Source organism: Lepidochelys kempii, chromosome 9 (genome assembly GCF_965140265.1).
Source record: "Lepidochelys kempii isolate rLepKem1 chromosome 9, rLepKem1.hap2, whole genome shotgun sequence".
NCBI lineage: Eukaryota > Metazoa > Chordata > Testudines > Cheloniidae > Lepidochelys > Lepidochelys kempii.
The window spans coordinates 39,384,740-39,528,918 of NC_133264.1; the positions used below are offsets into that span (position 1 = coordinate 39,384,740).

General features: G+C 41.5%; 1 protein-coding gene across 1 annotated transcript; it reads right to left on the bottom strand.

Annotated features, from left to right (window-relative positions):
* Window positions 1-1,420: 1,420 nt before the first annotated feature.
* On the bottom strand, window positions 1,421-103,901 carry PXYLP1 (2-phosphoxylose phosphatase 1). Its single transcript, XM_073359962.1, has 6 exons — window positions 103,697-103,901; window positions 71,058-71,189; window positions 35,614-35,766; window positions 34,390-34,516; window positions 7,996-8,135; window positions 1,421-4,031 (listed from the first exon to the last, which is right to left on the bottom strand). Exons 2-6 carry the CDS (start codon window positions 71,134-71,136, stop codon window positions 3,100-3,102), a joined length of 1,431 nt encoding a protein of 476 aa, XP_073216063.1. The 5' UTR covers window positions 71,137-71,189; window positions 103,697-103,901; the 3' UTR covers window positions 1,421-3,099.
* Window positions 103,902-144,179: the final 40,278 nt, after the last annotated feature.

The window sequence follows — 144,179 nt, forward strand, 5'->3', positions numbered from 1 at the left end:
GAGGCCTGGAGAATAGCACCAAAAGCTAATTTCATAGACCTGTGGGCCTGCCACCTCCACATTCACCTGTGACATCATTTTACCTCCTGACACGAGGAATCCACTCTTGTACCCACCCCAACACACGACACTGACACCATACCATAGAGCCATCATATCTCAGAGCAGATGCTTCCTGTGAAGAAAAAACAAAAGAAAACCCCACTGTGGTACCCAGGACACACCTAATAAAAGAAAGAAACAGACACTTTTCCCAAGATGATCCTCTGGAACAGACCTCTGTGGTGCACCTGGACGCAGCAAAGGCACCAGGAAGCACCAGTCTCATGACTGAAAATGTACAGAGGTCCTGCGATGGGCAGCACTTACTGGTGGTGCTGCATAGGGGTTTGGTGGTTGGGTCACAACTCAGTCCTGTCTCCAGCATCCCCTGCTGGTGGTCACTCCCGGCACTGTGACAATCTCCTTTCTGGTAGTATGTGACTCGGCCCGCCGGACACATTGCCAGTTGAGTCAGCCCCCTTCCAGGGGGTTAACAGAATGCAACAAAATATATATCTAATTTTCCCACAAACAAAAGTCTTCAGCTCACATCCAGGCCTCTGTATCGGGGTTTACCATGTTTCTATCCCCCCTTATCTCCAGGGAGAAGGGGTTTGTACCCTTTCGCAGGAAAGGGGTTGGTAAGGGAGCCTAGGCCTTCCCCTCTCCACTGGGTTCCAGCCCAGGATCCTATGACAGGTAGCAATATCAAACACCAAGGAGTGCTTCAGGGCTGTCTCTCTGGGCTACTCCCTACCACTGGCCCTCCCAATCCAAAAGCCTCAGAAATGGTTCACCAGAAGATGGAGTGAATGGTTCCCTAGTCCTAGAGAAAGACTAGTCCCACCTCTAGGGCCTGCTACCGCTACTGCTACCATTTGCAGCCCCCTCTCCCCTGCAGCCAGGGCTCCAGCTATGCCCTTGCTCAGGAGCGCCGACATAGGTCTCTCCTCCTATCCTGCCTGCTCCTCTTCTGAGCTGTCTGGCTATCTTTTAAGGTCTTCCTCCAGCTGCAGCAAGCTCTGCAGATATGGTGTAGAGGAGCCACTTGGGCCCAGAATGCTCCTTAACGCCTACCCCAGTGTGTGGTTTATATATCTCATTACAGGCCGTCTAACAGCAGCAGCTTATCAGCCTGAAGAATTTATTGCAGCAGCCCTTTGTAGAGTGACTTAGGGAGTTCAATGCCTACTTTAGAGAAGCTGATCATTTTCAATAAGTTTTTTAAAAAGTTTGCTTAAAGTGAGCTAAATCTCTCAACTTGATGCACTCTGTACCCTTCCCAACCCACCAGAAGAACCATTTAAATTTGCCACATATACAGACGGAGAGGAACCTTTCCTGTGGTTACACACTCCTAATGCAACATAAAAGACCAAAGATTTATACCTTTATTTCTCTTTAAGACCTTACAATGTGTTTATTAGCCCCCCAACTCAGAAACAGTTTAAGGAGGCAGAAAAAAAATTAAATGCAGTGACAGCAAAAATCATCAATGAAGCAAACAACAGTTTGCAAGATAAATTTTAAAAACTGGGTATAGTAAAGAAAAGCAAGAATTATATTGAACTCAAAGCACATGAAAGTGTACAAATATTACCCAAAACTTTATTTATAGAAATGTATTCAAATGCAGCATTTGAAAATGAGAGAGAGAGAGACTGGAATGCTGATCAAGTTAGAGAACCTCATGTTCACTTACATTTTCTTTGATTAACTAGCACCATTAAGTCACAAACCACAAACTAAATCATAATTATTTCTAGACATGTAAAAAACTCCACCATTATAAAATGCAATACTCTAGTCATGAAAATCTTTTTCAAACATTTGTATTAAAAACTGGATCTGAATTAACTACTTGTAAGAGATGAAAGTAGTTCAAAAATGAAGTTTTCATACCTACTATGGTGGCCTAAGGTAAATCATCCATAAAAGCAGGTTGTTCCTAAGTCTGTTGATCCTGATCAAGGGAAAGCATCTACAAAATCAGCTTTTCACAGCCGTTTGCAAACCAAGCAGGTAAGAGAAATTTAGTCCGCTATACATACACACCATACAGTATGTACCAGACTGGTCTTATAAAATAACATTGTCCTAGTCTATAAATATACTAATTGGACTACAAAATTTCTGAGCGTTTAGTCAAGCTGTCTTTCTGCCTCACACAGCCACTGCATCAGACTGAAACGCATCGGTTTATACGACAGGCTATCAGCATGAATACAATTACTAATAGGAAAGATCAAAAAAATTTACCATAAGACTGACCGATTTAGTGTTCTAATTTCCCCCTCACGTTTAACTGTAATATTAGCATTGACTTATCTGTTTCTAGTGACAGTCACACAACCTTAACATTTCTGGATTGTGTTCAAACTATTTATGAAAGTGCTGAAAGTGCAATCAAAGAAGAGAAGTTTATATCCATTCATTCAGTACACCTACCTGAGGGACAAGTTTTCAGAAGGCTGTGTGCAAAAAAGCATGCATACATTTGTGCATGCTCAAACACATGCGTGTATTTCTGCCAACTTGTTCCCTAATATTTCTGGCTAAGGGAAGGATGTTCCTGTCACAGGATTTCTTTAGCAAGACTATAATACAGATGGTTGGAATTCATAAATACTTTTGATCCAGTGTGCTCCTTATGTATTAAAACTATTATGATAATATGGTGGGAAAACACCATTTTGTTTATAAATGGTAACTTGCAATGTCCAAATACTGCCCTGGAATACAGAAGAACTAAACCTATACTCTCAAACATTTTCAAGCAATGTCCAGTTTACAGTAGCACACTTAATCAATCAATTAATTAAAGATAATTTAGCAAATGTGTTCAAATGCATAATAAAATAACCTAGCAAATTATTTTCTACTCCAGAACATCTAGAAATGTCTTCTGATGAAAATAAAACTATATTAAAATCTGTTTCAAGCAATATTTTGTACTTTAATGTACAAGAATTTGAAAACCCAAAAGGTGAACTCCACCAATACAGATCTTGTGTCAATACACAAATTAAAATTTCTCTCTCTCCTCAACACCCCCCTTTAAAATGGTCTCCTGCGACATGCATCATAATAATTAGTGCTATTAAAAACTGAAAACATGCCCCTTTTGACAAAATGAACAAACTTTTCTAGAGGACACATGGGCTTCCTGGAATGCATGTTATGCTCCCAGCAAAATGAGGTCTGGAATGTGACATCAAACCCATTATACAGGATGCGGATAAAGTGTTCTCTGGGTTTTTTCTCATCCTGCCACAACTCAAAGACTAATCTGGCTGCAAATCTTGGAAACCTGGCTTCTGTAATGCCCAAGGCACTGAGAACAGGTGACAAGGTGACATCATGAGCTGAGTAAAGGACAAATAATTCTTCTTTCTTGCCGTCTGCAATGCGCTGCATCCGGTTAACAGTCTGATTAAGGAGAGGATGAACGGCCAGCAGTGCATACCAGAAATAAAGTTTCTTTTCCTGTCTCTCTCTCTCATCCTCTAACTGATGTGTCTTAATTACCTTAAAGTGTTCAATGTCAATGCAGCCATTTTTAGTACAAGGGAAACTGACATTGTGGCAAAAATGGCACAACATAGAATCTATTGGGTTAGAAGCTCTTAATTGCCTAGTGGGAATGCCGACTATTTTTGCCATATCCACATATGTTCTCTCCAAATGGCTGTTTTTCACCCTTAAGCTATACTGGCGGCGTTGCTCCTCTTCTAGGTAATGATTTCTCATTGGGCAATCACAGCTCCCAGAACAAAAGATAGTGCTCCACTGATGTTTTATGTTAATTTTCTTCCAATCAAAATCTGGAAGGAAGGTATATAGAAGTGCTAGCCCACTCTGCAGGGTTCGACTTTTTCCTGTTGTCTCCAAGTAGAGATGCTTTGCTGTCCAATCACTTGATAGCAGTTTATGTTTCTTTATATAAATTTCCCGTAATAGCTGTCCATTATGTAAGTGCTGTACAACACCTAGGAGAGATTTAAAAAATCCTGTTACCAGTGTCCGGAAAAACGGGTTATAGGAAATGTCTAGAACTTTGACATTTCTGGAAAATGACATTAGCAGTTTTCTAACATGTGCACAAATTAGTTAAAAAAATGTTGATCTTTCCCAGGAATCAAATTTCACTTAAGCTTGGCTATTATCCCGGAAGATTTCACAAAGTATGCAAATTATATATATTTCTAAATCTGAAATATAGGTTAGCTCTGTATACTCTTCAGTGCAGAAACAGCCAGTTCTATAACTTTTTATAATAAAGCAGCTCATTCATGAGTAGTACTGGATTTAGAACTTTAAAATAATTGAACAGGAAAGTCAGTCTGATGATCTATGAAAAATACTATGTAGTTTATAAAATGGATCCACATTCAGAGATCAACTCAGTTTCCAGGACAAATCTGTTAACACGGTGCAGCTTGCACACATAAACAGCCATACAGTTTCAGAACAGCCCTTAAGAAGTGCATACCACAAACCCAGAATGGGTTAGGGGAGTGTAAGCCGGTGTGCAGACTTTCAAACTAGGGAAAAAGAAAAGGAGTACTTGTGGCACCTTAGAGACTAACCAATTTATTTGAGCATGAGCTTTCGTGAGCTACAGCTCACTTCATCAGATGCTGTAGCTCACGAAAGCTCATGCTCAAATAAATTGGTTAGTCTCTAAGGTGCCACAAGTACTCCTTTTCTTTTTGCGAATACAGACTAACACGGCTGTTACTCTGAAACTAGGGAAAGGAAATCAGTCCCAACTACCGGCCTCTTCACATTCTTTCTTCAGAACTTGCTGTATTTCCAAACAAAAATTCAAAGCCCGTACAAATCAGCTCAAACTACATACTACCCTCCACATCTCAGGCCTTTACAGCTTCAAACGGCTGGGAAGGGAGAAGTCCCACCCTTCCTCTACAGTAAGTTCCTTTGCAATAGACTCCCCTTTCCTTTATAACCCTGTCCAGCACATCCAAGTAACAGTCAAGAACTCAGTTACCTTTTGCATGCCAGAGCATCTTAACATGTCACAAGAAGTGTCAGTCCTGGATACTAACTGACCCACACAGCCGATGTATGAGTCCTGGGATGGGGTAAAGTTAGATTTAAGACTGATGTATAGGTTACCCTGCTGCATGGCAGAAATCCTGGGATAGCTTTGCAGATTCCTCAGGAGGGGTGGTATTGCAGGGGCTGAGGCCAGTCTCGCTCAGTGACTTTGATGCCCATGAGGAGGAGGATTCTTTTGATTTGACTCTGGAATTTATGGTTATGGTGACAGCCACAGGGCCACCCCAGCTGGTTTCTGGTTTTACAAATCTAGCTGGCCACAATATGGATCTAGTGCTAGGAATGGGCTGCAGAAGTTATGATTACGCTCTCAGCATGGACTGGCCATTGTTTCAATGATCCACTCCAAGGTGATTGTTGAGATCTGACAGGCTCCAGAAGGTTGAGGGAACTTACTGTGTTATGACTGACCATCATCAAAAGTCTGATCAGTGGAACACTATAGCTGGTGCTTCCTCAGTACAGAAGGGAGGCAACTGCTGGCATTCTCCACGGAGGCTCTTCAACTCTACAATGTGTTTACCACCCTCTTTGGCCAAAGCCCAGATTTCTCCTTCCAGATATTTTGCATAGAACTCCATTATTCATAGGCATTTGGGGAAGAGATAGAATGGCGGCTGCTAATTAAGGTATAATGATGTTATAGGGCAGGAATGAAGAATGTGCAGGTGGTCCACAGTGTATTCCTGGGCGAATTTTGTGCCACTGCGTAAAGCAGAATTTTGAAGAAATTAATGTTGTGCATGCAGAATTTCCTTTTTTCTCCCCATAGAAATGGACTGCAGAGATGTTGGCTGCCACTAGGAACCACTGGACCTGGCAGAGCTCAGCTCCCAAACAGAAGACAAAGCTAGAGGAAGGGGGCAGGAACTGGAGGGTTCCCAGCACACCCTGAAGGAAAGAAGCAGCAGCACACAGGAAACTGTGCAAGCCTGGGACCCAGCATCAGGCTGTTTCTCCCTCTGGATCCCTGGGCTCTGGGAAGGCAGGGTCTGTGTCTGACTGATCTGGAGTGGGGGGATGCAGCTGGCCACTGGGGAGTGGGGTAGGGCTAGGGGTTGAGTGTCTGAGCTTGGGGGTGGGAGGTGGGGGGGGTACAGCTGGCCTCTGGGGGGAGAGGAGGTGTGAGTACCTTGGCTGGGGCAGGGCCCATGGCTGGGCTCTGGGGGAAAGTGGGTATGTGAGTGTGTAACCCCCTGGCTGGGCTCGGGGCCAGGGGGCGGGGCAGAGAAGCAGGAACTGGATTGCCATAGGGGTTTCTTTAACTCTACTCCTGGGGGAATTTTTGTGTGTCTGAATTGTTACAGAAAAACTTGCTGACAGGTATTTTGAAATAAATTAACAAAATAATTGAAACTGGCGTGAGTTATTTTGACAAATAAAATTTGCAGAATTTTGCAATGCTGTGCGCAAAATTTTTAATTTTTTGGCACAGAATTCCCCCCGGAGTAACAGTGGATATGAATGGTTCAGTATTGTTTTAAATATTGTAAAGAGAGTCCAGAGCACGGAGGTGTGTGCTGATAGTATGTTTTTTTAAATCCAAAATAAATCCATATAAGAAATCTAACAACAACAAAATTAATTCCTTGCTCACAACCACATTTCAACCCAACTGTGTTAAGACTCCTTTCCCTAGGTTTACAGATAGGGATTTTTGTTTGTTTTATAAGGGCTTTTGTTAATTTTGGAGGAAAATATTTGGACAGCAAATAAAAATAAACGAAGAAACAGGGACTGTAGTTTATACACAACAGGTGCTATGCGTTGATCAGAATTGATAATACACATAAAATACACAAATACATTTAAGGACCGAGTCCAACAAGTTTTCATATATCATGTGATAATTACATTTCATTTTTATTATAATATTGAGGATAATGTATCTGGTTGACCTAAACCATAACATAGTTTTACAAATAGGAAATGCATGATGGTGCAATATAAAGGTTTTTTTAGAATAAATGAGGGACAGAATGTTACTCATGAGGAGTGAAGCCATGACAGAATTAAGCAAATAATCCCCATTTGCTACCAATGAAAGCTGTACACCACATAAAACCATGATGTGTCCTATACACGTCATATTTTAGAGCCAAGCTAGTTCAGGAATGTTTTAGAATTGTTAAACTATTTATTGCAATTTCCTTTTAATCCCATCATCTGTAAAGTTCGGCTCCCTTAATATCAATTTAATCCAACTGAACAGAACTCAGAGAAAGAAAGAAAAATAAACTCATACATTAAAAGCCCCTCATACAATCTAAAATAGCGTTTCCATTTCCTTACCAACAAGTGCCACAATTTGACATCTGCTCTCTCAGGATCTCCCTGGGCTAGAAGCAGCAACTTCATCACAGGGGAAAATTGGCAATTAAATCTTGCCAATCGTTTCTAAATTTGATGGATCGTAAGATATTGAACTGTAAGCCAGCTACCAACTCAGCATTAATTATTCCTCCTGGATGTTGGACTAATGTACATTTTTAGGGGATGCAGAGAGGAATTCCATGTTTGGGAGAGAAGGGAAAAGGAAATAAGGTTGATTTTTTTTTAAAATGGCAACTATTTGCCGTTCTGAGGTTTAACATGTTAGAACTAGTCCCAACAGTGATGCATTAGTAGGCTGAATGTAGGCAAGGTATGAGACACTATCATGACTGTGTGTGGTATATTAAGCTTTTTACATGGCCATATCCCATCTACACTGGGACTGGAAACAAAGTTAGCTGGCAGAATAATTTTTCAACATGGTTCTACTTAATACACATTGAATTCCTATCTAAACAGGGAGATAGAGCCCTGGAAATGGACTATGTTTTGTTGGAGACCGAGAAGAAAGTAAATAAACGTGCTACAGGACCTTACCTGTCTGTGTAAGTTCTCCCATTTCACACAAAGGATGACTGGGGTAACGAGGCAGGCTGCCCAGGGTGCCATCCATTTGTGCTTCAGAGCCTTGGGACATATGCCTAACAAAAGCTTCAAGATGAGGGTGAGACGGCTTCCTGAAGAGGTAAATCAAAACATGAACACTCCCGTAAGTGCATGCAAAAATAGCTCAGAAAAGTGAAGAGTTCTAATTATGTCAGTTCCCGCAATCTCATGATAAGGGGATATTTCCTGTCGAGAAAACATCTGCTCTTGGTCAGGGCTTTCCTTAAAAAATCCAGCCACAAAGCTGTGCACTAATATTAAAGAACTGGTGAGGACAAAATATAGGACTTTAATGTGTCCGAATGTCCAACAAGAATATAAAAAAAAATCAATAAAAGTTAACTCCATCTGGGGTCACATTCTTCAGTTTAGTAACTTTTGCGGTTACTTGCACCAATATCATTATAACAATATTGGGAAAAATCCCTTGTGTGGAGGGATTTTTTTTTTCAGAACCAGAAAGACTACTCCATTTCAACAGCATGGTCTGTAGCCACACAAGCTTGGTTTGTGATTTTGTCAGGTCTGATAATCTAAACAGGGCTGACTGGGTCAGTATTTAGATGGGAGATCTTCAGGGAATTCTTAGGTACTATAGTGCAGGAAGTGCTGTTGGCACTGTAGTAAATCATGCTTTTCTCTGAGTCCAAATTACATTTCTACTTGGGTTCTTAAAGGGTGCTGTGCCATTGCTGGAACTGTCTTTAAATGAGAAGTAAAAGCAACATCCTAACTTCTCCTGACCATTAAAAATACCATGGTGCTTTTTGTAAGAGTAGAAGAATTAACCCACATGACCTGGCCAAATTAGTAGATAATTCATGGGTAACTACCCACCTGCAAATTCACCTTCAGCTTTAATTGAAGCTTGTACAAAATAGTAAAGTGTTAGTCTACACCACCTTGCAAGAGTGCTTTTAAAAAACTATCCTTGTACATACTTTACATGACCTTACAGCTAAATTTTCATTTATATTGTAGCAGCACCCAAAAAGCCTAATTGAATTGGGGCCCTTTGTGCAAGGCACGGTACAGACACATGAGAAGACATACATCCTAACACTCTTGAGTTGACCATTATGGATGAGGCCAAAACAAACCAAGCAGTGTCATAGTAAGATTGAGGGGAAATATTCACGGAAAACTCAGTATTTTACCCAGGCAGGCAAACAGACAATGAACATCAAATATCCTCCATAATCTCTCTCTAATCTCTGTCTAGCAGCAGAGTGTGAGAGTGAGTTAGTTCGTATAAATTGTCAATGTTAGTGGCAATATCTAAATTACGTATTCACAATTTAATAGAGTGACTAAAAGTCATTTTTTATGATCAAATATCCCTGCAAAGATACCCTGATGCCTTGATTTATATACATGGAGTATGTATTCCACTACTAATAAAACTTTGTACTTCCAAGCCTTTCAAAGTGAATGAAACATTCATGAATTTTCCCCAAGACAAGTATTTTCATTTTACAGACAGAAAAACTGAGCAGCACAAAGCTTAAGTAAGTTGCCCCTGGACATGCAGTCATAACACGGACAAGGATCAATATTTAAACGTTACCCCAACAAACAACATTGTTTCAACAAATAATTTCAGTCATGTGGAAAGTAAAAATTTGGCTTCCCTGCTACTACAAACCAGAAACATATATCTAGCTCTGAAGTAGTAAGGCCTTGGCTGTTGCTCCATTTCAACCTTTTGCAATGTCTCGGGATATAGGCACACCTAGGAACTTTCAGTGCCACTAAAATCTCTCATGCTTTGAAGCTTCCAAGGTGTCCTTGGCACTGTGGCATGTAACTAAATGGACAGCTCTATGAGAATGAAACAGAGGGGCAGCAGTATGGAGCAAGGAGGTTGATAGATCCTGGCCTTTCCTTCTCATCAGTGAAGATGGCTGTAACAGAAAGATGGTTAACCCCATCCTAAAGTTACACCCCATCAGGAGGATATGTCTACTCCACAGCTGTTCCTTTGGCCTTTCACTGAGACAGCTGGGGAAGCAGTGTGTTTATTTTAAGAAATTAAAACAAATACACCTGCAGTAATAGTAACTGACTGCAAACATTCTCTTATCATACAAGTGTCATGGATACAAATGTCATGGATATAAGCAAAAAGTATCTGAAATTAACACAACAACAGTTCAAATTAATGGAAGATGTGTCTAAATCCCCTAAACTGCTTTGAAAATCTCAACCAAGGTGATTCCATACCACAACATGAACTCTTATATTATTGATATTGGTGGGTTACTGAAGGAGATATTTGAAGATTAAGCAAGATAATAATAATAATAAAAAAAATTAGAGGAGAGAAGCAAAGGAATAGACTGATTTTTCTGTGTCTGGGTAGGAACTTAAAACTCCCAAAAGTGTAAGTTCAAATTCCATGACAGGACTATATCACATATGTACATGTTAAGTCATATATTTACCACATGCAGAAATTAAAAATATGGAACACACACCCAAGCTTTGAAAATCATAACAATGGTGTGTTTGCATTCTCATGTTCCATTACATACAAGATAGACTTCTAAAAGGCTCTACTTTTTCATCTAGTCCAGTGTCATTGCATTTCCCCCCATTCCCTCCAACTCCTACTCCCGATTCCTATCCCAACTATTCCAGCTCTAGACAGCTCACTTAACCATGGAAATCCAAGACTGTTGACATTTCCTTGATATGGCTTTTAGCTATCAATGAGATATAGCCACCCATTTCTTAATATTGCTTAGAAACAATTAATTTGACTAGGATTTTGGTTTTAAGCAGAACTGACTTTGACTTTATAAAGAGAAATTCTTAAAGGGTCTCTAGTACTTTTATGGAGAAGTTTATAGAGAACTATTGAAAGAGAGAGAAAGAGAGAGACAGACACACACCTCTACACCCTACTGACTTTTGCCACAGCAATATAGCAAACTGATATGAAAACAGAAAAGGAGTACTTGTGGCACCTTAGAGACTAACCAATTTATTTGAGCATAAGCTTTCGTGAGCTACAGCTCACTTCATCGGATGCATCAATGATGAAGTGAGCTGTAGCTCACGAAAGCTTATGCTCAAATAAATTGATTAGTCTCTAAGGTGCCACAAGTACTCCTTTTCTTTTTGCGAATACAGACTAACATGGCTGTTACTCTGGAACCTGATATGAAAACTCGTGTCTAGGAACATTATGCTTTTCTCTGAAAGTTATCTGAACCACTAGAGGGTGCCACAACACCATCTGAATAAAAGCATTCCGAAACAAGAAATCTGGCGTCAGATTTCTCTCAATATAAAGGCAACAGTGCTCACGTGGGATCTTCCTAGATGCGTTCCAAGGGAGTAGATGTCTTTTGTTAACAAGAATGGATCTAGCATGAAAATACAGTAATTGCATTAGCTCTCAGGCAAACCAGTTCCCTCAACTGGGATCAAAATGCCCCTTTCTTTTTTGTTTGCAGTTTTAAATCGATTCCCAAAACCACAGTGTGTATTATATTTTTCTTTATAAAGGGATTAGAAAAAAGTTGTTTGTACATTACTGTAACTATGTAAGCGGAAAATCATTAAGGAATGACAAACTGTGAGAAAAGAAGAAGGGCATAAAGAAAAAAGGTTTAAATTTTACAGTATTAATACAGGTTTCAGAGTAGCAGCTGTGTTAGTCTGTATCAGCAAAAAGAACAGGAGTACTGGTGGCACCTTAGAGACTAACCAATTTATTTGAGCATAAGCTTTCGTGAGCTACAAGTCACTTCATCGGATGCATGTACAGTTTGGAAGGAAAACAAATTAATTTATAGGATTTTAGCAAATTCAATGCTGTTTCCAGATTTTGGAAATATTTATGTACGTCAAATGAAGTGCAGTGTTAGGAAAGTACAGGCCATAAAAAGTGTCCTTTATTTCTAGATCACTTCAGGTTTCCTGTTATACCAACTTTGGCCACGTACCACAGAGCTTAATCCTGTTCTAAATATGGAACTTGCACTAAACTTTTTGTAGATTTATTTATTTGACATGTCTCAGGAACAAGAAGCTAAAATGAAAGAAATACATTTAAAGAAAATTATTTCGTATGTAATCCTTCTGCCGACAGGTTTGTACAAAATTTGAAGGCTAGAACATCACCACAATTTGGGGGGGAGGGGGGGGGGAGAAGGGGAGGCGGGCTAAAACTTTTGTGGTCTTTTAATAAACTTTATCCTGCATAAACTGCCATTTGTAATTTTCTCCCAGCAATGCTCCCCTTTAACGAAATTTCCAGCTCTTTTGTTAAGCTCTTCAAACAACATAATAGTGTGACCATTGCAAGAGCTGCTCTACTACTTACTCTGCTGCTTCTGTTATATCACCTGTCATTCTAGTGGGCTAAAACCTTCAATGGTGAAACTGTTAGGGATTTTTTGATGGAAACCACATAGCAAAGAATAGCTCTCAAATCAGTGTTATTACTGGTACAATGCAGAGGGAGCAATACACAGAATACTAGGACAGAACAACTAATATCCAGGACTTAATAGCAACCTTTGCATATCAATGAATTACAATACATGAAACAGATATATTAAGTTATTTAATTTTTAGGTTTGTTTTTTTTTAAACATACAAGCATACACCCACAGAAATCAGTAGAGAAGATTACTTGATTGGATTTCCTATTCTGAAAGCTGGATTTCAGACCTGGAAAGCTTTCTGGTTGCTTCCTATAATTTCAGAAAAGTGGAGAAGCAATCCAGACATGATGGAGATTTTTTGCCTGAATGGGACATTTCAGACTAAAATGTGTTTCTGCCTTCTATCCTTATTGTAAAACTCCAGTATGAAACAAAAACAAAAAAGTATTCTAGTGGTTTTACTGTGGTAAGTTTCTATATAAGAGCAAACAGAATTCCGCAAGTAGTGTTGAAAAGCAATCCTTGCAGTAGTATTTAAACTGGTAGTTGACAAATTACTTTTTCCCAAAGATTTTTTTATTTAGATTACCAATCTTACTGTTGAATCAGCCAATTTACAGATGCCACAGGAGATGGAGTATCTAGGCAACACGGCTAAGACTGCTTGGACTGCTTCTGAGCAGGAAGCAAAGAAAATGACTCAGTTGTGTAGTTGAAAAGATTAAACCCTCAGAGAAATTTGTAAAATTTAATTTCCATAAAATCACAGAAGACTCAAAGTGCAATAAAAGGGACTCATTGTGTAATTTGACTGACTTCTTTATTATTGTATCAGAGCATTACAAACAGCAGTTGGGGAATCAGGAGTTAATACAGCAGCTATTTCAAATCAATTCAGTCCAAAATTTGTTTTTAAATTGTCAGCAAGTACATTGTGAGATTCATCAGCTGTTACCATCTAACTTTTTCTGATCATGGACATTTATTTTCTAGTTATTAGTTGAATGACTTATTTGTAGGTTTGCTTTTTTAATTATGTTTTTATTGCTGTAAAATAAAACAACAAAATACAAGAATTTATTTCCCTTTAACAATAACACGTGCTTGCTTTTTTCATGTTACTTCCTGTTATCAATGCACTATAGTACACTTGTGTTAGATACAGATCTATATTGGGATAACAAACCATTTGCCAGTTTTATTTTCTGGCTTTCATGCATTAGCACCAATGTGGAAGAATGTTTAAATCCAAACAAACATTCTTTTTTTAAAAGTCATTAAAAGCATTTATATTAGATCCTTTAGAATCCTTTTTAGAAAAAAATAATTGTATGCCAAAACTATGACACTGTTCCATTCATGTTATATTGCTATTGCTATGCACTAAGAAAAGTATATTGTGGAACTACATGAAAAGGAACCATATATACACCAATGCCAAAAACTTAACTGACTCATTGTGAAATGAAATTGTCCTTCTGTTGGGTTAGATCTAAAAATCTGGAGATATTTTAGCTGCTTTGATGAGAAATGAACCATAACTTCCGTTTTGTGGTTTAAATTGTTAACTAGTTGGATGCCTCTGAATGTGTAGAGCACGCTGGGAAATCCCTATTTCTGGTATCTTTATTTAAAAAAAAAATCCTAAACTGCAACAAATACAGAACCAAGAGGAGCCATGTTGTAGAATTTGGGTCCAGTTTGCCATGGAGTACATAGTGTGGGGAGGGGACACACACACACATGAAAACATGGTTTTAGGTATATACATGTTTTTCCCACATGCATGAAATGTGATTTATGCACAAAAGGTCGTGTTAAGTCCTCAACAATCTGGGCACACATTCTGCAGCAAGGCCCCTTGCTTCTGTGACACACTGTGGCAACAGCTTGGAAATTCTGCTGCAGTTATTTAAAATTTTTTAAATGGAGGTTTTTACGGATTCTGGGAACTCAAATCAGTACATGGAAATTGTCAGGGAATTAGCTGGAACTTTTGCCACTGAGAAAGGTATTGCTCTTAGTACACCAGAAGACCTGGGAGGTCATTCAGGATCATACAGCAAACTCATTAAGCTGGATATGTTCATTCAAATGCTGAGCATAAAAACAAATCAACGCAAGACTTCAGAGTTAAAACAGGGAGATGGACAGATCATGCACCTCAGACCTACTGTTTGAGGCTGACTCAGGAAAACAACACTGTCAGTGCATCCAATTTACATCTGGAAGATTTTCTTCACAACCATCATGGCTAGAACCCTTTTTTGATTAATAATTCAGATCACATTCTGTCGCACAATTGTATTCTTGCTATAAGTAGGCTGCATATTTTAAAATATTCTTTTACCACACAATGTGGACTAAACTGAATAGAAAATTTTTTGTTTTGTTTTCTTTCAAATCATCATGACTACTTATGACATTTGGCAAACCACTATGCTCCACATGTCTGTTTTAGTGAGGTTAAAAAAAAAGAAAAAGACATTGGAATCCACAAGTCATTTGAGACTAAACTTCCATGAAAACTATAAGGTCAAACTGAGTAATAAAATGATGGAGTACAGCATTTATTAGTGAAACTGACTTTAAAAATCTTATCTTGACAAGAAAATACATGTTTATTTTTTAATAATTTAAATATTTGTAAATATTCATAAATAGAATAAATAATATAGCTTCCCCCAACATGCAACATGCTAAAGACAAACAGAAGACAAGCTGTCAGACCATGATTAAAGGAAAACTGCACTGTAATATGATATTTTAATCATTGTGTCCAATTACTCAGTCACGTTTTAAAATGCGTCTTAAATATAGCAAGAAAGAAAAGTTAAATGAATAGTTAATGAAATAGGAAGCTGCCAATTTGACCGACTAAAGATGTACACAAGAACGCGGCGAGGTGCACCCTCTCTGTTAAATCTTTCTCTGACAAGGTGCTGTGTTCACGGAACAGGAATCTGTGCTCTGAAAGACATCTGCACACCTCAGGAGAGAACCTGTGGAAGTGTGTGAGGATACCCAGGAAAAGGGATTCCTCGCCTTCACATGTCCACAAGAAAGTGGAACTTGCTGAAACAATGTGAGCAAATTTCCCATTCTGTGTACTGATTGGAGTTACTGAAGTCAGGCTAGAGCCAGACAGACGTGCTCCAGAAGATGAGAAGTGGACAGGTTCTCTCATCCTATGAGCACCGAGCATCAGAACCCAGATCACACCACTGGTTTACTAGGCGAGATAGTGCCTGCTGTCGTGTTTCTATCTGACATCTCCCTCAATAGGTCCTACTGATTTGTCACGCTTTTGGTCACACATGGCTCAGATCCTTCTCCCTCTCACTCCTGTGGGGAATTCTGTGCCACAATTAATAAACGTGGATATTTTAAATATTTTGTGCAGAAAAAAACTTCTGCTGGAAATTTATTGCAGTTCCACCTTTTTCCCAGGAGAGGGCACTGTGATGATAGAACAGAGCAGCCTCAACAGAAAATAACTTTGGCTGGAAAGTTGCTGCAGTTCTGCCTTTTGTCCACCAGAGGGCACTGTGGTGATAAAACAGAGCAGAAGCTCCAGATCAGCTAGGGAAGAGAAAGAACCTGCCTTCTTTACAGTGCCTGTCAGCCACGTCAGGAGACAGGGGCTATGGGGAGACAGACAGTATGGGGCTGCTGGGGGGGGGGGCAGACAGGGGCTCATAAGGGCTAGTTGGGGAGGACAGACTGGGGATGGTACTGAATGGGAGTAAAGGCGAAAGGCCACAGGGGGATAGGAGGTTCAGGGCCACATGGTGATGGGGGAGGGGGTTCAGGGCCAGATTGGGACAGGAGATGGGTGAGTGGGGGCACAGAGACACATGGGGACAGCGGGAGGGGGTGCGGGGCCATATAGGGACGGGGTTATTGAGTGGGGACAAGGAGAGAGGGTGAAGAGCCACATAGGGATGGCGGGAGTGGGTGTCTGAGTGGGGGTGAAAGGACACATGTGGACAGGGGGTGCAAGGACACATGGTGGTGCGGGGACACATGGGGATAGGGGCAGATGTGCCTGACTAAATGGGAGAGGCTAGGCGTCAGGCAGGATCTTTATGGGGGAAGCTCCTTAATAATCCCTCCCCACCCCTCAAAACACCTGTTCCATACATTTCCCACCTATACCCAACAACCCTCCAATTTCACACTCAAGCTCCTTCCCAGAAATTACTTCCCTTTCCCTCAGCTCCTCCGTTACCCCATAACTCCCCTAAGCCTTTGCACTGCTTCTGAGGGGTGTGGGAAATATGGTTCTGTATCATAGTTTAAATGAATTATTATCAGAGTTCTGTGTTAATATGCCTAATAAGGAATCTATTTTTCAAAAAAAAAAAATTCCTGAATCTTTTTGTTGTCTGTATTGTTACAGACATACTTGCTGACAGGTATTTTGAAATAAATGACCCAAAATAACTGAAACTAGCGTGAATATTGTGTTATTTTGACAAATAAAATATGCAAATTTGAAAATATTGTGCACATAATTTTTTGTTGCTGAATTCCCCCAGGAGTATCCCTTTAAACAAGGGGTTCTCAAACTTTATTGCACCAAAACCCACTTTGGACAATAAAAATTACTACACGCCCTCAGGAGGGGAGACAGAAGCCTGAGCCAGCTTGAGTCCCGGTGGAGGGGGTGGGGGGGTGGGGGAGGGAGCAAAGCTGAAGTCCAAGAGCTTCAGTCCCAGGCAGGAGGCCTGTAACGTGACTCCCAATGCCCAGGGCTGAACACCTCGGGCTCCGGTCCCAGGTCCCAGCAAGTCTAAGCCAGCCACTTTGGGGTCCCGACCCACAGTTTGAGAACCACTGCTTTACACCATCTTATTGTATTTATATTTTAATATATTCTGGCTCACAGTTATACTGAAACTAAATCCAGTTTTTCTAATGCTTACTGAGTTCAGGTGATTTTATAACTCCACAAGGGAATAATACATTTTTATGGAAACCTGATGTCAATTTCTGAGCAGTCAAATAGTTACAGATTGAGGGAATGGATTATTTCCCTCTTTGGAAGACAAATGAATGGCCACAGATATAGGATTAATAAATTATCCTAATCTGCATAAAGAGCTTTGAACAGAAACACAATACAGTTTAGCCGTATTTACTCACTAAACTGCAGCAACTTTCACTTTCTTAGGACAAACTCATGTCACTGGGCATGACTCCCCCAAAATTAGTACTTTTCAGCTTTTGTCAGCCTGTAACTATTTTTGTAGAAGTACTCCACTTTCTAGCCTTGCCATGTACTTCTGCCATGTGGTTTATAGGATGGTAAGTGGGTCAGCCTCTAAATAGGATTTAGTATAATTCTTGACAGCCTCTGCACCTTATTTTGAGAAGACTCAGCTGTTATTTCTTCTGTTAAATTCTCCCAACACTGCACTACCCTTGGAGAGCTACACTGATGACAGCAGCGGAGCATGAATGTAACCAGGACACAGGGACCACTACAGGCCTTCTGGCACTGGTGGGAGTACAGCAGCCTTAAAGACCACAGACCAAATTCCCTGCTACTATAAGCAGATACAGGCCTTCTGAAGTAAATGGCGTTGCACCCACTTGTGTATGAAACATACCCAAAACTCAAATATTGTTACTTAACTTAGTCACATCAATATCTCACAAGCACTTGCCAATTAAACCAGCAAGCTATTAAACTGGAACATTCTTCTGTAATGGTTTTAATCCCTTCTGATTAAATTTTTCAAAATACAATTTTCTAAATACAAAAAATTTTCTAAATATGACTGATGTTCTCTTTTTTTATGCATTTGACACATGATTATCATCAAGTATTTGTTACAGAGGGAGGAAAAACATGATAGAATAGTTACTTTGTTCCTAAAAAATAACTACTACTATGGAAAAATTTGGATCAAAAACATAAAAAATAATTCTTCTCATAGAGAAAAATGTGTTTTTAAGTTCCCTCTGGAAATTTGCACTCTGAATGTTGAAAATAGTAAAAATGTTAACTGAAGTTACAGACAGAAGAAATCTCCAAAGAATTTCATCCATTTTTCTTCTATTCATCCCACATTTTATGTACGTGCCACAATCCGTAATTCACAAAGCTATTTTACATATCTATTAAAAGTCCATCAGGCTGCAGCATAATCTGTGTAATCAATGAATTTAATCAGCAGAATACTAAAATCAAACAAAGAATGGACTGAATCTGAATGGCATACTTATTGGAAAGTAAAGTCCAAGTAGTTTAAACAAATTGAAATATTAGACACCTCAGATTAATTGTTCAATAGCAACAAACCTACAGTTCAAAAAAGTGCCAGTTATATATCTTTTAATATTCTGACTACAAATTTGCCATTAAAAACCAATATAAAGTCATAAAGGAACTCAAGGCTGACAGGCAAAGACACTAAACATCTTCCTGACATTGAAACAATATACCATCCAAAATGATGGTGGCAAAATTAAAATGCCAGTGTTTTTACCTAAGGGATCCACCTCTGCCAAGCCTTGAAATTATGGCACATGCACTTCAAGCTGTCCCCTTCACTGACTGCTGCACTCTTCTGGCAGGCAGGGTTTTAATTTACAAGAGGATTGTTCTCCGAGAGACAGTGTTTCAGTTTTAGATAAGTTCTCATTTTCAGTGGCTATGAAAGGCGGTCGATACACAGATCTGAAGACTGACATTCTATTAATCCACAAATTAATAACAGGCATGGGCAGACTGCCATGCCTTCCACCTTGCCTAAGTGGGACCAGAGGTAAGAGGACTCTTGAATTGTAAAGCCATTAACTCTCTGACCTGGCCATTCTGCTGAGAATGCCAGCAGGGTTACCAGTCAGTTAAATTTTATGGGTAGTTTTCATGATACAAACTCCTTTCTACTACAATACATACTGAGATCACAGGCAGAATCAAATAGCCATCAAACAGTAATTATTTTCAGTCATTACTGACCTATACCCTTTTCCTACAATCTGATGCATAGTAAAGAACCTTTACATCCATATAGAATCCTGCTAGCACAAAGGGGCTCCACAGAGTAGACTAATTTATATCAGTGATTTAAATCACTGAATTAAATTATGATTTAAATCAGCAAGCAGAAAACCTTGATTTATATAATTAACTTTAATCATGTTTTGTTTTTGTACTTTATATTTTCCTGAAGAAAGCTTGATTTGCATTGATTGGCAAAACACACTGATTCACAACTAAGCATAACCTTTACATTAAATTTGGTGTTTCTTTTTGCTAATCAGGAAGATATACTACATCTTCACCAATTTATTTAAGAAACTATAGAGCTTAACTTATATTTAGATTTTTAATTTTTACTTTTTTATGTCAGAAAATGGTGAATGGTACATGTCATTTACAAGATTATTAATTTTTTACTTGTGATCTGTGTCAAGCTCCATTTGGATGGAAATTCAAATGCAATTAAAAATGCACAAAAACATTTAATATATTTTACTAAATAAAACTAAATTAAAGAAGTGACATTAAACTGGTTAATCAAACCCTGTTTTGCATTTAAAACTGATTAAATAAAGGAAGTATTATGTGCAGTTGGTTAACTGAACTGATTGTTTCTGGTCCCGCTGTCCTTCAGGATTTTGGAACTAGTAGATCTCATCCTCCCACACCTAATTTCTATTCAGAGACTGAAAGAGAAAAGTAAGCTTTCCTGCCTTTTCAATGGCAAACAGATTTCTTAGTTTTGAATGAACTGAACCAGTGGAATAAACTGAAATGAAGAAAATATTCTCTACACCTGCAGAACAGATTACTAGCAAAACTGGTTTCACTTCAACTAACACTGATTCCAGGTGGTTAGCCAGTGACTCAAACCGCTGAACTGGTGGGAAATTTCTTTAAAACCTGTCAGCAAATATGTACCAATTAGTTTTACTTTTTATTTAATTTGCATGATTTTAATAGATTATAATTAGTTGTGATCTTAACACAGATTACAATTGTAAATAGTTTTTTATTTAATTCAGTTTAGGCTCCACATGAGTGCAGGGGTCTGCCTGCATAGATCGGATTGCAGATTCAAGTCCCTGGGTAGATTGAGCTAGTAGCCTTCAGGTGAAAAGCTCTCTCTCTTTTATTTAAGCAACTCCACTGAGCAGTCCAACGCAGAGGGAGTAAGCAGTTTAAAACAAGCTGTGACTTTTGCACGGTATTTTTAAGTAAAGACAAGGAACTGCAGATGCTTTTTTTAGCCATCCATCAACCTTGACTTCTCTTTAAAAATATCAGACTGAAGTCTCATATCCTCCTGTAATCCAGAGAAATAAATCTAGTCACCCAACATCGTCACTTCCAGTTATCTTTGAAAAGGTGCTTTCTTGTATATATTAAAACATAGCAGACATACTTTGAGATGAAAAGCTCAGACCCTTTATGATCTCTAAATGGATTTGAATTATGTCTCCTTATTTTCCAAAGGAAATATTATCTCACTCCCTAAAGACAGATAATTAAAAATCCTGTTTTAGCAATTAGCTCCTGGTTCATCTTGTTAGAGAAATTAATTGCTTCCTCAGCCTAGTGAGAGTTATTTGGTGGCATACAAAAGACCAAAGTCTGGGAGCAATCTCAGCTTTATATGACCTAATTCAGACAGTAAGTTTGATTCTGGAGAGTGCTGACCAATGTACTCTATTAGTGTCCCATACTGCCCACTGAATGAAGACCCTCTATGTAGGATGCTGTAGATTATTAGTTATTTGACTAACTACGTGCTTCAGTGACAAAAGCAGCGTGAGAGGGTAAGAAAAATGGCAGGGGTGGTACCAGAAGAAAGTTTTACAGAAATTGTAAAAGGTCACTGACCACCACATTTGGAGGATTAGCCTTTTCATTTTCATTACTATGAGAGCCACAACCAGGAAACAGATACATTTTTTTTTAAAATGCTGTTATAATATGTGGCTTATGGCCATAGATAAATACACTAGTGTTTTGCTGTGGAATATATTCAATGAAGGCACTGAAGAACTGGCACTCTGCAGGAACAGGGCATAAATTCTGATAAACAAACACAGTTACAAATGCTAATGTTAAAGTGAACTATATTCAATGCCCCTCTGTCCTGAACTCACCACTGTATTGCAAGAAGAACAAAGGACAGTGAGTTACTTTACAGTAATTGTGGCTCTTTGAGATGCTGTAATCAGTGTGGATCCCACCATATGTGTGCATGCGCCTCATATGCAAGATTGGAATCTTTTGAACAGAAGCATCTGTCGGGGCTGTGCATATGCCCTGTGCCTCCTCATACTCCCATGCAAGGGCTGAAAGAGTGGGCAGGCTTTGGCCCTCCCTCAGAACCCTCAAAATTCAAAGTCAGTGTTGCTGAGGTCTCTGAAAAGCAAGGATTGTGAGTGGATTGTAGGATGCACTTGGACACCAACTCAAAGAACCAGTTACTGTAGAGCAAAGTAACCATTCTTTCGTCTTAGAGTACATGTAAGCGTGGATCCCATTGTAGTGACGAGCGAGCAGTATCATCTCCAGAGGGTGGGATGAGGAGCCTTTGCCACATCAGTTAAACAGAGATTGCTGTATAGCTCTCCTGAACTTAACATCTGACCAGGCAGCTATCTCAAAGGCATAGTGGGTTGCTCCATCGTGCTGCTTCATAGATTGCTGATATTAGTACATTTCTGAAGTAGGCAGACGATGGGGCTTGTGTTCTGGTGGAGTGAGCTGTAACGTTTAGTGGGAGAAGTATACCAGCTAACTGGTTACACAGTGAGATACACTGTGCTCTCCATTTCAATCACATCTGTGACCAGATGGCCTGACCATTTAAAAAAAAGAAAACCAAGCTCTACTGCCAGTGTGACAAAGTTCCTCCTCTACCTCGGTGGGTCTTGCGCTTATTGGCGGATTTGCTCGCCTCGGAGATTCATGGCAGCCCTCAGTTTGGCTGTTTTCGTGAACCCACAGTCCAGGTCAACTTCTCCTGTGTCTGACCAGGAGTTGGGAGGTTTGGGGGGAAGCCGGGCCCGCCCTCTACTTCGGGTTCCAGCCCAGGGCCCTGTGGAATGCAACTGTCTAGAGTGCTTCCTGGAACAGCTGTGCGACAGCTCCAATTCCCTGGGCCACTTCCCCATGGCCTCCTCCCAACACCTTCTTTATCCTCACCATAGGACCTTACTCCTGGTGTCTGATAATGCTTGTACTCCTCAGTCCTCCAACAGTCCGCGTTCTCACTCTCAGCTCCTAGCGCCTCTTGCTCCCAGCTCCTCACGCACGCACCACAAACTGAAACGAGCTCCTTTTTAAACCCAGGTGCCCTGATTAGCCTGCCTTAATTGAGTCTAGAAGCTTCTTGATTGGCGCAGGTGTTCTAATCAGCCTGTCTTAGTTATTTCCAGAAGGTTCCTGATTGTTCTGGAAACTTCCCTGTTACCTTACCCAGGGAAAAGGGACCTACTTAACTTGGGGCTAATATATCTGCCTTCTATCACGCTCCTGTAGCCATCTGGTCCGACCCTGTCACACCGGATACAACCAGGGGGATAGTCTGAACTGTTTTGTTCTGCTGATGTAATAAACAAGGTCCTGGAAACACCCAGAGCGTGCAATACCCTCTCTCCTGGTGCAAAGTGTGGCTTAGAAAAGAAGACAGTAGCTTGACTGATGGACATGAAATTCTAAAACCACCTGCCGATGAATTTTGGATGATATTTCAGCACCACCTTATCACTCTGGAAGGTTCAGTTACAAGCACCTGAACCTCTCTGGTTTAAGTTATAGCAACTAGAAAGAGAATCTTCAGAGTGAGAGGAGACAGAACACATTCCAAAAGAGGGTCAGAGGGAAGCTCTGTGAAGAGGACTAAACTGAGGTGCTAGACAGAAGTAAGTTCTCTGACCACTGGGTAAGTAAGAGACCCTAGAGAAACCTCACTATTGCTGGGTGAGAAGAGATCAAACACAACTGCACAGGTGGATGACAAGCAGAGACTGATGAAAAGCAGGCCTTAACTGAACTGAATGGAAGGACAGCTGTTTCAAGTGCTATAAGTAGTCCAGGATCTTTGGCTCTGGTACCTGCCCTAGGTCAAGTCCCTGCTGGGTTGCCCATATTGAGAACCGCTTTCATTTAGCTGAGTAGATCCTTCCAGTGGGCGTCTTCCTGCTCTACGTTAGGATTTCATAAAAAAACAAAAACAAATGAAGAGTCCTTGCGGCACTTTCGAGACTAACAAATTTATTTGGGCATAAGCTTTTGTGGGCTATAACCCACTTCATCAGATGCATGAAGTAGGCAGGTATAACTATACAGCACATGAAAAGATGGGAGTTACCTTACCAAGTTGGGAGTCAAAGCTAACTAAACCAATTCAATTAAGGTGGATGTGGCCCATAAGCATACAATGAGAAACTTTGCTCGAATCTGATACAGTTTGTTAAGTTAGGTATTAGTAAACATCTTATCTTTATTTTTCTTGTAACAATTTGTGACCTTTATGCCACATTACCTGTACTCACTTAAAATCTCTCTTTGTAGTTAAACTTTTTTATTGTTTTCTCTAATCCAGTGTGTTTAAATTGAAATGTCTGAGAAATTTCATTTGGGATGACAAGTTGTGTGTACGTTATTTTTTGAAAGAAATAATGGACCTGATGTAACTTGTGTTGTCCAGAAGAGGGCTGTGCAGTACAGGACTTACATTTCTGGGGGAAAATCTAAGACTGTGTTGGGGTCACCCTGCAATATGATAATGGCTGGTGAGAAGCAGACTGTAAACCAAGTATGGCTGGAAGGCTGCAGTTAGACACAGACATTCAGAGTGTGGATTGCATACTGGAAGGCTATTTGTGACCAGCCCAGGTGGAAGCTACTTCAGCAAGACATTGTAAGGCACCCAAGACTGCAGGGTAGGGGTGACATAGCTGCTCATTAGTCTGGATTGTACCCTGGTTCATCACAGTAAGGATTTCACTGATGTAAAGGGCCACAAGCATCAATACACCAGTGCTGGCTTTGCAGGTATCCTCTTTGTCTTCCTTTCACTTTCTGATCCCAGAGCATGGCATATGCTCAAGAAAGCGCTGGCCAATGGTGACTTTTCCAGCTACACTCTTGTGTATACCATCACATCAGAGGCCAAAGTGAACCATGTGAACTGCTCTAGCAGACATAACTTGAGCTGAGCATCCCTGGATTTGCGGAACCTAGAGAAGAATTTTCACACAGAGCACCTACCTGGGATGCAATTCTCCCTTAGCCAAGAAAGGCACTATGTCCGCCTTTGATATGAATCAGTCCGTCACAAGACGGGCAGGTTTGCCCAACAGTTTGAGTCCACCGTGAAGTGTAGCTTTTGGCACAAAGCACCTCCCTTCACTTACTAGGGCAAATATGGAGGAAGAAGTGGCCAATGCTTGCTGCTTTTTGGGTTATGGACAATTTAAGGAAATGGAAGTGTGAAGATTAACTTTTCTTATGTGAGAGTAGTTGAAAAATCTGACTGTAGTCTCTAAGAAGAGTAGCAGCAAGTCCGACACTTGTTGGGTTCCATCTTGCTGCCAAAGGTACAAAGAGAGAACAGATAGGTCCTCTCTGCCTTTTATGCCCTGGCACTGGAGAACAGGGCGGGGGAACACAAGGCACATGCCCAGTCCCACCAGACTCTGCTATCCAAAAGAAGTCAAACTCACATGTAGGAGGCACATGCTCACCAAAAGCGGATTTCGGTCTGACATATCTTCAAACAACAAGTGTTTTTACACTATAAATTATCTGACTAAATAAATGCTTAGGGCATAATGTTTGAGATACTGGAAACTGACTGTCTAACCACATGGAAAATTTTTAGAATGGATCAATCCATACTTACCTAACTTTGCCCACGTAGATAAGTGAGTAGAATCCTGATTGATTAATTGGTCCTTTTACCTAAGTTTTATACTTTAACATCTCAGAACTGGATGGAGCAAATTAACAGAACTATTGGTCAGGACAGGTCTCTGTGATTTTTTGTGGATCCAACACAGTATCCACAGGGCTTTTAAGTTTAATGGTAATAATTCACAGTGACATGTTTCAAAAATGTAACATATTTGGGGTAAATAACAGTATGCAATTTTAAACTGTATCTAGCTTTCTAAACACAGTAAACAGTATATATTTGAACCTGTACACAGCCAAATATTTTTCTGAACATTATATCAAAGAAATTTTTCACAAAATAGCAAGCACTTTTCATACAATATTCCATGTTTTAACAAGATAAAAGTTAAAATTCCTGAAAAAATGTGCGTGCATTGAACTAAATTGACCCTTGACTATCAAAGTACCCACAAGCCAATGACTCACAGGACCGACGCAGTTAAAACACATCAATTTCACAGCCAACGGTACACAAGGGAGTAATGTGGCCAGCATCACATCTGACTGCCCTAACCCGATGGATCAGGTATCCGTTTTGCAGTTAGGTGAATTGGAGATGGCATTTCTGAGTGAGAGAGAGCGACACTCAAATCCATAACCTTTAGGACTGTAGTTGAGCGTGTGAAGTAAGGAGATTCTTTTCCCCAAGAATCAGGCAGGCACTGAAGACAATACTGAAGGGGGTTTTATTCACGGTACCAGGAAGACTGATAAATAGCTTCAAAAGTGTGGGGTTACAGTGACCAATTATATACCTCTCTCATCACTTCATTTGCATGTATCTTGTTCTTACAGAGACAAACATTGTTTCAGAGACAGAGAATGCACTTAACATGACAGTGACAGGAGCAGAACATATGCATCAAAACTATTTTGATTACATCAATTATCCATGACTATCTTAAGGCGAAGGGGTGGGGTGGGGGTGAGTGTTTACAAATATCCAGAGGGCTGTGAAGGGAGGGTTTGTTCTGTTCTAAGAGCTGAGTTACAGGGCGGACATTTGACCATATAAGTTTATCAAGTGGTTTACAGCTACCAGTGTCCTTGGGCCTCTGGTGTTTCTGTTTCTGACTCAGCTGCTAACTAAGTTTTTAACTCTTGCCTAACAAGCGCTTTAACCACTCAGGCACTGCACCTCTCACTTGACCATACCAGTGAAAAATCACAGCAAGAGATTAATACTCATGTTCCCTTCCAAAGTGAGGGAGTGCAGGTAATTTGTTTTCCCTAAATTTCTGCCCATGATCTTTTCTATAACTGTTTGTTTCTTTGTAAAAGACAGTGAAAAAAATTATTTGAATCTTCTGCTCCTAAATGCAGCATTGTACATACCACATGGAGTCTTGGTATTGACTGATGTTTTGTTTACTTCTGTTCTACCCTGAATTTTCCATGCTTAAGAAGAAATAAATGCTTTAGAAGTGGGGCTGCTTTATACAACAGGAAGGGAAAAGGCCCTCACATTTTCTGTTTCTCTTTTCAAACATGAAATGAAATAATGTTAAAAAAATCTTTAATAATGGCATAAACTTCTTGACCAACAAAATGGAGACAATGTTGCTATTATCTTGACATGGTTATGGAAGAGGATCTTATTTCCATTTCTTTTCCATAAATAATTTGGGCTGTATTACAGAATAGAAGAATGATAAGCTAAATAAAGTCTGAAGGGCCTTCTGAAGTACATTTTCTTCCTGCTGCTACAGTAGATGCACTGATGGAGCAAAACAGATTGTGCATACGCAACTCTGCAACTCTTTGCGGAGTCATCCAATCAGAGTATTAGCTTGGTCAGCTATATGGTTACTGTTTAATTATTCACGCTTGGTTATAGCACTGCCTGCTACTGAAGGCAATATCTTAAAATTGCAAATTTCAGGACATATACCTACTTCCGGGTTGTTTTTCTTATGCAGTCAGATATCCTGACTAAAAAAAATAAATCTAGTTGTGATAGGGTGTCCATCCCACACAAGGCCTGAAGGGGTTAAGGTGGCTAGGCAGGCTAGTTATCCACCTACACTGTACCTGGAGGAGCAGCAAGGGGGCAAGAACTAATTAGATATAAGGTTCAGCTGGACTGGAAGGGCCTGAATAAATCCCAGTAGCTGAGAGCTGATGGGGACTGCAGAGAGAGATGGGCTGCAGTCACTCTCAGGGTGAGAGAAGGCAATATAGGAGCAGCCTAAGGATACAGCAGTACGGTTCAGGACTGTGCAGACCTTGACTACTTGTAGCATCCCTGGGCTGGAACCCAGTGTCAAGGGCAGGCCTAGGTCCCCACTAGCCACTGAGCAGAGGCGCCATTAAGGGGCAATGAGAGGGAAGACAGCACTGGACAGTGGATCCCAAGAGCCTTTCATGCCCTGGAAGGGGTGGACTACAGTGACCCAGCCGGGGGCCAAGCCACAAAGCGGGAGCATTTGAGTCTTGAGACTGCAAGATATAGAGACAGAGGTGGAGTGAGCAACTGCAGAAGGGGGCATCAGACGAGCAGAGCTAATTCTCAGATATGGCCACAAGGAGGCGCTCCTGTGGTGAGCAGAGCACCTCATGTTTCAGTACTCTTCAGACACTGAATTTACTGAATTCAGACTCGGCTAACTTTTCTGCCCATTTATGTTACATGTCTAGTAAATGATCCTCTTTAGTAAAGGTTCCTATTAGTTTTATGAGTATGGGATTAAACTATGCTTAATGATTCATTCCAGATAGTTTATCACACCGGTTCTGTATATGTTAGCAACATCCCCATCATGCAAGATTATTAAAGTTAACTGATTTTAATATAATCAGAAGGGCAAAGAATTGAAACAGGACACTGTCTGGGACTTGTCTAATAGTTTCCTAAATTGAACTGCTCAAGACTAGCCAGTCAGGGAGACAAGGAATATCACAATACCCACTGTCCAGTCATTAGTTACATAGAAACCACTTAGACACTGAAGAGGTGAGGTAATCTGGTTCCAAAGACAAAACCACAGGTGCTGCTTATGCTGGAGGCATGGGGGACACGCAGCAAGGCATCTTATGCATTTCCTGAGACCAGGAACTTACATGTGAGAATGACAAACCTAAAAACCAAATTAAATCGATTCAAATTCCTGCTCTACTACCCTTAAAATGCACCACAGAACAACCACCTCTCTGCCTGATTCTACAGTAAAGGAGCAGGAAGAACTTGCTGGGAAGGAAAATGGAGATCCTGTGTGCTGCTTGGAGGAGTAACTTAATGCTTGCTCATCTGTTGGTCAGTTCTTGCCCGAGTGACATGCGGAGGAAGCAACACCCATGCATTTATACCGCTGGCACTTGTCTCCAGAGACTACAAGAAAACACTGCAATTCAGACAATCCTGCTGACACCTCTTCTCTTGACCCTTGCATGGCTGAGTGGACAGTAACAATAAAGCTTCTGGTTTTCACTGAACTGCAGCCAACACTAGCTTAAGTTCTAAAATATACTAGCGTAAGAGTTTTTCAAAATGCACTATGATCAGGCTTCCTTAAGTACAAAATGCTCAAGCTTAATTTAGAAGATTTTTCTCTTTAAAAATCATCAAGAGTGTGACAGTGACAATATCCTGAAATATCATTAATGAACTTTATTGAATTAGGTTAAACTTCATTGAATTAAGTTTAACATCTTTGGGGTCCATTGTATTAGAAATGCAATTGTGTATGTGTTATTGTGGAATTGTATGTATATACCTTCTCTTAGGAGACCGACTAATGCAATCTCTGGAAGATATTGAAACTTCAATAAACTTTTTTGGAACAGTACCTGTGAAGTGAATTTTCTAGGAAATACCTGGGAAATGCAAATGATCCACTTTAAAGCCAACCTTTTGAAGACACGCCCTGGGGAGAGAGCAGTGCCGTCCCTAGCTATTCTGGAGCCCTATGCAGCCCCCCACCACTCACTGGCGGCGCAGCTGGGGCTGGGTTGCTGCACTTCCCGCCGCCGGTGAGTACAGGCCCAGCCCTGCTGCAGTTCTCAGGGGAGTGGTGGCGGGGCTGGGTTGGTGCAGGTGCGGGAAGGGGAAGGAGCTTTGGTGAAGGGCTGGAGTGGGGGCGAGGCTGGGGCGGAGCAGGTGCGGGGGCCGTGGGGAAGAGGTAGGGCAGGGTGCTGGAGCAGCACGCAGCTGCGCAGGGCACCAGGAAATTTGGTGCCCCAAATTTCCTGGTGCCCTACGCAGCTGCATATTTTGCGTATGGTTAGGGACGGCCCTGGCAGAGAGACCCATTGTGTACCAATTACCTGCTTCTGGTAATTCCAGATCAAAGATGCCTGAACTGTATGAAGGGAGAACTAAACATGTCATGAGTGTGCTTTGTTCTGAGTTGAAGCTGTGATGGACTGGTAATCACAAGGACTCCCCTAGGGTGGGGTGCTGAAGAATTTATCCTGCCAGAACCTATGTTAAAGTTGGGGTGACGTTTGGTAAACTTATTAGCATGCCGTAGGTTCTTTTAGTGTTTTTACCATGTTTTCTTTAATGCTTTTTTACCTTAAGAATAAAGTAGGCTGGAAAAAGACGTACTGTGTGATCCCTTATAACTGTAGCAATTACACCTGTAACAGCTGAGAGAGCAGACAGGTCTATTTAGGCAGGCTGTCTTTGCTGGGATTAACACAGCGTAGGCAGGGAACTGTGCAGCCGGGACATACTCCAATCAGAAGGGAGTGAGATGTGGTCTCTGCCCGAAAAAGGCAATGGCTGGGGAGCTGGAAGCTTGAAAGTAGGAGTGCTTGCTGGACCACAGAGAAAACACAGGTGGAGTTTCCCTCAGTGGTGACATATGGTATCAGGGAAACATTGTTTTACAAGAAATATTTTTATACATATAAACCAGGATGTGAGAACTCTGTCAGATAATGAACTAACTTCTCCTATTCCTTACACTAAATTGCAGCTCTGTTCAGGTTAGGAGAGGTTTCATTTTCATTGCATTTGGCAGTTTCATGAGGATATCTGGAACTCTAGTAATTGCTAGGAAGTACTGGAAATCTTACAAAAACCCAGCCCTTGTCTAAATGAGATTTGTAATCAACTTCTCTACTGCTCTGGTCCACAAACCTGCCATAGCGAAGAAGAAAAAAGAAAGACAAAGGAGTTTTGCAAGACATTACTTAACAACACTTCGCTCTCGCACGTTGCTTTGGATACATTGATTTCAAAGCCCCTCACCGTAGACTGTGAGTATTATGGAAAGAGAGTCAGGTAGTCCCAACTTTAGAGAAGGACAAATATATTTGAAGAAATAATTAACAAAAAATTATTGCAGCTATTCATTCTGTCTCAGGTAATCAATATACTGATAGAAAAGGATATTTATGTTGGGCATTCATTTTTTGTTTTTACTTTCAGCTTTCAAAATTTTGAGGGTACGTCTATACTACATTTCAAAACTTATGACAGCGAGTCTCGGAGCCTGAGTCTACAGGCTCTGGCCCAAGCTACGGTGTTAAAAACAGCTGTGTGGATATTCAGACTCGGGCTCTGAAGCTCTGGGAACAGGTGGGTTTCAGAGACTGAGCCAGAATATCTACACAACTGGTAGAACCGTAGCATGGGCCCAAGTCTGCAGACCCAGGCTCTGAGACTTGATCGTGCAGGTTTTGAGTGTAGACATAACCTCAGAACGTTCACTGGGGAAAATTATGTCTTTTGGGAACTCAGTCACCACCAATGCCTCAAGTACAGTATAAGTAAAACCAAACAAACTAGGGTGAAGTCTTTTTATACTGTATGTTCCTAATGTCCACTTTTGATTGTTCCATACTGCACTTCTCACATCACTGAGCACTACCTAAAGTAAAAAAGAACAAATGTTGCTGCCAAAAGTAGCAGCAACACTCAGAATGTCTGCAGCCTGAACTGGGCCTGCTACCAGTGGAAGTGCTAGGCTGGAGACAGCCTTATAATGTGAAATAAAAGCACCAAGCATTCAAATTAAGTGGTTGTCATTAAAATATTTATTACTCAGAGGTAACTGACATACCATATTTTTCTTTTTTACTTTGGCTTTCACGCTGGCATCTCAAATAGCACTGAGGGGTAACTGTTGGTAAATAGCAATTTTTGAATAGTGACATTGTATCTGTTTACCTCAAAGAGCTCAAATTAAAATGAGATGTGCCATCTCCCCTCCCCCCACCCAAAAAAGATATTCAATGCAAAAAGAAACTAAACTGAAGAAAAAGCATTATTTCTCTCTTCGAGACTAAGGATAAATGTTAAGAAATAAAAATCAAAGGTAACTTATACATGTGGAATATACGTATTTTTAAAAGTTTCAAAATTTCTATAGCAGAGGCTGGATCTGAATTTACTGAACAGAGATTGCAATTTACTGTTATCATGCAGGAAAGGAGATTTGATTAACTGAGATTGAAATTCTTTCCTAGTGATGTGGAAAAAGCAGTCAATCTCGAATGCTTCATTTAGATAAGGGACAAGAGATATTTTAAATTTGAAAGAGGCAGTGTATGTAGTGTAGATATTCAATTAAATTGGTTCTGGTTTTTTATATGCAGATGTAGCCCAGGATTTGCAGATGAAGATAGATAATCCCTGAGAATATGTGCTGCTCTGAACTAGTAACAGAATATGATACTTTTATTTAAACAGAACATGTTCGTCACAAGATTATTTGTATTACTGTAATGCCTCATAGCCTTAATCGTACACCATGACCCCATTGTTTTAGGCAATGTGCAGACAGAGAATAAAAAGACAGCCCCTACCCCAAATTTACAGTATAAGTATAAATCAGGAGACCCTCAAATGGATAAAGACAGATGGGGAGTACAAGGAAACAATACTAGTCAGCATGACAGGCAGTGGTCTCTAACTAACGTCAAGTTTTTTGTAGGCATCACGGAAAAGGAGAACGTTTTAAGGATGATAATTAAGTAGTTTCATGGATGTTTACAGAGAGTTCCTCCCCAGACTGAGAGGCAGCATGGGAGAAACAGATTGGTGATTGTTTGAAAATGTAAGCAGTGCATGATGGAGGCTGGCACAGTGGGCCAACTGGAGGTGGTGAGCAGTGACATCTCAACTGTGAATGGCAGACAAGAAGTAGGATGGAGGTAAATTGTAAAGGGCCTTGAAAGTGAAGACAAGTAGTTTTGTACGATGCGACTGAGTAGGGGGAGCCAGCAGGGGGATGCAAAGCAGTAACACGGTCAAAATGACAGGCTAGGAAAATTATCTTTGCTTAAACCAAGCTACTGGAGTGAGGAAGTGGCAAGGAAATGGTGCTCTGGAGTTTGCTGGAGTGATGGCTACCTCAAAAAAGAAGCAGGACAGCACACAAGGCTTTGAGGATGCTGCAAGCTAAGAAGAGGGATAGGGATGAAAGGGACCTAATGGGAGTTCACAACAGTCAGACTTGCTCCCTGCAGAGAGAGGAGCCAGCTTGTTGAGTTAGGAGGAGGAGGGAACATGTGAAAATGCTTCATGTGGGGCCAATCAGAGAAGACTGTCAGAGAGCTGGGTCACAAACAGGATGCTTACAATGAGATATATCAAACAGACTAAAGGCCTAGAGACTTACCAGCAATTGGGGGTAAGTTCAGTCTGACACTGTAGGTACCAGTAAGTGGGCAGCTGTTTGACTCCAGATGGGTCACAAATTGCCCTCATGACCCATGCCATCCTCAGCCATGCTGAATTCTGTTCAAATACTTGTGTGAATGGGGCCAAAACATACTTAACGCCCACAGCAGAAAGTATGCTGAGTGCTGCAAACCAGCAGAACTTCATTTATTCCAGCAATAGAACTAACCAAGGAAGCTTCTCTACCAAGAAGTACTATGAATAAAGTAAAATTACCGTGGAATAGGAATGACACATTCAGTTTACGTACCAACAGCACTTTCAACTACCAATTCAACCTGTAGTTGTGAACAAGGACATCAACTCTGCCCTAGTACTCAGGGGTAGTATCTCTCCTCAAGTGCTAATCACATCTGCCTACAAGTACCCAAGATAATATAAAACTAAGCTCCACTTATCCACCTCCCTCAAGAACTATTAAATACAAGTTGAACCGTACCTAAAAACGGCAGTCAAAGTCAACTGTTTTACCAATTAAATCAATTGAAGAGTTACCACCATCTTCAGCTGAATTTCCTGTCTGGCCCCAGGAAATGGCCTCCTTAATGAAATCTTATTACATTTTATTATTTTTGCTAAATATCTTAATTTTTAAAAGTAGATTTTTTTTAAAGAAATCTATGATTCTGTCACTTTGAAAAACGACCTGAATTGTCTTTTAATATATTAGGTTAAAATTTAAAATTGCTCCAAATTCCAGAAATTGAAACTATGAATCTCACACAAAATGACACCAAATTGGCCATTAAAAGTAAGGCATTTATCTTAATATTAATATATGTTAATATAAAACCTATACATGGATGAGTGAGCTGGATTACAGTTGTAAGAACCATAACTTGGAATTTCTACACTTTTATCCAATTAATCCCAGTCAAAATGCTTCATTAATATAATTTGTGTGAAAAATATTCATATGTATCTGTGCGCTATTATATCATTTAATTTTTTTACATTTTTAAGGACCAAATGAAGAGATTAAATATAATCTCAATGCACAAGGCCTGCTATGACAGAAGCCATCTTTTCAATGACAAACTATTTTGTGTGTAGCTAACACACACTGGATTTTTTGATAATGCCATGACTCTCTAACTTTATCCAAGAGGTAGACATGCTAAAGAGACTTCAAAACAACAGACTGCTACATGACTAATAAAAAAAACTTGGACAACTGTTCATAGCTGAGTGAAGAGATAATCAACCATTCCCAGATAGCTGCTTTACAAACTGGATGCACAACAACAGTCATTTCTCTCTATCTAATTTTGTTCATGACCATGCCTCAGCTCTCACACAACATTTGGAAATGTTACAGTAAATGTCAACATTGAGAGAGAAATGGTAAAATCCAGGACGTTTACCTGCTAGACACCAATGTACAGTCGATCTCTGGTCTTTTTGTTTTGGGAATGGCATACAGTGGATATCTATCCCCATGGCGAATCAACACGTGGACAGACACAAGCTTAAAATAATGGGGTGCATGACCTATGCGGAATGAAGAAGTAAAATTAAACATCCGTCTTAATCCCCTCCATATGTTTTCCAATTCTACTATTCCAAGTAAAAAAGCATGCATTATTGTTAATTATTTGTTGTTTATCCACACTATATTCAGTACTTAGAGAATATGGAGGAGAGACAGTCATTTATCCTGAAGTATTTATTTCAATTTAAATAATAATATAGACACCTATAACGGCTCTAGGTGCCCAACATATAATACTACAATAGAACCCCAGAAATGTCAGAATAAATTATTCAAAAAGAAACTCTGTTACCATAAAGCTCCTTTCCTCCCCTTCTTTAATCATTCTGGGAAGCATACCCTCAGCCCTCTCCAAAAACCCAGTTCAGCAGATGACTTTTCCAGCATGCCTAGAAAGTCACCAAATGTGGGCTACTTTGGATCCAAGTACTGTTTTTTTAATCTTTACCTTAGGTTTACTTTCTAAGGGGACTGACTGATATAAGCACTTAACTGACATTAGTGGATGATACAAAGGTATAGTGATATAAGATGCTTTGTGCCATACTATGGGGTGAGCAGTCCAAAAAATGTCTTCCTCAACTGAAGTTAGAGGCTGCTTTCCCCTCCCATCGTTATCTCTTTCCATGGTTCCCACCAACTTAACCTGTCATTTCTGAGGAAGCACCCCAATTGCTTGTGTCCCAGTTTGACTCTTCAGCATTAACATGTTCAAAATTTCACACCACTAGGAAGTGATTACACTGTTTCAAACAAAATGCTAAATATTTTTAAACAACAGCTACAATCTTATATTTTCTCTCCTTATCCCCCCTGTTCCTTTGTGGATCTTACAAAAATTTAAGTGTCAGAAGAACCTTTGTAGGTCTCCTTTAGCAACCAACTCCAAAATCAAAATACAAAATATGGAGAAGGAGGAATTGAGCATTTTTGGCAACTGAATATATTTCAGAGGCCAGTCAAGATTTTTGTGGCTAGCTCCAAGTTCTAAAGCATTTACAATACACACTTAAAATCACCATTTCCAGTGCTAACACGTAGAACCTAATAATGAAATAAACCCTGTCAATTGTCTACACCATGTCACACAGCCTACCTTCCATGCTGCTTTCAGTTATGCTAGGGACGTTACAGTAAACACGAGCTTCATAAATAGGATCAATGGCAGGGGGTTCGGTCAGTGGATCAGGCATTATTCTCTTTCGGCTCTTAGGGTTCATCCCATCTTCCTTGACTGGAATTAAGTGCACTAAAAGACATAAAATTAATAACATTTGTAGTAAATTAATACTGGTTATTACATCCATATTATTATTTTAATAATGTGCAAAATATTCAGTTGTAAAAATTGGTTATTTTACCAGGAAATGGACTTCCATGAAAATCAGTCACACTAGAACACTAGTTCTGGGTTCATCCTGTCAATTTTTGATGCCGTTACATAATGAAATCAGGAAGACCCTAAAGAGCTCTCCTTGGAGTAAGACCTCTGAAATCTATCTGGGACGTAAGTGTCACTGTTTTTGCATTTGCACTCTTTTCCTTGAAACAGCTTCTTGTGTTGGATTTTTCCATGGGTGACAGGAGCAGCAGCAGGACTAGGAATTTAAAAACCTATATCAACAGTCAGTGGATAAGACAGGAGTCATTATCTCCCATGATTGCGGATATGACGACTCTTCAGCATACACCCTGAGAGGTCGGACAGGAGTTGCTGAAGAAAAAGAGATACACATCTTGGTAAAGGAACTTGTAGCCAGAGGACTACTGGGACTTCTCTTGGTAAAAAGCAGCTGAGAAAATAGTTTAGGAAATCTAATATTGAGAAAAGGAACTTCACCATATAAAGGGGAAAAACAGATTTTGGTCTGTTCTTTATGAGGATGGGAATGACAATTTCCCCAACTCTTCTTATTCTGGTCAGGTTTAATAGCTCAGGATAGTATTAACTCTGTTAGGCACTCTTGACAGTAAATATCACAAGCATTTACTTCAGAAACTTGACTCTACAGAGTATCTTTTAATTGGAAATGTTGCTTTGGTTGCCTGCCTGGAGACTAGTTCAGGCAGGGAGACAACAACAGATTGTTGGCTTTATATTTCATCACCTCCTTGGAAACATCAGAAGTCTTCACTGCCAGTAGTACAGAAGAACACACAGTGAACAGGTCTAAAGTACCCTTATTACACTTCCAACATGTCATCTTTTTGTGAGTGGCAGCCAATCTTGTTTTACACATAGGACAATTTAACCCACTGAAAATTTTCAGTACAAATGGTCATCAATTTAAGGTATGTAGTGATGACTGGGGCCTTGGGAAGTACAACGTATGGAGAAAGTAGTACATTTCAGTTTTGATTGTTCTATCTACCTAATTTACGATCTAGTAATCAGTGAGAATGGCAAAAATAACACAGGAAAAAATCACATCAGTCCAGAATGGTTAGATAAGAAAAATTCAGCTGAAGTAATTTTTTATATCACAGAGTATTTCCCAGCCCAGGGATCAAGCATGGCCTAACCACTACTTGTCATGCAGGATCACTTCTTGCCAATCAGCTGTCTGCATGGACGCACTTTCGCTGGAGGACCAGTGACTGCTGTCCAAATGGCAGTCTAAAGCAGCAGTTTTTTACATGTGAAGCTAACTGCAGTGGGCTCACTATTCCTAGACATTTCCCCTTGAAAGCTGTCTCATAGATAAACTTGAGTAACTTGTTTTTAGTAAACTTTGATTTTACAATTTTCAGATATCACCCTTTCCCCCCATCCAGAGGAGTTGTTTACTTGTACAATAAAATATTCTTAAGGACGTCAAAATATATCTAATAATTTTTTTCACTTTATAATCACTGAACTCAAAACTGAAATACTGCACACAGATGAAGTTTAAAAATAGAATTCACTCATGTTAGATGATAGCACAGATTTTTTTAAATTGGAGAAAGCTATTAAAATATATGAGAAAAAGCTAAATTACATTAGATCATGCATGGTGCCCACAACATCTCAGTGTCCCTTTCAGAAGAATGTAAGAAATACAGATTTTAGAAAGGTTTCAGAGTATATTTTAGAAATATACAGAAAAAATTACCCAGTTTAACTACTATGGATTTACCCAACTAAAACAAAAACAAAAAGTCAACAAAAGTGAACATTAATGTTGTTGTGAAAATGCCCTTGGCAGTATCACACTAAACTGAAAGGGACACAAAGTCAACTCAAACTTGGATTTGTGAAACAAAATAAATGGAAATATTTCTCATAGGTCTTTGGCTTTGCAAAAGCTTGTTCTACAAAATCCAAATATTGGACAAAGTTGAGTTGACAAAGTCTCTTCAGATTGCCTAGGTTTGAAGATTATTTTCTGTAGTAGCCCTTGAAAACTGCAGCTATAATAATGAACTCTCAAGGCTTTGCCCCGTCAACATATTCCTTTCAAAGAGGGAAAGATTTTCTTATTGAAAATGATGGGGATGGCATGGCTAATGTGATTAGGTCCTATGATGGTGTCACTTGAATAAGTATGTGGACAGAGTTGGCATCGATTGACAGAGCCAGAAGAGTACCCAGAAGTCACCTACTACAGGACAGGCCCAACAAAGAAAACAACAGAACACCACTAGCTGTCACCTTCAGCCCCCAACTAAAACCTCTCCAGCGCATCGAAGATCTAAAACCTATCCTGAAAAATGATTGCTCACTCTCGCAGATCTTGGGAGACAGACCAGTCCTTGCTTACAGACAGCCCCCCAACCTGAAGCAAATACTCTCTAGCAACCACACACCACACAACAAAAACACTAACCCAGGAACCTATCCTTGCAACAAAGCCCAGTGCCAGCTCATGTTAATTAATTAGCCTCTTACTCTATCTTTTCATGTTCTCTCTCTCTCTCTCTATATATATATATATATCTTCTTACTATATGTTCTACCCTATGCATCCAATGAAGTGGGCTGTAGCCCATGAAAGCTTATGCTCAAATAAATTTGTTAGACTCTAAGGTGCAACAAGTACTCCTGTTTTTTAATTATACTAATAAGATTATAATACCAGTCTCTGTAAATGCATATTGTTAAAGGAGATCAAAGTAGTTCCTATGCCTAATAAAAGAGTTAATAGAGGACTCCAATTACCCCCATATAAATTGATCCAATGTCCCAAGGAGACACACTTTAGACAGACAACTTTCAAATGCTATAAGCAGTTGCTTTTTGGAACAGCTAATTCCAGAGCACACAACAGGAGACACTATTATTAGTTTAAGTAACTTACAGGGTTGATGTAACTAATAGGGAACACAATATAATTAAGTTCAACATCCATTGGTGGGTGGTTGGGGGAAAATCATACCAACAACTAACAGTGACACTATATCTAAAGTAAAAAAAAAAAAAAATCAAAATCATTAGATTTAGCTCTGAAACTATTAAGTATAAGATAACAAAGAAGATGTGTAACCCTCAAAGAAGCAAAAACAAAAAATAAAAATAAAAACGTATTTAAGTATACTAGAAACAGGAAGCCAGAATCAGGGAGAAAAGAGAGCAATAAAGAGGATAATAAAGTTATTGCAGAGAAACAAAATTATTTCTTTACATCAGTCTTTACCACAGAGGGTATGGGGGAATTACACAGGCCTACCCTATCCAGTTAACGAAGATGAGGTACTACCAAAGATTTAAGTATTAAAAGAATTAGTACTGGAACAATGGATAAATTAAAGAGCCACAAATCACCAGGATCGCATGGTATAAACCCAAGAGTTCCAAGGGAATCCAGTGGCTAAACTGCTAAAACTAATATGCATTCTCTGAAAATCAGCTGCAACTATTCATGATTGGATGGTGGCAAATGTTTTACTTACAGACCAGTTGACAGTGGGCTATCCCAAGTTTCTGTACAAAGACTAGTATTGCTTAACGCATTTATCAGTTTTATGGAAATGGGTGAACAGCTGAGTGGCAAAAATTTCAGATGACACAAAATTATTTAGGTTAGTCAAGATAGAGAAATCTTTGAAGAACTTTGGAGGGACCCAGATACGTCAGCTGAATGAGTAGCCCAACCACAAACGGAATTCCATTTTGACAAATACAAGATAATAATGCACATTGGAAGGAATGATCTGAACTACTCATACAAATTGAGGTTTTTATTAGAAAATTAGGTTATTTCTACTTATCCAATGTCAGAAGTGAACAATAAAAAAATACTGTAATTTAAATACCTCTTTGTGGCTCTTTTTAAAGTTTCAATTCTATATCTTTGCCTCCCTATCCTTTCTCCCTCTCCCTCACTAAATGATTAATATCCATTCCCACTTTGCCTGTGCAATCTCAGAATTTCTCTCAATTGTTTTCAACTTCTTTTTTTCCCCTCCCCTTCTGCCTTTTCTATGTCATCTTTTCAGTCTGATGTCTTTATTATTGTGCCTTTTCCCCTTCTAATTCCATTGCTTGTACTCTTATATTCCCTATCTAATCCTTCTTTGCATGCATCCCCCTCCTCCTCCCACTGCCTGGCTCCTCCCCCACTCCCCACTACTTGGCACACACATTTCCTTTCTCCAGCTGTGCCACCTCATCTCTGCTCCACAAGCAGCAGCTATTAAAAGCTCTTAGAAGAGCAGCAGTTTTCGCTGTCAGTACTCCTTACTGAAACTCCTACTCCTTAGTGTCAATCCTGTTTCTGCCCCGGAGCAGAGCTATTGACCAATAAGCCCATGACAATATGGGGTCACAGGGATCGCTACAGCAAGTAACTCATGGAGTTGGCTACCTAATGTTGTCCCATCTCTTTGCTGCTTTTTCTGATGTAAACTGGTATAATGTTAAATCTCTGCCGTACAATGTATTTTACATTACAATAAATGGCTATGACATATTATAGTTATTTTTACATTATGTGAATTCAGCCTTTAGTGCTATCAATATAATGCATGCTGTACAGGATCAAATGAAACTAAGCTAAATGTATCTCCGTGGAACAGTCAATGCTCTGTCAGTGCTTACATTTTTAAATTTAGAGCCCCAATTAACAGTATTTTAGAATATGGCCCTTATCCTGCCAGGACTTAAGCATTTCTCTTGTCAGGAGAGGGACCCAAAAGTGTAAGACGAAAATTTCAACAGATTTATTTAATTTGCTATCTGAGCATTTCCAGAAGTCAGTGCAATGGATAAAAATGAAGATTTAAAGTATACTTTTGGAGGTTTTTGGAAACCTCTCCTACACTGAAACTATGCTATACAGACTATGTATGTATATCATTATTATACAAACAGCTAGACAACAGAGATGAAATTTAAGTAGCTTAGAAAGTTCACACCTTGTCAAAATGTTTAAAACTAGAGGAGCAATAGCATACAATTATTTTAAAGGATATTTTAAAAAGTCAGAACTAATAGAAACAAGATACAATATATGATTTTTTCATTAATATCCAAATACAACAGCAAGGAAGCCCTGACTGTTGTCCTGCCACGCCAGAAAATATCTGAAACATGAAAAAAAGGAACACGTTGGCAAATAGACAAAAATAAAAAGGTGTCAAAATGGGCAATCTGTACAGTTAACTCTAAAAGAATTGCAGGAGGCTGTCCAGATGGTAGAAAAACAAAAAACAAAAAAAACCACCACCACAATCAATGGTCTAGGAATCTTTATGTCTGAATTCTCATGTGTTTTGTATTAACAAAAATTTTAATTGGAGAAAAGGGTCCAAACTCTCAGCTAATGTAGGTCACGGTAACTCTTTTGAAGACAATGGAGCTAAAACAATTTGTACCAGCTATCTGTCCCAAGGTTTTCATTGTATTTTTAAATTTATGAGCTATGTAAATATCTGAATTGCATATTACAGAATATTTAAACAAAACCAGACTTTTATATAAATGAGTGTATTACAAAAAAAGTTTATCTTTTACAGAAGCCGAGGAAACATTTTAAATATGTAAACAGTTTTGGCTAAGCAAACAGAGAAAATCTTTTGTATGAATAAAAAATAGCTACTTTTGAAACATGTTAACATTCCTTTGAATAACTTTATCTTCACTGTATTTTAAATATGACCTATTAAATCTAAAAAGGGTCTGATTAATTTGTTCTCTTGTTTTTGCAGAACAACTTATGAACTCCAGAAAGTGAGCTCACAGAACATAAATACTAGACATATAGTTTCTAAGCAATGGATGCAATCATTACAACAGGCACTTGAAAATAATTGTATCCATGATTACATGAGAAGTAGTCTCCTTAGAAAGAAAGTATAATTGAACAAATCAAATATTATACTCAGATGAATAACTGTAGGGAGGCAGTTCTATATAGGTTTTGAGTATGTAAAAAGAATACAGATGAAATTGACAGGAACAAAAAACTACACACTGCAGAAAATGAAATTATTACAAACTTCAGTCCACATAGAACAAAGCATATGCTGTATAACATCAACTATCAAACTATTGCATTACAAATACTTTCCATTCTTTCCAGTATGGTTTTGAATATTAAAAACATACATAATGGTCCTGTAGCAATTTATACAGAAGGACAGTTTTAGAAAAAATTAATCTATATTTACCTAGAAGCATAAAAGTAGACAACAAAGCCATGTCCCAAACTTTTTTTCCTTTAGAACTGCAATGGGTCTGAGAAGAAAGTGTGGAGCAAGGCTAAAATGGTCACGTGCTTTTTTTTTTCTCTTGCCACAGAGTGATCTAAAATTTTTCTACATTTATAAGACAGATGGTTCTTTCAGTTCCATGTGAGCAAACTATTTAAAGCATTGACATGGAACTAAGCCACACAGCAAAAACGCAAAGACTATCCGGTAGTCTTACGCTAGCCTGTAAAAGCAAACAAGTATGTTTGGAACTACAAAAAAGTTACTTATCCCTCCCTCCAAGGTAAAGATTTTTTGGTATTAATAGGTTATTCCAAGGGTCACATGGTACACTGCAGACCAGACAAGTTTCTGAAATCCTCATGATAGCCGCAGGGTTTTTGTGTTTTGTTTTGTTTGTTTGGGAAGAAAATGGAAGGGTAAAGCAGAGGACTGGTGAGGAAAGAACAAGAAGAAAGGGTAGAGGGGTACTGAAACAATGAAACATGGAATGGGGAAGGAAGAATCTTCTGGCAGATATACAGCATTAAAAACAGTCTGGAAAAGACAGATAAGGTTTGAATCGCAGAGGTGCTAGTGTAAAATAATACTTATAGTGCTGTCAATTTAAAAGCAAGGTAGCATCACAAGTGCACTCAACTCAGGACCCTGCCATACCAGTTTATGATTCCTGCCATCCTGCAACCTCTCCGTAGGGCCACTTCTAGAGCTTTGCTTTTTATAGAAATGCATATGTGAACACCAGTGACATTCAAATATGCTTGTGTGTGACAGAATAGAATCCACCTGTCCAACTTGAATCTTTCTGATAGCTGTACATACGTTTTGCAATTTTGTGATATAAGGATGTCTTGCGGCAGCTGAGCACTCTCACCTTAAGCGCACGTACAGCTGTACAATTATTTGTTCCATTTAACTGCTACCACATTAGAGAGAAGTTGGTTTGGCCAGTGCTGGACAAACAATTCTCACTCAGTAGATGTCATATTCACAGCCATTATGAGTAGAAGGGTGTTAAAAAAAAAAGAAAAAAAAAAGACATTTAAGAGCTAGTCAATCAATGCAGGTAGGGGAAAGAGACTGGACTTTGACAATGTCTAGCATTGGAAGAGGAGACTTGTCAGTGCAGAGCTATTCTTGGAGACATGTCTCCCTCCAGGCTATCCACAGCTGAATCCCAAATTTTTCCTCATGCTCAGGTGAAGGAGGAGTGATTACGTGACCCTTGGGGTAAGTTTGTTGTCAGTAGTTTGTGTGCTTGTGGTGTGCTTGCTTCTTGACTGAAATATACCATGTGGTCTGTTTGTTTGGGCTTTAGGTGCCTGCTCTGGGGCTGGAGCACCCACAGGAAAAAGAAATGGTGGGTGCTGAGCACACACTGGCAGCCTCCCTACCAAAATCTCCCCCTACCCCCAGTGCCTCCTGCTGGCCAGTGGGCACCGCCGATCAGCACCTCCCCCTCCCTCCCACTGCCTACCGCGGATCAGCTGTTTCACAGCATCAGGATGCACTGGGGGGGAGGAGCGAGCGCGCAGCATGCTGGGGAGACGGGGGCAGAACTGGGCAGGGAAGGGGTGGGGCATTGGGGGAAATGAGTGGGGGCAGGGCCTGGGCAGAGCTGTGGGAGCACTCCCTGGCAGATTACAAACTCGGCGCCGATGGTTTGAGGGACCATGTGCTGAGCCTAGTGGCCTGCTAGGCAAAGCTGAGAGCTTCTTAATAAGGCTTTGAACCCTAAGCCCTTTAGCACCCATCAACCCTTAGCAGGGGGCGAGGCTACTCAGGAAGACCAGAGCTTTAAAAAGCCTGCTCACAAGCGACCAAAGGAGCTAGTGAATAGGAGCAGCGAACAGGGGAGTTTTGCAAGGGAGCTGAGTGGGGGTTAGATACCCTTAACATTCTTTAAATGTAAGGCCAAACCCTTCCGCTGATAAAAACAAAAAAAGCAACAAAGGAACGAGCTGCAGAAGTAAAAGGAGAATGCAGGCAGAAGTTCAGCAACAGAGTGGGGGCTATCCAGTTTATTTCACTCAGTGCATCATGTAGAATTACCTGCCCTATGGACAGGTTGCGTATGTGTGCATTTGGTGCAAGGAGCTCCTGGCCCTAAGAGACCATGTACGGGCTTTAGAGACCTGAGTGGCTGAACTGGAGCAGCTCAGGGAGACAGAGAGGAACACACATGAGACTTTCTGGGACACAGTAGAATGGTCCCACCCCTGGTCTAACAGCCCATGTGCTGTTGAGGAGGATGAAAGTCTCAGGGAAGGAGACCATCCAACAGGAGCTTAGGGAAATGATCCCATAGTTGGGACCCTCCTTCCAGATGATGTTGTGGTATCCTCTCACACAGAGGATACCTCTCCAGGGGGAGGGAACTCCAGTTATTAGGAAGAGACAGGTAATAGTTATGGGGGATTCGATCATTAGAAACATAGATAGCTGGGTTTGCGATGACTGGGAGAACCACATGGTGAATTGTGCTCCTGGTGCGAAGATTGCGCAACTCTTGACACATCTAGATAGACTTATGTGTAGTGCTGGGGAGGAGCCAGCAGTCATGGTACATGTAGGTACCAATGACACAGGGAAGGATAGGAGAGAGGTTCTGGAGGCCAAACTTACGCTGCTAGGCAAGAGACTGAAGTCCAGGACCTCCATGGTAGCATTCTCTGAAATGCTTCCAGTTCCACATGCAGGGCCAGTTTGACCTGCAGAAGTGCAGGATCTCAGTGCGTTGATGAGATGATGGTATAGGGAGGAGGGGTTTGGATTTATTAGGACCTGAGCAAACTTTTCAAAAAGGGGGAGCCTATACAGGAAGGATGGGCTCCACCTAAACCAAAATGGAACCAGATTGCTGGCACTTAAAATTAAAAAGGTCATAGAGCAGTTTTTAAACTAAGGGCTGGGGGAAAACCGGCAGGTGTGGAGGAGCATGTGGTTCGGACAGGGACATCCCTTAGAGAATCTCCATTAATAGATCCTCCCCTGCATCTTAGTAAGGAGGAGAGGATGGACGATGATAAAATGCGGGTAGGATCAGATGAGAATCAGCCAAATGAAAGAGTCCCATTCAATTACATCATGTAATGGCAGACAGATAAAAAGTGACAAGTTCTTAAAGTGCTTATATACAAATGTTAGAAGTCTAAATAAAAAGATGGGTGAACTACAGTGCCTCGTATTAAATGAGGATATTGATATAATAGACATCACTGAAAGGTGGTGAATTAGGATAATCAATGAGACACAGTAATACCAGGGTACGAAATATATTGGAAGGACAGAACAGGTCGTTCTGGTGGGGGTGTAGCACTATATGTGAAAGAAAGCATAGAATCAAATGAAGTAAAAATCTTACATGAAGCAAACTATACCAGAATCTCAGTGGATAGTAATTCCATGCTCGAATAATAATAATATAGCAGTAGGGATATATTACAGAACACCTGACCAGGATGGTGATAGTGACCCTGAAATGCTCAGAGAGATTAGAGATGCTATAAAAATAAAGAACTCAATAATAATGGGGGATTTCAACTATCCCCATATTGACTGGGTACATGTCACCTCAGGATGGGATACAGAGATAAAGTTTCTTGACACCTGAAAAGACTGCTTCTTGGAGCAGCTAGTCCTGGAACCCACAAGAGGAGAGGCAATCCTTGATTTAGTCCTAAGTGAGCATAGGATCTGGTCCAAGAGGTGAATATAGCTGGACCGTTTGGTAATAGTGACCATAATATAATTAAATTTAACATCCCTGTGGCAGGGAAAGCACCACAGCAGCCCAACACGGTAGCATTTAATTTCAGAAAGGGGAACTACACAAAAATGAGGCAGTTAGTTAAACAGAAATTAAAAGGTACAGTGTCAAAAGTGAAATCCCTGCAAGCTGCATGGAAACTTTTTTTAAAGACACCATAACAGAGGCTCAACTTAAATGTATACCCCAAATTAAAAAGCCATAGTAAGAGAACCAAAAAAGTGCCACTGTGGCTAAACAACAAAGTAAAAGAAGCAATGAGAAGCAAAAAGTCATCTTTTAAATAGTGGAAGTTAAATCCTAGTGAGGAAAATAGAAAGGAGCATAAACTCTGGCAAGTGATGTGTAAAAATATAATTATGAAGGCCAAAAAAGAATTTTAAGAACATCTAGCCAAAAACTCAAAAAAATTGTTAAGAACATCAGAAGCAGGAAGCCTGCTAAACAACCAGTGGGGCCACTGGACGATCAAGATGCTAAAGGAGCACTCAAGGATGATAAGGCCATTGCGGAGAAACTAAATAATTTTTTTGCTTCGGTCTTCATAGCTGAGGATGTGAGGAATTCCCCCAAACCTGAGCCATTCTTTTTAGGTGTCAAATCTGAGGAACTTTCCCAGATTGAGGAGTCATTAGAGCAGGTTTTGGAACAAATTGATAAATTAAACAGCAATAAGTCACCAGGACCAGACGGTATTCACCCAAGAGTTCTGAAGGAACTCAAATGTGAAATAGCAGAACTACTAAATGTGGTTTGTAACTTATCATTTAAATAAGCTTCTGTACCAAATGACTAGAGCAGTGGTTCCCAAACTTGTTCTGCCGCTTGTGCAAGGAAAGCACCTGGTGGGGCAGGCCAGTTTGTTTACCTGCCGCGTCCGCAGGTTTGGCCAATCACGGCTCCCAGTGGCCACGGTTCGCTGCTCCAGGCCAATGGGAGCTGCTGGAAGCGGTGGGCAGTATGTCACCTCAGCCCATGCCGCTTCCAGCAGCTCCCATTGGCCTGGAGCAGCGAACCGCGGCCACTCGGAGCCGTGATTGGCCAAACCTGCGGACGCGGCAGGTAAACAAACTGGCCTGGCCCTCCAGGGGCTTTCCCTTCACAAGCGGTGGAACAATTTTGGGAACCACTGGACTAGAGGATAGCTAATGTGATGTCAGAGGTGATCCCAACAATTACAGGCCAAAAAGCCTGATTTAAGTACCAGGCAAATTGGTTGAAACTATAGTAAAGAACAGAACTGTCAGAAACATAGATGAACATAATCTATTGGGGAAGAGCCAACATGGTTTTTGTAAAGGGAAATCATGCCTCACCAATCTACTAGAATTCTCTGAGGCGGTCAACAAGCATGTGGGCAAGGGGGATCCAGTGGACCTAGTGTACTTAGATTTTCAGAAAGCTTTGACAAGGTCCCTCACCAAAGGCTTTTAAGCAAAGTAAGCTGTCATGGGATAAGAGGGAAAGTTACCAATCCATGAGAGGACCGTTAAAAGAAAGGAAACATAGGGTAGGAACGGTCAGTTTTCAGAATGGAGAGAGGTAAATAGTGGTGTCCCCCAAGGGCCTGTTCTGGGACTAGTACTATTCAACATATTCATATATGACCTGGAAAACAGGGTAAAGAGTGAGGTGGCAAAATTTGCAGATGATACAAAACTACTCAAGATAGTTAAGTCCAAAGCAGACTGCGAAAAGCTATACAGGGATCTCACAAAACTGGGTGACTGGGCAACAAAATGGCAGATGAAATTCAACGTTGATAAATGTAAAGTAATGCATATTGGAAAACATAATCCAAATTATACATATAAAATGATGAGGTCTAAATTAGCTGTTACCACTCAAAAGAGAGATCTTGGTACCATTGTGGATTGTTCTCTGAAAACATCCACTCAATGTGCAGCGGCAGCCAAAAAAGCCAACAGAACGTTGGAAATCATTAAGAAAGAAATAGATACTAAAACAGAAAATATCATATTGCCTCTATATAAATCCATGGTACACCTACATCTTGAATACTGCATGCAGATATGATCACCCCATCTCAAAAAAGATATATTGGAATTGGAAAAGGTTTCAAAAAGGGCAAACAGAAATGACTAGGGGTATGGAACAAAGTAAGACTGGGACTTTTCAGCTTGGAAAAGAGACGACTAAGGAAGGGGGGATATTATACAGGTATATAAAATCATACCTGGTGTGGAAAAAGTAAATAAGGAAGTGTTATTTACTCCTTCTCAAAAGTCAAGAACTAGGGGTCACCAAATGAAATTAATAGGCAGCAGGTTTAAAAACAAAAACAAAAAGTATTTTTTTCCACACAACACACAGTCAACCTGTAGAACTCCTTGCTAGAGCATTTTGTGAAGGCCAAGACTATAACAGGGCTCTAAAAAGAACTAGGTAACTTCACGGAGGAAAGGTCCATCAATGGCTATTAGCCAGGATGGGCAGGGATGGTGTCCCTAGCCTCTGTTTGCCAGAAGCAGGGAATGGGCGACAGGGAATAGATCACTTGATGATAACCTGTTCTGTTCATCCCCTCTAGGGTGCCTGGCACTGGTCACTGTCAGAAGACAGGATATTAAGCTAGATGGACCTTTGGTCTGACCCAGTATGGCTATTCTTATGCTCACTCCTCACACCTTGGCTGTCCACAATGCCTGCCATCATTCCACATTCTACACCCCACTCTAAAACCCTGCTTCACCCATCCTGGTACCATACACCCTCCTCCTACTCACTCACACACTCCCCCTTGGCTTTTCTTCCCATTTAGCATCAGTGCTGTTGGGAACCCCTGAAGCACAGACAGCTCAGCAATGGATACTGTTGCCTGATGTACCCATACAATGGCTCAGTGTGTCAAGGGCTTCCCACAGTGCTGCTGTCTTGGCTCTGCGACATACTGAAGAAACAAGGGGAAGTGGGGTAGGGGGGTGTAGCCAGACAGCCAGCCCCCCCCCCTCAGACCAGCATTGCTGGAAACACAGGAGGAAGCCGGAACAGGGCACTTAACATATATTCCAGCACAGCCTTTGAAGCTGTGAAAGCACAGGTGTGCTGCTACAATGTGCCTCTGGGAGCAGATACGACGATTAAGCTCACAGCAGGCAGAGGCCCTGTGACAGACATGGCTCTTAGCCCCTACTAAATAGCGTGATGCACACACACCAACATCCTAGGTGGGAAAATATTTACCCTGATAAAAGAAATGTCCAGTAGTCGAAACTTATTGTTTCTCTCCTTTGCAAGTGTAAACTACTCTTGCGAAAGCTGGCGTCACCCCGACAGACCAGCCTCAATTTGGCATAAGAAAGGAGAAAGAGAATAAAGGAGTACAGAGGTATAAGTAGGGGACCTACAGCACCATGATTTTTGAGTGCTTTTCACTATCTATCTGCTGGTCAGATAAGTGACAGCCTCCCAAGGCTTCTGCAGCTAAGAGGGTCCCTACGCCTTGTCCCTTATTCGTCTTTCCGCGGAATTGAGTGACCGATCCTGGCTTGGCACCGCTGGAATCGAGAGATGCAAGGAGGGTAAGAAGCACCCACACCTGATCTCCTATCTTTAGTGTACACATATTTTGAAATAGAGCTCTATACCTTGTTTTCTTTCTTTGGGATTGTGGCTTCAGTTTTGTAACTTGTTTGTGTGTGTAACATCTCTACATTTAAATAAGTAGGCACTAGCAATTTTGTAACCACATGATTAGAATCTAGCTTAATAAATTTTGGTAACCATTTATGCATAAGCCTGACTTGTTTTCTCTGGTTTACTGGAAAGCAGCCAACACAATTAAAGATCCTCAGCCGTTTTGGCTCTAAAGCCTGGCCATTAGGTGAGAGTACTAAGAGCCTAGCGTTGAGTTGTGCCGCCTCCACGGGGCAAACTCTTGGGGCACCTGTCAGTCAATCCTGGCTGCCCGCTGCGAAGGAGCTCTGAGCTCTAGCAGTTAAAGTCACGGGTGTGGAGAGGCTCTTAGTGCTGCCATTGGGGCACCTGTCAGTCAGTATTGACTGCCCGCTGCGAAGGAGCTCTGAGCTCTAGCAGTTAAAGTCACAGGTGGTTAGGACCTTGGGGCGTCCGTCAGCCTAGCCCGGGCTGCCCGCCGCGAAGGGACAGTGCGTCCTAGCGGTTAAAGTCACGGATGGTATAAACGGGCATAGCTGGCACCTCACCAAACATCCTTGGCCGTCGGCTAACAGGGGGTCATGTGGGGAACCGGAAGAGGAGGAGCAATAGCACTGATAAAGGGATTTAACTGGGGGAATAAGGGAAGGAGCTCCACTCTGACAAACCTCTTACAGTTTAATCAGCGCAAAGCTCTCTGGCAAACCATAGGAGGACTGGCTGAAGTAGAGCTCTTCTCCAAAACAAGTGCTAGTTTAGTCTAGCAGAAGTACTATTTTCAAGGCCAAGTACACAGACCTTAAAAACTCCTCCATCTTCAAGGGGACTTTCACCCATTCCTCTAGAAGCAAGCATCTCTGCTCTCTCAGATTTACAGATACTTTCAGAAAACTGGAGACTCAGAATAAACATTTAATACTAAGCACAGAAAAATACTAAGCACCCATCTGTATTTGCTCATGTGCCATAAAAGCAGATATAAAGAGTACTATATCATTGTACAAAATGTACTGGATTTTTTTTCCTTTTACAAAAATATTAGGTAGAAATAGTGAGCTATGTAAATTGCCAATTCTGAACCTAAAGCCCTTCATACATAAATATCATTTTTGTTATTCGTTTAACCAACTGGTAAACTGATTAACTATATACAGATATTATTAACTTATCAAAATTGTACACATTATTTAAAACAGATCTACATTTTCTAGTGTCCTTTGTACTTTTTTTTTTTTTTAAACCAAATGACTAAGTACTTAAGTATATAGAATAGATGGAAATGTATGTTTAGGAACTCTGTTTCCATACACTAATCTTTACTCCTGAGATTACGCAATAGTTTAATAAATAAATAGCTAAATAAATAAATAAATAAAAACCCACTACACACCTGTCAGTAGTCCCACTTTAGAATCCTGATACTCTATGACTTTTGTTGTGCTTACAATTTATAAACTACCGTGATTGTGCTTAACAGGGGAGTAAATTGTTGACAAAGTTACTACTCTAATTCTGGATTAGCAGAGAAAAAACAATCCATTTATAAAACATGTTTCATAAAGCTGATTTAAAATAAAAAATGTTAATATCTGGAGAAGGTTAAGAAAATAGTGTAAAACAGTGTACCTCAATTCATCAAGCTACATTTAGTGTCTTTTATACATTTTTTCAAACTTTCCATTAAAAATGTAGAGTAGGGGCCAACTATATTGCTAAAATAAGTTAGTTTAGAACTGTCATAAATATAAAGGGAAGGGTAAACCCCTTTGACATCCCTCTTGGCCAGGGGAAAGCTCCTCTCACCTGTAAAGGGTTAAGAAGCTAAAGGTAACCTCGCTGGCACCTGACCAAAATGACCAATGAGGAGACAAGATACTTTCAAAAGCTGGGAGGAGGCAGAGAAACAAAGGGTCTGTGTGTCTGTCTATATGCTGGTTTCTGCCGGGGATAGACCAGGAATGGAGTCTTAGAACTTTTAGTAAGTAATCTAGCTAGGTATGTGTTAGATTATGATTTCTTTAAATGGCTGAGAAAAGAATTGTGCTGAATAGAATAACTATTTCTGTCTATGTATCTTTTTTGTAACTTAAGGTTTTGCCTAGAGGGGTTCTCTATGTTTTTGAATCTAATTACCCTGTAAGATATCTACCATCCTGATTTTACAGGGGGAATTTCTTTATTTCTACTTACTTCTATTTTTATTAAAAGTCTTCTTGTAAGAAAACTGAATGCTTTTTCATTGTTCTCAGATCCAAGGGTTTGGGTCTGTGGTCACCTATGCAAATTGGTGAGGCTTTTTATCCAACATTTCCCAGGAAAGGGAGGGTGCAAGTGTTGGGAGGATTGTTCATTGTTCTTAAGATCCAAGGGTCTGGGTCTGTAGTCACCTAGGCAAATTGGTGAGGCTTTTTACCAAACCTTGTCCAGGAAGTGGGGTGCAAGGTTTTGGGAAGTATTTTGGGGGGAAAGACGCATCCAAACAGCTCTTCCCCAGTAACCAGTATTAGTTTGGTGGTGGTAGCGGCCAATCCAAGGACAACGGGTGGAATATTTTGTACCTTGGGGAACTTTTGACCTAAGCTGGTAAAGATAAGCTTAAGAGGTTTTTCATGCAGGTCCCCACATCTGTACCCTAGAGTTCAGAGTGGGGGAGGAACCTTGACAAGAACTATGTGTCAAATCTCCCCCGTTCCCAGCCCCACCTTTGAACTGCATAGAGCCATCCCCACATAAACTTACCTTGTTCAGTGCTAGATACCAAGAACTCAATCCTCCTTTAGCTCCCATGCACATGGGGAAAGGTCTGGAAACAGGCCAGTGGATGATTCACTGTTGTGCAGATCCACCAACCCAGTCCCTTGTCCAAACCACAGACACAAGAGCTAGATGGGGGCAAACTGCAGCCTCAAGGTCACAGTACCAGCCACACAGCAGCAGCTCAATGGTCAGAACTGGGAGGAAGGAAGGAAGGAAGGAAGGAAGGAAGGAAAGAAAGAGGATTCCTTCCTTCTCCTATGCCTCACAGAGAGTACTCCAGTACCCTACCCTGTTACACAAGGTGAACTTGGGGCTGAGCAGTGTGTGCACGCACATACAAAATCTGCATTAACTGTGGATTATAGCATCTACTACTGTTCCTCATTTATCTGTATTTAGAGTCATACTGATTGAGGCCATTTCTGTTGGAGACAGCTAATTCACAGCAGAATACAATTCTGAGCATCCTACACTGTGACATGCAGCTCAGCTAGTAACTTATAAACTGGGAAGTAGACCTGAGGGCCAAAGAGTTCATACTGCAAATATTTAAGCAAAATATTTAAAAGCACAGTGACCAAGGAGTAGATATCATTGAATAAACGTTCTTGTCAGGCCAATGCTTTTCATCAACAGAACTGAACAAATACTTGCTGTGGCAGCATTTTATGTTCCAGTTCACCTTAACCATAGATGTCTGCAGCAAACATTCAGCACAAATGAGAACAAAAACATCATCAAAAGCTTACTGGAGTAGTTCTCTTTATGCTATTGGATGCAAACCTCCTTTCCTACCAAAGAGAAATAAATCCATGACTGTCTGATGGCAATGATCAGTACAGCAGCAGGCATTTCAAAGGGAATATTGTTTTCTGAACTTTTAAATATACACATTAGGCTGCCAGCAGCAATCACTAAAATCCACAAACTGAGTTTTCATTTTGTTCACTGACCTTTGGAGGGTCTATTTCAAGATCAGACTGGATAATATTAGACGTTTACAACATTTTTTAAAATTTCCTTTATTGCTCTTTATTGCTGTATTTGTAGCCTTGGGAGCACAGGAAAGTTTGCTGTTCAAAATGACAAAAGGCAAATTATATTCCCATTTACTGGTTAAATTGCTTTCTGTGCCTTGGTTGAGACAGAAGATGGTGGTTTCCCTCTTCATTTGCATTGACGGACCAAAGGAGGACCAGTCCCTAGAGAGTCTGGGTATAACTTGCCCTGCTAAAAATCTGTTCAACCAGAGCCAAGAACACAGTCCCCAAACCCCACAGGTGTTTGCACCTGTATTTGCAGACAAAAGTCCCTGCTGTTCTGAAAAAAAGGAAAGAGATCACTATCCTGTGACTGGGAGGATACTCTTGAGAGACTATGGATAAGGACCAAGGAGTCTGAAGAAGTGAGTAGGCTGATTTTGATTTTGTCTTTTCCAGCCTGAGTGACAACCTTAGCCACTGATTTTGCTGCTTTGAAGAGTGTCTCTGCCCTGCACAGGGGCTTCTCTCCCCTTTTGCAGAAGCAGCATTTTGATTGCCACAGCTTCCAAAACAGAACACACACTTATGTCCCTCATGTGAAAGTGCAGCTGTAGGAAGCACACTTGAGGGTTGCCTACTCTTTTTCTTTAACCTTCTGTCACCAAGAGACAAAAGGCAGATTGATATGGCGGCAGCAGACACCTTCCTGCTCTGAGACACAAAATATCTAACTGGAGAAGCAGAATAAGAAGTCCAACAGAGTGGGTAAATCCTGGATACTGACTGGTCATCCTACTCATCAGCGTGAGTGAGTGAGGAGCCCAACAGCGTTTTAAAACTACTAAAATTCGGACATTAAAACACAGCCACTAAGGTGACATCTTAGAAACTAACAGCTGAAGATGGCCCTCCAGTCAAATTGTCATTAGGGACAATTAACACCTCAGCCATGCCAGAGCAGGCCACAAGGAAAGTCCATTCAGAAGCAAAGAGGCGGCAACTATCTTTGTCAGATATCAAGAGGGACAGCTGCAGCAGAGAGGTGCAAAATAGGAGGGTGCCAACTGTATTTTGAAGTCACTGGTGTTGCACTCCATCAGTTTTAACCATTTTTCTAAAGGGGGCAAAAAGAATGCAGGTTGATACTTTCTCTTTTAATTATTCCAGTTGACAAGTTTTTTTTTTATATTCTGTGAGCCCTGATAATGTTGCCTACCCAGCTCCTTAGAGATGAGATGTGCTTACCGTCTGGGAATATTACTACTATAGATGGCATGCACACACACACACCCCTATAATTAAGCTTACCTACATGTTTCCATTATTATAAAGTGTCATTTGAGGTCTCTTAAATTTTCTCAATTTTTTAATTTTCTTAAAATTTGGTAGGTGTGCTCTAAACCAAAGAGAAAACCCTCCCTCTCCCCGCCATACTCCCCCCAGTCTAATTTTAAAAAGGTTGAGCTATTTTTAAGCACAGGAGTAAAAGAGTGTAGTTTTTCTGTTAAAGGAAAAATGTCAGTTATTTTCTTAAACAGCCTGAAGACCAAGGAAAGTTGGTGGAAAGTGAAAATCTGGCAGGGATAGTAGGTTGTGGAGGTTCCCCCTTTATTGATCTGGTCAAAAAAGATCAGATTTGATTTGACAGAGCCAGAGTTGCAGTAGTTTAAAAAAAAAAAAAAGTTATTTTGTGCATTCACATTAGTTTATGTTAAACAAATCTAGGGCTGTCAAGCGATTAAAAAAATTAATCACAATTAAGAGCATGATTTAAAAAATTAATTGCAATTAATCGCACAGTTAAACAATAATAGAATACCATTTATTTAAATATTTTTGGATGATTTCTACATTTTCAAATATATTGATTTCAATTACAACACAGAATACAAATTGTATGGTGCTCACTTGATATTTATTTTTAATTACAAATATTTGCACTGTAAAAAACAAAATAGCATTTTTCAATTCACCTAATACCATTCAATTCAAAATACAAGTACTGTAGTGCAATCTCTTTATCATGAAAGTTGAACTTACAAACGTAGAATTATGTACACAAAAAAACAAATCAATGTAAAACTTTAGAGCCTAAAGGTCCACTTAGTCCTACTTCTTGTTCAGCCAATCACTCAGAGATACAAGTTTGTTTACAAATGCAGGAGATAATGCTGCCCTTTGCTTCTTTACAATGTCACCTGAAAATGAGAACAGGTATTTGCATGGCACTGTTGTGGCAGGCATCACAAGATATTTACATGCCAGATGCGCTGAAGATTCAGATGTCCCTTCATGCTTCAACCACCATTCCAGAGGACATCCATCCATGCTAATGACAGGTTCTGCTTGATAACAATCTAAAGCAGTGTGGATTGGCGCATGTTCATTTTCATCATCTGAGTCAGATGGCACCTGCAGAAGTTTATTTTCTTTTTTGACGGTTTGGGTTCTGTAGTTTCCGCATCAGAGTGTTGCTCTTTTAAGACTTATGAAAGCATGCTCCACACCTCGTCCCTCTCAGATTTTGGAAGGCACTTCAGATTCTTAAATCTTGGATCCAGTGCTGTAGCTATCTTTAGAAATCTCACATTGGTATCTTTGTTGCATTTTGTCAAATCTGCAGTAAAAATGTTCTTAAAACAAACATGTGCTGGGTCATCATCCGAGACTGCTAGAACATGAAATATATGGCAAAATGTTGGTAAAACAGAGCAGGAGACATACAATTCTCCCCCAAGGAGTTCAGTCACAAATTTAATAAATGCATTATTTTTTTAATGAGCATTATCAGCATGGAAGCATGTCCTCTGGAATGGTGGCCGAAGCATGAAGGGGCATATGAATGTTTAGCATATCTGGCACGTAAATACCTTGCAACACCGGCTATAAAAGTGCCATGAGAGTGTTGTTCACTTTCAGGTGACATTGTAAATAAGAAGTGGGCAGCATTATCTCCCGTAAATGTAAAGAAACTTGTTTCTCTTCGTGTGGCTGAACAAGAGGCAGCCTGAGTGGACTCATAGGCTCTAAAGTTTTACATTGTTTTGTTTTTGAGCTCAGTTATGTAACAACAACAAAAATAAATATATATTTGTAAGTTACACCTCCAGGATAAAGAGATCGCACTACAGTACTTGTATGAGGTGAACTGAAAAATACTATTTCTTTTGTTTATCATTTTTACAATGCAAATATTTGTAATAAAAATAATATACAATGAGCACCTTACACGTTGTATCCTGTGTTGTAATTGAAATCAATATATTTGAAAATATAGAAAATATCCACAAATTTTTAATAAATTTTAATTGGCATTCTACTGTTTAACAATGCATTAGAACTGCAATTAATCACAATTTTTTTATCACAATTAATTTTTTGAGTTAATAGCATGAGTTAACTGTGATTAATCGACAGCCCTAAACAAAACTAATGAGCTCCCAGTATACCATTCACAAGACATATGGATGCATGTAGAAAGTGAGGAAATTTCCATTGAAATTCTGAGACCTCACCCATTCATTAAACATACAGTTGCATGATTTAACAAAGTGGAATGGAATTTAAGTTTTCTAAAGAAAGGGACTGTGGAACAGATGCTGCTCAGGTTTCTACTGATAGACTTTAGAGTGTCAAATAAGGTTTTAAAAAAACAAGACTTCCCCCAGGCTATCGTGTCCCCACTTCCCTCCAAAAAAGGGGGGAAGGAAGGTCAGGAGTTCCCTTCCTACCCTGTGCTATTGCTTTTCTTTACAGTTTAGCATTAGCACACATGGAAGCAATCCCACCTTTAACAACACTGTGACACTTCAAACTCCACTTAGATGTTAGTTTTAATACTGCCTTGTCACTATTATTGCCATAACCAGAACAGGGTCATCAGTACGGCACTTCAACTGAGGAGGCCTCTAATTTGGAACTTTACTGAATTATGGTACGTGAAATGCAACTTTGAAAGTTAGTAAACACAAAACCAACTTCCTCGATCATGTGGGGCAGACATTTTACCTTCCATTTGCTCCAGACACCCATCTTCTCTGCATGCAGCCACAGCTAGGTTGCTTTCATTATGGCCCTATCTATGTCAGATACTGAGGAAGACACAGATGCTGCATGGCCCACGTAAGAAAAAAGAAATAGAGCACTGCATGCCACCTGCATGCAGGTGGCATTGCAGTCCCGCTAGCCTCACCATCTCCAACCAAGATTTCTGAGGATTGCTTTACTATTTCCAGATGTGTTATCTGGAAACTTTGCAATAGTTCAATGAAGTAAACAAAATCATACGTGGCTGGCCATTGTGCAGTTGGCACGCAGAGGCAAGGTTCTACACTGATGACATTACTTTTACCAAAGTGCAACAGGGAAGGCATAACAGTGTTATGTTTTGAGACTGAGTTAAATTAAATCTGTTAAACTGTATAATGGAGGCTTGAATTTCATCACAGTACGCCAATATGGCTCCGGAACACTTTTATAGATTTTTTTTTTAATTGGCATAACAGCAAGGATATGTGGCATTGCTTAGAGAACTTTCAGCATTTCTGACTTGTCAAAAATAAAACCACCTTACTGGTTGTAAACATTTTCAAATTCTATAGAAGACAAAATGTAATCCTGCCCTTTGAAAGCATTATTAAAATCAATGTATTGTTTGTGCTATGGGTGATCTAGTAATAAGATGTGAACACGATTGCTTACATACAGTAAAACAGACATGTTATTTTCCTACCCGCAGGGGCTTGTTTGAGATCCTTGGACGAAAGGTGGTATGTAGAGTGCAATGTAATCTTGTAAATTGTATAATTTTTACCAGTTTATCTAGAATGCTGTCATAGCACATCAGACTGTGAACTAATTAGGACTGAACCCTAAAGTCTGCCAAACTCAACTCAGGATGAAAGGTATAGAGACTGAATAATGTACTTACTGATGGTAAAATGAAGTATGCTTGACAGATTCTTGACAAAAGAAACTAGTACAAGTTAACTGTAACAAACACCACAAACATGGACACCAATTGCTGTAAGTATCTAGTGTAAGAGAAGAAAACTGGGAAAGAAGCATGGCCTTAAGAACAGAGACATGAAATGTATGTGCTCTGTGTTCTAGTTTTCTTTGTCTTCATCTGTGGCACAGGTGAAAGTGTGCAGCAGTTCCTTGTGCCTGAATTGTTCTTTTTCTTTCAAAAAAAAAAAAAAAAATCTCAGAAACCTTTATCATTTCCCTCTGCATTTCCAGAAACAATTTTTCTCTTTTTCTTTCCCTTCAAATTGGTCAAGTGACTGGCGAATTATGATACCAGACATCTTGTTCTTCTGCTTTTCAATGTTTGTAATTCAGCAGTGGCCATTGAAATGAGAGGGTTAACAGGCATATTAATGATAGTTAATCCTTGGAATGTGGTAAAGGTAACATTTTCTGTTCATTTTTTAATTCCAAAGCTTTCTTACAAGAGACAAAATGCTAAGGATATAAACCTACATTTTCTTCCAAAGTATATACTGCTACATAAAATTGGCAGGTTTTCCCTCTTGTGCTTGACCATCTGCTATCCTGAACTAATCTTTCGTTTCTTTTATTTTATCCTTGCACTGTCAGCGATACTGAGTAATGCCCTGCTTAGCAAAGTGTTCACAAAACCAGTTATTCCAAATTACAGAGCTTAGCTGCGCCTATCTCACAGTTGGTCATAATGGCCACTAGGACATGGATGTTTGCCTCAGACTAGCAAGGAGCACATGCCCAAGAGGACATTGCTGAAAAGTCATCTTACAGCAATACTACAATGGAGAAGTTTACGCTGAGGAAGCACACAATATTAAATGTACAGGTAAGTGTCTTTTGAACTTTGGAGAAGTAGAGCTCAAAAACTCCACCAGACAGGCACCTACGCAGTGACTTGTGCACTGTGGGAGCAGAATTTGCTCCACTGGGACTTTTATACTAACATGTGCACCTACGCTGGCACTGAAGTAGCAGAGAGTGGCACAGAGAAAGTCGACAAAGGTTAGCCTCGCTTGTCTGCTCCAAACAGTGGTGTGCGCATCTGTGCATTGTGAATGCTGGGGGTCCAAAACAACAGTTGGCACACTGAATTCCTCCAAATGAAAATGGGAAGATTTCAAAACACTAATTTTACCCGTGACAGATATAGCAATGTCCTGCCACATCCTTAGGAGACTTTATTGAATGATTTTTTTTTTTAAAGTAACTTCAGGAAAAGGGATTCCATTAAAACGTAAGTGATCAAAACCTGCCTGAAGGGAAAGCATTAAAATCCACAGAATCAGCATGGAAGCAACTTAAGAAATCTTATTAGTCAGCAAAGATATGCAAACCCTGGAATACAAGAAAGGGTTAGGAAAAACTCCTGCATTATTAAATGACATGATACTTTAGTCTGAATAAACTATTACCTCTTTTCAAAAAATGGAAACCAGCACAACTGAGGATAATGGAACAGAACAGACTGATGGCTAAAATGTAAGATGAAGATTAAGAGGGCTAAGAAGAAACCTGAACAGCTAGCCAAAGAAAAAGGAATTTTAAGTGTATCAGAAATAAAAGCTTGCAGGACCACCTATACATCTACTAAAGCGCCAGGGTTGTAAGAAGGGGGCAATTGAGAAGAATAAAGGAAAATTCAGGAAAGATACACGATGACCTATTTACATTCTTCATCACAGAGAATGATTAAGAGATACCTATGCCAGAGCTATTCTTCATTGAAGGGTAAGGCACAGCCAGAGACAAAAAGTTCCAAGCAGAAGACCAATGAACTATTATGAGAAATTAGATTGCAATTAATAACCGGGACTAGATGGTATTCATTTTGAAAGCTCTGAACTAAAATGAAATGGGCAAGACTAATGCATTCTGAATTAATTGTGAGCACTCAGGAAAATGATCAAGCATGACTAAACGGCTCCAACAAAGCATCAGCCTAAAAAACAAGAGGCTGTATTAAAAGGGGGCAGAGTACAACAGAGATGTAAAATGTCACTATGAAAGCTAAAGGTACTTTCTTACCTTGAACACTGTATTTAGTTTTGATCATAGCATCTCAGTAAAATCCAGCATAAAAAGAAGAGTCTACAAGAAGGCAACAAATAGAGGTCTGGGTGGGGGCAATAGGAGAACTTTCATCCGACAATGATTTAAGAAGCTACAAGGGGCTAGACTCAAGTCTTGGTGCACCACCCCAGCAGCAGAAAGCCTGCCAGGAGCAGGATGGTGGAATTAAAGCACCCAAACTCCCCACCACTGAGTGGCACACAAACAGCCAGCACAACCCAAAAAGAGTGGCAGTATTGGCTCCAAAATACCTCCCTCTTGGTAACCCTCAGAGGTGTGGTGGCTCCTATTCAGCCACAGTTCTAACTTAAAAGCTGAACTACCATGGAAATCCCAAGGAAGAATCACAATGCAAACACTGCACTAAGAGGCATATCTGCCATGGGACTTAAGGGGCCTGGCTGGCTCAAGTTGGTGAAGTTTGCACCTCCCTGAAAGCAGAAAGCTAAATTTAATCCTAGGGCTACATAGTTTGGAAAGAAAGATATGATAAATAGATAGACAATAATAAATCGATGCCAATCAAGCCCTGCCTACTTATTCTTTCCTGTAAACAAAAACAAGATGGGCTTTGGAATGAAAAGGCGATAATTTAAAATGGATATTGGTATGCAAACCCCATGTTTACGCAATACATAAACTCTGGAACCAACTTCCACAAGATATTGAGTCATGTAGCATAGAAGATAAAAAGATACTGGAATCAGAAATGCATCTTTAATTCCCTGAAAAGCAGCATGACTCAGAGCAACAGTCAATCAATGGATGAAAAGGAGTTTTTGTAGGTGGCTGGCTGGTTGAATAACTGCTGAATTACCTATGTTGGTAAGGATATATTAGGAAAGAAAGGACTAACACATTTTCAAAGTGAAGAAATCTAGTTTATACATTCAAAGGTGAGCAGAATTTAAAATCAAGTACATATGCAGAATATAAAATTAATAGTTACATTTCTAAAACAGCTAATTTCAGAGGGTGAAATCCTGCCTCCAATGACGTTAAACTCCCTTCAACTTCAATGGGGAGAGGATTTCACTCAGAGTCTTTTGAATAGACTTGACAGGGTACAACTTCACAGGCAAAGTAATAACCAAACACGCAGGTATTCTACAAAACTCCACTTTGATGCCTTAGTTATTAGAAACAAAACCAAGAATTAGATACCAAGGTTAATTGGACACGGAAAGACTCATAAAGGTGGGAACTCCTAGCAAATATAGTTTGGTTCCAGTTTTATCCAAAACCATTTGCTTGGTTGAATCACAGTAGTTTGAACTTCTTTTACTATTTATCCAAAATTCAAACCAAGAATTAAACTGGAATTAGGGTGCATTTATTAGGGTTCCACCTTTTTTAATTTGGAAGCAGGAATTCGTTTTTTATTTTGATGGAATTATATTAATAAAGATGACTATTACAATTACAAGGCTTAAATATAATTGTTAATTACATGTAACACTTTTTGCACATTCAGTCACCAGATTCAAGCCTGCTTGTATGAGATAGCTATTTGTTACCAACACTCTTGATTTTCCATTCTCATTTCCCTCCTGCTATAATTTGGTCTGAGTGATGTCTTAAGATTTTTAGAAACCTAGCTATTGATTTAGAATTAGTTTTTGCCAAATATTAAGCTTGCACGCTCTCGCTCTGTCTCCCCCCGCCCCATATATATACATACGCTCATCTTTAATCATGTTTTAACCTGACTCTCACAATCTGTGTTTAGAGCTCAGCAAACCATCACAGACGGGGTCAAAACATAGGATTAAACTGAGTTTACAAACAGTTCTGTGGCCTAGAAAATACTTTTTTCACAGTTTTCCATATTAACTGACCAAATCCTGTTTAAACCAAGTCAGCCTGAGCTGTGGTAAAGCAGAGTTTTTAAAATGGTTCCTCCAACATACTCAATTGTGGTCTTTGTGGAAAGAAGCAGGAGCTGCCATCCATCCCTATGCATTCATTGTGCCTTTTTCTCTTAAAGACTCAATTTCTTGAAAATGTAACAGATTCTGTCACACACACTTACCTCTGCCTCTGTTTAATGGATAATATATTGTACCATAAACTTTAGGTGGTGTGATTTAAAAACATATAGTATTTTAATATATAAACCACACATGAAGAATCATTACTATTGTTCATTCTCTTGATTCAAAGTACAAAGTTCTGGGTGTTTGGTTTTGTGCTTTATTTTTCTTTGCTATTACGGTACTAAGATGAACAATCAGAGACATTCACTATGCCAAGGTTTAGCTTACTAATTTGTATTAATTTGATAGCAAGTTGAAAGAGAAAAAAAATTCTGTCTTTGTTTTAATTTGATTTTCTTTGGATACAGATGACAACCATAACAAACAAAACAAATGTATTTGCACTACAGAAGATAATTCTAAAGTTAAGCTGCATTCAAAGTTGCTATATTCTCAATATAGTTAACCTGGTGAACGTCAAAGTGTGTTTGTGTACTTGATTTCCCTTTCTCACTAAAAGCATAAAGTAATTTTCCTTGAAATTGTCAATTTAAGAAGTTGCATGTTTATTATGCAGCAGCAAGGAATTCTCTTAATTATGGAAGATTTATGCTAATTGAAAACCATAAAACTAGTTATCATTTAACAAATTATTCCATTACTGTATGGAATGTTGTTCTGCATCCAATTATTTCAGAGTATTTAAAATGCAACTACTTCACCTTGGAAATAAGAGTCTATTAACAGAACTAAATAGACAACTCTGGGAAGGATGGATGCTGTGGGTTTCAGGGAAGTCAGTTATCTCAACCAAAACAAAGCAATGATACAACTTACATAATGCAGTCCCTAAAAACTGTTAACTGTTACCTAAAATTGCTTTTCAGTTTCCTACATAAACCTCCATGGTGTTGATAGAGAAAATTACCAACCTGAAATTCTGCTTCTCTAAAGTAGAACTGCAAGGCTTCAAGAAAGCCTTTACATGGCCAACCAAGTTGTAATAGTGACAAATCAGAAAGCTATTTAGGGATGGTCCTTTGGATAACAGCCCAGCAAACTGGCGTTAAATGAAGCAAGAAGTTGGGTGGTCTTTCAAGGGCATTAGTTCACTTAATAGATCTGTGAAGTGTGTCTCTACATTGAACATATGAGGAAGAGGAACCGTGTGAGTATGAAAAGAATATAGGCAGAACAATAAACCCATTAATGTGGGAGTCCAGTGCCTCACTACAGGAGAATCTTGTATGTCTCTTTAGGACCACCCCACATGGCTAAACCAGAAGCAGAAAACAATGCAAAACAGGAAGGCAAAAGTACCAAAGTGGAGTCAAAGGAGGTGCTCCAAAACACAACCAGAATGACTACTGTGCCACACACACAGGCACTGAAGCACCGATGTAAGTGCCCAAGCAGTAACAAAAAAACCCCAATTCTCAATTACTAAGGCAGGTGCTGATGCGCCACAAAAACTAGGTGGGACAATCAAGGCCCACGTTAAACACAAAGAAACAAGCACTCTACCAATACAGCATCAAAGCAGTAAAATGAAGGGGCAGATGCCAAAGCAAAACAGCAAAACAGGTCTGAAGCACTTCCCAGAATGCCAAAGCACCCAAGCAAAAGGGTCTCACAAAATCAGTTTTTTTAAAAAAGTACATGGAACCTGCCCAGAAGGATAAAAGAAGTGCCTAAAACAGTCTGGGGAGAAGGGCCAGAGCAGCAACTGGAAAAGGCAGCTCCTCCAGGGAGTTGCTTGCTGATTACGGAAGAAAAGCGTTTAGGCTCAGCATGTGGTTCCCGGCCACCAGCAAGAATAGCTAGAGCACTCTCCACCAATCACCCCAGAGGCATCATGCGAAGGGGGGCACACAGGGCCATGTGCCCCCGCCCTGCACTTTCTGTCTTCCATTTAGCACAGATGTTCTAACTCGGGGGCATGGCCCGGCGCACCCCACAATTTGATGGGAGCCACTCAGGCCTGTGGCAGCCATAAGGCAGACAAAAACAGTATACAAAGAGGCAAAAAAGGATATCATGGCTATTTAGAAACATAATGTTATATAGAAATAAATATATAATCACTATTTACATGTGTAACATTACTGTACTCAGATATATTTGCAACAGGGCAACAGCTCACATTTACCAATAAACTTTAATTGTCAACAGCTGCATACTGTTTGAGATTTAGCCTACCACATAATAATTCAGGGTTGTAAGATCTGCTAGTTGAAAATATGCTGTGGTATCTGGCAGTCAGAGACAATTAGCTCAAGTAGAATTTTGTTTTAAAGCAGCACTTACTTTTCTATACTATTTAAAAATGTAAAGCATACATCAATTCAGAGGCACCATCTGTTCAAGGAAACCTTGCTTTATAGCTGAGCTGATTTGAGTTTAATGTTCTACTGTTTGTCAGTAGATCAGCCAACTGAAACTGAGAACATATCTGGTTCCTAATCCTTTACTTCAAACACTAGACCACACAATCAATAAAGTAAATTATTTAAAAAATGTCCAGAACTCCCTCTGAAACTAGTCTTTTAAAAAGTTTTATATTATATACTTAAGCAAAATACTACAGAAAAATGCTGTAAATACTCTGTGCACTTACTAGAAAAAGTAAATAAAAGAAAAAGTTATCCATGAACAAACCCCCTGCCACATATATCAAGGGGAGGAAAATAGAAAGAGGAGTTATGGACATAAATAGATGCCCATTACTTGAAAACATTACTCAGGATATTTACTAGTTGTACAAATTGGGGGCCTGTCCACCTGCTGCAATTCACTTCAGAGCCATCATGCATTTCAGCAGTTGAAGTCCTAAGCACTAATTTAGCTGAAGTTGCTAGGGCAGGGATTGAAAGTAGAGTCTGAAGCTTTGCCCCCAATTTCACAATCCACGTGAAGCAGACAAATCAGGAGCCCATCTCCTCCCACTCTACTGTGAATATAAGAATGGCCACACTGGATCAGACTAATGGTCCATCAAGCCCAGTATCCTGTCTTTCAACAGTGGCCACTGCCAGGTACTTCAGAGGGAATGAACAGAACAGGCAATCATCGAGTGATCCATCCTCTGTTGTCCACTCCCAGCTTCTGGCAAACAGAGGCTAGGGACACAGATGGGATTGCATTCCTGACCATCCTGGCTAATACCATTAATAGGCCTATCCTCCTTGAACTTATCTAGTTCTTTTTTGAACCCCATTATAATTTTGACCTTCACAACATCCCTTGGAAACAAGTTCCACAGGTTGACTGTGCATTGTGTGAAGAAGCACTTTATTTTGTTTGTTTAAAACCTGCTGCGTATTAATTTCATAGGCTGACCCCTGGTTCTTGTGTCATATGAAAGAGTAAATAACATTTCCTTATTCACTTTCTCCACACCAGTCAAGATTTTATAGACCTCTATCATAACACCTCTTGTCTTCTCTTTTCCACCCTGAAAGTCCCAGTCTTTTTTAATCTCTCCTCATACGAAGGCTGTTTCAAATCCTAATCATTTTTGTTGCCCTTCTCTGTACCTTTTCCATTTCTAATATATATGTTTTGAGATGGGGCGACCAGATCTGCATGCAGTATTCAAGATATACATAGATACCTAGATATTAATGTCAGAAGGGACCATTATGATCATCTAGTCTGACCTCCTGCACAATGCAGGCCACAGAATCTCACCCACCCACTCCTGAAATAAACCTCTCACCTATGTCTGAGCTTACTGAAGTCCTCAAATCATGGTTTGAAGACTTCAAGGAGCAGAGAATCCTCCAGCAAGTGACCCATGCCCCATGCTACAGAGGAAGGCGAAAAACCTCCAGGGCCTCTTCCAATCTGCCCTGGAGGAAAATTCCTTCCCGACCCCAAATATGGCGATCAGCTGAACCCTGAGCATATGGGCAAGATTCACCAGCCAGATACCCAGGAAAGAAAAGGATATGGCCTTACCATGGATTTATATAGAGGCAATATGACATTTTCCTAATGGTTCTTATCAGTGTTAGCTTTTTTGACTGACTGCTGTACACTGAGCAGATATTTTAAAAGAACTATCTACAATGATTCCAAGAGCTCACTCCTGAGCAGTAACAACTAATTTAGACCCCATTATTTTGTATGTATACAGAAGAACTTCAGAGCTACAAACACCACTGGTCTGACCCAATATGGCCATTCTTATGTTCAAAAGGAGTACAATGAAGTTAGGTGAAACACTGCCTTATGGTGGCCTGTTGGGACTAGTAACAAATGCCACTTCACCTCGATTGGTCCCTTGAAATGTGTTAACAACTTATGATAAACAATCTGTTCCACCTTACATTCAGCAGTGACATTAAGTTTCCCAGACCTGGAGAAGAGTGCTGTCTAAGCTTGAAAGCTTGTCTCTCTCACCAAACAGAAGTTGGTCCAATAAAAGATATTACCTCACCTATCTTGTCCCACTAATACACCATTTAGTAATAGATTCACAGATTTATATTAGTATGAAGCATTCATTTCCACTCTTAACATTTCATGAGATATCTGGCTTCAAATGCATCTCTGGCTCCTCTAACTTATCATGGTTTGGGTATTTTTCCAGGTCTAAATATTCTAAGTCCCAGTCCACTGTAATTACCACTCCATGATTTGAAACCAAAACATAAGGAAATGAAATTAAATTTGCTTAAGACAGCTTGGAAAAACAAAGTTTGGAAACTAAGTTTTGCAGTCTAATAAAACAGAAAATGAGCATGTTACACTCAGATGAAAAAGCATTATATCTAAAATATATCAAACCTGAAAGAGATTATTTTACAACCATTTTGCATAAAAGTGGGAACCAAGCATACTGTGAGGAACGTATCTCTTCTAAAGGTGATGGTGAGCTATGTTTCACTGACATCATAAGAGACACTGTACTGTATGAAGTAATATTAGAATAACTGATGAATTTTTGAGGGAGGAAGTCTGAAAGAGGATTTATTGCAACAAGACAATGACCAAAACAAGCATCAAAATGAACACAAGTCTTTGGAGGGGGGGACCTGAATGACACAAACTTAAGTATTTCATGCCATAATCACAGTAATCTGATTTGAACACAACAGAAATAATTTAGGTGTAATGAAAAAAAATTAAGAAAAGCTATAATACCGAAGAAAATGAAGCAGCATCCCAGGACTGCATAGTGGACAACTGCAAGGAGCTGTGTTAAGCTATTATGAAGCATGTAAGTAACATTTCAAAGAGACTTCAGTGTGTAATAAAAGATAAGATGGATACATACACTAACTAGAATGACTGAAAAAAATCCCTCTTCCTGATTTACCTAGTCCACGGTGATTTACCGTCCACTGATTTACCTAGTCCACGGTAATTTATGGCTCATGGGGGCTTGACACTTTTGAATCCTCGCTCCCCATTATAAAGTCTTCTGCTGTGTGTCATGGAATACTGGGTAAGATAAACGTTCCTTTCAAAACATTTGATTACTGTGAACTTAAGTTTCTTATACGGGAGATCATTTTCCTGGTGATAGTGACTTGCTTGCTGAGCGAGTGGGCCTCAGGCTTGGTCCACTCTATGAAATTAGGTCGATGTACGGTCAACCTAATTATGTCAACCTAATTATGTCAGTGTACACACTACAGCTTTGCTCCTGCCGACGTAAGTGCCCTACTACACTGACATAACAACTCCACCTCCACGAGAGGCACAGAGCTTATGTCTATGTAGTTAGGGCGACAGAGTGTCTGTGTAGACACTGGTCATTTACATGGAGTTGTTGGTGTCATTCTTGTCAATTTCAAGGCTCCATTCTGGAGCCACAAAATTGACAAGAAAGTCAGACTGTCAGTGCAGGGTGGGTGGGGGAGAGCTCTAACTAGAGCCTTGGTGCTGCCTGGAGGCTACCAGCTCCCTAATGGGAGCCCGGGAGCTGCCTAGACTCTGGGCACGAAGCTCCCCGCTGGGAGCCCGGGGGGACAGCCAGGGTCTCAGCAGCAGGGAGCCGAGAGCCAGAGGACGGGGGAGTGCAGCCCTGCGCCTATGGGGGTGCCCAGGTTCTCAGCCCCACACATTGCCCCTCTTAAGTTGGTGGAAGCACTCCTAGTGCTTCTACCACACCACCCACAGAAGGAGGGCAGTGTCTACATGAACCACTGCACTAATCGCTGAGGTGGTTGTACGTTGACCTAACATAGGTCAACTTAAGTTTCTAGCGTAGACATGCCCTCAGACTTTAGTACCTGACTGACTGTATATCAAATTTGAAAAAGATAAATTGGTACTACAGACTCATTTAAGATTCCTCTCCAAGCTTTTCTTGGAGTTCCGCCTTAAGGAGAACAACATCCTGCCAACATTTTTTCCAAGCTGCATGATCATCTGAGCCAGGCCTTTCTTGACACACTCAATGTGAACAGGTCCTTGAAGCAGAATCTGGAGCTGACAAAAGATCTTAGGAACTCCACCCAACTTTCTGTTTGACACCAATTTGTTAGGCACTGCTGTTACCATGAGGACCATGTTTAAATAGACTTCCAGTTGCATTTCCTCTTGTTATCTGGCTGGCCTGAAGCTAAAAGGCCACCTTCATCAAAGGCAAGGCTGCCACTTCCACAAGCTTACTAAGAATTCTTGCTTAGATTTAACCTCTCTGTACTCCAGAATATTTCCATGATAAAGGGAGCTCACCTCTCCCATCTCCAAAAAAGTCCTGTTTGTTTCAGAAATGTCATTTCTTTTAATTTTGGCTAAACCTTTCAGCTAATTGAAGCTGTTATTTGTTTCAATATTGGCAGCTTATCTGATTGAGTTTTAGTCCGTTTGGTACCTGCTGGATGGTCTTTTAGTCCTCTTTATATAAAAACTCTGATTTTATTCCACTGTCAGTGCCACCCTTGATTGCTGCAGCCTACTTTCCTTTTGAAACATCCTTCTGTCTTCTTACTCTCCAGGTGTTGTGCGAAAATGGTTTCTTTAAAGAAGTGAAAATTACTTACCTGCCTTTTTGAAGACATTTCACAGGATTCTCACTCACCTACACACATCCTCTCTGAGTAAGGATTCTTCTTTATGGGGTATCTATTTTTGGTATCACACTCATTTTTACATTTGAGGTAATATTTTTCTGTCTCAAATTTTAACTGGCCTCTCTCTAGGACTATCACCTCCCACACAGAAACTTAAGGCAGAGGCACGTATAGCCGTAAGGCATGGCATGCAGCAGACCTTCAGTGTGCCTGGCTCACATCCTACCCAATAAGGGCAAATTCTCTAAGAGGATTTTTTTGTTTTTTTTGGTGAGCCATAGGTTTTTGGATTACATTTTGCAGAAGAGTAGTTAATGCAAAAATGCAGTGTGAAAACTCTGTGCCTGAAAAACCAGTTAAATATTATTCAAGATATGATACATTTTAAATGCAAGGTACAGTAGAGCCTCAGAGTTATGAACTGACCAGTCAACCACACACACATCATTTGGAACTGGAAGTACGCAACCAAACAGCAGCAGAGACCAAAAAAAAAAAAAAAAAAAGCAAATACTGTACAGTACCGTGTTAAACATAGATCACTAAAAAAATAAAGTTTAAAAAAAGATTTGACAAGGGAAGGAAACAGTTTCTGTGCACATTTCATTTAAATTAAGATGGTTAAAAGCAGCATTTTTCTTTTGCATAGTAAAGTTTCAAAGCTGTATTAAGTCAATGTTCAGTTGTAAACTTCTGAAAGAACAGCCATAACGTTTTGTTCAACGTTATGAACATTTCAGAGTTATGAACAACCTCCATTCCTGAAGAGTTCGTAACTCTGAGGTTCTACTATACATCTTTATAGGTGTTATTTTGGCTGCTAAACAGAGCACATTTTACTCCATGGATGTGAAAGAAATAGAGAATTACAATGAAAATTTGATAAAATTAAATACAAGGGCTGAAGAGTTCAAGTATTTCCTAACTAAACTACACACATCCAGTGTAGGAGAAGACATTTCCCTAAATTCTGTCTATACTTTTCTTCTTACCTTCAGTCAACACCTATTTATTTTTGTTCATAATAGTAGAAAGATTAGGTTTGTGCATAGGCCTCACCTTCACTAGGAAATTTCATTTGTAAAGCTGATTTTTGAGTTAGCTGACACAGTGCTGCCTGGAGACAAGGACAAGTCATGCTTAGCACTGTATCTGCTAGTTTTGGGTAAACCTTACTGGAACTACCCATGACTAGCTGACAGAACATGAAACATGGATTTGCCTTTTTCTACATCAATCAGTCGCTTGTGGTGAGCATTGTGTCAGCTAACTCAATTGTCAAGAGTTTTGTTAAAACTCGGTTAAATTTCCTTGTGCAGATAAGACGAAAGAAGGGAAGAGTCTCAGCGCTCAGTACTGTCAGAGCAATACACTGGATTCTGTCTTGCTTGCTCCAATATAAAACAAATTAATGTTTTTACCTACATCAGCTTTGCATAACTTGATCTTTTGTCAAATTGTCCTGATTTTATAATATAGTGTGCAATGTACCATTTCACTATTTTTATTCTTAAATTTTACCTTCTAAAAGGAAATTTAAAAGAAAAAAATATGTACATTTATATAAAAAACACAAATGCTTAAGAAAGGACACAAAAGGCTTTTTTTAAAGGAAAAAACCTAACACATTTGGCTACACTATGGGCATATTGTAGGCAAAAACAAAAGGAGGTTTTACTTACAGAATTGTAGGCTGAGGCTCAAAAAGGCTAATAAGGCTGCCAAAGCCAGCAAGATCAGAAAACGATTTCGGAAAAGCATTATTAGTCGTTCTGCTTTCTCTTCATGGTTTCATCTCCATACATGAACACTTCCTGTGAACGAAACAGACAAGCATATATTTAACAAGTGGAAGCTTACAGCTACCCTGAAATAAATCCAAGTATAATTTTGGTAGGAGTACAAGAGAGACATGAGGTTATTTCTTGTATGCAAGTTTCAGAGATGCAGAACCTGGATCAAGATACAGGTTTCAGAGTAACAGCCATGTTAGTCTGTATTCGCAAAAAGAAAAGGAGTACTTGTGGCACCTTAGAGACTAATCAATTTATTTGAGCATAAGCTTTCGTGAGCTACAGCTCACTTCATCGGATGCATACTGTGGAAAATACAGAAGATGTTTTATACACACAAACCATGAAAAAATGGGTGTTTATCACTACAAAAGGTTTTCTCTCCCCGACCCCACTCTCCTGCTGGTAATAGAACGCTTCAAGTCTCTTCCTTGCCTCTCAGGCCAGTGTATCAAACTGAGCAAATTTTGCAACAAAGTAATTTTTTTCTCTCCAGTCTCTAACAATTATCTTGTAGCGCCAGGGCCAGCCCTAGACATTTTGGTACCCTATGCAGTGCCCCCGCAGGGGGTTGGTGGCCCCAGGACTCCGCGGGGGGGCTGGCTTGGGGGCCAGAGGGGAAACCTCCCCCCAGCACAAGCCGGTGGAGCGGAGAGGGTTGTGGCCGGGTCACTCCACTTCCTGATGCCCAGTGAATGCACCCCACACTCACGGGGTGGTTGAAAGTGGAGTGACCAGGCCCCAACCCGCTCCGCTCCTCTGGCTCGGGACTTGGAGGGCAAAGGGGAACCGCCCTCCACCACTCATCAGCGGCGCAGAGCAGGCTAGGGCTGGGTCGCTCCATTTCCCGCTGCCCGGTGAGTGCAGGGCACCCTGACCCCTGCTGCAGTCCCCCGGGACATTGCTCAGGGGAAGGGGTGGAGCAGGGGCGGGGCTGGTGTGGAGCAGGGGTGGGAAGAGGTGGGGCTGGGGTGGAGCAGGGGCGGGGGCCATGGGGAAGAGGCAGAGCAGGGGCAGAGGCAGCTTTCCTGGGTGGCTCAGCTGGTCGGGGGATCGGGCTGGCCGCTGGAGCAGCACGCAGCTGTGTAGGGCACCAGGAAAATTGGGGCAATTTGGTGCCCCAAGTTTCCTCGTGCCCTACACAGCTGTGTACTTTGCATATGGGTAAGGACAGCCCTGTGTAGCGCTCTGCTATTTTGTGGGCTGGTTCCCAGTCTTAACAACTCTAAAATTCCTTTAATTAAAGCAGTCTCTCCCTACCCTCCTGAAAAATACAGGTCAGGAAACCAACATACTTGCCTAATGACTCCTAAAAGCAACCCTTATTTACCTTGCCAGGAATGTTCTAACTATCGTATACTCTGTATCTGAACTGTTAAAGAGACAGGTTAAGAATTACTCCCTCTAGGGGACAGCACTATTGTTAAATAAATTATAGGAATCTTAGGTTAGAGAATAAAGATTCAGAGGAGGAGTTACGACTAGAGCTGTGCGTAAAACAGAAATTCTAGTTATGACAATTGACTTTCTTGTGTTGACTGCAAGATGCAGGAATTTCGTTGGTCTTGAAAGAAATATTTTGTGATTCCCCATCTCCTTTGATTTGAGGTCTGTTTACAGCAGCACAAAAGTGCATGGGGGTTCCCAATCTCAAAAGTGTCAGATTATTATTTTCACAGATTAAGGAGAAAATCCTTGAAAACACTCTTCAGTGTCATGAAACAGTGAATTTACTATATATTAGTAAATTCTTTCTACTGGTTCCTGTCTTGATCTGTTAAGTCAGAGCAAAATTTATGGACCTGTATGCAGCATTCCCTAAGAGCTGTGATGAATGTATGAGACAAAGATGTTCATCTATATCAAGGCAGCACTGGTTCTGTCCTGATGGGCCTTTTAATCTTTGTGTATCATTTTCAAAGCAGCACCACTGTAGCCCTCTGGGTTGTTTCTTGGGTGTCAAACAGTGTTAAAGGCAACTTAACCAATTAAACTGGCAAAAGGAAAGAAACACAAGGGCAACATCAAGAAGATTACATAATTACTCAATGGGGCTAGCACACAGCACGATGGAACATATATTTATGAGGAGATAAATCAAGAGAATGAAAAAGTAGATGTCTAGTCCGGAATGGAGGAGCCCATTTATTAATTAGAACTTACACTGGGGTGCATGATACTGGTGCACAAGAAATCTGCACTGTTTACCTGAGGCCTTCTGGATGGAATTCAAAGTGCTGGTATTCACCTTTAAAGTCCTAAATGGGCCACATTTCTGGAGCGACCACCTCTTCCCTCAAATCATTATTCCCACAGCAGTAGTCAGTGAATGTGCAGAAAGGGGATGGACTGGTGGCAGGGGTTACCAGCTTGGAAATGCACTTCCCCACTTAGACCCCCAGAGCCTTGATTTGTTAAACTTTTAGACACACTGAAAAGCTTATAATTTCCCTTGAGATTAGGACAGGATAGGGTATTTGTTAACATGGTATAATTAGACTGTGGGGATGAATTAACTACCTCTAAAAATTTTAATCTAACAGTAGATTTAAGCAGCCTCATGTAATTTTGATTATTATGAGCTTTAAGTATTGTAATGGGGACCTGTGCTTTTCTGGTAATAATTAATCGGATTTCTCAGTACATAAAGCTAGGAGGTATAAGTCTTTGCAAGACTGTATCTCTCTCTCTGTCTCAAAGGATACTGACTGTATTGGGAGAACTGGCTTTCCATTTTGTTATACTAATTTCCAAGAGACTATAAAGAACTGAGGGTTCTGAGAAACTAGAAACCAATGCCTGTTGCTATACTTTTTCAAAATGCCACCAGTGCCATAGTTGGTATGGGAACACAGTAAGAAATGCATGGCAGAAATGAGACAGTATAAGTGGGAAGGAAGGCCTGTAGTTTAAAGGGCCCTTTTAACTTTCCAGAATAGCAGCTCTCACTGTAACTAGTGTAATCTCTTAACGAGAGGTGTGCCAGTCCACTGACTGATGCTAAACTGAGCTGTGAAGGCGAAAAAGAGAGACATACGGATGGATGATTACAAACCACCAGGAGAGAAAGAAGCAGCTAAGTTAAACAGATGGAAGGACAGAAGGAAAACTACAGGAAAAGCAAAATTAAACGTACAGGGGAGGAAAAGGTAAAATATATGAGGAAGAAAAATCTCAAGAATTAATACCAAACTCCCTCACCTCAATATCATTAGTGAATAATATTGGTATATAATGCAATATGCCACAAAAAGTGGAGAGACAGAAGCGTAGAGAAAGTACGGAGAACAGATGCCTTACATTAGCCGGGATATTTATGGAAGATGTTTAATTAGCTTAAACTTTCATTCTTCTTGCAATTAAGATTTAATGTTTAGACTAAGTAGTTCAGAAATTGTAAATAAGAAAGCAAGATTCTTTTTTAAATTATACATGTTTTGGCATGCTAGCGAATTATAATCATTATGTTATGATTGATTTGTGACAGTCCCTGTAGAGCAACTGTGTTCAATAAATGGTCTGCCAATGAAATTCGTTATCAGCTCTCACTTGATATCAAGTATCATGGGATCAGATGCACATATACAGTACTGTGAAATGAAACAACAGGTTTAAAATACTGACAAGTGTGGTATTCAAGAGAAAAACAGCACTAAGACTGCAAACATTAAGTAGAAGCAAATACAATCAATAAGAATAGATGTTGGTTATAGTGGCTGGACATTCAACTGGCAACTTTGAGAAGTATATGCTAATTGAGTAGTACATAAAAAGAGGGAGCTTAGAAAGTGTAAACTAAGGGCAGGAAAATTAATTCCCCCCAAAAATCAAAACCCCTCCGTTTTGTGTGATCAAAAAAAGATGAGGAGAAGAACACATAGTCAATGTGCTTTTGGTGTTAGGCCTTGTCTACACTACAAAATTAAGCTGACCTAAGTTAAGTCGATGTACAGCCACCAGAGTAATTCCTGCAGTGCTTCATGTCCACACTATGCCCCCGTCGGTCATGCGCATCCTCACCAGGAGCACTTCTACAGACTTAACTGTCTAGGGCACTGACAGCTGGAGCCCCTCCACCATGGGGTTAACAGCCAGAGCTGTTGGCCCTTGGGAAAGGGGGGCTCCAGCTGTGAGCCTCACATGGGGCTGACAGCGCGGGCTGTTGGCCCCAGGGTGGGGAGGCAACAGCTGTGAGCCCTGCACAGGGCTGACAGCCAACAGGCAATGTAGGTAATGCAATGTCTACATCAGTGGTGGGCAACCTGTGGCCCGTCAGGATAATCTGCTGGCAGGTCACAAGACAGTGTTTACATTGACCGTCTACAGGCATGGCCACCTGCAACTCCCAGGGGCAGCCGTTTGCTGTTCCCAGTCAATGGGAGCTGCGGGAAGTGGCGCGGGCTGCAGGAACATGCTGAGCACCACTTCCCCCAGCTTCCATTGGCCAGGAACGGCGAACCTCAGCCAATGGGAGCTGCAGGCGGCTATGCCTGTGGACAGTCAATGTAAACACAGTTTTGGGGCCCAACAGCAAATTACCCTGACAGGCCACGCGTTGCCCACCACTGGTCTACACAGACACTGTGTCACCCTAACTACATTTATCTAACCACCACGCCTTTTGCCGAGGTGGAGTTATTAGGTCGATGTAGTGGGAGACTTGCATTGGTGGGAGCAACATTGTAATGTACACACTTACAGATTGAGGTCAACGTAGGCTGCCTTATGTGGACCTAACTCTGTGGTGTAGACCAAGCCTTAGAAATACACTGTTACAGAATTAGAGATATTGCTGCAGAATTAAAGCTCACAGTATTACAGAGCAGCTGCTGTTTGGATGACATTTGGAGTATATTGATCTTTATTTACTTGATGGGTGGTTCAGAGTGCAGGTCATGTCCTAGCCTCACTGTCTCCACCTGAAAGCTCTCAGTACCGGAAGGCCAATTTTATCACCAACAATTGACATAACATTGGCTCTATTTGTTGGCTCATGATCCTCCAGGCTTTGACACTCTTGTTCTAAAAGATGAATAAATACTGTACTGCTAGAAACGCAGTCCACACTCAGCATTCTCAGCACTGGCATTCTATCAGCAGGTTAATAAATTGGTATAAATCACAGCATTTATTGCACATAACTGATGATATAGATATTCAGCTCAAGAAATAATGTTAGTCTGGATAAAGAAATTCTGCTGAACCACAAACTTCATTCAGACATTATTAATTGTAAGACATACAAAATCAACCTAGAATTTAAAAATGAATGATGTAATACCTCCTATAACCAAATGTAGCTAATAATTAAAAGAAAAGCTATTCGGACACCTAATACAGTATATGTCCTTGCTATATGATTTTTTTTTATTTTCCTCCCTTTTAAATTGTGTCCAATATTTATTATAACAAATCACAAAGGCAGAAGATTACTGATCTAGTTTAAAGTATCCCCACTGTCACCTACTCAAGCACAAAGATTTCAGTATGTATTCACTTGAGCTGTGCAACTTCTTGCATATTCACTCAAGGCTGAAAAAAAGGTACTGTTATTAACAGACAGGAGAGAGGGAGTCAGGAGACCTGGGATCCATTCCTGCCTCTACCAGGCTTCTTCTGGGTTCTTGGGCTGGTCAAGGCTTCTTTCTACATCAGTTTCCTCAACTGCAGAAGTGGATACCTACTTGACAGAAACGTTGTATGACTGAATTTGTGAATGTTTACAAATCACTGCAAGGTCTTCTCAGGTTTATGTAAGAAAGGTGGTTTTTATTAGTATTTCACACAATGTACTGAAAATATATCCATACCACCAAGGACTTTAAAAGTTCTTGAGAAATTAGACTTGTCCAACCCCTCCAAAATAATCATTACCTTTCTGTACATCTGTGCCACTTGACTAATAACATTACCTCTAAATTAGTTGCATCCATCTAGGACGTAAACCTACCATCTTACTTAGCGTGTAAGCACATTATTTCACTGAATCACCATGACAGCTGAATGAATTTACTTGATTAAAATAGCATGTATCCATAATAATCAATACTACTCTTCAAAGTCTGCTTCCATACAATTACTATACTTATCTCGTATGCCAGATCCAGCAACATCACATCAAAATGACAGAAACTGCTAAGATACAAGTGAGTGACAGTGGTCATTATGAAATGGAGAAGGAAACAGTCACAGTTGTAAGGAAGAAAGCTTCAAAGTCTATAACTGAATGATTGCCAAAGACAGACACAATAACCATACTGTGCTATCAGGCTCTGCAGTAGCAAGACCAGTCTGGAAATTGAGGCAAGACGGCCTGGAAACAAAAAAAAGATATGGGCTGGTGCAGGGTGACATTCATGCATTAATTTGGGGAAGTTATTGAAGAATTTAGGCCGCCCACTGACTAGTCCCATATCCACTACTGACAGTTCTCTCTATTTGAGAGCTTTCAATTGCTTTTGATCTGTCTTGTATCCTTTCATTGCATAGTAAGGATTTTTTTTCCTGCATGCAAGCCTTGTTTTGAAGGTAACTGAACAGAAAGTGATAGCAGCAGATGTGATTATGAAAATTTTTGTTCTATTTTCAGTTTCCATATTCAGACTTGAATTGTTAGAAGTACTGTACTTTTGAAGGGTCTATTTTAAAGAAGGAAAAGAACACTGAGTGAAGATCTTTGAAATCAAATATATAAAACTGCATACAGTAAGCGTCTCTCTCTAAAAGAACACAGATACCTTATTAATGCCTCACAAACAGGACCAAATTCAGAAAGTTATATAGTAGCTTACATGATTCTATTTCGGTGAGTGAGGGAGGATAAATGCTTCTTCACTTAGTGAAATACCTACAAGAAGAAATCTGTGATTCCCCACTTCTTTTTGGCTAGGCAGACCACATTAGTGTTATCTACATTCATCAGGACATCTTTGGGTAGCACCAAAACGCAAAATAACTCCAGTTTAAGGTCCTAAAAAAGATGTCCAATTATAAGAAGGGCGCTGACTGTGACACTGTACCACATATTCATCATAGTGGTATCACTATGATATGATTATGACATTGTTATGGTGCATCTTGTACAAAATGTGTCATGTGAGGTATCTGTGAAAAGCAATGATTTGCTGAATATGATTATCCTATATGTGTGCATGTATAATTTTTGTATCTGAAGTTATGAATATTAATTATGTACCTGTATTTCAAATGTGCTTACTCTGGGTAACACCCACAACTAGTCTTTCAGGTACAACAATGAAGAAGCTAGACTGTTTTTGCTGATGACCATCAGCACTGACAGTGGACCATGGAAGAGCTTAGCCTTCCTGTGAACACTTCAGACAGCCTATGGATAATGGCTGCTATGACTCAGCAAGGCATGCAAAGCTATGTGACCAGATCACATGACACTGAACTCTATTTTGGTACCTGTATTCTTCCACAAACTGGGCTGGGAACTTAGCTTGAAACAAAGGGTTCCTGCCATAGGGAGATGCTATATAAGGTGGGGAGTAACATCATGATTGGTCTTCACTCCCCCACAACTCAACACCTGAAAGAACATCTGGAAGACAAAGGACTTGGAACGGGGGAGGGGGACCCAAACTGCAAGGCAGATGCAGCTTGTGCCTCAAGAATCTGTAAGCCTGCTTGTATCATCGGACAGGGTGAGATGTGGCTGATACAAATCCTATCTAGTATGTTAGGTTTAGTTTGCGGTTTTGTTTATTTACTAGGTAATCTGCTTTGATCTGTTTGCTATCACTTATAATCACTTAAAATCTATCTTTCTGTAGTTAAACTTATTTTATGTTTTCCCTTAACCAGTGTTTTCTGAATGAAATGTCTGGGAAAATCTCAGCTTGGTAAACAAAAGCTATCGCATATCTTCGCCACATCAAGGAGGGAGTGGGGTGGTGAATCCCACTGCAGTGCAAGATGGTATAATTCTGGGTTTATACTCCAGTAAGGATGCAAGGCTGGGGAATTGGCTGGTGCTCTGTTGTAAATCAGTAAGTGGCTTAGGTAGAGCACTCAGATAACTGAGCTGGGTGTGTGGTGCCACCTGCTCTCATGTTGGGTGATAATAGGGCCTTGAGAGGCTGGCTGGTACACCAGCCAAGCACGTGGGAAAGCCCAACCCAGCTGAAGCATTAGGGGGCAGAGTGGTTCCCACTGCCTCCCAGACTGCACCCCGGGGATGACAACCCATCACACTGACTACTAAGCAGTATTCTTTTTAACTACTAATACCCATCAGTCTGTTGTGCATTCAGATCTCAGCAAAGATGACCAGCAGACATCTTTCCTTACACACAAAATAAAGGTAAAGGGAGGACTCATTAAGTATATAAAATAAGGGATGTTGGCAGCTCGTAGGTGGAGTAGCCCAAAACGTTTTCTTTACCCTTTGACTTTGTCCAGGGACACATTCCTACAGAGGATAGGGAATAACAGTTGTATTCACGTGGATATGGCCAGATTCATCATTGCTCAAGTAAGGCAGCAAAGAAAGAAAGAGTGACACTGAGCAGAAATGATTCAGAAGACACCAAAGATGTTGACAGCTTTGACTGGTCACTGCTGCACTTAATTAAGTAAATGCTAACTCCCCCGCACTCCACCTCCCTCCTTCCCCTCCCCTTCCCTCTCCCCTCCCCGATATCAACCACAGCTGGTGTCCTTTCAATATTCCACTGGAACTTCAGCATCTTAAAGTGGATACACTATTCCTGGTACATCAGGCAATACTGCAGGTGCACTTTGACTGACATCCCAGGAACATCATGCAGCAACAAAACAATTAGCCTTAATATTATTAATCTCAACTATGAATGATCCTTATCCTCATGCAGAGAGGATTATACAATCAGTCTCATATCTCTTCACTGGTTCTCTTAAACAATGCCGAGCAGTTCACTTTAAATAAAATAATTCTCCATTCACAACAGGTTGTTCCACTTCCTAGACATATATTTTCCTCATGTAAGACAATCTGCCCATCACTGTATAAAATTATACCCACTTGCCTCACTCAACTTATCCTATCCTCCTTTGTGAAAAGCAGAAGGCTTCGAAATTGACTTGGCTCTACTGAAGAGTCTGTCAAACTAACCAACACAATCTCTCATCTCTTTAAATCAATTATATGGAATCCAGAAAAGTTATACAAAAAATGAGCTTCCCGAGGCCTGCCCCCCGTTCATTCCATCCTTCCTCCCCTCCATCGCTTGCTCTCCTCCACCCCCGCTCACATGCTCATTTTCGCTACAAGGCCCAAACAGACATATTTATTGTTTTGACAGATATAATATACTAATTTCAGGTTTTATTTGTTACAGGATGCTAGAGCTGGCAGCAAAATAGTCAAAAAGGTTAGTAGTTTTTTTTTAAATGAAATCTCACGAAGGTTTTCACGATTCTCTCCCTCTCCTCTTCCCATTTTTTCTAACCAGCTCCATGTTTTTTTGTTCACTCCAGTTATTGTAATTTTATGTGTGGAATTAGGACCACACATTATCACAGCTACAGTGGGTCCATTAAAGGCCCACTACTGAAGCCCAAATACAAATCCATAGAGCACAACCACAGAAATGCACACCTGTCCATATACCTATATAAATAAATCTGTGGCAACTGACTCCCACACCTACATGCAGATACACACGTGTATTCATGTATACACATCTAGCATGTACTAACACACATACTTCCACATTATTTATTATTACAATTGTTTAGTGCCTAGAGACCCCAACTAAGATCAGGGCTCCAGGGTGGTAGGTGCTGGACATTCACATAAAAAGAGAGAGTCTGCCACAAAGTTTATAATGTAGCGTCTAGGTGGGGAGAAATGTATGATACATTGGCCCTTCTGCAATTACTAGTCACCAACATTCACTTTTTAAGAAATAATACATTTCTTTTAGAGTTCCCTTCTCTTTTAAAGACTTGTTATGAAATTAATTCACATATTTTAGGTCATCAATTTTTTTGTGCGCAAGCCAGCAAAAGGAATAAAAGCCAAAGAGTTAGGCTGCAAATTTTATTCACACAGACATATACACATGCAGCAATACACGCACCTCCCTACACAAAGGCACACAGTCTCTTACACACATACAATGCATGCATGTACACACTTGCCTACACAGAGACACCCACTCGGGAAGGGAGGAGGGTGGGCTGGAGGGGAAAAGATGGGGTGGGGTGAAGGAGAGAAGATGGGGAAGGAAAGAGGACAAGGACAAGAGCAGGGTGGGAGTGAGAGGGGGCAGTGAAACAGAGAAAAGGAGGTGTGAGGGGGTATGTGGGGTGGACGGGGATGCAGAGGGAGGCAGAAGTCCACAGGTGCAAGAGGATGTGGGGGGCACAGGGCTGTATAGGGACCTAATGGAGTGCAGCAATGTATGGAGGTGCATGGCTGTGGGAGGTGAGGGACACAGGGGTAGTGGCTCTGGGAGGTGGAGAGGACGCATGGGAGAGCGCTGTAAGGGGTACAGACTTGGGATGGGCATGTGTGGGGGGTAGGGTAGGGTGGGGTGGGATGGGACAGAGGAGGGATGCAGTGAGCAGGATTGGGGTGCAGGGCGGGTTGGAATGGGATGCAATGAGGGGGATACAGAGGGTGGGACAGGGAGAGATGCAGTGAGGGGATAGGGTGCGGGAGATGGGGGTGTAGCCCCATTCCCAGCACCTGGAGACGACGATACATACCTCCAACTCCTGGGTGCCAGCAACAGGGCGACACAGTGCGGTTCGCCACAGGACACGCGCTGCTGCTCGAGCCTAGCCACACGAGGAGCCTGAGAAGAGTGCCGGGAGAGGCACGCACCCCGCGCCCCCTCAACAGCTGCCTGCTGAGCACTCACGAGTCACACTAGTTCCTCACCTGCCCTGACCCAGCCAATGGGAGTTGTGCCTGCGGGTGGAGGGTGGGGGCAGCATGCAGACACACAAATGCGCACACACACACCAGCCCCTAAGGCTAGGAGCCAGACATGCCAACTGCTTCCCAACCTGGGAGTCGCATGGCACACCAGCTAGCAAGGAGTCTGCCAGCCCTGCTGCGCAGCACTGCAAACCAGACAGTCAACTGACTGGAGCCGCCAGAATCGCTTTTCCACTAGGTGTTCTGGTCCAAAACTGGACACCTGGTCACCCTATTCCTAGAATCTTCCATATGAACATGTGGAAAGTTGGAACCTTTCACAGCTCACGTGGAATCAAAATCTCACAGCCTCAAAAGTGACAGGAATGGGAAGTCCAGGACTGCCACAATCTTACATTTAAAGCTTCTCTGGAACTAATTTTAAGTGCTTAGCTTTCACTGGTAGCTGGACAGGTTTAAACTGCCTTTGACTCAGCCAATTTGGTGACCGAAGGGAGAGACAGTTGCTTTCCTAGAGAAAAGTTCATTCTAAATGCTTGGTGTAAGCCAAATACACAATACCTGAAAACTCAAAGTGAACATGTGTTTTAAAAATATGTTTATTCAGAATCTTCATTATGATAAAAAGCTGGCAAATGTCAAACTTTTAATTTTCTAAGACAAGTTATTTATCAAAATAGGAGTATGTTTTCTTGCAAGTTCGAGTCCAAGAAAACACACACAGCACAGACACCAGAAACTAGACTTTTTTAAAGTTGATTTTTTTAAATAATTACTTTAAGCTTTTTGATAAATAATAAAAACATAGACGAGCTTGTCACTGCTATAGTATCATCCTGAAGGATCATGCCATTTATTTATAAAAAAGAGGATACTATACTCATGGGGTGTACCAACCCCACACTGGGCCTCAGGGAGTTGAAGAGAGCCTGAAGGTGCAATCAGCCTCAGCCCACTACGCTTGCAGTAGGGGTCAGCCTGGAGGGAAGAAATAAGAGAAGAAAAGCCCAGCTCAATGGTGAGGCGATGGAGAGGGAACAGAACTCTTGAGCTAACTCTTCAGAAGTTAATATGCGGCTCCTTGTATAGGCACCGACTCCGGGGATGGAGCTACAGGCGCCAACTTTCCAATATGCCGGGGGGGGGGGGGTGCTCACTGCTCAACCCCTGGCTCTGTCAGAGGCCCTGCCCCCACTCCGCCCTTTCCCACCCCCTCCTCTGACCCTGCCATGCACTCACTCCCCCCGAGCCTCCTGCACACCATGAAACAGCTGGTGGGGAGGTGCGGGGAGGAGCTGATGAGGGGCTGCTGATGTATTACTGTGGCTTTTTGGCAATGTACTTTGGTAAATTCTGGCTCCTTCTCAGGCCCAGGTTGGCCACCCCTGAGCTGGCCCTATGAAGGATGGCTTGGCTGGAGCCAGAGCCTAATCAGAAACTGCCTTGAAGCTGTCTGGAAGAATGGATCAGCTTGGACTAGAGCCTAGCCAGAGCCTCCTTGGAGCAGAAAGGCATGGTGAAGAACCTTTTTGTTTCTTTCTGTTCCTCAACTAGCTTGGATCCCCTTTGTTTTGGCAGAAGAGTCAGCCAAGGAAGAGACGGTAAGAAATGTCTGCCTGCAGGGCCTGCTAAGAAGCAATCCAGGGATACAAAAGAGGATCTGAACAAACCCAGAGTAGAGGGCATGCCTGGATTCCCCTACTGGCCCTCCTAGGGCTGGTAGGTCCAAATGACTGAAGGTAGGCCAAACCAGATCTGGGGAAACCCAAGTTCAACCCACCTCTGAAGGGGTAGGATTAAAAGTGACCTGGCCAGAGGCCATGTCTCAGGAAGAGGAATCATAGAATATCAGGGTTGGAAGGGACCTCAGGAGGTCATCTAGTCCAACCCCCTGCTCAAAGCAGGACCAATCCCCAACTAAATCATCCCAGCCAGGACTTTGTCAAGCCTGACCTTAAAAACCTCAAAGGAAGGAGATTCCACCACCTCCCTAGGTAACACATTCCAGTGCTTCACCACCCTCCTAGTGAAAAGACGAGGAAGACTACCACAGGCCCAGAGCAGTTGGCGCCAAAGGAGGAGAGCCGTTATGCCAGCCCCAGCCTGCAGGTGAGTCACATGCTTAAAATACATACAAGGGTTATTCACATATGTCAGAAATATCAGCAACACCTTGAAGAAGACGTCCTGCATTAGCAATATGATACAGTAGTTGGATTTTATGCTGGAAAGATAAAATTACAGTGGGGACACTAGTTACATGGGAATTTGGTCAGATACTAGAGGTAACCTCTACTTTTCTTAAGAAAAACTTTCATTAGATTCATACTAAGTGTTTGAGACCTCAGTTTTAAGTCTCATCTGAAAGACCAAGTGCCAATGCAGATGCCACTATAAATGAGCATAAAAAAAAAAAAAAAAACCACACACACAACACATTTGCTTAAATTAATCCTAATCAACTTTGAGGTTTGAGCTGAAGTGTTCCAAAGTTTTGTTAACTGTAGAAGTTAATGGAAGTCTTTGGCTTACTACCAACATACAGTTTTCAAGTAGTAGACCAGCTTTTCAACACTGTAGCCTCTTTAGAAGATGGAGAGTACATTGCCCATTAGGGCTAGTTGAAGCGTTAAACTTTTTACTAGTGTGGCCCACACCATGAAAAGGAGAGTCTCAGTGCAAATGAATGGAGAGGTGGTCAATCGCATTCCATCCTACAGTTCCTACAGCAGTATTTTAGGTACAGTAACTCCTTGCTTAACATTGTAGTTATGTTCTTGAAAAATGCTACTTTACGTGAAATGGTATTAAGTGAATCCAATTTCCCCATAAGAATTAATGTAAATGGGGGGGTGAGGGAGGGATTCCAGGCAAATTTTTTCACCAGACAAAAAACTATATTTAGACAGATAGATAGATATACACAGTATAAGTTTTAAACAAACAATTTAATACTGTACAGAGCAATGATGATTGTGAAGCTTGGTTGAGGTGGTGAAGTCAGAGAGTGGAAGAGGGTGGGATATTTCCCAAGGAATACCTTACTGCTAAATGATGAACTAGCACTCGGTTGAGCCCTCAAGAGTTAACACATTGTTGTTAATGTAGCCTCACACTCTGCAAGGCAGCATGAATGGAGGGAGGGGAGACACCATGGCAGAGAAAGAGACAGAGACACACACCCTGTATGACAGAGAGAGAGAGAGACATGCACTGCCCCTTTAAGTACGCTGACCCCACTCTAAGTATACTGCCTTTTTAAGTAAATCAGCAAGTTGAGACAGCAGCTGCTGTCAGCAAGCTCCCTCCATCCTGAGCCCTGTCGTCTCCCCCCCTGCTCTGTGGAAATGGGGTAAAGGAGTGGGGGGCAGGGGCAGGGGAAAACCCTGAATTGAGCACCCCTCTTCCCTCCTCCTTCTTGCATAGCAAGCAGGAGGCTCCCAGGAGCAGCTCCAAGGCAGAGGACGGGAGAAGCACACGGCAGTGGCGGGAGGGACAGCTGAACTGCCCAGCAATTGATAGCCTGCTGGGCGAGTGGCTGCCACACAGGGAACTTACGGGAGATGATGGGGGGGCTTTCGGTCCACCCTGGTTCCAAGCCCCCACCAGCTAGCTCCAACAGGCTGCTCTTTCTGCAAGCAGTGGATAAAGCAGGCAACTGGCAAACAATGTTATAAGGGAACATTGCCCAAGTTTAAATGAGCACATTCTCTAATTGATCAGCGACATAACAATGAAACATTAACCAGGACGACTTTAAGTGAGAAGTTACTGTAAAAGTAATATTAAGAACATATTTATGTAACGCTATCTGTCTACAGTGCAAGAAGTGTTCTTGGGCGGGGTGGGGTGGAGGAGGAAAGTTAGTCAAACTACTTTTACTCTTCGTTTCTTCTCCTTCTTCCATCTGGAAATAAAGAGAAATCTCCTTATGACCAGCATGCTCTCACGCACCAGCAGCAAGTGCTCTGCAGACCAATCTAGGAACTACTAAGAGAGTCTATTCTGGAAACTGACAGAGACCAGAGTAGTTAGGAGAGTTAAAAATCTTGTTCCAAGTAATGGTGGTATACAGCTCATGATAGCACAATGAAAGGACTTTGCATCTTTTAGGGGTGCAGTGTGAAAGCAGATGAGGGAAGAACAAGTTTTATATATTGGCACTGATTGTCACATTCCTTTTTTTTTCCTAAATGTATTTCTTTTGTAAGCAAATCCTAGTTTTCTTAAGCCTACTGGACACAAAACTTTTAATAAGCCTGGTCTCAACACAGTGATGCAGAACTGCACATCAAAGATGACAGTCATGACTGATACACTTAACTATAGATGCAGTGCTATAATAACCTTGGGCTATACTTAGTGTGCTTTCCAGTACTGAAGTCTGGCTAATTTTGTAGCCACAGGTCTCCTCATTTTTGGAATTGCCTTGACTTAAGTCAGCCCCTTAACAGTTTTACATAACTGCGGATTTGAGAAAATATTCCCATCACTATAAAAAATTGGATACACAAGAAGCTTCAAACCAGAGATGTGGTAAAACCATAAAGACTAAAGATGGACTGTTAAAAGTACAGCAACAAGAAAACATCTTCTTATCTCAGTAATGGGTTTTTTTTGTTACAAAGAAACAACCCTAGAGACTCGTTAAAAATAATTTTAAAAAATTATGGGGACTGTGAAATAGCTTGAAATAGTCATTAAATATCTGGATTCTTGCACTCATATCATACATGTGGTAGTGATACCCATATAATAAACTTCACCTCTATATGAGGAATTGCATATAATATTCATTTGACCATCTCACCCGTACTCTGCCCATTAATTCATCTCTGTAAGGATTATTAATATTACATGCTTCTGGCAGCTTAAAACAGCAACATTTTTAAAAAATTTCAAGTGCCTCGAGGATGTGTCTCTCTCATATTACAAACAAGTCTAAACATTACTTAAACAAAAACAAAAACAAGCTAGTCACTTGAATAGTGAAACATTACTTTGGACAGACAATCCACTACTACTTATGGTAAGTATAGCCATTAGAGACCATCAATAAATTCAGCTGTTTCAGCATAATCAATGATCCCTAAAGACAGACATTTGAGAAGAAAATTAATATCTGCTAATTTTTAGTAACAGGAAATTATAGAGACAGGACACAAGGTACTAGGTAGTTTTTCTAGATCTGCCTATGGGAGTGAGCGTTTCTCCTCTGTTACTGCAGCTATTGCATATATGTCATGCCACAAGAGTTTCACAAACGTTCTCAATGGTGGTGACTGCACCGTGATTTTATTTTCTAGGCTCTGCACTACCTCCCCAAAAGCCTTCCCTTGCTACTAATCTAAGATAATATCAAATAGAGTGCTCAGGGGAAGGTGATTAATTCGTTTTTTTTTTTTTTTTCAGAATTGTCTCCACTTCAGAGGAATAATGTTAAGACAACTTGATGTCTCACCCTGCCTTTCTAGGAGTATGGCAATATCCTTATTGCAATTATTCTACCTCCTTCAGTATTATATTTATAAAGACCTGAAACACATCTGTCAGGACAAAAAAATAACAGATCCTTGCACTGAGGATCTTACAAAAGTCTAAATTAGCCATGATAGGAAACAAAGGGTGGGAGAAAGACAAAGAGGATTCCATCCAAAAGAGATTATGAGTTGCACTTATTGTTTCATCTGTCTTATTAGCTCCTTTTTATTTTAGATAAAATAAATATATTGAACTTGGAAAATATTTGGACAAAATGCCAGGGTGGAGGTCAACTTTGAAATCCTTGTATTCTGTAGACTAGTTCAAGTATTTACTCTTCATATTAGTTCCTTTATTTACATCTGCAATCATGTCTTCTATGGCGTTCAGAAACAAATCTAAAATTGCTTCTGCATAATTCTGTTCTTTACCATTGATGTAAGGAAGGCAGGTATTGTCATGCACCTATACCCATAGGACTTCTCAATTCTTCCAATGGAGTACTGCAGCCATAAGTCTGGATCTGAATAACTGATTTCTCTAATTATGAATTTGTTTGCCCTTTCCACGAGGCCTCTGAATTTCCAATTATACTCATGCTGATGATCCTTCCCATCAGATGGCCTATAACAAAACCCTATCAAATGGATTGCCTTTGTCTCTAATTTGCACCAGATAATTCTATCCCCATCTAAGGTCCTTGATCTCTGTCATTTATGTTACAAAACATAAATCCACCCTTCTAATCTGGTATCTTCTGTAGAGTGTGTGGCCAGGACTACAATAAAAAGTAGGTCGACCCAGCTATGTTGTGCAGGGGTGTGAAAAATTCACAACCTGGAGTGATGTGGTAAAACTGATCTAATCCCCAGGACAGACTACGCTAGGTCAATGAAAGAATTATTCTGTCGACATAGCTACCACTTCTTGGGGAGGTGGATTAACTGTCTACAGTTAATGGAAGAACCCCTCCTGTCGTTGTACTGTCTACACTGACGCATTGCAGCTGTCGTGTAGACACAGCCTGTGTAACTCTAGGTAGTTTAAAACCCACATAGTTGCTTAGCCGCCACCCCCCACTCTTCCCCAATTCAACTTAGAATTCTGTCTTTATGCTTATATGCAATTTGTATATCAAATAGCCAATTATCTAGGATATGTATCTCAATATCAAGATCATCTATAATACAAAATTTATTTATTTTACAGTATTTTCCATTTACATGGTTCTTCAGCAGGACAGTTGCAAGCGGAAAAGATGGTGAGGGAGCCTTGAGATTGCTGTGTATAACAGAACTGTTATTATGCATTTATTCTAAGTCTGTGTTTGTTATAGTTTTTGTTATGACTACAAGCATTAAACCAGATCAAAGCAGTTTTATTTTTGCAGCAGCTGATCAAGAATAGAAGATCACCAAGAAGTAACTGATGATGGAATGTGACGTATCTGGGTTATCTTGCTATGCTTATTTCTATATCTGTGCATAGAAGCTTGTGCACAAAAATACAGGAGCAACGGTGCATGATACAGTAGATTTATTGACTTTTTTCAATTTAGAGTTTACAGATGCATGGTAAAAAAGCAATTGCATATGTACCTTGTTTTGTGGCTCTGTTTATAGTTAGCTTCCGTTATTCTGATGTTTCCAATCAAGTTAAATTCATCCCTTGGCTTCAATGGACTTAATCCCAATTTACACCAAAGTAATAGTAAAATTTGGCTCTTCATACACTAATGGATACCATTTCATTATATTTTTCAGCAGTAACTAAGAACCATAGCTTCAGAAAATGATCTACAGATGTAATATCTCTAAGCCATTTCAGATTTTCAAGTTTTGGACACTCAAGTTTAAAAAATTAACATTTCTTATAGTCCCGTTAGTTAAGAAAAACAAACAAAAAGCTTAGCCAATATGATAAATAAGTAATACCATTTTAAGCTACTTACCAGTACACCTTTACTAAACAAAAGGAAGACTTTAGTATCACTACAGACCTATCTATGGGGGAATTTTTTCAGAAAAATTTCTTGCATTACGTGTCTGTCATCATACCATATGACAAAATTGAACAATATATTTACTGTAAATCTTTGAATTTCCAAAGACATACTATTATTTCTTTAACATCTGTTAAGGAAAAAAATATACAGTATCTTGCCACTTGTTGCAATCCTTTTATTGCAGATGACAAAAATTAAACCATTATCCACACTCCTTGCATTCAACAAAGAAAAGAAAACAGCAAAAGATCTACTACCAGTGCATTAAGTACAAGGAAACGTTGTATCCACGTGTGCTTCTGTCATAAATATAAAGGAAAGGGTAACCACCTTTCTGTATACAGTGCTATAAAATCCCTCCTGGCCAGAGGCAACATCCTGTTACCTGTGAAGGGTTAAGAAGCTCAGCTAACCTGGCTGACGCCTGACCCTAAGGACCAATAAGGGGACAAGATACTTTCAAATCTTGGGGGAAGGAAGGCTTTTGTTTGTGTTCTTTGTTTACCTGGTTGATCTCTCTCGGGACTGAGAGAGGCCAGACAGAAATCCATCTTCTCCGACCCATCCTAATCCAAGTCTCCAATATTGCAACCAGTATAAGTAAGCCAGGCAAGGCAGATTAGTTTATCTTTTGTTTTGTGGGAATTTTCCCTGTGTTAAGAGGGAGGTTTATTCTTGTTTTCTATAACTTTAAGGTTTTGCCCAGAGGGGGATCCTCTGTGTTTTGAATCTGAATACCCTGTAAAATATCTTCTATCCTGCTTTTACAAAGATGATTTTTACCCCTCCCCCCACCCTTTTTTTTTTTTTTTAAGAACCTGACTGATTTTTCCATTGTTTCAAGATCCAGGGATTTGGGTCTTTGATGATTTTGTAACAAATTGGTTAGGATATTATTCTCAAGCCTCCCCAGGAAAGGGGGTGTGTAGGTCTTGGGGGGATATTTTGGGGGAAGACGTCTCCGAGCAGTCTCTTTCCCTGTTCTTTGTTTAAAATGCTTGGTGGTGGCAGCATACTGTTCAAGGACAAGGCAAAGTTTGTACCTTGGGGAAGTTTTGAACCTCAGCTGGTAAGAATAAGCTTAGGGGGTCTTTCATGCAGGTCCCCACATCTGTACCCTAGAGTTCAGAGTGTGGAAGGAACCCTGACAGTTTCACTAGCACTTTAACTTAAAAGAAGCCAAGTACTTTTTGCTACTCTCTTCATACTCCTCTGCCTACCCCCAATATGCTGTTAAATTTACATTTCAGCCTATTGGGGGTATTCATTTTATGCTAAACCAGTCACAAACCTGTACAAATGACTATGCTTTAAAAAAACCTCAAAGGATTCTGCACATTTTTAGGTTTTCAAAATGAAGACTGAGAAACTAGATCACTGCAGCAAAAAAACACTTGCAAACTGCTGCTATAAAATTTCTGTAAATGGAGAAGTTGCTATTAAGACTTATATGGGTTCAAGTTTAAGACAAAATGAGAATTTTAGAATACATTTTACAATGGAAAAGAAGATGCTGGACCACAGATTACATTGTACATTAAACCCCTCCTCCCCCCGCCAGTAGATTACTTTATAATCAAACCTGTCAAATGATGAAGCTTAACAGTTTTCAAATAACTTTTGATCATAAACAAATCCTTTAGTTTTAGACTTTGTGGCATGCCCCCATTAAAAGTACTATACAGCTATGCCAGAAACTATTACTATAATATTAGAAAGTGTCGTGCAACCTTAACAACCCTCCCCTCCCATTTTCACATGCTCTTAATTTGCTGAACCATTGCTTTTTGGAGCTCTGGATGTGGAAGGAAGTAAAAATACATTTCTGCTTTAATTTTTTTTTTTTTAAATTGAGCATCACTTTCTTAATAAAGCTACTTCAAAATTAATTTGGAACTTGAAAGGAGGCAGAGAAGTAGTAATGGCCCCATGCACTCTGCTTGACTGACTGCAAACATCCCAGAATATACACATTTAATTAAATTATAATAATGCACCAGTGGATATGGAATGACTGAGGCCTGGTCTATACTACAGAGTTAAGTCGATGTAAGGCAGCTTACGTCAACCTAACTCTGTAAGCATTTACACTGCAATGGTGCTCCTGCCAATATAAGTCGGCCACTACACCAACTTAATAACTCCATCTCCATGAGAGGCATAGCACTTAGATGAGTGCAGTTAGGTTGACATAGTGTCAATGTAGACACTGTATTGACTGTTCCAGTTGTCATCCCCTGGTGGCTGTCAGCCCTGGTTGGCGGGGCTCTCACTGTCAGTGCCCCACAATGCCTCACACTGACAGCTGGCTCAAGTGCTCCTGGTAAGGATCTGCACCACCAACAGAAGGAGCTAGTTTGGACATACAAAATCAATTTAATTACTGCGGTGGCTGTACATCAACGTAACTTAATTCTGCAGCATACACATGCCCTGATACGTTCAAATCTTAAGTGGCTGCCATACACTCAGAACTGTACCTCCATGCCTTCTAAGAGCTTAACAGTGTAAACAGACAACACACAGTTCACAAACAGTGGATGCTCAGAAAACATTATGACCTCAAAAAAGTTGCAGGCTGGGGCACGGGAAGGCTGATTTTTTTTTTAAACACTTTTGAATTGCTGAAAGACCTCCCTCATGATGTGGATTATTATTCCGCCTCGACACAGGCAGACACACACACCCCCTCATCTGCAGTTTCCTTATCTAATCCTTTTCATGCATATTCTGCCTTCCATTACTCCAATTGCCCTACATTCTCTTCTACAGAAAATACAGTATTCCTCCCCGTCCCCACTCTCCTCCCCACATCATCACTGGAGATGTGTCTTGCAGGGATCCAGCCAGAATTAACTGGTGATCAAGTCACAGACTCAGGTCAAAGTATGGTGCCCAGTCATGAATTTTGGAGACAAAAATCTTTAGCTTGTCTGGAATAATCACATCTTGCAGACTTCTCTGCAAGCACCATGTCTAACACTTGAATTAGTAGTAGTATGAAGGAATACATTTCTTTTTGCTTATCTAGTTTGTAATAAAAGTTACAGATTGTCCTCATCTTGCAGAAAGTCAATGTGACTTGTGCTCTTAAGTCGTTTAGGCTTTTTTGAACTCCTATGTGATCCTGTATCTCTAGCTGTTCTCCACCTGTTCTGTATCACAACCTACATATCACACCTTATATGGCAGCTAGGGTTGGAGATGTATCCATTGTTATCGTACACAAAACCACCCTGTTTTGGTGTATTGTTCCTCAATCACAGAATCTATGCATTTGCGGAGAGTCCAGTTAGCCTTTAATGTCTCAAGGTGTAATTGACAAAACTCTTCTGTCCACTCACCAGATTAGCCTGGAACTTCCCTACCACTTTAAGCCAAACCTTGCATCCAGTCATCTAGCTGAATTTCCCTTCCGATGAAGTGAGCTGTAGCTCACGAAAGCTTATGCTCAAATAAACTGGTTAGTCTCTAAGGTGCCACAAGTACTCCTTTTCTTTTTGTGAATACAGACTAACACAGCTGCTACTCTGAAACCTTTCCCTTCATTGGCAACAAGCTTAAAATCCTATAGCATCCAACCATTACAGTTCATCTGATTCTCACTAACCCCTAAATAAAACAATTTTCTTCTGCAGTTGTTGTCACTAAGGTTTTCACCATACTTTTATACTTAATTTTACTGAGGTGCTTCCTGTGGTAAATACAGGAAATATCACAGCACAAAGTGTTAACCAGTAAAAATAAAAATTATCTACGCTCTGTACTTCCCAGGTTGGATTTCTGGTTCCCATCTTCAGCTTTGTTTTGTGGTCCTACTCTTACTACGGCGGCTGCTCCCTCTCCTTGAATGATGGATAGATAAGTGATCAGGAGACCCATCACTTTTATCTATGCTGTGATGTCACAGAGCTGAGGTAAAACTTTGAAGCAGTTAAGTGCCAGAACTGCTTCCTGCCCCCTCTATCCAAAAGAGCTGGGCAAGTGTGGCTCTCCATCCCATCAGACTGTGCTCACCCTTCTTTCCCTCAGCTATTTTTTTTTTACATCTATTGTGATTTATTATTGCATTAGTATCAATTTTTACAGTTTTAAAGCATCTATGATTTCTGCCAGAAATGGACATAACTAACTTCCAGCATTTCAGGATTTATTTTTTCAGTGCAACTTTTACGTGCTGACTGTGTAGATTCCCTTCCCACAAAGACACTTCAGGTAATTCGGTAAAATCTTGCCGCAGCAGTTACAGGTCTCTAGCTTCATGATCACAATACCCAGCGAACAGGGGTTCAGCTGCTATTGATGGGCAGCAGCATATATTGAAGCCACACTCCCATCTCAGCTCTGCAGGAACACAGCTAAGACTCTGTTTAGAAAGTTTAGCTTCCTCCCACCTGACATTGGGCTAGTGGTGCATTAGGAGCAGGCAGGGTCTTCTGTTTTCTTCAACCCAGAGTTTCACTGGAGATTTATCTGGAGCATGTAGTGGGGACAGAGTTCAGTGATGATTCCACTCCATAGCTATAGAGAATGACACATTTTCTTGGGGGAATGGCAATGGAACAGCATGTGTGACTTTAAAGCAGGTTGAGCCCCACGACAGTACAACAAGCAAAGCTGTGGAAATAGCATGGGATCTTTCAATTAAAGGCTATTAGACAACGTATGCACTAGCAGGTAGATTGATGGTTGGATAGTCCACCTGAATTTTTACTCCTTCTGACTTCTAAATGCTTTCCTATGCAAACTCAATGTTTGCACAATAGTTTGTGTTTTGTTTTTTCCACTTATTTCTAAGAAATTCCTTTCAGGAATCATAGGCCAGATTGCCATACCAGGAATGTCTGTCAAAACATTAAGCAGAAATTCAAGTAGCATGAAACAGAAGTCCGAATACATGGGGAACGTAAGCCAGCCCAAGAAAAGAAATGTGAAGAAAGTCAAATGAAGCAAATATGGTAAAAATTAGTGTTGGTATTAGTTTGTCCCTTTAAAATAATCATTAACAATACAGAATACAATACAGCCTCTGTATCTCACTCATAAGAGAACATCAATGGAAAAAGATCACCACAGGACAATGTTCTACTGCATAAATACTCCTGGTTTGTTGTGCAATTTATCGAAACAGATGCTGAGACAAAGCCATAGGTTTTATTTTCAAAACAGGACAGTAATCCTATGACAAATTTCTGTGATGCTGACTTTATTCCTATTATATCATCTGATTAATGCAGTTTTGAAAACTGTATCTAACAGATGGGTCATCTGAGTAATGTTTACTCACTGCAGCATTATTGAATATCTTCTTTTCTGATTGGCTCAGAAAACAAACGTAATTATTTCAGCTCAAAAAATTAGTTATTTTAAAGCATCTCTACATGTCTTCTTGTTTAAGTAATCTTACTTCTTGTTGCCTGAAATTTTGTTTTGTTTAAATCAAAATAAATCAAAATTTAAATCAACTTGCCACCAATCTGATTCTGAATCCTATTTATGCCCTAAGCGTCAGATGCTGCTTTGAGCATGAACAAGCCTCTACCTCCTGTGTCTGTTCAATCTAATTGCCTGGCACATATTTCATATTTCATTACTATACAGCACAATGAAAATATCTTTGCTCCTTAAAATCAACCAATTAAATTTAAAATATATGCTGTATATTAAAATACCATCAGATATATATAAGATATGTACCAAGATATCAACTCCAACACTACAAGTCTCATCTTTCATCACCTCCTCTGCATATGCCTCAATTTCTTCCCTGAGTGAGACGAAAATCAAGGTATCAGGCAGCCGTAATCAAATATCACATGACACTTCACACAAAAAAGGAATGCTAACCCCTGAGTGCTGCCAAATTCCAAACTAAGATCCTGATACTGCAAAGAGAATCATATGAATGCTCCTGCATGGAGTTTCACTGACTTGAATTAAACTGAGGCCCAGGTACTTACAATCAGCCTATCTGGAGTACCCTGTGCAGTTTTAAAAGAAAGTATTCATAATTTTCTGCCCTTAACTGTTGTGTAGTGTTATAGTGTTCACTAAGGAGTCACTGTTTCACCACATAGATGGCAGATGAAGTAATTCATAATTTAGAGAGCATTTGGTATCTTTCCGGATAGAAGGGATTATATACATTTTTATATAAATTTAAGTCATTATCACCCTGTTACTGACCTTATGATTGACTGCTTTAATTTATACTTGCCACCTCCATGTAATTTATACCTACACTTACTTCTTTAAGGCATTTCAGGATACATTTTGTCTGAAAGATGCTACACAGAAAAAGCCATACTGTAAAATGAGATTTAGTAGATAATCTCCATGGTATTTCAATATAATTACCAGGTCCCTCTCAAAATATCTGCAAGTAGAAATTCCATGGTTTAAAGTCTCCACATAGACTTTTGGTATTCCTAAAATGTCATACAGATTTTAAGCATTTTTTTTTTTAAAAGAGAAAGGTTTCTAGCCAAGCTACAGTATTTTTATAAATAACCTTTTGAATGTGAATCAACGCAGCGCTACTGTCTTACTGGCTCCATCATCACTAATTCATGATTAGTCATGACTGAAAACTGTATTCAAACTTCTGGAGTGGTTTTGAACACAGCCAGCAAACATGGACACAGCCAAACCCTGGTCAAAACTTCTCTCCAACGATAATTTAAGAAACTGGGGTGTTTGAGGTGTTAAGATTTTTCTTTTAAACAGACACTTCAGAGTCTTTGAATACTGTTTTGAAAATAGTCTAGCGGCGTCCACACTTGGTAACAAAATGTACTCAAAACCATTCATTAGAGCACCATGCCATTTTTCTCATACCCTAGTTTCCAAACCCATCCTGTATCACGTACAAAAGGCTCCATCCATTTTGTCCTCCCACAAATCTGCGTACACCCCTTTATCAGATTCCCCACCTCCCCAAACACTAGCAGTTGCAGATGTTTGGTGTAGTAGTCGGTTATGGTGGGAGAGGCTAGTTTTGCTGTTAACAGAAGGATGATAAAGGGAGTGTCGCAAAGTATTGTCCTAGGCCAGGGGTTCTCAACCTTTTTCTGAGGCCCCCCAACATGCTCTAAAAACTCCACAGCCCACCAGTGCCACAACAACTGGTTTTCTGCATATAAAAGCCAGGGCCGGCATCAGAGTAGCAAGCAGGGCAATTGTCTGGAGCCCCACGCCACAGGGCCCCACCAAAGCTAAGTTACTCAGGCTTTGGCTTCAGCCGCAGGTGGCAGGACTCATGGTCCTGGGCTTCAGCCCCAGGTGGTGGGGCTTCAGCCTTCTGCCCTGGGCCCCAGCGAGTCTAATGCTGGCCCCGCTTGGAGGACCCTCTTAAACCTGCTTGGGCCCCCAAAGGGGCCCTGGACCCCCTGGTTGAGAATCACAGGACAAAAGTAAGTTTCCAGTGCTTGGTCTATGATGACAGGTTTCAGAGTAACAGCCGTGTTAGTCTGTATTTGCAAAAAGAAAAGGAGTACTTGTGGCACCTTAGAGACTAAGGTGCCACAAGTATTCCTGGTCTATGATGTACAGTGTTTGTGGTAGGGTATGTGGGGGAAGAGTAGAGGATATATAATGTTAGGTTGGTTAACTTTTCATTTCTTTGCTTTTGTGATTTAGTGTCTGGTAGGTTGTGAGTGTATCAACCCTAATTGCTTCTTAACAAAGCTGTTTGTGTATTCATTGTCTAGCTTTTTGTAACACTACAGTTAGGGTGGGAACTTGTGTTGGAGGCAGAAGCGCAGCAGCTAATGGAGAAGATTTTCTCCATTTCTCCATCCGTAGCTGTGCAGAAAACCTTGTGTGTCAACAACTTCAAAGGAAGCCCCTCTCTACCATGTGATAAAGTGACAGGAAAGGTAGCTCCTGACAGGGAAGATTTTGTGGGCCCAGCCTCCATCACTCAGATCTGCTTGCTCTTTTGTGTAAGATTTCAATAATAATGTAAACAGCTGCTAAAAAACAAGCCTAAATCCAATAAAAAAAGCCTTCCCACTGCACCATATCTACTCAGAGCATCCACCTCCTGCCAAGTTTTGTGCAGATGGACAATCTTGTTTTAAAAAGAAAAAGTCAACAACAAAAAGTCAGATCGACACAGAAAAATGTCAGACAGTCCCATTTCAAAGACCTCCTATTAAAAATTTACGAAGAAAAACCAGACAAGAGCTGCAGAGAAAATTCAAAGGGCTTAAAATGTTATACCAATTGGTCACCTACTTTTACAAAAAGAAAAAAAACAAAAAGCAGGAATTTATGGCCCATGTTAAGACCATTCTAGAATGTAACCCTAATTATGGAGGTATTGCCATAGGCACCTTTGTAGCAAATCAGACTCCCTCTATTTGGGGAGGAGATGGTCTAGCAGAAACTCTCTAGGAGACAAGGAGCTGTGCCTACTTTTATATTGCCTGTTCTAAAAATTAAAGTAGTGTTTTACTAATGCTGAGTTTACACAAAATATTTAAATGACTACAATTAAAAACCACTACGATAAGGTTAATATGATTTATCCTTCTGTGCTACTTTTAGTCACCTTTTCGAAAAGAGATTAAAATTAAGAAGCTTTTCCTTTTCATTCCACTCACACCCACCCACTACAAATTCTGTCTGCTTTAATCCTCCTTCCACAGATGTCAAAACAGGACATCAGTATTAAAACTACTCATTGCCAAAATCTGTTAGTCTAGCATCCCATTATTCTTGTAATGCTGGCACAATAACTTTATTATAATGCGTGACAGTTCATGCAGCTACTCAATGCTGGATCCACTTGCTCCAGAGATTTTTTTCTCCACCTATAAAGAATTATAGCATAAATATTCTTAAAAGGTGACGTTTTGGATGAAAATAGGTGCTTGTCCCTTAATCGGCAGTAACAAGGTCATCCCCTTGATCATTCTGTTTTCATAGCACTTACATAAAGTGATTAGCCAAGAGTTCAGTCTTCAGACAGCCATGGTTATGAACATCTCTTTTAACCCTCTCTTTTCTCCCACTTTTGAAGGAACTCACATTTTACTGAAATTAAGAGGCAAAAATTCTGTAAAACTAGGGCCCTACCAAATTCACGGCCACAAAAAACATGTCACAGACCGTGAAATCTGGTCTTGTGTGTGCTTTTACCCTATACTATACGGATTTCCCAAGGGAGACCAGTATTTCTCAAATTGGGGGTCCTGACCCAAAAGAGAGTTGCAGGGAGGTTGCAAGGTTACTTTAGGAGGATCGTGGTATTGCCACCCTTACTTCTGTGCTGCCTTCAGAGTTGGACGGCCAGAGAGCGGTGGCTGCTGGCCAGGTGCCCAGCTCTGAAAGCAGCGCCCCACCAGTAGCAGCACAGAAGTAAGGGTGGTAATACTATGCCACGCCACCCTTACTTCTGTGCTGCTGCCTTCAAAGCTGAGTGGCCGGAGAGCAGCAGCTGCTGACTAAAGGCCCCATTCTGCAGGCAGCAGCACATAAGTAAGGATGGCAATACTATACCATGCCATCCTTACTTCTGCAGTGCTGCTGGCGGCGGCTCTGCCTTCAAAGCAGGGCTCCCGGCCAGAAGTCGCCACTCTCCAACTGCCCAGCTCAGAAGCCAGAATCCTCACCAGCAGCAGTGCAGAAATAAGGGTAGCAGTATCACAACCCACTCCCTACAATAACCTTGTGACACCCCCGCACCCACAACTCCTTTTTGGGTCAGGACTGCTACAACTACAACACCACGAAATTTCAGATTTAAATAGCCGAAGTCATGAAATTTACTTTTTAAAAAATCCTCTGATCGTGAAATTGACCAAAATGGACCGTGAATTTGGTAGGGCCCGATGTAAAACTGCTACGTTCTATAAAGGACCCAGTATATGCACAACATAAGAAATTTCAAGGGAGATTCAATAAAAATCAAAAAGTCTTTTCTAAACAAAAAAAAAAATTAGGATGAAGTTTCTGTACACTGAAAAAAAGTGGACTTTCCTTAAATACATTAAAGGCAGCGAACTTCACAAAGATTGAATTTTTTTTAAAAATTGACACCTGACATACTACACCACTTAAAAACATATCATAGCTAATGGTATGTTGTGATGTTATCTGATTAAATTATGACCATATAGATCATTGTTGCAGCCACTATTATATATTTGCAGCAAATATTGTACATAGGTTGTAGAGTGAGGCGTCTATGAAAAGGTTATGACTTGCTGGTTCTGATTATGCTATCTGTATACATGTATCATTTTGTATGTGAAGTTATAAGTATTGGCTCTACACTTGGATTTCAATTGTTTGTAACACCCACAAGGTAACACCCAGCACATCTTGGAGGGACTGTTCAAATTAAGTGGCTCATCAAGAAATACTTGGTTGATAATGGATTATGGGAGACACCCATCTATACCGAGTGGACTGTCATGCAAATGTGCTGTCTGGAATGTAGGTAATGGCTTCCTGCAATGACTAAGGGAAATGGGGCATGAACATGTGACTTGCCCATGTGACTCCGAACTCCATCTTGTAATTTTCCACAGTAAGAACAATGGGATGCCCTCCATGTGGCAAAAGCTATAAAAGGTCCTGGGAACATCTCCATTGTGTTTTCAATCCTGCTTCTTACCTCTGGAGGAACTTTGCTACAGACTGAAGCTCTGAACAATGGACTGAATGCCCCATCCAAGCTGTGAATGTACTCCAGAGACTTGACCTAAGCCAGCAGTTTATTCCATCACTGCTGCAAGTCAGAGCCAAGAACTTTGCCATTACTGTATGTAATTGATTCCTTTAACCAATTTTAACTCTCATCTTTCTTTCTTTTTATAAATAAACCTTTAGATTTTAGTTAATAAGAACTAGCTGTAGCGTGAATTTGGGTAAGATCTGAAACATTCGTTAAACTGGGAGGTAATGTGTCCGATCCTTTGGGATTGGTAGAACCTTTTCTTTTATATGATGAAATAAGATTTACAGAAATTTTCATCATATTTGATGTGGGTACCTGGATGGAGGCTTGAGGCTGGATCACTTTAAGGGAACTGTGTTGTTTGGACTTCTGAGTAACCAGTAAGGTAATAAAGAAGCAGTTTTATGCTGGTTTGGTAAATGCAGGTATTGGAATATCCACCAGCTTTATGGGGACTGTCTGCCCCATTCTTTGCAGTTCACCCTAATTGAGTGACCACAGTTGGCTCCCCATTAGGACCCCAGTCACATACGTATACACTGAAAATGGTGCAACGCTTCAAAATACACACTACCTATGCCAACAGGAAGCATTCTCTCATTTGTGCAGGTAATTCACCTCCCCATAACAAACTTCTGGCTATAACTAACAAATGGCTTGGATCCCAAAGGGCTCATTATACCCAGGGTGTACTGTACCTACATGCATAAAATTAAGATTTCCAGGATTGAGGCCTAAGTGTCCAGCTAGCCATTGGCTGGCTAATTTCTTAGAGGCATCATGGCACAAGTGGGTCTTGAGAAAGAATTTAAAAGGAGAGTGGAGCCACTCTCTTATAAATCAGTTCAGGGAGGACTATTCCATGCGCTAAGGATAGTATGGAAGAAAGCACAGACACTTGTGAGGGAAGCAGACAAATCAAGTGTCAAGGTGGAGAGGGGGCAATTCTGTCTAGCCTTTGCCATTTTGAGGGATTATTCTATTTTTTACTATTAATATTACTTATTATTTATTTAGCCATTTTAAAAAAGTTACTTGCCTGGGATGCTGCCACCAATAGACCATTCAGACTGGCAAGTGACAAGCTAGGGGTAAAATTTTCAGTCACCTAGGTGACTTAGGCTCCTAATTCCGATTTAGATGCTTAGAAGCTTAACTTCTAATCAGCAAATTTTAGGGTACAATTTTCAAAAATACCTAAGGAATTGTCTATAAAGAAGTTTTACTAGTTATACCTCCCTGCACATTTATTCTGCAAAAAGAACAGGAGTACTTGCCGCACCCTAGAGACTAACATTTATTTGAGCATAAGCTTTCGTGGGCTACAGCCCACTTCATCGGATGCATGCAGTGGAAAATACAGTAGGACGATTTTATATACACAGAGAACATGAAACAATGGGTGTTACCATACATACTATAACGAGAGTGATCAGTTAAGGAGACAGGTTTCAGAGTAACAGCCGTGTTAGTCTGTATTCGCAAAAAGAAAAGGAGTACTTGTGGCACCTTAGAGACTGACCAATTTATTTGAGCATGAGCTTTCGTGAGCTACAGCTAAGGTGCCACAAGTACTCCTTTTCTATCAGTTAAGGTGAGCTATTACCAGCAGGAGAGGGAAAAAAAAACCTTTTGTAGTGATAATCAAGGTGGGCCATTTCCAGCAGTTGACAAGAATGTGTGAGGAACAGTGGGGGGGTGAAAGGGGGGTGAATATACATGGGGAAATAGTTTATAACTGATCAGTCTCATTATAGTGTGTACGGTAACACTCATTGTTTCATGTTCTCTGTGTATATAAAATCATGCTACTGTATTTTCCACTGCATGCATCCGATGAAGTGAGCTGTAGCCCACGAAAGCTTATGCTCAAATAAATTTGCTAGTCTCTAAGGTGCCACCAGTACTCCTATTCTTTTTGCGGATACAGACTAACACAGCTGCTACTCTGAAACATTTATTCTGGTAAGAGTAACTTTTTTCGGTTTACTTTTTACCCCACCACAAGGAACAGACTGAACTGAAAAAAAGCCATTCTCATCCCAAAGTTAGTGTCCACAAAGGGAGGTCATACCAGGATAACCATCTAGGTGTAAAGTCACGCTTTAGATTATACTGACAAACTTTCCCATGCAGACAAAGCCAATGGGTAAAATGACTTTGGGTATGTCTACACAGTCCACAGAAGCAAACCTCCCAGCCTGGGCTGAGAGACTCCAGCTAGTAGGGCTTGTAGCTTAATGGCATTCTAAAAATAGCTGCACAGACAGCTCTGAATTTGCTGCTCTGGTCCCAGCTCCACACCCAGCCACAACTTCAAAGCGCTGTCTACACTGGCTACCACAAGCCCAAGACTGGGAATACAAACTGGGACAGGGACGACTGCTGCCGGTGGCTGTACAGACATAGCCTTAGGAATTTAGGGGGCTAAATCTCATTGGCTAATCCACAATTTAAAAAAAAACATGCGCTCTCACCTTTTGTTAGCTAACACATGGTAACAAAGGGAAATCCTAGCAAGGAGATGGCAGTTTGTAGTTTTTAGATGTGTTGGCAGGTTGAGATAAACTCTGCATCAGCTGGCATGAGTGAAAGCTACAAACTGCCTTGTCTTCCTTATGTCAAGGTAAGAACACACATTTTCCCGAGTGAAGACAAGGCCACTAAACCTCAATGGGCTGTCACAGCTTAATCTTCAATGCCAAAAGGGAGGAGTTTGTTGGGGGGGGGGGGTCGTTTGCGTTACTGCAGGATAGCTTTGAGGCTGTAAACACCTTGTTCGGTAGCTCTGTAATTTCTGAAAATCTCACCCCATCTCTTTGCGCTGGGGATGTCGCTGGAGAGCCGCTGCACTGTTGTTATTAATTAATGGAGAGCAGCACCTACGGGACCCTTTGCGAACCAGACCCCGCCGCGCCAGCCGCTCCCAGTCCAGGCTGCTGGAGACTCATCCGAGCCGGAGCGCGGCTATCGACTGCCCCTAACGGGACTGGGCTACGCGGGCGCCCCAGGCTGGCGCCGGGCGAGCTGCCCAGCACTGGGGGAAGTGACACTACCCCTAGAGGGAGCGCCGGGCGCAGCCCGAGCCCACCCCGGAGGAGGAGGAGGAAGAAGAGCAGGGGCCGCCCCGCCCCACACTCCAGCCCAGCTGCTCTGGCCGGGACCCCGGGAGCGGAGGAGCCCAGCGGGTCACACACCGCGGTGGCTCCCGCCAGGCAAAGCAGAGGGCAAGGGGAGCTCGGCGGCGGCGGCCGGAGCGGGTGCGGGGAAGGGTCCGCGCGGAGCTGGGTGCCCAGCAGCGGTGGTGCCCGGGAGGGGGGCGCGGAGCCGCGGGTGCCCGCTGGGGAAGAGGCTGCCCGGAGCAGGACGCGCGGTGGCTGCGCTGCCCGGGGAGCCCGGCGCGGGGGAAGGGGGCTCCCGGGGGCGGCGCTGCCCGGCGCGGGGAAAGGGGTGGCGGCTCCTACCTCCTCCGCGGCTGCCGTCTGCTCCGCTCAGCTCCTCCGCCCGGGGCTGGAGCCGGAACCCGCCGCCTCCTGCTGCTGCCGCCAAGCGACAGCCCCAACTCGGACTCCACAGAGCGGATCAAGTTCTGCCGAGCGCCGCCTCCTGCCCCGCTCCCACACGCGGAGCTCCCTGGGGCCCAGCACGACAGCCGCCAGCGCCACCTGCCGCCGCAACCGGGAGGCTGCAGCTTGGGCTCCCTCCTCCCCCGAACGGGGAGCGGCGCGGTGACCCCTCCGGCTCAGCCGCGCTGCCCACAACCGGGGTTCCGCGCTGAGCCACGCCGCTCTCCTCCGTGTGACCCCAGACGCTCAATAGGTGCGGGGCAGAAGGGAGCCCGGGTTTAGGGCTGGGCTCTCCTCCCAGCGCGGGCACTGCCTCCCCGAGTGAGTGACCCCAGGCAAATCAACCCCTGCCCGTGCCTCAGTTTCCCATCTGCACAGAGGAGGGGATATGGTTTGTATTCTAGTGTCACCCAGAGGCCCCGCTCAGGATTGAGCCCTGGGCGTTGGGACAGGCCACAGGATGAGCTCACTCGTGCTTGAGACTTCACCAGTGTCATGATGCATAACATATAGAATCTGAAACTTCTCTGTTTTTCCTTGAATTGGTGAAGATCAAAAGCTAGAGCTAGGTTTAATAGTACCTTGAATACATACCTACCGATCAATGTATTGTTCTTACTACCTCCTATTGCTCCCAAGATTTAGGTGTATGGTGATTAATTCCTTGTATAAGAAAACAAACTATAGTTGAGCACCATGTGCAAAAATACTGATAAACTCTGTCATTACAGGTTTCAGAGTGGTAGCCGTGTTAGTCTGTATCAGCAAAAACAAAAAGGAGTCCTTACGGCACCTTACAGACTAACAAATTTATTTGGGCATAAGCTTTCATGGGCTAAAACCCACTTCATCAGATACATAGAGTGAAAAATACAGGAAGCAGTATATATATACACAGCACATGAAAAGATGGGAGTTACCTTTCCAAGTGGGGTGGGGTCAGTGCTAAGGAGGCCAATTCAGTTAAGGTGGAAGTGGCCTATTCTGTTGAAATGGCCGACATCCACCTTGATTGCATTGGCCTCGTTAGCACTACAAAAGTAATTTTCCCTCTCTTGATATTCACCCCTTCTTGTCAACTTGAAAATAGGCCACTTCCACCTTAATCAAATTGGCCTCCTTAGCACTGACCCCCCCCATATATATACACTGTTTACTGTATTTTTCACTCCATTCATCTGATGATGTGGGCTTTAGCCCACAAAAGCTTACGCCCAAATAAATTTGTTAGTCTTTACGGTGCCAAAAGGAGTCCTCCTTGTTTTTGTCATCACAGTTGCCTTCCTGAGATCTACTGTTGAGATCTGGCATGTCTTTTCAGGGTTGCCCTTTTAAGAAAGACAGATTTCAGTTACAGACAGAGGCACACGGTTGAAATTTCCAATAAAAGATAAAATTGAGTTGGACTCCTTATTTCATAACTCTATGAACTACTTGGAGACATTGATAATCTATAACCCTCAACTATTAAAACAGTCTTTTTCCATAGTAGAAGATTGTTCTACACCATCATAGTCCCACATTTTCTCCTAAAGTCTGTTCTTTTGAGTAAACCTTTTTTTTTTTTTTAATGTCTGGAACTATTAAACTAAATTGTACAGATTTTTGTAATCTTGGTGTAAAACCTACTCCCTTCTTTGACTCATATTTAGGTATATAAGCTACATTTAAAAAGTTGAATAGTTCTGCTTAGTGACACAAATTAAATTTAACAGTTACAAGGTGTATAACAGGGATTGGACACCAGCTGTTGACTATCAAAAGAAAAAGCAAACACAATACATTCAGGTCTGTAGTATTAACTCTGGGGCCCAATCCTGCAAATATTACCGAGAACAGTCAAACTGTCATGACTCATCTCATTGATTAAACCATGGTAGTAAGTGCTTTCGAGGAGAGTTACATCCCCATCTGGGCCTAGAATTAAATATAATTCACAAAGGATTTGGCAGTTAGGAACTCCCAATCTGTTCTCTAACTAATGAAAAGGATTTAATTTCCTTCACAGAATCCTTTTGCTCTGGAGAATAACACATTTCTCTGTGCACACAAAAGAATTTGTAATTTTCTTGGAGTTAAAGACATTGGGTTATTTACACTATACCATAGTATGTGGGAGGCAAACTCCACTCTCACCCTGAATCCAGGGCATGTTGACTACAGCTCAGGACTCTACTCCAGCATACAGCCTGGAATAGTGGCCACAGACCCACTTTATCACGTCTAATAAATTTTCATTCAACTGGACCTACATACTTGCAGATCCTATGGCCCGTTTCCCAGTCTATATCCAAAGCCCCTATGGCCCTATAGGTCTTTGTAGGTGTAGCAGAACTATTCTTTTCATTACACAGGAACCACTCTGCTAGCAACACCACCAGGTATCCTTGAATCAGGGTGAATTGCAACCATTGTACAAGTTTTTGTGCAGTAACTTAAAACTTTAGCAGACTCTTACTGGTGTGCATGTGGAAACAAAACCTGTCAACAGGCCCATTAACTGAATCCAAATTCTTGCTAACGCAAGGCATTATGCATTGGGTCAAAATGGAGAGGATGCTATGAAATTGCCTACAATGTCATGTGGCCCATCTGCCTCTGCTGGTAGCAAGTATCAGTACACTAGATGGGGAGGGCTCTGTGTTACCACCGTGAATTCTTTCCCGGGAGTCTGGCTGGTGATTCTTGCTGACCTGCTTGGGGTCTAACTGCTTGCGATATTTGGGAAGTAATTTTCCCCTATGTCAGATCGGCAGAAACCCTGGAGGCTTTTCACTTTTATCTGCAGCATGGGGCATGGATCACTTGCTGATCTGAACTAGAGTAAATGGTGGAGCCTCTGTAACTTGAAGGCTTTAAATCACGGTTTGAGGACTTCAGTACCTCAGCCAGAAGTTATGGGTCTATACAGGAGTGGATGTGTGAGGTTCTGTGACTTGCAATGTGCAGGAGGTGAGACTTGATCACAATGGTCCCTTCAGGTTTTAAAGTCTATGAGTCTAAAATACTCTGATATTTCCCTATCTGACTTCTGTCCAAGGTTCGACAGGCAGACCTGCAAATAGGAAATTATAGGTTACTGAGAGACCCAGCCCTGTCAGGTATTAAAACAGCCTCCTCCCTCTGGAGGAAGGGTGGAACTAGTTTCATGGTTTAATTAGTTTTCAAGGTACTGCTTGATACGAAAATGAGACTCTCAGATCTGATTTCTGCCAACCTCAAAGCTGGCCAAATTAAGAGAATGTATTATTTTATTTTAAAAAGAAAATTAAGAGTAAAGTACATAATCACCAAGTAGCCCTTGTTGTGTTTGTACCTGGCTGCCTCCTTTTCGATATTTTCATGAGACTCTCTTTATGTTATTATCATTTCCTAGGGAGCTAAACAGCAGATACAAGAGGAGAGGAAAAATAGCAAGACAAATGTATGCATAGAGGTGACATAAATACTATGATCTCATTACAAACAAGAAACTCGGGATTATAAAGGATTAAATTATACACCCACAAACCAGAAGGAAAATGTGCTTTGTACATACTGTGATACAGCATGACCAGAAGGCAGCAGAAGAGTGATATAAGAAAGATATGTAAGTCCCACGATGAGGAGAAGCCTTATTCCCTGTAAAGAGAAGAAAGGTTTCTATAGATTAATTAAAAGTACCTGAAGCCAATTAGAGCACCTGAAGCTAGTCATCTAATAAAAACCCCCTGCTTCAATCAGCTAGGGGGAAGGAACTGGAGCAGAGGAGAGTTTGGAGAAGTGCTGTGGTTGGTTACAAGACCAAGGCCCTAGGTAAACAAGACACTGGGGGGGAAAGGGGAGAGAGAAAGATGGAAGCCCCACAAGCTGAAGAGCAGGAGAGGGAAATAGCCCAGAGAAAGGAAGCACTAGTTCAAGTGGTTTACTACTATCCCTAGGGCTCCTGGGCTGGAACCTGGAGTAGAGGGGGGCCCTGGGTCTCTCCCTCTCCACTAAACTTCTCTGGGTTACTAGTGGGACTGTAGATACCCTAGTTCAAGGGTAAGAAACTGTGCCCTGAACACTACCCCACCCCTCTTCCCCCCCCCCCCAAGAAGAGGAAGTGTGGGACCCATCATAATTGTACTGGCAATTTGCCACAATACAAAGAACAAACTTCATAAATAAATTTTATTTAACCAAGACTATCATTAGTCTTTATCTACTCCAATTGCTATAAGAAGTCTCACCTGCCTCAGTGTCCGCAAAAAGAAAAGGAGTACTTGTGGCACCTTAGAGACTAACCAATTTATCTGAGCATGAGCTGTAGCTCACAAAAGCTCATGCTCAAATAAATTGGTTAGTCTCTAAGGTGCCACAAGTACTCCTTTTCTTTTTGCGAATACAGACTAATGCGGCTGTTACTCTGAAACCTGCCTCAGTGTGAGACTCCATATGATTCACTCAAGACGGCCTCTGGGTAACAATTCAGGCACTTGAGAAGTTTTCCCTTTGTCTGTCAGAAAGAAAAAGAATTCTTTAAGCATTCAGTCTTAAACTAGTTAGAACAGCCTAGCTATTCACTGGTCTCATACCACCACCTCAGTGAGGCAAGGCAACTTGGTCCAGATTCTCAAAGATACCTAGGCACACAAACATCTGATTTAGGTGCCTAATCCCAGTTTTGGGGCCACTGTGGTGGACCCAAACTCCTTGTAGGCACCTACATTTTCAAAATAAAAGCTCCCTAGGTGCCTGTTTCTGCCCCTAGGCATTCATACTTCTGCCTCCCTCTAGGCATTTGGATGCCTGTCTCCCACCTAAGCTCCTGAGCAATTTATGAACCAAAGCAAGAAAGGTGATCGGTCGCCTAAATTGCTTGCAGGGCCCAGTCTGGTAGATGTGTTCAGATTGGGTTAACTGAAACTCCAGCTGTAGGAGGAGGTGATGCCCACCATATAACTGTTATGGAGTCCCTCAAGCTCTCCTGTTGAAACTGTTCCACTGTGAATAAATGAAAGAGCGATTGGAGCAGGGAACTGGGCCCTGGGTCTCCCAGCTTGTGCCCTAACCACTGGATTATAGATTCTGTGTGTATGTCTCTCTCTCTGGCCTAAAGATTGTTTCAGTATTTATCCACAGTGGGACAGTAACTGGACTGCAAGAAGAGAATGAGAATGATGCTGTAGTCCAGCGGTTACTGAACCGAATGAGAGTTAAGTGGCTATGTACCTTTGAAGATCTGGGTCCTACTGTGTATCTGAATTTCAGTAGCAATTGATTTCTTAGCGTAAAGTCACTTGCCATATATGGTACAAATATACAATTTCTGACCATTTGTTTACACTGGAAATTGTAAGAATCCTTGTAAATTTAAATGTTATCCATTAGAAGATTGTGTTACCTTACCTGTAGACTGCCTGACCTTCCTGGATAAGATAATAATGTGTTCATGAACCTCTCATGTCCAAGTGTTAGGAATGCATCATGGGATCTAGGCACTTCTGAATGCTGCAAAGAAAGTTAATGCTGAAGATAAACAAACTGGAACTTTACTGAGAAGTAACTAGAACTTTAAAGCCTGTTACTACCCACAAACAGGAAGTTTTCTTTCTCCTACTATACCACAATCTATTACATTTTCCCCCTGAAGATTTCTGTTCCATACAACATATTCCTGGAAAACAGACATTCCACCCTCCTAATGTTGATGCCAGTCTGGATATACAGTAACTGGTTCATCATTATCTTTCATTTCAGGCCATCACTATCTTCATTCATCCTATTAGGATCTGCAGTGTCCTGTGGTTGTCTTTTCTCCCCTACAGAAGTGATATATGTGTGATGGTCTATGCCAGGTTTCTTTTTAGGTAGCTCCTGTTTCTCTAATAGGTGCCATACTTTGTAGTATCAGTGTGATAAGATTTGGATTCTGCTCCTATTCTTGATGAAACACTGTAAGACTCCACAGGTTACTCTTGGGGGAGTTCTGCACCAAAGAATTAAAAATCCTGCACACAATATTTTAAAATTCTGCATATTTTGTCAAAACAACACAATATAATCATGCCAGTTTCAATTATTTTGATAATTTATTTCAAAATACCTGTCAGCAAGTATGTCTGTAACAATACAGACAACAAAAAAAAGATTCAGGAAATGTTTTTTGACAAATCGATTTCTTACTAGACATATTAATACAGAACTTTGAGTAATTCATTTAAACTACAGCACAGAAATGGATTTCCCTCACCCCTCAGAAGCAATGTAAAGGCTGGGGAGAGTTAGGAGTAATGGATGAGCTGAGGGAGAAGGAAGTAATTGCTGGAAAGGAACCTGGGAGTGAACTTGGAAGGTTGTTGGGTGTGAGTGGGAGAATTATAAACACGTTTTTTTTGGGGGGAGGGATTGTTAGGGAGTTGGGGAGCCTCCCCCGGCAGACCCCTAGCCTCTCCCATTCAGTCAGGTACATCTGCCCGTTCCCATTGTCCCTGCACCCTCCCTCTACCAATCCCCAGGTAACCCTGCACTCCCTCAACCATCCCACTCCCCCTATCCTCATGTGTCCCTACACTCCCATTCAGCCACCCCAGCTCCCATGTGTTCCTGCACTCTCATTCAGCCGTCCCTCCTCTCCCATCCCCAAGTGTCTCCACACAGCCATTCCCTCCCCCCCGTCCACGTGTCCCTGCACCCCCATGTGGCTCTGCACCCCCACTCCCATTCAGCCCCTGGCTCAATGCTATCACCCCACTAGCTACTGTGCCCCTGCCCGTGTCTGTCCTCCCCCACTAGTCCTTCTGAACCCCAGTCTGTGTGTCCCCCCCCAGCAGCCTCGTGTGCCCTGCTCTTTCCATTCCCGCCTTCCCCATATCCTGTGCCTCTTCACCTGGCCCTGCAGGCAAGTTGCTGTGAGGAAGATAACCTATCTCCTTCCCCCTCCCCCTCCATAGTAGGCTGAGCCAGCAGTCCTTTCTTCTGGCATGACAGCAGCTCCTGCTAGGTAACACTGCAGCGCCTTCCTGGCAGAATGTATTTTCTGCGGGGAGGGGCAAACCTGTGGGGGACATGAATTCTGCACATGCACAGTTGTGCTGAATTCTCCCAGGAGTAATGGGTCTACGGGGTAGATAGTTGTTCCAGGCTGCTACCCAGCAACAGCTGTAACCTGCTTATGCTTCAATGCCCATGACCCACTGTGAACACGGACTGTGGGAAGTCCTGCCTGAAGGGGTTTGACAGGCAGCAGGCTCATAGCTCCTGATTGGCTCCCCACTCAATATAAACACAAGGGGCAGTTCAGATAAGTGTGGATTTTCTGTTGCTGCTATGGCCATGTGTGCTCTTAGCTTGATTTGGACTTTGCCTTCAGACCCTGAAACCTGTTTAACAACTTTTCTGTTACTCCCAGCCTGAGGTTTGATGCTGCTCCAACCCTTGGATCTGGCTGTCCGTATTATGATCCTGACAGACAGTAACTAGCCACCCTGGTAACATTTCTCTCATGTTTCATTGAAAGCAAACAGAAGTCAAATAAAAACATACCTTCTCTTGCTAGAAGGTATATAACATAACATTTTATTTCTTAAAATTCAGAATAACACACACAAATCCCAAAACATGAAGCAGCCTGTTTTCTTTGAGGCAGAACTTGCTGTTCCATAATTAAGTTTAAGCTGAGTTTTACACTTAAAAGAGAGATTCAAATCACTTTTATCTGAAACTGGGCACATCTAGGGCACATGCCAATCTATTTCTACGTGAAATACCAATTACCAATTGAGCAGAAGAATATAACATACCAGTTCCAGGGCTATTTCTTAAATCTAACCGAACCTGAGGACCTATTTCTCCTTTTTAAAATCATAGTTTTAACTACCTAATCATTCTTTCAGTTATACTGTCTGATTGTGGATACCCTGGACTTGTATTTCTCTAACATGTTCCTCAATGCTTTGCTAAATCTTTAATCTCTCATCTAGACACAAGTCACTAACCATTTCTGATAGTATCCCATGCCTAGCAAACACTGCTTTAAGCTTGTTAATTACAGGCTGGGATGCCTCATCACTCATTCTCAGTATATATAAGCATTTAAATGAACAGCTAATAATCAGTTAAATAGAATATCCTTTGAAATCACAATTCTGTGCCTGCCTTTTGCCACAGCATACTTGGAAACTAATGTGGTCTAACAATTTCCTTCTTTTTTCTGGACTATTTCACCAGTTGACTTAATCCCTAATGGTAATCTACAAAATCTGTATTGTTACCATAGGGTATTAAACAAGCAAAGGACGCTCCTCCAGCTGTACATGCAAATATCCTTCTTTCTCTTGTAAAAATTGCCCTTTGTGTATTCTCTAGTATGAGTGCTGAACAGTGCTAATTGTTAAGTTTTAGCTTTCTGGGGTATAAATAATGGGCCAGCTAGCAAACTACTAACCTGCTCAGTTGAAACATCAGATCTCTTAATTCCAGCATCTTCAAAAACAACAATGTTTTTTTCCCAAGAGAAGCAAAAAGTATCTTTTTTACACTCATGAAAATGAGGTAACATTTCTGGCAATACAAACGTGCTCATCTCCACAAAACGCAAACACATCAACATATTCTAATTACAGCCTTTTGGGTAGCAAATATTCTCTAGAGACTGCAAGCTTCACTCTGTGCTGTAAGTGTAGCACTTCCCTTGTTTAACATCAGCGTAGACATTACTCCAACTACACAGCAGGGCAACTTACCTTTAATATAATGGTGGGACTCACCAGGTGGTGCTACAGCAGTCTTACAAGTGCTTCTACTTAGTGTGCAAGTGAGGTACAGTTTTGAAGAAATGTATTGTTTTATGATGCAGTTTCTTTATGGAAGGTTTCTCTGTGTTGTAATAGCTTTAAATTGCTGGGGTACACTTGCTGTGAACATTTTTCAAAAGTAAAGGGTGTGTATGATGGAAAAATGGTAAGGCCAAATTTGAGTGGTGTGGGGCTGGCCATCCCTCTGTCAGCATGATGTGGGGGCCAGTGGGGTCAGCTTTTAGGGGTTTTGTGACCTGGTACATGGGGTTGCAATATCATGCACATTTGACCTGGCCACCTCCATTAGAATTCTAAATCCATACAGGGACACCTCTTCTCTTGAATTTCAACTGGGATGTAGCATTGCCAGAGTGGGTCAGATTCTGCTCTGGCAGCAAAATGGAAAAAAAATACTTACCCACTCAGGACAAGCAATTTTGTTTAGTTAAATAATGGATTCCCTTATAATACAAGGCTGTTGGCAACCCTACTCTCTGGGAACTAGGCATTGGATTTGGGGCTTGGATTTCCAGAAGAGGGATTTGCCTGTGTGCTATTTGTGACTCTCTGTTTAGGGAGTGGTGAACAGAATACCAAATTAAACTAAGAAAATACCCACACTCCATGTGACTGATTTTTTTTTATTCCAGTAGGAAAAACAGCTTGCATGGTCCTGCCATCTGCTACTGCTTTGCAGAGGTTAAACAGTACTCTCTGTAGCCAAACCCCATTTAGCATGGACATGTTTACATCAGGCCTAGTACAGTATTTATATATATATATATAATCAACTGATATAACTTTGCTCAGTGCCACTGGAAGAGGAGTTTGAATGGCACTCTGTGATGTAATTTTTTGAAGTGCTTTGTACTAAGAAGCTATGTTTACCATTTGTTGTCTGGAATGGTGATTGTTGCTTTTCTCAGGAATTGCAATTGAGATCTAATACAGTGCTGCTGTTAATATCTTATAACTAAAGATAACTTTGGATAATTTTGTACACTCAATTTAACAGCATAAGCAAATGACTCTCTTGCCTAGCTTTTGTTGCCTTGTTCTAAAATCTGCTGTCACAATGGGTGAATAGGCTGATAATTAGTTATGGCTAATTCATATTCATAGTCCTAATACTGTATCTGAATGCTGTTTAGACCACCATCCTCCATTTTGAATAGCACCTATTGCTCCTTCCTCATGCCCCTGGCCCCTCAGTTTCTAGCCTTAAATCACCAATGACCTTGTAAGGTAGTAGGCAGGCTCTTAAGGGGGATAACTGGCTGGCCTGCCACACGTTCAGACTCCTCAAAGGGTGGCCAGCAAAGTAAGGCTATTCCCCAACCCACCAGTGAATATATCTCCATTTTACAGTAACTGCTAATATTTATGCTAGTTGTCAAATTTGTCCATTTACTCATCCTTGCTCTCATAGTCAACATTTTTCCAGCAGTGTTAATTGTTAACTTGGAGCAGGGCTAGGATTAGCCCCACTGAATGACCCAGATCTCAAAGGATTTTTTTTTTCCCTTGTACAAGTGAAATGTTCTTTGCTATGGCTTGCATTTTGGGTTGAGTGATTCAGATTAAGTATCACTGTCCCAGAGCCAGCAGACACAAAACAAGCAAAGACAGAAAATCAGCATAGCCTGATTATATCCCATGTATGTACAAAGCTGCCCTCCTAAATCCCATATTCTCTAGGCAGCTCCTCCAGTCATACTGCTGAGAGAGGCTATTTATATAACCTTAATTGGTTATAAGGGTAACAGGGTCCACCTGTTCTGTCTGGCACAGCTGCTTTCTGTTAGCCCAGACAAGCTGGGGAGGGAGAAACTCAAAGCTACCTACTCTTCATGAGTTCCACTCCCATAGTCTCAAATCTGACTAGAATCTGGATTGGAATTTTAAACAGATCCCCTAGGAACAGCAATTGGCTTCCTAGGCAACCGCTGGTGGCCTGAACACATTACTGCAGTATTTACATGGTAATTGAGGGGTTGTTTTAGTAGGACAATTATGGGGGAGGAAGGGTTTTCAGATCATGATGTTTCTGTCATAAATGGTGTGTATTTTTGTGGGGTTTTAGGTAAATTCAGACCCATGCAGGAGCCATGTTGCCTGGGCAGTGGTGTTGTGAAAAGTACCAGCTACTCCTGCCCCTGATGTGTCCTTCCACAGTGAGTGCGATAGAATAAGGTGGCATAGAGCCAACAGTGCTGGCTTTAAAAATCTGTGGATCCTCTTATGCTAGAGGAATCTGTAGATGCTGTGTTAGGGAAGGGGGTTTTTTGTTGGGTTTTTTTTTTTTTTACTGTTTAGTAGTTGGATAAGATGAGAATCTGCCCAAGAAACTCCTGAATTTTAAATATATTTTGTTTTACATTTTTCTAATGCATTTAGTGTTCATGAGAAATGCTAGCTTGAAATAGTGAATATGGAAGTCCCCTGCTTAACAGAAGAGATACAGTTTGGGCAGTGGCATTGCCATCTTCCTTACTGCCCCTTCAGTTACTATGCCTCAATCCTGTCCAGGAGGGACCACCTCTGGGTGTAAGTGCTACCCGGGGTTCTTTCAACCCAAATCTCTTGCTAACTTTTACTCTGTGCGAGGTGGTGTCAGGAAATAAATCAGGGGAAACACGGCCGTCTGACCGATAGATGGCTGGCACAAACAGGACAATACAAGAGTGCTTTCACTTAACGCTAAACTTTACTTCGTCTCAAGCACTTAGACACACATCCGCAACTGGTTAGTAAAACACCCCCAACCCTTCATAATTACCAAAGCTGAATGTGGCTCTCAAGCGGCACAGCGGCAGCCCATCTGCTAGTGGGGAACACAAGATGCATCCAGAGGGAGAGTCCAGTCCTGAAGAGTGTCTCCCCCCCCTCAAATTTTCCCCTTATTTATACATTAGTGATAGAATGACATGTCCCTTAAAGCAAACTTGTTATGTAAGCAGTTTCAATGTTAAAGTGAGGGGTTCCTTCTGATTATCGATTAACCAGGTGTGGGTTTTTCCAGAGTTTGCAGCCTTGAGGCCCCAGTAGACATTCCTGGGGCACATCCTGCTCTTCTAAGATGCATGTATCAGCAACTTCAACACAATACTTATCAGGAAGGATGCGGGGTCAAGCTGCCCTCTCTGCGGCACCCAAAACCCCCCCTTCCCTCCTGCCTTGGTTAAGCTAAGCCTGCTGACTTGGCTGCTTTTAGCAATAAGCCATAGTAGTTTCAGGCACTTTACTGGTTTGCCAAAGTCTCTCCATACATAAGAGGGTATGAAGATACCTTTAAAATCCTTGGCCTCCCCTTGCCATTAAAATTGCTACTAACATTTAACAAGTTGTCATAAATATAAAGGGAAGGGTAAACACCTTTAAAGTCCCTCCTGGCCAGAGGGAAAAACCCTTTCACCTGTAAAGGGTTAAGAAGCTAGGATAACTTCGCTGACACCTGACCACAATGACCAATGAGGAGACAAGATACTTTCAAAAGCGGGGGGGAAGGACAAACAAAGTCTCTCTCTCTCTGTCTGTGTGATGCTTTTGCTGGGGATAGAACAGGAATGGAGTCTTAGAATGTAGTAAGTAATCTAGCTAGAGATGCGTTAGATTCTGATTTCTTTAAATGACTGAGAAAAAAAGCTGTGCTGGAGGGAATGGATATTCCTGTTTTTGTGTCTTTTTGTAACTTAAAGTTTTTGCCTAGAGGGATTCTCTGTTTTGAATCTGATTACCCTGTAAAGTATTTACCATCCTGATTTTACACAGGTGATTCTTTTTACTTTTTCTTCTATTAAAATTCTTCTTTTAAGAAACTGAATGCTTTTTCATTGTTCTTAAGATCCCAGGGTTTGGGTCTGTGTTCACCTATGCAAATTGGTGAGGTTTTTTATCAAACCTTCCCCAGAAAGGTGGGGTAACGTTTGGGAGGATTGGGGTGGGGGGGAAAGACATTTCCAAATGGACTCTTTCCTAATAATAATACCGGTTAGACGTTTGGTGGTGGCAGTAAAAGTCCAAGGGCAAGAGGTAAAATAGTTTGTATTCTGGAAGTTTTAACTGAAGCTGGTAAAAGTAAGCTTAGGAGGTTTTCATGCAGGTCCCCACATCTATACCCTAGAGTTCAGAGTGCGGAAGGAACCTTGACACAAGTGTATTTACATTTCATATAACACTGTACCTATTACCACTTAAAAAGGTAATAAGCACCTTAAAAAGATTAGATGGAGACACAGATGAGCTCAAGTTAACACAGGGAGAATTCACTCTCTAATAAGATCTAGTACTGTAAAAAGAAAATAAACCCAAAGACCATACAAGTTACTAAAATCTTTCTTCCTAACTTCTTGGTAATATTGGAATATGTTAGAGCAGGCAAGTACAATTACATTTGCAGAGGAGATCCTCTAGTATCCCAAGTTGCTGTTCCATCTTATAAAGGAAATAAACACAGTATGATTGGTGGTGGAGGAAATGTGTATAAATTAGTTGTGACGGATTGGATCACAAACCCCTTTGGGACTGCCACCTGATGTATTTAGACTATCTGTGAACCCATTTTCCCTGCCAGCTTGGGACTTCAGTACCTTGTCTTGTTTGAGTCAGACATGCTTGCCTGCTGTAAACACAGATCCAAGTCTGAACCACGTCCCCCACAAGCTGCAGGCTTAACTGAAAACAGCTTAAGAAGTGCTCCCGCCTCCAGCACTCAGATACCCAGCTCCCAATTGGGTCCAAACCCCAAATAAATCTGTTATACCCTGTATAAAGCTTATACAGGGTGAACTCATAAATTGCTCGCCCTCTATAACACTGATAGAGAGAGATGCACAGCTGTTTGCCCCCCCCCAAGTATTAATACTTACTGTGACTTAATTAATAAGTAAATGATTTTATTAAATACAAAAAGTAGGATTTAAGTGGTTACAAGTAATAGAACAACTTAAATTACCAAACAAAATAAAATAAAACAGGCAAGTCTAAGCCTAATACAGTAGGAAACTACATGCAGGTAAATATCATCCTCAGATTTTCCAATAAGCTTCTTTGAAAAACTAGCCTCCTTCTCGTCTGGGTCCATCAATCACTTATACCCCTATAGTTACTGTCTTTTGTTCTAGTTTCTTTCAGGCGTCCTTCGGGGTGGAGAGGCTATCTCTTGAGCCAGCTGAAGACAAAATGGAGGGCTTTCCCAAGGACTTGTATAGTCTTCTCTCTTGTGGGTGGAAACCCCTCTCTCCCCCTGTGTAGAATTACAGCTACAAGATGGAGTTTTGGAGTCACATGGGCAAGTACATGTCTATACATAACTCAGTTCTTTACAGGCTGATGCCATTGTCCACATGCTAGTTTGAATGTTCCCAGGAAAGCTCAGATGTGGATTGGTGGCTAACAATGGACCTTGATAGACAAGTACTCCCAATTAGTTGAATAATCCCTTCACACTATCTTCACCAGATTTGCCTTGGTGCTTCCTAGAGCAAACACTTTAAATACAAGCATAGAGCCAATGCTAACAACTTCAGATATAAAAATGATACATGAATACGAATAGGATGAATACAATCAGTAGAATATAACCTTTGCAAAGATATGTTACATGGCATATATAGCATAAAACATATTCCATTTGTCATGTTTACATTCATAAGCATATTTCTATAAAGCATTATGGGGTGCAACATCACACTAGTGTGGTTTGCTTACTTGAGGAAACACTAATATGACTTGTGACACCAAAGCTGCTTTGTTCCCCATTTCTGTGTCTAGAATGTAAGATGTGTAAAAGCTGGAGCTGTGTCATATCTAAATGAAGATGCATACCATTGTGAGACTCGCCTCCAATGTCTTATCCCTGCTTAAAATTAACACCTGCTGAGGGATACAGGAAATCAGTCAGGGTCCCTGCCCAAAACACGTTGTCTGCCTCTGCAGAATCTCAATATACACTGCAACTGCTCTAATCCCAGTTCTCTCTGTATAGAATATTTAATGTACTGTGCATCTAAACAGCATCTTAACCCAAACACTCTGAATTTATCTTACTGCCTTAATTGCATTCAGCGATTATGCAGACTTGGAAATGTTTCTTTCCATAACCTGCTCACAGTGAATAGTGCTCATTATCACAAATAGAGCCCCTGAGGAAGGGTAACAGAACAGAGCCATTAACTATCAGGAAGCAAAAAGAATAACAGAACGCTTTAAAGTAGTGAATGTAGTAGATGGTGGGCTGGTGAAGGGTTTTGGCAGAGACCAGGCAAGGAAGAGACACTGCTTTCTGAGACTGCAAAGGGAAGACAGGAAGAGCTGTCAATGGAGCTGGGCTATCCTTGTAGTGGCTTCCACCACCACATAGGGTGGCCATTTCAATTATCCATTGCTTGATCTTTATTTTTGGGTGAAACTTGTATGAGTGAATACAAGTGACCAGATTCTGTACAAATACAGTCAAAACTGGGCATTCATTCCAGCCCTATCCGAACTTAATCTCAAATGAGATTTTGTTTATTTTTATACTATCATCCCATCAAATCTACATGAGTTTACTGTGAACAGCTGCAACGAGCAGGAGTGGTTCAATGCGCTGGAAAGGTCCAAATTGCGAAAAGGCAATTGTAACAATGCCTCACTACTTTCAGATCAGGCAAGTCTCCCTGTATTCACGATGGCTCTTGTGTGGCATTTTTGGGGAAAGATCTTCAGTCTCCTCTACAGCTGTGACTTTGTACCCAGTCAGTTGCCTACTTCTTTCCTCATTGCCCTGGAGAGGCAAGAGTACTTAATTTCTCCAAGTTTGTCTTTCATTAAGGCTTCGGCTATCCAGGCCTGGTCTTCATCAGAATAAATCTTTTTAGTTTTAGTGATATAGAATAAAAAAATTTAAATAAAAGAGCTAAAAATAAACACCACAGAGAAAGCATTTCTACTTTGGCATTGAGCTTAGTTACAAACTAGAGGCTCTGGGCCAGGTCCTGAACTGTTCAGCTAGCTGATTTGCATTGTTCATGCACTAAAACAGAGCTGGAAAACTGGTGGGGTAACTGGGGAGTCTCCTGGCATAAGAGAATCCCTCAAAGCTATAAAGCCCAGTCCCAGCTCCCATTTCCTGGCACAGGGAACATACTGGGGACTAACCCTGGCTAACATAACAGTCCCTGAGAAACTTACTGACTGAATAATGGGAATAGTCCTGAGGCACAGGGTAGTCCTAAGTTCTGTTGTTGGACAGGTGGCTTGAAGCCACCTTTGCCTGGGGTCCTGCACCAAGCACGGATCAGAGATCCAAGTGACAAAATTTATCTTGTCATGCAGCCTAAAGTTGCTGCTTTTCCACCAGTTGGATGTCCCCATTGTGATGTCACAGAACCCCTACGTAGACTCTTTTCTGACAAAAACAACAAAAAACAGTGTTTAGCATGCTGATTTTACAAGGGCATTGCTGTACTGTCTACAGTAGTTATTCCTGATTTAAATCAGAATAGGGCCCAGATGCCATAGTCTCTTGAAGTCCAGGAGTCAAGAATCCTTTAGTATTTGGGATGACATCCTTTGTTTAATGCATACATTCCCTTAGATTTTCATTTTATAAACAGAATGAGTTTACTGCTAGACTTCCGCTGTGTTTTTTTGTTCTTGACACCGACATCAGGCAATATTCCCTGGACAAATTCATTTCCAATCGTTCCTTCAAATATAATGATGATGATCAGTTTTTTGCATACAGCTTATTAGCATGTCTCAAGGGCAGGGAAATTCAGGATAGAGGTGGGAGGGACTCGAGTCTAAATGGAAAAAGAGCTGGACTGGGCACTGTGTGACCAGGAAAAGATTTTAATAGCCTCACCCCGGAGAATAGCTAAATAACAGAAACTGCATATGTTGCACAGTTCCAGGGATAACTGCACCTCTGCTCCCTTTGTCGCCCCCTTACATGGACCCACTTAGGTGATGGCAAGAGGCCAAGATCTTTCTCAGATTGGAACCTGTGTTCCTTCCTTCCAGATCAGAGTCTTAGGGCTGCCATCCCCTTGTCATTCACTATGCCTAGCCCAGTAGATGTGATATTTTTTTTTTTTTTTAAGTTCAACACCTGCAGTTCTTCTGTCTCAGGGACAATGACCGCATTAATCAATGACCAGCCAGCATTAATCAAAGTACCATAGATGTATTTAGGGCAAAAGCAATACAGAGAAAGCATCATAAAACCATAGTCTACATGCATGCTATGCTTACTAGATGTCACTCATCCTCTTCCTGGGATCCTGGTAGGTCCATACACACATCTCAGTTCTTTATTCCAGAGTGAGTCTGCTGAGCCAGATCAGTCTGACTCTTTTTTACAACGTGGGAACTTTGTCTCCTAGGCCTTCTGACCCAGGTAATGCCAGTCAAGGCTACTGCCCCCGGGGGGTGAAACTTCAAAGGGCTGAGTATCTGCAAAGCCAGCACTGAAAACGTGCAGTAATTTCCCTCCCACCCTGTCTCCCCAGTGATTCCAGATTCCCACCCAGCCAGGAAAACAATACATACACCACTTATTGACACAATAGTTTATGAATATCCCAAGTGTCCATAGCCTCTGGCACATCTCCTTTGAAGTTTCTAGGCTTCCAAGGTCTCCCATCTGTCACAGAATACATAAGGGTATGTCTACACTACGGAATAAGGTCGAATTTATAGAAGTTGGTTTTTTAGAAATCGGTTTTATATATACGAGTGTGTGTGTCCCCACAGAAAATGCTCTAAGTGCATTAAGTGCATTAACTCGGCGGAGCGCTTCCACAGTACTGAGGCAAGAGTCGACTTCCAGAGCATTGCACTGTGGATAGCTATCCCACAGTTCCCGCAGTCTCCGTTGCCCATTGGAATTCTGGGTTGAGATCCCAATGCCTGATGGGGCTAAAACATTGTCGTGGGTGGTTCTGGGTACATATCGTCAGGCCCCCCTTCTCTCCCTCCCTCCGTGAAAGCAAGGGCAGACAATCATTTCGCGCCTTTTTTCCTGAGTTACCTGTGCAGACGCCATACCACGGCAAGCATGGAGCCCGCTCAGGTAACCGTCACCCTATGTCTCCTGGGTGCTGGAAGACGCGGTACGGCATTGCTACACAGTAGCAGCAATCAATTGCCTTCTGGCAGCAGACGGTGCAGTACGACTGGTAGCCGTCCTCGTCATGTCCGAGGTGCTCCTGGCCACGTCGGCTAGGAGCGCCTGGGCAGACATGGGCACAGGGACAAAATTTGGAGTGACTTGACCAGGTCATTCTCTTGCAGTCAGTCCTGCAGTCAGTCCTATTGAACCGTCTTTTGGTTAGCAGGCAGGCGATATGGATTGCTAGCAGTCGTACTGTACCATCTTCTGCCAGGCAGGCAAGAGATGAGGATGGCTAGCAGTCGTACTGTACCATCTTCTGCCGGGCAGGCAAGAGATGTGGATGGCATGCAGTCCTTCTGCACCATCTGCTGCCAGCCAAAAATGTAAAAGATAGATGGAGTGGATCAAAACAAGAAATAGACCGATTTGTTTTGTTCTCATTTGCCTCCTCCCCTGTCTAGGGGACTCATTCCTCTAGGTCACACTGCAGTCACTCACAGAGAAGGTGCAGCGAGGTAAATCTAGCCATGTATCAATCAGAGGCCAGGCTAACCTCCTTGTTCCAATAAGAACAATAACTTAGGTGCACCATTTCTTATTGGAACCCTCCGTGAAGTCCTGCCTGAAATACTCCTTGATGTAAAGCCACCCCCTTTGTTGATTTTAGCTCCCTGAAGCCAACCCTGTAAGCCGTGTCGTCAGTCGTCCCTCCCTCCGTCAGAGCAACGGCAGACAATCGTTCTGCGCCTTTTTTCTGTGCGGACGCCATACCAAGGCAAGCATGGAGGCCGCTCAGCTCACTTTGGCAATTAGGAGCACATTAAACACCACACGCATTATCCAGCAGTATATGCAGAACCTGGCAAAGCGATACCGGGCGAGGAGGCGACGTCAGCGCGGTCACGTGAGTGATCAGGACATGGACACAGATTTCTCTGAAAGCATGGGCCCTGCCAATGCATGCATCATGGTGCTAATGGGGCAGGTTCATGCTGTGGAATGCCGATTCTGGGCTCGGGAAACAAGCACAGACTGGTGGGACCGCATAGTGTTGCAGGTCTGGGACGATTCCCAGTGTCTGCGAAACTTTCGCGTGCGTAAGGGCACTTTCATGGAACTTTGTGACTTGCTTTCCCCTGCCCTGAAGCGCATGAATACCAAGATGAGAGCAGCCCTCACAGTTGAGAAGTGAGTGGCGATAGCCCTGTGGAAGCTTGCAACGCCAGACAGCTACCGGTCAGTTGGGAATCAATTTGGAGTGGGCAAATCTACTGTTGGGGCTGCTGTGATGCAAGTAGCCCACGCAATCAAAGATCTGCTGATATCAAGGGTAGTGACCCTGGGAAATGTGCAGGTCATAGTGGATGGCTTTGCTGCAATGGGATTCCCTAACTGTGGTGGGGCCATAGACGGAACCCATATCCCTATTTTGGCACCGGAGCACCAAGCCAGCGAGTACATAAACCTCAAGGGGTACTTTTCAATAGTGCTGCAAGCTCTGGTGGATCACAAGGGATGTTTCACCAACATCAACGTGGGATGGCCGGGAAAGGTACATGACGCTCGCATCTTCAGGAACTCTGGTCTGTTTCAAAAGCTGCAGGAAGGGACTTTATTCCCAGACCAGAAAATAACTGTTGGGGATGTTGAAATGCCTATATGTATCCTTGGGGACCCAGCCTACCCCTTAATGCCATGGCTCATGAAGCCGTACACAGGCAGCCTGGACAGTAGCCAGGAGCTGTTCAACTACAGGCTGAGCAAGTGCAGAATGGTGGTAGAATGTGCATTTGGACATTTAAAGGAGCGCTGGCGCAGTTTACTGACTCACTTAGACCTCAGCGAAACCAATATTCCCACTGTTATTCCTGCTTGCTGTGTGCTCCACAATATCTGTGAGAGTAAGGGGGAGACGTTTATGGCGGGGTGGGAGGTTGAGGCAAATCGCCTGGCTGCTGGTTACGCTCAGCCAGACACTAGGGCGGTTAGAAGAACACAGGAGGGCGCGGTACGCATCAGAGAAGCTTTGAAAACCAGTTTCATGACTGGCCAGGCTACGGTGTGAAAGTTCTGTTTGTTCCTCCTTGATGAAACCCCCCGCCCCTTGGTTCACTCTACTTCCCTGTAAGCTAACCACCCTCTCCTCCTCCCTTCAATCACCGCTTGCAGAGGCAATAAAGTCATTGTTGCTTCACATTCATGCATTCTTTATTCATTCATCACACAAATAGGGGGATGACTACCAAGGTAGCCCAGGAGGGGTGGTGGAGGAGGGAAGGAGAATGCCACACAGCACTTTAAGCACAGCACTTTAAAAGTTTACAACTTTAAAATTTATTGAATGACAGCCTTCTCTTTTTTTGGGCAATCCTCTGTGGTGGAGTGGCTGGTTGGCCGGACGCCCCCCCACCGAGTTCTTGGGCGTCTGGGTGTGGAGGCTATGGAACTTGGGGAGGAGGGCGACTGGTTACACAGGGGCTGTAGTGGCAGTCTGTGCTCCAGCTGCCTTTGCTGCAGCTCAACCATACACTGGAGCATACTGGTTTGGTCCGCCAGCAGCCTCAGCATTGAATCCTGCCTCCTCTCATCACGCTGCCGCCACATTTGAGCTTCAGCCCTGTCTTCAGCCCGCCACCTCTCCTCCCGGTCATTTTGTGCTTTCCTGCACTCTGACATTATTTGCCTCCACGCATTTGTCTGTGCTCTGTCAGTGTAGGAGGACAGCATGAGCTCGGAGAACATTTCAGCGCGAGTGCGTTTTTTTTTCTTTCTAATCTTCACTAGCCTCTGGGAAGGAGAAGATCCTGTGATCATTGAAACACATGCAGCTGGTGGAGAAAAAAAAAAGGGACAGCGGTATTTAAAAAGACACATTTTATAAAACAGTGGCTACACTCTTTCAGGATAAAACTTGCTGTTAACATTACATACATAGCACATGTGCTTTTGTTACAAGGTTGCATTTTGCCTCCCCCCACCGCGTGGCTACCCCCTCAACCTTCCCCCCTCCCTGTGGCTAACGGCGGGGAACATTTCTGTTTAGCCACAGGCAAACAGCCCAGCAGGAATGGGCTCCTCTGAGTGTCCCCTGAAGAAAAGCACTCTATTTCAACCAGGTGACCATGAATTATATCTCACTCTCCTGAGGACAACACAGAGAGATAAAGAACGGATGTTGTTTGAATGCCAGCAAACATACACTGCAATGCTTTGTTCTACAATGATTCCCGAGTACGTGTTACTGGCCTGGAGTGGTAAAGTGTCCTACCATGAAGGACGCAATAAGGCTGCCCTCCCCAGAAACCTTTTGCAAAGGCTTTGGGAGTACATCCAGGAGAGCCACGAATGCCAGGGCAAATTAATCCTTTCACATGCTTGCTTTTAAACCATGTATAGTATTTTAAAAGGTACACTTACTGGAGGTCCCTTCTCTACCTGCTGGGTCCAGGAGGCAGCCTTGGGTGGGTTCGGGGGGTACTGGCTCCAGGTCCAGGGTGAGAAACAGTTCCTGGCTGTCGGGAAAAGCGGTTTCTCCGCTTGCTTGCTGTGAGCTATCTACAACCTCATCATCATCATCATCTTCTTCGTCCCCAAAACCTGCTTCCGTATTGCCTCCATCTCCATTGAAGGAGTAAAACAACACGGCTGGGGTAGTGGTAGCTGAACCCCCTAAAATGGCATGCAGCTTATCATAGAAGCGACATGTTTAGGGCTCTGACCCGGAGCGGCCGTTCGCCTCTCTGGTTTTCTGGTAGGCTTGCCTCAGGTCCTTCAGTTTCATGCGGCACTGCTTCGGGTCCCTGTTATGGCCTCTGTCCTTCATGCCCTGGGAGATTTTGACAAAGGTTTTGGCATTTCAAAAACTGGAACGGAGTTCTGATAGCACGGATTCCTCTCCCCAAACAGCGATCAGATCCCGTACCTCCCGTTCAGTCCATGCTGCAGCTCTTTTGCGATTCTGGGACTCCATCATGGTCACCTCTGCTGCTGAGCTCTGCATGGTCACCTGCAGCTTGCCACGCTGGCCAAACAGGAAATGAGATTCAAAAGTTCACGGTTCTTTTCCTGTCTACCTGGCCAGTGCATCTGAGTTGAGAGTGCTGTCCAGAGCGGTCACAATGGAGCACTCTGGGATAGCTCCCGGAGGCCAATACCATCGAATTGTGTCCACAGTACCCCAAATTCGAGCTGGCAAGGCCGATTTAAGCGTTAATCCACTTGTCGGGGTGGAGTAAGGAAATCAATTTTAAGAGCCCTTTAAGTCGAAATAAAGGGCTTCATCGTGTGGACGGGTGCAGGTTTACATCGATTTAATGCTGCTAAATTCGACCTAAAGTCCTAGTGTAGACCAGGGCTAAGAGACATAGTATTCATTATGAAAAGGGGTGCCCAAACAACACTCAAGCCCTTAACTCCAAACTGAGATCCAAATGCCGCATCTGAAAGCAAACACATTGAAATGGATCAACCCGTCAATATGAAATTCATTAATCCCACTCTATCCCCCGAAGAAGAGTGATCTACCTGTAGGACCTTTTGATGTGTGTTCTCATATGTGGAAGTGGGGGAAAAAAGGAGAATTTCTTTGCTGCCATAGGACCAAAGCCTCAGGCCCAGCTATATGAGAGTAAAGGGTATATTAGCCTGAGGCTAGTCTGGCCATGGTGGAAGGGACCACGGAATGGTTCCAAGTAAAATCCATGGAACTTCTCATGTTTGTGCAGCTCTGCAAACAAGACACAAATAACGTACATATATATAGCATTGCATACTAATGCACAGTCAGAGCGTGTTTGCTCTGCATGCAGTAAGTGTCACTCACACAGTCTGCAACCACTTCCTAGTTAATTTGGTTTCAGAGGGGTAGCTGTATTAGTCTGTATCAGCAAAAAAACCTGAGGAGTACTTGTATCAGGTGCATCTAGTACTCCTCGTTTTTTCTAGTTAATTTGGAATCTCTTCCACATACCTGTACTGTGGCAGAATTAGATTTGAATCTGTATCCTAGCACCAAGCACTGCATGTTTGCAGAAAATGGAACTATTTTCCTTGACGTTAATTAAAGCAAGCAGTCATCACAATCATCACTCTGGGCAACATGCAGCTATTTATCTCTCAGTCTCCAGGAGGACACAGTCAAATATTTTGAGACTTACTCCCTTCCCCCACATCCACTGTTTTTGATATCCCATTCAGAATCTATTGTCTCACTCTTACCATGCTTTGCTCTCTTTTTTTCAGGCTTGAAATGGGATTTGAAATTAAAATAGCATTTTATGTATGCAATGCCATTTCCACTGACGACAGCAGAGCTTTGGAAGCAGCAATGGTGGGTAACACAAAGGTACTTTGGGGCCTACACCCTAGGTTTAGGTGTCTAAGGACTAATTTTTGGCTGAATTGCAATCCACAACTCCTGTGTAATCCTGTAGCCACCTAAACTCACGTGGCACCTAAGTTTTTAGGGTAACAGTTCCCTTGGCACCTATCTTTCTGCCTCTGGGCATGTGCACTGTGCCTCACTCTAGGTATCTGGACACCCACTTAAGCCTCTGAGCAATTCATGAACCACTGGAAGATAGGCGTTCGTCTACTTTCATCATATGGAGGGCCTGATCTGGTAGAAGGCCTCTGAGGCTGCCTACCAAGTCAGGTCTCATGCAAAATGTGGCAGCAGATAGTAGCATGGCTCAGTTTGTAACTATTAGCTAAGTGGTTAGAGCACTCACCTAGCACACAGAAAACCAAGATTAAATTCCTCTGTTGGCCAGAGAGGGAGATTTAACCACTGAGCTATTCTGATGTGGGGCACTCTCAGTCTCTCATGGTAAAGCTGTGGAAAAATAATGGAAGAGTGAGAGGAGGAGAACTTAGACCTTGGGTCTCTCACATCCCATATGGGTGCCCTAACGACTGGACTGGAGAATCATTCCCACTCTTTCTCTCTTGCCCAATCACTGTTCCACTATGGATAAATATTTAAATAGTTCAATTCCCCTCTCTGTCTGTGGGGGAGAGAGGATTTGAAGAGGGGGCTCCTACTTCCCACGTGAGTCCTCTAAACACTGGGCTAAAAGTTGTATAAGGTCAGCTTCAGCTCCTTCTCTTCCAGCTGTTTTTGTGTGGAGCAATGCAGGTGCCTAACTCATTTTCCCCCCTCTGCCTCAAGAAACAGCTTACATGTCTAAGCTGCTTGACTCTGGAGAGAAGTTTCCATTTGTGGATTGTTAAGCAGAGATATCTAGGGCTTCGTACATGCTCCTCTAGTCAGCCCCACTAGCTAGCTCCACATCAAGTATGTTGGCATTTGTGGATTGCTTTCTGAGGTGCGTATTTCTCTCCATTTACTGTACAGGGAGACTAAGTACCTAACTCAGGTTTTGGGGATCACAATATTGTGCCTGTTATTTTTCTAGGTACCGTGCCACAGAGCATTGCAATATCTAAGTTCCTTTGCCGATCCACATCCATGTGTATGTTTATTCTGTAACCACAGCAGAGCACAAAACACTGTGGGCCAGGTTCTGATTTAACTTACACTAGTATAAATCTCAGGTTTCAGAGAGTAGCAGCCATGTTAGTCTGTATCCATAAAAAGAAAAGGAGGACTTGTGGCACCTTAGAGACTAACAAATTTATTAGAACATAAGCTTTCGTGAGCTACAGCTCACTTCATCGGATCCCCACTATATTTTCCACTGTATGCATCCGATGAAGTGAGCTGTAGCTCACGAAAGCTTATGCTCTAATAAATTTGTTATTCTCTAAGGTGCCACAAGTACTCCTTTAGTATAAATCTGACATAGCCTTTGTGACTTAAGATCTGCACCAGTGTGAATGACAGGGGAATTAGTTCCTGTATGATAGCAGTGATTTTCCTCACTGGCTTGGTAGTACATCCCAGGCATCCAATGTGCCTGCTGAGACCTCGATTGCGGAAAGTACTTGTATGCATGCTTAGGACCCACTGAGCATGTGCTTAAAGTTAAGCTTATGTGCCCTTCCTGAAGAGAGATGTTTTTCTGAATTAGGGCTGTTACAGAATGAGCTGGATCTTTAAGGGGGCTGGGGTTCAGCTGCACTTTTCCAAGGTTTAGCCCACCTCTCCAGGTGAAGGGAATGAGTCGGTTGGGGGAGGAGGGCAATGTGATGGGACAGATGACTCAGAACCAGACTGCTGGAAGTTATAAAAGGCAGCCTGAGCACTGTGGGAGAAAGAGTTAATGGTGTTAAAAAGCTATTGTAAGGCAGAGGCTTTCCAAAGCTCCTGGGTAGGAAGTAGTTATACGAGGGCTGGTGGGTGTGGCAGGGGATCTGCTAGGAAGAAAGCAAGTGACGGATTTCTAGAATTCCCTAGGGAAGGCCTGGGTGAGAGACCTACAAGGAGCAAGAACTTGCTAGAGAGAAGCCTCAGCTAGGGGAAGTCTTACTAAAGGACTGCAACCCCTGGAAGGAAGGTGATACATAAGGGGAAACTGAAACAGCAACATGGCTGAAGCTAGACCAGGTATGTCCTGCTACAAGGGACTAAGGGCCCAGTTCTGCATGCCCTTGCTCAGAAGTTTAATCACTGAATACATTGGGAGTGCAAACTGAATTGATAACTGGGAGACTGGTTTCACACCTCCGAGGGTCACAAACCAGAGGGGACTCTGGTTGTTAAGAACTCGGTGGATGGATTGGGGAGGGACGGGACTGGAATGGCTCATGTCACCCTGAAAGAACCAGCTAGGCTGGTGGAAGCCAGGGTGAGACCTCTGACTGTGAGCAGGATATTGGTGTCAGGGCTCTTAGCCATAGCAGACAAGTATTAAGATACCCAGGGTTACAGGGCAGGCTGTGACTGAACCATTTAGCGGTCTGTGTAATCTCAAAATGACACAGTAGTACTGTCCACGTTTGGGTTTTTAATAGAATGTAAGACAACTTGATGCTAAATTTCTCCTTCGTAAGGGAGTCCTCCAGAAATCTAATGCTTCTAATGCATTTAGAGCACTTTGCAGTTACTGGCTCATTTTACCCTGACAAGCTATACATTCCCTTGAAAAAACAAATATATTTAATTGCTAATTATCATACTTTTACCAGGAAGCCTTCACATTCTTGCATTGCTAATACATAACCTGATCAAACATAGCAGATTTCAGCTTTATAATAGCTTTCTCACTTATTAAAGTAGAGATTAGGAGATATATATATTATTAATTCTCTTTTTAAAAAAAAACTGCCATTTTAGGGATTGGTGGCTTCTTTCAATGGCAGGCAGGGTTTGTAATAACAGGAATAGTCAGCCCCTTCCCTCAAAGACTGTGCTTCACTGTCTCAATTCATCATATTTCCAATAAACTGGGGTACAGCATATGCATATGCAAGATTACTCCCAACTCCATCTCATGCACAGCATCATTAGGCTGTCTTATTACTATAGTGATATATGTGTTTTAATCCACCACTTGTTAACTTTATCACATTTGTAAACTGACCTCTCAGTAAAAAGAAAAGGAGGACTTCTGGCACCTTAGAGACCAACAAATTTATCTGAGCATAAGATTTCAGTGTAGAGTTTGTGTTATAATTTGAAATACATCCAAGCTCACCCTGTTCAAAAACCAGTGACCAAGATTTAATAATGGTTCATCACAGTGGTGGTATAACTTACACAGCAGGTGTGGGGGTGGTGTCTAATGATAGACAAGATGACACAAATGGTGGTGGTTTTTTGACAGCCAGAAGCAGGTTTTTATTTAAATCAGAACACAGGGAACTGGATTCCACCTACCTACAATAACATTAAATACATACAAAATTAATACATTCAAATACACACACTAATTTATTACTAAGTATACTTAACTAACTATAACCCTCTACATAAACAATATTTCTCTCTAGCTCCATATGTACTGGCTATTACCTTACAGATTATTTTTAGTTCAAGGTTCCCTTTCCCGCAAATCTTACTGGGTGCTGTCTAAAGCCCAACTCAGTTTTTGAACCTCAGAAGTGCCTTTTGTCAAGTCTATCTCTTCAGGAAGAGATGTCAGTGCTGCTTGCTTGTGGGGGTGCACATTAGAGCAGACCCACAGGATCTAAAGGACATCTGGTTCTCCTGTCCCAGATCTCTGGGACCGCATGAATCAATGATAGGGACAGATGTTCAAGAACGTGCCATCAAGGAGCACTTAAAGACGATAAAGTAATCACAGAGAAACTAAATGGAATTCTTTGCTTCAGTCTTCACGGCTGAAGATGTTAGGGAGATTCCCAAACCTTAGCCGTCTTTTGTAGGTGACAAATCTGAGGAATTGTCACAGACTGAAGTGTCACTAGAGGAGGTTTTGGAATTAAATGAGAAACTTAACAGTAACAAGTCACCAGGACCAGATGGCATTCTCCCAAGAGTTCTGAATGAACTCAAATGTGAAATTGTGGAACTATTAACTATGGTTTGTAACCTGTCCTTTAAATCAGCTACTGTGCCCCATGACTGGAATATAGCTAAAGTAACGCCAATATTTAAGAAGGGCTCTAGAGGTGATCCTGGCAATTACAGACCGGTAAGTCTAACGTCAGTACCGGGCAAATGAGCTGAAACAATAGTAAAGAATAAAATTGTCAGACACTTAGAAGAACATAAATTGTTGCACAAAAGTCAACATGGTTTCTGTAAAGGGAAATTATTATGTCTTACTAATCTATTAGAGTTCTTTGAGGGGGTCAACAAACATGTGGACAAGGGGGATCCAGTGGACATAGTGCACTTAGATTTTCAGAAAGCCTTTGACAAGGTCCCTCACCAAAGGCTCTTACCTAAATTAAGTTGTCATGGGAAAAGAGGGAAGATCCTTTCATGGATTGAGAACTGGTTAAAAGACAGGGAACAAAGGGTAGGAATAAATGGTAAATTTTCAGACTGGAGAGGGGTAACTAATGGTGTTCCCCAAGGGTCAGTCCTAGGACCAATCCTATTCAGCTGATTCATAAATGATCTGGAGAAAGGGGTAAACAGTGAGGTGGCAAAGTTTGCAGATGATACTAAATGGCTCAAGATAGTTAAGACCAAGGCAGACTGTGAAGAACTTCAAAAAGATCTCACAAAACTAAGTGATTGGGCAACAAAATGGCAAATGGAAATTTAATGTGGATAAATGTAAAGTAATGCACATTGGAAAAAATAACCCCAACTATACATACAATATGATGGGGGCTAATTTAGCTACAACTAATCAGGAGAAAGATCTTGGAGTCGTCATGGATAGTTCTCTGAAGACAGCCACGCAGTGCGCAGCGGCAGTCAAAAAAGCAAACGGGATGTTAGGAATCATTAAAAAAGGGACAGAGAATAAGACTGAGAATATCTTATTGCCCTTACATAAATCCATGGTATGCCCACGTCTTGCATACCGCATACAGATGTGGTCCCCTCATCTCAAAAAAGATATACTGGCATTGGAAAAGGTTCAGAAAAGGGCAACTAAAATGATTAGGGGTTTGGAACGGGTCCCATATGAGGAGAGATTAAAGAGACTAGGACTTTTTCAGCTTGGAAAAGAGGAGACTAAGGGGGGATATGATAGAGGTATATAAAATCATGAGTGGTGTGGAGAAAGTGAACAAGGAAAAGTTATTTACTTGTTCCTATAATATAAGAACTAGGGACTGCCAAATGAAATTAATGGGCAGCAGGTTTAAAACAAATAAAAGGAAGTTCTTCACACAGTGCACAGTCAACCTGTGGAATGCCTTGCCTGAGGAGTTTGTGAAGGCTAGGACTATAACAGGGTTTAAAAGAGACCTGGATAAATTCATGGAGGTTAAGTCCATTAATGGCTATTAGCCAGGATGGTGTCCCTAGCCACTGTTTGTCAGAGGGTGGAGATGGATGGCAGAATAGAGATCACTAGATCATTACCTGTTAGGTGCCCCAGAGGGAGTGAACCTGGCATTATCCACTGTCGGTAGACAAAAAGAACAGGAATACTTCTGGCACCTTAGAGACTAACAAATTTTTTAGAGCATAAGCTTTCGTGGGCTACAGCCCACTTCATTAGATGCATAGAATGGAACATATGATGGAAGTTGCCACTTGAATAAATATGTGGATAGAGTTGGCATCAGGCTTTGTTGCAAGGATAGGTTCCGGGGTTAGTGTTTTTGTTGTGTGGTGTGTGGTTGCTGGAGAGTATCCTTGCAACAAAGCCCGAGGCCAACTCTGTCCACATATTTATTCAAGTGACACCATCATAGGACCTAATGACATTAGCCACGCCATCAGGAGCTCGTTCACCTACATATCTACCAATGTGATATATGCCATCATGTGCCAGCAATGCCCCTCTGCCATATACATTGGCCAAACCGACAGTCTCTACGCCAAAGAATAAATGGACACAAATCTGACATCAGGAATCATAACATTCAAAAACCGGTAGGAGAACACTTCAACCTCTCTGACAACTCAGTAAAAGATTTAAGGGTGGCAATTTTGCAACAGAAAAGCTTCAAAAACAGACTCCAATGAGAAACTGCTGAGCTTGAATTAATATGCAAACTAGATACCATTAACTTGGGTTTGAATAGAGACTGGGAGTGGCTGGGTCATTACACATATTGAATCTATTTCCCTATGTTAAGTATCCTCACACCTTCTTGTCAACTGTCTAAATGGGCCATCTTGATTAATACTACAATAGCTTTTTTTTTTCCTGCTGATAATAGCTCATCTTAACTAATTAGCCTCACAGTTTGTATGGCAATTTCCAACTTATCTGTATATGTGTGTGTGTGTGTGTGTGTGTGTATATATATATATATATATATATATATATATATTTCTTCTTACTATATGTTCCCTTCTATGCAACTGATGAAGTAGGCTGTAGCCCATGAAAGCTTATGCTCTAATAAATTTGTTAGTCTCGAAGGTGCCACAAGTACTCCTGTTCTTTTTGCGGATACAGACTAACACGGCTGCTAGTCTGAAACCTGCCGGTAGACGGGATACTGGGCTGGATGGACCTTTGGTCTAACCCAGTAAGGCCGTTCTTATGTTCAAATGTGGACTCACTTTGACCATCCAGCTTTAAACTGACAGGACCCTCCTGCACATCTGTCCTGCCCAATCTCTGCCTTTCCACTCACTCTTGATTTCTCTCAAGTCCAGTTTGCCTCTGTCCCTCTGGCTGCCCTCACCCTATTTCTCTTCACTTACTCCTAAGCTCTCTCTTTCTCTTTTGGGATCCCCCTGCCTGCCTATGTCACTCACCTTCCACCCTCTTCTCCTCTGTCACTTCCCGTCCCCTGGAGGGGAGGCACCACCTCCTCCAACTTTCTCAGAGTGAGTGGCTACTTTCTTGCCATAGAACAATAACTGCACATTCACCCTGAACACAGCCTAAACCATATAATACCATATAGGGTTGAGTCCCTTTACCATATTTACCCATTTTTAGACTATATTTTCACTGATTCCTGTAGTATACATTCAATTCTCTTGGAACCGGATCCAAAGCCCACTCAAGTCAATGGGCTTTGAATCAGGGCCTTGCTACATCAACCATCATTGTACACACTCCTAAGTTCTTTGGGCCAAATCTTGTGGTTACTTACACACTAGGGAAACCAATACACTGTCAGAGAGCTTGGTGCCTGGCATTTTAACAGTAAATGTGGTTGGGTGACTATTTCCTTCTAGCGATGTTCTAGCATGCTAAATACAAGAAGAAAAAGTATTTAACTCTCTTGTTACTCAGAGGATCTCCTCTGTGACTGATCTGACGTATCCATGTCACCCATTTCTAAAGCATATTTTTCCAAGCTTTGCAATAGCAAATGAAAAGCTTGCCATTTTGTATGATATTTTTCTAGTTTAACATTACTGTTGATATCAACAGTAGAAAGAGGTGAGTAAACAGTGATTTGATGGAAAAGATGGCTAGATTGTAAAATGAAAGCACTGAAATTGGAGTATTTGCATTGTACTCACAATAGTTCTGTTTTTCTAACTTCACAAAGGAAAGGCACATAAAATCAAACAGTGCTGAGAGCTGAAAAATAGCAAGGATCTCGCAGGTGTTCCCATGGAGCTTCCATTTGAAATGAAATGAAGCCTCATGGGGTAGCTAATCTCATTCCTGCACAGATCTTGCTATGTGTTCAGTTGGAAGCACTGTATACAGATTAGAAAAGCAGTCTGGGAAGGCTAGTTACAAAGCTTAGGGTAAATCTTGGCACAAAAAACTTACGTTAAGAAAAATGGATGATGGATCAGACTCCAATCCTCCAGAGGAAGAGAAAGTCATGTTTAAGACTCTTCAGCCTCTCCTCAGCACGTATCCCTGTTCTTCCAGGACCAAATCCAGCACTGGTGTAAACAGGCCCAACTTCTATTGCACAGTGCAGCCCATATGGCACATAAGATTATGCACTGTTTATGTATCTCCAAAGTCAACAGTACTTAGACACAAAAGCATTTGTTGATTTACATCGTGATAAAAGGGTATGTGACTTGAGATTTAAATGATCAAAAAAATCAGTTGTATTTCGGAATTTCCTTGCCTGAAGTAAATCTGTTCTGTTTTTAAAAAATTGGAAGTGCTCAGCCCAAAGATGTGTATTTGCCCATAAAGCTGCTGTCCCCGTAGGATACCAGATGGTGTATCTGAAGCACTAATGCTATCATTTGGAAAGAAATGCACTGAGAGCAACAAAACAATGCACTTAGTCTGATGTCTCTACCTCTTTCGGAATTTTAGGCTTTGTACTAAGGAAATAGCCTTTAATTTTCAGGCTTTGATAAATAAGATGACAATTAAAAGGGGAAACCTTCAAATACACGTTGATCTTAAAATTTCCTAAGGTAAAAGGTGTTCCTGAACTAATACATTCCCCAAGCCTTTTATTTCAAAGGCTGAATCAAAGAAGCCAGCGGAACATTTTTACTTACCATCTAAGATTACAAATAAACAAAATGTGCCAAGCTGCTAGATTACACTTCTTCTTTTCATCATTCCTGTTCACCAGACCTTCCTTAGCTGTTATGCCAGTACCCATTCTTCCAGGCACAATGTCAGTCTTCTGTTAATGAAGAATATTTTCATCATGCAATCCCCCGAACTGTGGTAAATATTTAGATGTAGTCAGAAGCTATACACTTTGTTAAATAGGGAAATAAACCTCTCTCCATTTACTTTGTTTCACAATCTTTTCTGTTTTCTCATTTCCTCCATAAGGCAACGTTGTCAAAGACCAGTGAAGTTGTCACAACTTACAAAAACAACGTGTCTAGTATTTCAGTAGTTTTCTCAACTGCTTCCAATGGAAAAATGTGCTCATTTAAAGAGTTTTGAATTGGCTACTATTCGCTTCTTGGCTCCTTGGAGCTAAAATCAAAGTGTAAGTAGTCTCTTGGTCTATCCAAGCCAGTGATCAAGTGTCTTGATGTTTTTGGTCTCGAGATGAAAACCTTGTCTGTGTCTCCTGGACCGTGAAGTGCAAAAATTATCTAAGTTATATTGTCTGTTTGGAGCATTACAAATTGCAATCAGTGTATGGTGGCTCTTTTCCCCCTAGGATAGCACAAATCCTTGGGGGGCAGAGTGCTACCAATTTTGGATCAGTGTCTGAGACTGACTACACTGTTTGTTGGTGGTACTAAAGTGTTTAGTGCCCAAATTGTCATTTATATCTGTACAAAGTGGATATGAGACCCTTCCAAATAGGACTACTGTTTTATACCCACTCTGTACTCATGCTGCACAGGTGAAAATAGCTAGACAGAAGGTCCACTAAAGCAGGGGAGAATAAAGAACAATGTGATTTAGTGGTGTTTTCTTCTAGTAAAAGGTTTTTTAATGGAGCTTTGACATTTGTACCATAGCTATCCCATCTAATTCTAGTCACTTTGAGCCTAGCCTTGGTAGTAGCCCATAAAGTTCCCCTGTTAATGTTTCTAAAAGGAATTGGTCTTCCCTGAGATAAGCCCCAGCCATTTATACTAATGTGCTGTTTATAATATAAAACTAGAAGCACTAACGGGGATTTTTAAGGGTAGAGATCTCAAAAGATTAAAATAGTAATGGGTTTAATTTAAAATCCTCATTGGATGTGTCACCAACTCATGCAACATAGTAACATTTCAATTACAGTGGCCATATAACGTGCACAGTAGAGCATATGGTAGCTTGTAGAGTTAGAGATTGTTTCTTGGTTGTGAATTTGTTCTGGGAAGAAGTAAGCAGGTAATACCAAGTACTGTGTTCTGTTTTTAGAAAGAAAAAATAGTTTAAACCTTCAGTCCTGTAAAATTCCGTATAACCAAAAATTAATATTTTAAACTTTTTTTAATGTGATTTCTCAAAGACTGAAAGAAATGTTAAAAATGTAAGTGAACAAGAGGGTTGGCTTAGTTGTCTGTTTGAAATACCTACTCATTGAAATCACTAGTTCAAATTCCTAATAAGGCTTACTCAAATTTTAATCTTTCCAGGGCAGATAGCAGACTGAAGGGGATTCAGTCTCTGTGCAATTCCAATGACACCTCTAAAAATTCCAGTCTTGTCTCTTGTGCATGGATAATAAAGATCCCATGAAAAGAAAAGGAGTACTTGTGGCACCTTAGAGATTAATCAATTTATTTGAGCATAAGCTTTCGTGAGCTACAGCTCACTTCATCGGATGCATACTGTGGAAAGTACAGAAGATCTTTTTATACACACAAACCATGAAAAAATGGGTGTTTATCACTACAAAAGGTTTTCTCTCCCCCCACCCCACTCTCCTGCTGGTAACAGCTTATCTAAAGTGATCACTCTCCTTACAATGTGTACGATAATCAAGTTGGGCCATTTCCAGCACAAATCCAGGTTTTCTCCCCATCCCACCCCCCAACAAACCCACTCTCCTGTTGGTAATAGCTTATCTAAAGTATTCACTCTCCTTACAATGTGTATGATAATCAAGGTGGGCCATTTCCAGCACAAATCCAGGGTTTAACGAGAACGTCGGAGGGGGAGGGTGGGTAGGAAAAAACAAAGGGAAATAGGTTACCTTGCATAATGACTTAACCACTTCCAGTCTCTATTCAAGCCTAAGTTAATTGTATCCAATTTGCAAATGAATTCCAATTCAACAGTCTCTCGCTGGAGTCTGGTTTTGAAGTTTTTCTGTTGTAATATCGCAACTTTCATGTCTGTAATCGCGTGACCAGAGAGATTGAAGTGTTCTTCGACTGGTTTATGAACGTGATAATTCTTGACATCTAATTTGTGTCCATTTATTCTTTTACGTAGAGACTGTCCAGTTTGACCAATGTACATGGCAGAGGGGCATTGCTGGCACATGATGGCATATATCACATTGGTGGATGTGCAGGTGAACGAGCCTCTGATAGTGTGGCTGATGTTATTAGGCCCTGTGATGGTGTCCCCTGAATAGATATGTGGGCACAGTTGGCAACAGGCTTTGCTGCAAGGATAGGTTCCTGGGTTAGTGGTTCTGTTGTGTGGTGTGTGGTTGCTGGTGAGTATTTGCTTCAGGTTGGGGGGCTGTCTGTAGGCAAGGACTGGCCTGTCTCCCAAGATTTGTGAGAGTGTTGGGTCATCCTTCAGGATAGGTTGTAGATCCTTAATAATGCATTGGAGGGGTTTTAGTTGGGGGCTGAAGGTGACGGCTAGTGGCGTTCTGTTATTTTCTTTGTTAGGCCTGTCCTGTAGTAGGTGACTTCTGGGAACTCTTCTGGCTCTATCAATCTGTTTCTTCACTTCCGCAGATGGGTATTGTAGTTGTAAGAATGCTTGATAGAGATCTTGTAGGTGTTTGTCTCTGTCTGAGGGGTTGGAGCAAATGCGGTTGTATTGCAGAGCTTGGCTGTAGACAATGGATCGTGTGGTGTGGTCAGGGTGAAAGCTGGAGGCATGTAGGTAGGCATAGCGGTCAGTAGGTTTCCGGTATAGGGTGGTGTTTATGTGACCATCGCTTATTAGCACTGTAGTATCCAGGAAGTGTAAGGAGAGTGATCACTTTAGATAAGCTATTACCAACAGGAGAGTGGGTTTGTTGGGGGGGTGGGAGAAAACCTGGATTTGTGCTGGAAATGGCCCAACTTGATTATCATACACATTGTAAGGAGAGTGATCACTTTAGATAAGCTATTACCAGCAGGAGAGTGGGGTGGGGGGAGAGAGAACCTTTTGTAGTGGTAAACACCCATTTTTTCATGGTTTGTGTGTATAAAAAGATCTTCTGCAGTTTCCACAGTATGCATCCGATGAAGTGAGCTGTAGCTCATGAAAGCTTATGCTCAAATAAATTGGTTAGTCTCTAAGGTGCCACAAGTACTCCTTTTCTTTTTGTGAATACAGACTAACACGGCTGTTACTCTAAAAAAAGATCCCATGCACTCTCTATGAAAGCACTGGTTTGCTCTGGTGTCCTTGGTGAAACTTTCCCCTTGTCCATGTTCATTGTGCTGTGCACCTTTTGGTAACCCTGCTTTTGCCCCTACTGCCCCCCACATGTGGTTGCACATCAGTGGTGCTGTGTAGGATGAAAGGCACTATATAAACATAAAAAAAACTTTCACACTCAGTGGAGCCTCTTCAAATAGTTTAGCTCTGAGAGCTGTCTGATCTCTGCTGAGATCAATTCTTTTGTCAAGTAAAATCTAATTATTTGATCTATCAGAGGTGGCTGTGGTATCTGATTTTATTTTTTTTCTTTAACCAAGGCAATTCATTGGCATGGAGGAAATAAAATGTTCCCCATTGTCAACAATCTCCTCCTCCCAATGACAAACACAAATTAGAGACCGCTTAAGCCCTACTGTGATTTGTTTCAAGTCAGTTGAGTTTACCCCCATGATAAAACTTGGCTCAGATATTCTAAGATGTAATGTTCAATCACTAAAACCACCCTCTTACATTCCCGTCCATTCAGTTGTATGGCAGGAGTGTCAGCACTTCATATCTAGTTCCTCCTTGTACCTGGTAGTAGTACAGCAGCCTCCCAGTTCTTAAAGATCAAGGCCCTGCACATAAAGGAGAAGTTTTATTTTATAGCTTGTTGCCTGTGGTTTTATTACTACCTGTAAAAAACAGTGTTCAGGTGTCACGTTATTGACTTGAACTGAGACCATATAGAACATGGTTGCAACCCAGGTCCTGCCGTGGCACCAAATCTTATATAAAGGGGTCAAATGAGGTGTCTAAGACAAGGTTATAGTTTGCTGGTTATGATTATGCTGTCTATATTTGTGTATAATTTTTGTAGTTAAAGTTATTAATATTGGCTCTATACGGTCTGTATTTCAAACTTGTGCTATGCTTCTGGATGATACCCCAGAGAAGTTGGTGTCAGCTCTGCCTAGCCTGCTTGATGGCCCATTAAGGACCATCAGCTACACAACTGATCCATTGAGAGAAGGCAGACATGCCTTGCGACTCAGCAAGGTATGCAGGGACATGCCTATGGACAGAACTCTGAGGTTTTCCAATGCCATGTGATGGACAGCTTGTCTTTGGAAAAAAGAAAGAAAGACCACATGGCAAAAGAATATAGAAAGCTGCTGCAGCTCCTCCATCTTGTCTTCAATCCTGCTTCATACCTCTGAGGGGACTTTGCTACACTGAAGCTTTGAACCAAGGACTGAAAGACCCATCCCAGCTGTGGATGCACTCTAGAGACTTGATCTGAACCTGCAGTTTATTCTATCACTGCTGCAAGCCTGAACCAAGAACTTTGCCATTACTGTATGTAATTGATTCCATTTAACCAATTCTAGCTCTCATCTATATATTTTTCCTTTTATGAATAAACCTTTAGATTTTAGATTCTAAAGGATTGGCAACAGCATGATTTGTGGGTAAGATCTGACTTGTATATTGACCTGGGTCTGGGGCTTGGTCCTTTGGGATTGAGAGAACCTTTTTTCTTATACTGGGGTATTGGTTTTCATAACCATTTGTCCCCATAATGAGTGGCACTGGTGGTGATACTGGGAAACTGGAGTGTCTAAGGGAATTGCTTGTGTGACTTGTGGTTAGCCAGTGGGGTAAAACCAAGGTCTTCTCTGTTTGGCTGGTTTGATTTGCCTTGGTGTGCATTGAAACCCCAGCCTTGGGCTGTAACTGCCCTGCTTTAAGCAATTTGTCCTAAATTCGCAAAAAGAAAAGGAGTACTTGTGGCACTTTAGAGACTAACCAATTTATTTGAGCATTAGCTTTCGTGAGCTACAGCTCACTTCATTGGATGCATTAAGTGGAAAGTACAGCGAGGAGATTTTATACATACACACAGACCATGAAAAAATATACATTGTAAGGAGAGTGATCACTTAAGATGAGCTATTACGAGCAGGAGAGTGGGATGGGGGGAGAGAAAACCTTTTGAAGTAATAATCAAGGTGGCCCATTTCCAGCAAATTTCCAGGAGTTAACAAGAACGTCTGAGGAACAGTGAGGGGGGCGGGGGGAAGGAATAAACAAGGGGAAATAGTTTCACTTAGTATAATGACTCAACCACTCCCAGTCTCTATTCAAGCATAAGTTAATTGTATCCAATTTGCAAATTAAGTCCAATTCAGCAGTCTCTCGTTGGAGTCTGTTTCCGAAGTTTTTTTGTTGAAGGATAGTCACTTTGAGATCAGAAATCGAGTGTCCAGAGAGATTGAAGTGTCCTCCAACTGGTTTATGAATGATATAATTCTTGACATCTGGTTTGTGTCCATTTATTCTTTTACATAGAGTCTCCAGTTTGACCAATGTACATGGCAGAGGGGCATTGCTGGCACATGATGGCATATATCACATTGGTAGATGTGCAGGTGAACGAGCCTCTGATAGTGTGGCTGATGTTATTAGGCCCTATGATGGTCCCCTGAATAGATATGTGGGCACAGTTGGCAACGGACTTTGTTGCAAGGATAGGTTCCTGGGTTAGTGGTTCTGTTGTGTGGTGTGTGGTTGCTGTTGAGTATTTGCTTCAGGTTGAGGGGCTGTCTGTAGGCAAGGACTGGCCTATCTCCCAAGATTTGTGAGAGTGAGGGGTCGTCCTTCAGGATAGGTTGTAGATCCTTGATAGTGCGTTGGAGAGGTTTTAGTTGGGGGTTGAAGGTGACGGCACAGTGGCGTTCTGTTATTTTCTTTGTTGGGCCTGTCCTGTAGTAGGTGACTTCTGGGTACTCTTCTGGCTCTGTCAATCTGTTTCTTCACTTTAGCAGATGGGTATTGTAGTTGTAAGAATGCTTGATAGAGATCTTGTAGGTGTTTGTCTCTGTCTGAGGGGTTGGAGCAAATGCGGTTATATCGTAGAGCTTGACTGTAGACAATGGATCGTGTGGTGTGGTCTGGGTGAAAGCTGGAGGCATGTAGGTAGGAATAGCGGTCAGTAGGTTTCCGGTATAGAGTGGTGTTTATGTGACCATCGCTTATTAGCACAGTAGTGTCCAGGAAGTGGATCTCTTGTGTGGACTGGTCCAGGCTGAGGTTGATGGTGGGATGGAAATTGTTGAAATCGTGGTGGAATTCCTCAAGGGCTTCTTTTCCATGGGTTCAGATGATGAAGATGTCATCAATATAGCGCAAGTAGAGTAGGGGCATTAGAGGACGAGAGCTGAGGAAGCGTTGTTCTAAGTCAGGCATAAAAATGCTGGCATGCGGGTACCCATAGCAGTGCTGCTGATTTGAAGGTATACATTGTCCCCAAATGTGAAATAGTTAAATTGGCACTCTCAGTTGGGTCCCGCCAGAACCAGCATCATTACATCAGGGTAGTCATTTATTTTATTTTATTTTATTTTATTTTGGTATTCCCGTTCACAACACTCCAGATAGGAGCTGTTGTTCAGACTCTGAATTTTCACCTCTAAGCAGCCTTTGTGGGATATACTCTTTTCAAGCATTGCAGAAAGCAGGTTGTATGGGAGGCAGGTTTGTTACAGAGGACAGAGTAGCCTTTGTGCTTTCAAACACTTTCTCTTTATAAAAGAAGAAAGGGCTAACCTAATGAGAATCTATCTCCTATCCTCCCTCAGTAAAGCCCATGGAAGGGAGACAGAAGGTCCAGTGAACTTAGCTTTTGAGTAAAGCTCCCCTCAGGAGGAAGGGGAGCTGTACTGCTTCCAGCCCCGCCCCTAGCCCTCCTGTCTGGGGTCTGTACAGTCCCTCTGGAGAACAGGGTTGGGGGCAGTACAGCTGTGCCCAAGGAGCTGCCAGCCTGGGGCGCTGGCTCCTGGGAGTGGCTGCCCCCCGTTCTACTCCTTTCGCCACTACCCTTCCTGGGAGAGCCCTGCAGTTCAGCGGATATCAATTGCTATCTGCGGATATCTGCATCCATGGGTATAAATTTGTATCCATGCAGGGCTCTACAATTCATTCCTGAAAATGTGTCTTTTTCTGGTACGGTGTACTGGCAATAAATGTCTTAATGGTACAGCGTACGTGACCATACCAGCTTACTTCTACCGCTGTGGAGCTGTAATTCCCCAAAGTAGACCCATCATGCACATGCAGAAGAGGTGCAAGTGTTTACGCAAGGAGCAAAGCCATTGAGAATCAGGCCTATTGTTTTTTAAGAGGCTTATTGTAGTTGACTACTCCTTTATTTCAAATTTACAAACTCACAAAGCAAATTTGAGTTTTGTGAACATTTTTGATAAACAAGGCCAGTTTTTCCACGGAGATTTGAATATTAAAGAAATCATTTTTACAAAGGGATGTCTGCCTGGCAAAAAGTAAGAAAACCATGAAAAATTATTTTTTCTGTTGCCAGGAACATAATAAATAAGCCAGACCAGAAGCCTTAGAGTGGGTAACCTTGGATTCTACTGGGAAATATGCCACACATAGAATACAATGAAACAAAAGTGAATTAGGTATTCAGGGCCATATTGTAAGCCATACAACCATCCAACAGCAGTGGTGACTCAGGCAGTAGTGTCCTTGGATATCATTAGAACAGATATATAACTTCTCAAGAGCTCTGTTAACGCAACAGATCAGCAGCTGAGAAGTCACAATAGCAGGTGCCCAAAACACCTGTGCTGTTTCTATCTGGGAGGGATAGAGGAACTCCTCAAAAGCAGTGGTGACCGCCATAGTAGAATAATTTAATATCAATAATACATAAATGGGCACTGGTGTAACCAAAGTGGTGGTAGCAATGGTGGGAAGTTTTAGAGAGAGAAATGTAGCCTGGACAAGGCCTCAGACTACACAAAACAACATTTGATTCTTTGAGCATTACATAAGAGTATCTAGGAGAGCTGCTTCAAGAAAAGAGAAGTGTTCTGTTTAGTGCAAAAAAAACCCAAAAAACAACAAAACTTTGTACAAGCTTCTGAAACTCAGATTTTTTTTTTTTAATTTGGAGGAAGATGGGGGGAGCCTGAAAACTTTATAGTTTTCAGAACAGTTTTGGGGGTTTGGTTCTCCCCTCTCCTTTTTTGTCCTTTTTCCCTTTTTTCAGAAGGGGTGAGGGGGAGATAAAGAAAACTGTAAAAGCAAAACCTGAAACACAGAAGACTGAA

Coding starts and splice junctions, on each gene's coding strand:
- PXYLP1 (XM_073359962.1), bottom strand. CDS start 71,136: ATGCTTTTCCGAAATCGTTTTCTGATCTTGCTGGCTTTGGCAGCCTTA. Junction 34,517..35,613: donor AACTGAAAGCAGCATGGAAG/GTAGGCTGTGTG, acceptor CATTCCGCATAG/GTCATGCACCCCATTATTTT. Junction 4,032..7,995: donor GGGAGAACTTACACAGACAG/GTAAGGTCCTGT, acceptor AATCTCTCCTAG/GTGTTGTACAGCACTTACAT.